Raw genomic sequence first — 115,964 nt, forward strand, 5'->3', positions numbered from 1 at the left:
GCCCCTTCATGCTCAGATTGGGGCAAAAGCCCTGAGACTTAGGTAAGTATGAATGAGTGTGCGCTCTTTCTCATTTTAATAGCAAACTTGACATGTAGAAAAAACTCTTTAGGCATTAGGCTTTCCTAACACGTTTGACGAGTCACTGCATAGAATCTGCGTGATGGGCTATTAAAGGGTTAATATTCCCAATTATAAATGTTCCCGGGTTCCTTGGCTGGCTGAGAGTTTCAAGAGTTGCTACTTTTTTTAAATGTAAGCAGATGCTATAGATTTCTTTTACTAAAGACGAATATTATTATAATAATGACTATTATTATATTGTTTCATATGGCGCCATCATGTTCCGTAGCGCTGTACAATGGGTAAACAGGACATAGCAAGTAATATATATATATATATCAATTCGACTTACAGGAACAGGTGAGGAGGGGATGAGTAGTTGATGTTTTTTTAAGTTGAAAACATGTTTTTTTATAACTCAGAATCCAAGTATGACTCTAAACGTATGTCATGGAAACAAAAATGACCTAATACTCCCGGAGAAGGCAGAATCCTGCTCCCTGCTGCCGCAAAATCAGGACTTCCGCATCGAATCCAGAACACACGTTCAGATTAACCCTTTAGTCTGTCCATATTTCCTGCTGTAAAGACCTTAATCAGTCGTTGGTCTCAGGAGCCATATGCTTGTCCCATGCCTACTTAAATTCCCTTTCTACCGCTTCTGCGGGGCGGCTGTTTCATTTATCTACCAACCTTTTGTTAACGTAAAACCTTTCATTATATCTAAAAAGAGACACAGCCTTCTGCTGCATTATACCAGGAACAAGACAATTCTGTAACACATTTGTTTCAAGTGGATGCTGATAATTTGTTGGGGGATCAAAAAATTGAATTTAACCCTTTGAAAGCGAGTATATGCTCCTGTACATCTAAATACGATGTTAGAAACCTAACACTCTCTAAGTGTTCAATGCACTTTTTTTTATCAAGAAATATTTCATAATTATTCTTTTTATAATTATTTTATTTATTTCTTTAGAGTTTTTTTCTCATATATATGTATGTATATATATTTTTTTTTACTTAAAAATAAATGTGTTCAATTAACTTTTTAAACAAGAAAAATTTCATAATTCTTCTTATTATAATTATTATTTTATTTATATATATATATATATATATATTTATTTAACTTGCCCTGAGATAAAAAATAAATAAATATATGATTTATGTGAGTGCCCTAAAGGATCTTTATAATAATTATCTTTATAATAATAATCCTAGTGCATTATATTTCTTAACATGCACCTGTCCTCATCTTCTTGATTTAGAATGTAACTGGTGGAGGACTCAGAATATGGGACGGTGGATAGAAAAACCCTCGGAGTTCTCCGACGGGAGATTTGGGACATGAACCCAGCCTATCAGGGAAGCTGTGCAGAGGTGGTAGGGGTTAATACAGCAAGGGTTAGGCATACGGCTCCTGAATCTATGACGAGACCAACGACTGATTAAGGTCTGAGTGGTTACAGCAGGATAAACAGGCAGAATAGACGGGGGCCGACTGGGGCCGATCTGCCGGCAGATTCTATGCTACTGTGTGTCTAAGGAACCCCTGCTTATCCAATGAAATTCATTCATCCATTAGTCAGAGTGTCTGGCTAGGTGTGATTAAGACTGAGCCATTCTATTGTTTCCCACAGCCAGTTTGATAAGGGGTCAGACGGGTTTGTCTAGTAGATCGGACTCAGATACGCAGCTGAAAATATACCAAAAAATATATATTTTTATTCCGATAATACAAAAAAATGCTATGATGCTGGCTGAGGGCCCAAAAATACTGATCAGAGCAAGACATGTTGCCAAGGTAACCAGTCATGTATGTAAACAGCCGTACACATGTATTTGCACATTTAAGGTGAATCAGCCCCTGTAAACACCGGGAAACACACGCCAAACAATGTATTCCTTCCAAGGAACCCCGCCGCTGTATCAATAACAGGGCGAGACACTTACACGGCAGCAAGGGACAGCCCCATACCTCCCGAGTGTCCCTGTTCAGGAGATACAGTCCCTCTTTGGGGCTATGAGGGTATTACGGCCTTCTGCAGCCCTAAAAATCAAAGTGATGTGTATAGAAACAGCTGGAAATGGGTTAATAAACAAAAAAGTGCCAGTCCATAAGTATCCGTATGAACGGGATCAGTGCCCGCTCCCCCCCCCCCCCCCGGTGACACATTCTGTCATTTGGTTGACTCATTCTCAAGATGTTTTTCGGTGTCAACAGAGAAATGCGGCATGGTCTCTCGAGAATTTTAGGCTTCAATGGGACGATGTGGAAAAAGATGACTCTGGTTTGAAAAGTGGTTTTATCACCATAGCAACCGATGGAGATGCTCCAGTCAGTGGTGACGTAACAGTGGTCGCCATGGTGATAAAACCACTTTTTTAAGAATTCTCCATTTCACCGGAAATTTGTAAGACACAAGAAAAAATGGAAATTAAGAAAAAAATAAAGTAAACAAATTTTCTTTTCTTTTTATAGTGCTTTGCTGACTCGATGGGAAATGTGAGGTCAAGATAAATGATGAACGGTGTGGGCGTCCGCCAAGAAGACGCGTTACTGAAAATACCCTAAAAATAGGTCTTTAATAGTATTTTTTCTTCTTGATGCTATGGATGTCTTTAGTTTAAATTAATGAGCAGGGCCACCATCGGGGGGGGGCACCCAGTTCCTGTGTATTGAACAAAAGCAGCAGGCCCTGGTCTGTGAAGGGACCCCTCATTGGGCGCCGGGGCGTTATACCCAGGACCAAGACCCCGGGGTCCGCTACACAGGACTAGGCCCTTGTGGCCTGCTACTCATGTCTTGGCCTTGGGGGCTGGTGGCCCCTTTCTGGACTTTAAGACCTGGTGGCACCCGTTCCTCTTTTTCTAAAATACATCATTTCCTCTTCTATTAGCCCCCGATTACAGAAATAGCTATTAACGGGTCATAAAGTCACATAAAAAGTCAAGCCCTGCTTTAGCCATGAAACATGTTGGAAGGTATATTGAAATGTAAAATTATATATAATTTTTAAATAAAACAAATTATAAGACACAAATCTGAAACTATATATACAGTGTATATATATATATATATATATATATATATATATATATGTCCATATATTCATTTATTTAAATATATATATATAGATATAATTATTTCTATTTATTTTATATATACAGTATGTATATACCGGTATTTATATAATATATTTTATTTCCTTTATTTTTTATATATAGATTTAGATATATTTATTTATTTACATTTATTTTTATATACATATATATATAGATATCAGTAAATAGGCTTCCTCGATAAATGACACAGCTTTTTTGAAGCGTAGATGACCGTCTTATTGTGGAAAAAAAGTGCGCTATTTTTAGGTCTTACATCAATGGAAAAAGGAACTAATTACTCAATTATGTTTAATATTAAGTAAATGAACGCGGGGAGAGGAACTCCGTGACTACCTGTGATTAGAAGTCATTTAATTAGGTTATTTCTAATGTGTTTTATACCTAACATATATGTAATTAGCTATGTAATCGGAAATTAACTCCAGAGTCGCTACAATCTGCGCTCGGATCTATTTATTCACTTATAATATTAAGTAATATTGTTTGTGGAAAAGGTAGAAGATTTTTTTTTTAATTAAGACTATCTGGTTTCCATGGTGATTGGCCCATGACAAGTTTCCCCCTTACAGGTTACAAATAAGTGAATCTGGTAAAATAATAATAAGAAAAAAATTATATATATGTGTGTGTAAAAATGTGGTCACCATAGCAACCAATAGTAGGATCAGTTCATTTATTGCTATGGCAATAAGCCCACTTTTTAGACTGCTCCTTCTGCAGGATGCCACAAACAAAAGGAGCAGTCTGCCCATAAGGGTGACACAGAAAGAAGGAGCCTGAAGTCCGCCCCTCCCCCTGTAGATTCTGCCCCTCCCACTGATGGGTGTCAGACAGAAGGAGATGGGAGTCTGCCCCTCCCCTGCGGAGTCTGCCCCTCCCACTGCAGGGTGTCATACAAACAGAAGGAACTCACTGTCTTTAGGGGCGACACAGGTAAAAGGAGCTTGGAGCTTGGCCCTCCTCCTGCAGGGCGACACAGACAAAAAGAGCCGGGAGTCTGCCCCTCCCACTGCAGGGCGACACAGACAAAACGAGCCGGGAGTCTGCCCCTCCCACTGCAGGGCGACACAGACAAGGAGCTGGGAGTCTGGCCCTCCTCCCTCAGGGGGACACAGGCAAGGAGCTGGAGTCTAGCCCCTCCCACTGCAGGGCAACACAGACAAAAGGAGCCGGGGGTCTGCCCCTCCCACTGCAGGGCGACACAAACAAAAGGAGCCGGGAGTCTGCCCCTCCCACTGCAGGGCGACACAGACAAGGAACCGGGAGTCTGCAGCATGACAGTGACACAGACCCAAAAAGCTGCTGGTTTTGCTCTTCTGACCACAGGATTATTTCACTTAATGAGATCAAAATAGCCAACTTATTATATATAAAAATAGCCCTTTTTAGCACAATTTTCCCAAAAGTGTCTATTTTTGCTGCCGATTCCTGCGCGACGTCGTCCCGGCAGCGGCCGGAGGATAAAAAAACTATTTTTAGGCTGTGTTTTGGTGACGATACAAATAGAAACCAGCGCGAAACATCTCACATGTGTGTCAAATATGTGAATGGAGGAGGAGGGGGAGAGCGGAGAGAGAGGGGAGAGAGGGGAGAGAGGGGTCCTGGCGGGGAGGGCAGGCTGGATACAAGCATTTTAAAGCATTTTGCTGGGCTCTAGACCAAGCCCCGACTCTCTATCGCTCTCGTTAAAAACGCACACATTAGCCAAATATTCCAGAACTTAATATTATTATTATTTATTGATTTATATAGCACCGACATACTCTGTAGTGCTGTACCCGGTGTAATGCATAGTTAAATTGCTAAGATTTCTTAAAGGGATATTATATTTACTTTACTGGGAGGGTAGTAGATAAGTGGAACAGCCTTCCAGCAGAAGTGGTAGAGGGTAATACAGTGAGGGGATTTAAACATGCGCAGGACAGGCGTATGGCTCCTGAATCTAAGATGAGACCAACGATTGATTTAAGGGACACTCCAGCCATTATATGCACTTTAATGTGACCCCTTTAAATGCTCTTTTTGCCCCTTTTGCAAATATGTGGGGGGTTTTGCAGAATTTGCCCCTTTTCCCCACCCCCCAACTAGTTGTCATGTAGGAGATGTGTTTGGTCGGACACATCTCCTTCCGCGTGATATTCTCACCACCACTCAGCTCCAGTGCTGACTCAAAGCATCCCTATCGATTTCTACGGGAGCGCTTTCTTGCCACTGGTTGGCTACTTCAATCAGCCAATCAGTGGAGACTATTCATCGGATAACATGGGAGGAGGATAGCTGCAGCAGCAGGGCTAGAGCTAGAACGCAGTCCTTGCGGAGGGTTAGGGTTACTCACAGAGCACTTTAACGTCTCTTCTCTTATAGTGGGGGTGTCACACACAACAAACGGTCTCTTTATGATTCTGGAACCCCTGCCAGCAACGTAGTAACCTTCACCGGTGAAAAAACACGTTTTTCTTATAAAAATTTATGTTGAATGACTAAGAAAAATATTCTCGCGGAATGAGTCATTTAATTAATTTGAACCAAAATGTCATGTTATGTAAGGAACCTGTCCTTTGGCGATCGGTGGTAAAATCAGTGCCGGTGTACAATTACCCTCTGAGACTGCTCTACGAGAGGTCTCGGGAAGAACACCCTCTGCTACATCAGCCAAGCCTGGCGCTTCCGACATTCCGGCAGCGTGACATTAAAACAGTCACCGAGTGGTCATAGAGGATGAAAGGGGGGGGGATAGAACATCTAAAAACCATGTGCTTAAAGTTAGAACGCCTCTCGACACGCCTGGACATCGGGGGTAAAGGAGGGACCAAGGGTTGATGGTGGAGATCGTTTGATCTGATAGTCTCCAGTCTACGATAGGTAAGACTCGGATCTCTATGTTATGAGGGTCCAGTGACGAGTATGGTGCCAGATACCTCCTCTTCCAACTAGATCATGAGGTCAAGGCTGGCAGGTGGTGCAGAGGTACCAGTCCAGACCCATTGACACTTTGGGACCTGTTAGTCCCTGGAAACCCAACAGTAACACCACTGGGTGGAATGGTCTTCTAGATTTCCAGTTTTCTAGAGAATATCAGAGGTGTACTGGGACCAAAAAGAAGTCCCAGGCCAATTAAGCCACAGGGCATTTGCCTATACAGAAGGTTAGGTACAAAAAGTGGACCTTACGACTATAGCTAGGTGGACCTTATATGAGGAAGTTCTCAACCTGAAGTAGATTGGATGGAGAGAACTTTATGTATATATTGTATGAGGATGGAGGTTCTAGATGGCTCAAGGTACCCACGTCCAAAGCTTTCTTCTCTGCCGCTGAGAAATGTAATCAAACAATGGAGAGAAAACAGGACTGATGCACAGGAAGAGTGAGTAAACGAGTCAGGGAAAGCAAAGGGAGAAAGTCTTTCAAGAGACAAAAGAAGATGACAATTGTGTCAAATATTCTATCGCCTGATTCAGAAATTGCACAAATTTAGGGGGGGGGGGGGTGACTCGGAGAGATTCCCCTACGGACTCTGTAACCTGATGGGGAAAGGAGATAATTCAGTCTGTGACTCACCCATAACGTTATACCCCCCCCCCCCCGCCATCTAAAAGCTTTCTAAAAGACCCTGACCCCCCCACCTCGGCCTCATCACTGATAACGAGGAATGAAATGTCCAGCATTCCATCAGATCCTTCTTGACCGGCCCTGAATCAGCTTCCTAAACCCCACAGCGTCCTTCCAATTATATCCAGAGTTATGAGAAACCAAAAAAAGGGATCCAATGACTAAGAAAACCCTATTATCACGATAATATTTACTCAATATCAGAATTACCGCATGAATACCCTCTTACTACCCCCAATCCACGGCTCAAAATGAATCCATTTCTTAACAAAAAACGTAATCTTTCCTAGACGCCACATAAAATGTATATTTTTTTTGGAAATCCGCGTTGCCTTTGAATTAGGGACGGTTTGGATACAGTTAGGCGAGTGGAGGACACGTAAGATGAGGTCCACCACGATTCCCAAATTCTTCATGTTACCGTTCACCACAAAAAATACAATTATGGAAATTAAATGTCTTTCTAGATTAAAATAAGCAGTGTCTGGGGTTATATTTATAGGGGGGGGGCAGCTCCCACCTCTGATGTCATACTGCATGTGCCATACTTTGAAATGTCAGAAGTGGACGCATGGCATCAATGACACAATGCTGACATGTGTTTCCTGCGAGAGGTTCAGAGAGGGGGGGGAGTACTACTTTTTCACCCATTTTCAGAGATAAGGAATCTTTTTCCCACCAGTCTATCCTTTATCCATAGATACGCTTCCAGCACCTCATTGAATCCCTTCATATGTTCTACGGGGTCTACGGAATCCCCCCTCTCTCTTCTTTCCTCTGCGCTTCAGAGTATTAGACTTTTTATTACTTAAAGTTAAACATTTACCAATTTTAGCGGCCCTCCAGTGAACTTTCTCCAAGGTGTCGATGTCCTTCTGGAGATGGGGGTCTCCAGAACCGTCCCCAATACTCTAGGTGGGGTCTATAAGGTGACAGATCCACCTTCTGCTATTAATGCCGCTAGCTCCCTGCACGCTCTTTCAGATGCTTCATCGCGTTGTCTGCTTACCTTTAAATCATAAAACCCTCAGGTTACCATAGAAACCAGTCATTTAGAGAGGTTTTTTAAAAACTTTACTACATAAACTCCTAAAACCAGCACTCCGGGGAGCCTGAGAGTCTTGGGAGCGAAGACTCGCCAGCTTTTCACATCCAATACTCTGTTTCTTATTTATTATTGTATCGTTTCCATGACGGGGGGGGGCTCTCGGCTCCTTATCTGACATTTGGACTACTGCCGCTGCATTTAGAAACATAGGATCGGCCCCGTTCGGCCCCCGTCTAGTTGGCCCGTTTTCCCCGCTGTTAGGACTCAAACCTCGTCTTAGATTCAGGAGCCGGATGCCTATGCCATGCATGTCTAAACGCCCTCACTGTATTAACCTCTACCACTTCTGCTGGGAGGCTGTTCCAGTTATCCACCACCCTCACACTTTAATTTTTTTTCCCTCTTCTTCGAAATAAACGTCCCTCCAGTACATTTACTGTAACATGTATTATAATGACCTCACAGGGGGAGATTTTTTTGGCTTCAGACATAATGTACACTGACAGCCAGACACACACTCGCACACACACACACACACACACGCTCACACACACACGCTCGCACACTCACACGCTCGCATTGGACAAGAGACAAGGGGCTGTTCCTATTACACATTCACATCTGGGAGTCCAGACAGACAGAACATGAGGTTTTGGCACGTGTTAGGAAACACCCCGGGGGCGTCAGTTGTGGGAAGACGTATAAAGTCAGAGCCGTTCGCCTCTCTCATTCATTCACAGCAGCCGCTGAGATAGATAGCCCGGCATTCACTTTCTAGAGCCACACTACAGCTGGGGGAGCGGAGAAGATGACTTGGAACAGAAGGTGAGCTCCCAACGGCCTCTTCTCCCTTTAAGGTTAATACTTTGTATTCCTTTATGAACCTAACCCTACTCTCTTTCTTTTTGCCCCAGGCTAATTACCCTCACTTTGCTGCACCTTATTGCCGTAGCAGCAGCTTTACCGCCCCTAGCCCGGGTGGCCCAGCAAGATGTTAGATTCGGGGTGCGCCTGTTTCGGGAGATTCAGCAGGATTTTAAGGAGAGCAACCTGGGGTTTTCACCGTACGGCGCTTCTTCTGCGCTGAACATACTTCAGTCTGGAGCAACGGGGCGCACGCTTGCGCAGATAACCAGGGCTCTGGATTACGGACACCATGGTGAGTTACCACCAACGACCAATCGCATAAAAGGGATCGTGTGAGGTTTAAATGCATGAAAACAGTTATATATATAATGCTTTTGTTCACAACAAAGCATCTTAGATATTTCTCCTAATCGCGCTCCAAACTGCAGGCATCTGCTAAAGCTGCATAAAACTTTGACAGCCGCACATGGCATGATCTTCTTGTACCCTGGTATCCAACATACATATTTCTGGCCCCCGAACCCCCTTGATGCTCACATCTGAATTAGCGAGCCCCACGCTGGCTGTGCATCTTGGGAGTTGCATTTTACCTGTTGGCTACAAATGTTTTAATGTGAAACTCCAAATAACCTGCTCATGCAATAATATGACGCGATATATAAAGCAATAAATCACACAGCAGCTTGTAACCCTCCCCCTGTGGAGATCTTTGCCAAATAACATGCCCCCCCCTATATATTATCATATCAAACAGCGGCAGGCGGTACATCTTATCGTGTATTCACTCCATGATTCACTTCCTTTCCTTTGAACGGCGGGACTGTTGGGTGTATTGTCTGACACGGGTTTGACAGGAGGTTCCCCGTTCAAGCATGTTCCCGGTTTAGTCATTTCACCTTATCTGATCGTAAATCCCTAGTAATAATAATAATAATAATAAAAAACACACAGCCTGGGGTGGGACTCAGTGGAAAGAAAGTCGATGTGATTGGACAGCTAGAACGTTCCGTCATATGAGACACCTAGAATTCATACCTTCCGTTCTAGAACATTTAGTAGGAGAACGTCTAGAACGGGAGTATTTCTATACCGGAGTGTATTTTATTTGGTGGCCTCCACCAGATGAAGCCATAGAGCTCTAGACTGTTGACCATGCTGATGAGGAGCAGTGTATCGTGGGTAATGGCTGATCATGTGATCATGTGTCTCCATTGCTAATCACCTCCCTTTTGGCCCCGCAGAGCGGGCTGTGTTCGCTTCCCTGCGCAGGTTGAGGGAAATCATCTGCTCTCCTTCGACATCTGGTGAAGACCCCAGGTCCGTGCACGTGGCCGACGGCCTCTTCGTGCAGCGGGACCTTGCGCTCACCCCAGGGTTCCTGAAAAGATTTCAGAGCGCCTTCCAGCGTCATGTGATCCAAGTCAACTTCACCGACCAAGAACAAGCCAGGGACATTCTGAATCAATGGGTGGAGAACCAGACAGATGGTGAGCATTAGAACATCACAACACAAGCTTTCAGGTTTCTATGCCGACAACCTGTTTTTTTGTGTCACATGACAATTGACTGTTCCCGCAAAAAAACTAAATGAACGAAAATAATTTTTTTAGATGGTTAAGGAAACTTTCCTTTCTTTTTAGGAATGATTCAAGATTTATTGGGGAGCAACTCTATTCCTGCGCTGACCCGCCTGGTTTTACTAAGCGCTGTACATTTTGACGGGAAGTGGGTCCTCCCGTTTCCAGAGGAGGCAACTCACCAGAGGCCGTTCTACCGGGCAGATGGGTCTCAGGTGCAAGTCTCCATGATGGCAAAGAGTGGCAAATATAACTACAGTAAGTGTTTGCTCAGGGCTTCCCTACATGAGACAAATAATATATGTCTGGACCTTATGTGTTCAAGTGTGTCCTCTGGTGGCCAGATATATCCCTCCTTTACACTCACCGTTATTCTCTCTCCAGGTGAGTTCCTGACCCCAAAAGGAGAGGATTATGATGTCATTGAGCTGCCTTATGAGGGAGGAGAGCTCAGCATGCTGATTGCAGCTCCGTATGAGAAAGGGGTTCCTCTGTCTGCTATCACCGATATCCTGACTCCAGAACTCATTGAAGAATGGAAAGCAAGAATGAAGATGTCCACGCGGCTTCTCATGCTGCCCAAGTAAGTTCTGCCTCTTCTACTGTAGGGTGACAGAAATGTTTTGCCCTCCATGCGCAGCCACATCCTCTCCTCTGTTTCTAACAACCCGGTGTTTATAACTCTTCATTCTCTCCCAAGGTTCTCTCTGCTAAGCGAGGTGGACCTGAAGGCTCCTTTAGAACGTCTTGGAATCACAGACATGTTCTCCGCAGAGAAGGCAGACTTCAGTCGCCTATCCAGTGAGTATCCACAGATCTCAAAACACCTGATCATCAGAGAGCTGAAAAAACGAGACCCCCCCCCTTCTGGAAACTCACGCAATTTATTTTGTTTTTTAGCTGAGAGGCCGCTCTACGTTTCCCAAGCCTTTCAGAAAATAAAAGTGGAGGTGACAGAAAGTGGGACAAAAGCGGCGGCAGCAACAGGTAAGGAGCACAACAGAGAGCCAAGTCTGGGTTTAATGGAAGGAGTGGGGAGAGTGTGAATTCAGGACCGCATTCCCATTTCAGGAGCTCATAGGTGGACATGTAACAAATAGCGGGGTGGTGGGGTGGAGGAAACGTTGAATGGATAAGATTCAGAATTGGCTTTAGGGCCAACTTGGCTACAAAAATGGTGCTTTAGGCAACTGTCTAGTTTGCGATATGAGAAATCCCAGCCAGAAAACCAGAGAGAAAGATCCAATAGGAATCATGAAACATGGGAATGATGATGAGAGCTTAAAAAAAAGGCTGGGTAAGTGTAGTGTTGAGGAATGGCAAAAGTAGCATGAATGAGAGTAAAATATGGGACAAGAATGAGAGAAACTCGAGGTTCATATTGGAAAAGAAATGTAAAAAGAAAGCAAAAAGCTTGAAAAAGAGACTGGGGAGGACTTGGAATTAAAACTGAGATATTCAGGAGATAGCGGTTGGACCAGACTGAGAGACAGAGGGGTCCAGCTCGGGATGGAATAAGCGAGAGAGAGAGAAGAGGACCCTTTAGCAGACATAGAGTTGCTTCTGACCTCTTTCTGTTCCCTTAGCTGCCATACTCCTTGCCCGGATGTCCCCCCTGGAAGTTATCATGGATCGGTCATTCTTATTCATCATCCGACACAATCAAACAGGTGAGAGGTCTAATAACACCGTAACTTATATCACGGAGTTCTAACTTCCACGTCCCAATCCACCGAAGGATCTTAGCGTGTACCATAAATAAGAATAATAAAGTTTGACCTGACAGACCTACTTTCTTTATCTCCCGTAGGGTCGCTGCTGTTCCTAGGACAGGTCATGGAGCCTTGAGTTCGCTTCTTTCATCCTGAAGAACACAAGTCCACCCTACCACCACCCTGGGCATTTCCACGGGTCATCGAGAGAAGATACCAGAGCACAAGACATCTGCGAGATGACCAAGGGTCGGGGGGGGGATGGGAAATAAAACGGGTAGTGTGAGAGATCAACAAGGTGTGGGAGGGAATGATGTGAAGTAATGAGAGTGCGAGTGAATGTCAGAGTATCACTGGGTATTAGAGCTGTATAGATCTGAATTTTACTATTGTATATTTAATAAATATATTTATTTATATCAGAGTGGTTCTTATTATTTCATTTCATTGTACAGCGCTATGGAATTTGATGTCATCTGGGTATTAAATAAGTACTAAGGGATGAGGCTACTAATGCTCTCCTTGTCTTAAAGGCACCCAGCATCTTTGATGTGGTCCATGGAGGCTGTGCCGGCCCTTTATGGTGTATAGGGCCGGCTGGGGCGATTGGAGATCTCCCTTGTAACTGGACAAGGAGGGGGCTTGATCACCCAAGAGCATGATGTGCACCCCACTCATGGACATTTCAGGCTGTAACATAATTGCAAAAGGATTTTCTAACCATCAATTAGCCTTTTAAACTTCATTGGAACACAGGAGTGATGGGAGCGATAAAGGGCCATTGGAACACAGGAGTGATGGGAGTGATAAAGGGCCATTGGAACACAGGAGTGATGGGAGTGATAAAGGACCATTGGAACACAGGAGTGATGGGAGTGATAAAGGGACATTGGAAGACAGGAGTGATGGGAGTGATAAAGGGCCATTGGAACACAGGAGTGATGGGAGTGATAATGGGCCATTTGAACACAGGAGTGATGGGAGTGATAAAGGGCCTTTGGAACACAGGAGTGATGGGAGTGATAATGGGCCATTGGAACACAGGAGTGATGGGAGTGATAAAGGGCCTTAGAACACAGGAGTGATGAGAGTAATATAGGGCCATTGGAACACAGGAGTGATGGGAGTGATAAAGGGCCATTGGAACACAGGAGTGATGGGAGTGATAAAGGGCCTTAGAACACAGGAGTGATGAGAGTAATATAGGGCCATTGGAACACAGGAGTGATGGGAGTGATAAAGGGCCATTGGAACACAGGAGTGATGGGAGTGATAATGGGCCATTTGAACACAGGAGTGATGGGAGTGATAAAGGGCCTTTGGAACACAGGAGTGATGGGAGTGATAATGGGCCATTGGAACACAGGAGTGATGGGAGTGATAAAGGGCCTTAGAACACAGGAGTGATGAGAGTAATATAGGGCCATTGGAACACAGGAGTGATGGGAGTGATAAAGGGCCTCTGTACGCCTATGAAGAGATTCCATTACAAATCAGCCGTTTCCAGCTACAATAGTCATTTACAACATTAACCCCGTCTGCGCTGGATTTCTGATCCACTTCATGTTATTAGTGTATAGAGTATAGTGTGCTTTTCTTTCAAAAACGAGTGACCCCAAACTTTTGAACGGCAGTGTGTATAGTGAATAGGTGAAGCTAAGAAATGTTGGCATAAGAGTGTTATACGTTGGTGCTTAATAGTAATAATAATAATAATACAAAATAAAAATAATAAAAATAAATTAAAATAATAATTATTATAATTTCAAATTATTCCGGCTTTTAGAGCTGCATGCGGCAAACGCTCTGAGCTCCTAGAAAAGAGGGACCTTAGGTGAGGGATAAGGGGCACAGGGATTTGGGGACCATAAAGGGACTGTCAGTACTAATTGGGGACACTTGGCAGGTGTGATATATGGATGTAAACTAGAAAGTAAGATGAAGTCACTTAAAATGAGTATTTAGGTGATGACAGCGAGCTATTTCATCAATAAGTGACCGGATGATCCCATTGCTGAACCAATTAGATTGCAGCTTTTATTGAATTAGCGTGTAACGACTCTAATTAGCACTCCGTTCCTCCCATTAGAGAAGAGATGATCTCATTAGACCGTTTCCATCGCTAGTTCTTAGCGGGTCTATTTATTCCGCCACCGTACCGGGCATTTCTATACCCCTACAGGTTATTCTCTCACCAGACATCGACCTGAAAAATTTTTCGCGAAAAAAAAATTGGCTTTTTTGTTTTCAATAAAACGAAAATCAGATCCAGTTTTGTTTTTTCGATGGAACTGGAGCAAAAAATCTAAATTTATTTTTTGCTGCAAACAACACAATTCAGGATATATATTGCCTGTGAAAATGTCAAATTATAAGCCTTGATTGCTTCACAAGATGCGGCAAATCCATTTAGAATCGGACAATTAAAAAAAGGCATGTTTATTTTTTGGGTTTTTTTGGCAAAAACTGCTTATACATCATAAAAGTTTAATTGATGGCGCTATATAAAACAATAATAATAATAATAATAATGATGATAGCATACATATAATAAATCAGTCTTATCTGAGGTGAAATACATCTCACTGGGCACTAGAGGGAGCTCCATTCACATAGAGGAGATTAATAGAATTTCCATTTGGACCTCTTCGGCCCATTTAGTCTGCATGTTAAAGACGAAAGGACGTTTATTTCAAAGGAGGGGAAATGTTAGAAGAAGAGACCAGAATCTAAAGCTAGAGGGTCGGAGGCTTAGACGGAACGTAAGGAAGTTTTGCTTTTACAAGGGAGGGTGGTAGATAAATGGAACAGCTTCCCAGCAGAGGTGGTAGAGGCTAATACAGTAAGGGGATCTAAGCATGCCGGGAATACATATAGCCATCCTGAATCTAAGATGACATCAAGGACCGAATAACCCATTTTTTAAGGATTTTTAATACCCTAAAACCAAGATTTTTTTTGTTTTTTTGTTAGTGGAAGAGCTAATGGATATTGGGGCACTTTAACAAATCTTTAAATCATTTTTCTTTTTGTTTTGTTTTTGCGCTTTCCAGTGCAGTATGGCTCAAAAAATATTTTTTATTTTTTTTTACCAAATTCCTCTAGTGTTTTGGAAACATTTTTCTGTCGCAGAGTAAAGGAAGTAAAGGTCACCGTATGGATTACAAGCAGTTCATATTACGCCGGTTATTTAGAGATAATGCTTCTGAGAATAGAAAAATCTATAGACTGATAACCCGCTGTATACATTAATATATCTGGGTATATTTATGGGGCATCTGTCATATAAATGGGACGGGGGAGGGGGGGTAACACTTTATCTATACATTGTGATAGACCATTGGCTAGGAAATGTATAGGAGAAAGGCTATTAGAGACCTCCGGCCCCCCCCGGTTATTACTATGCAGGCCGACTAATATAAAATATGGCCGCTTGGCTCAATCCTCTCCACAATGGACATGGATAGCGTGCTGGGATCGGGCACAAAACTGGGTTAGCATGCATGCGCACACCGCTCATATTGTTAATATCCGAGCATTCTGATCGGTGCTTTTCTCAGTGCTGTATCACAGGTGAAATCCCTGCTTGAATACAGGTGACTTCACCGACTCATGGTTTCCATACAGGCTGTTATTAGTACTATTTCGTTCGGTTGCCGGCATTAGCGAGTCATTGCAGGGTGATTCTTGGGGTAAAGGATATTACAAAGTTCCCCAGATAGATTATACCAAGAACTTTGGGGGTAAATAAAGGTTCCAATAAGGTAAAATGCAGCTGTTTTAATGAAATAATTTAATTATGTAAGTAACACACTACATATATATATATATATATATATATATATATATATATAAATAATTATATATTTGTGTATAAGTGTTTAATAATTTATTAACACTAATTATTGTTTTTTTTGCCCCAGCCTATATTCCCGAGCATGTGATCTCATCCCACCTACAAAATGGCCGACAAGTGCTGACACCTCACGAGGCTGCTCGTCAGCAGATGGATGACGTAGTACTCACCTGGACAGGTTAGCAAACCCCGCCCCCTGTCACTGTGGTCTGTTACCATGGACACAAGCAGAGCATGAACTCCGCGGAGAGCACAGAGCATGCGCTGTTGCTGCTTTTTGGTCTCTTCGAGTTCTCGTAGCGCTAGTCGCGCAGGCGTCCTTGTCTCCCGCGCATGCGCTGTAGCAACACCCTGCCTCCTTCCCCTCCCCCGGGGGTGAGGCTGGGGGAGGAGGCTGTAGGTCCGGACACTGAGCCAGGAGAGGCCGGGGACCGAGGCCTGAGTGCAGGCCGCAGGACGGGGAGCTACAGCATACAGAGACGGCGGCAAGATGGTGAGCAGAGGGGAGCTGGATCAATGGGTACCCTAGTGGGTGTTATTCTTTATGGCACGGCCTGGGTTTTTTCACGTGAGGAGTATATCATAGGCACCTATAGCATTAGACTTGAGGTGATATAGTAAGTGTCTGTATACACATAAGTCTCCAGAGCTGTGCGTGGCTTAACGTATCAGCCATTTAGCAGGGGGTCACTATACAAATCCTCTACTGTCTGGAAGGCTTTGAAACCTCAGTGGTCTCATTTTCATATACATATTGCGTCTCTCAGTGCTTTCAGGTCTGTGTCCCTTTTCCATCCGTCATGGAAGGAAGTTTTACTTTACTGGGAGGGTGGTAGATGAGTGGAACAGCCTCCCAGCAGAAGTGGTAGAGGTTAATGCAGCGAGGGAATTTAAACACTCATGGGGCAGGCGTACGGCTCCTGAATCTAAGATGAGACCAACGACTGACTAAGGTCTTTACAGCAGAATAAACCGGTGGACTTGACGGGGGCCGAATGGGGGCCAATCTGCTGGATTGTAAGAGTTATGTTGGCTTTAGGACAGTGCAGTTGCACCCAGCAGTATGTATAATGTATACACTTTTAATGTGTAATTAAAGGGTGAACCGTACGTAAGGATGACCCTGAATGACCCCGGCACGCGCAGGCATTGGGGGTGCGTGTTGGCAGACCGGCCCTAGAAGGGCAGGGGCCGAGGAGCAGCGAGATGCTCTGCAGGGCAGGCGGGATGCTTGGTAGGGGACAAGTGTTTAATAAAAGACCGTTCCCTGAAGTCTACAAGATCCTAGGTTCCCTTTTACCCTGGAACATGCTGAATTCATAAGTGCCCCAGCACCCCTAGTATTAGACGCATGCATGCTAAAGTACTCTGAGTAACCCCAACGCGCTGTGAGTACTTTACTATGCATCGCTTGTGATATGTTACTTGACACAGAAGCTGCAGCCCTGCTGCTTCCTTCTCCTCTCCGGCCGGCAATCGTTGCCACTGATTGGCTGCTTGAAGATTAAAACAAAAATGCCCGCCGGGGGGGGGCTGAATAGTCCGCAGCGTTATCGCACATCACGTGTATGGTGTTGTGTTGGGCCCAACGTTGAGCTGGCGGGGGCAAATACATGCGTGGGAGGGTCTGCAGAATCCTCCCCATGCAATGAAAATGTAAAGGGACATCGTGGCGTCAGATCCCTGTCACTACCTAACAGAATAATAATTGGGAGGTAGACTGCTACTCAAACTGGCTGTGCTACTGTGGAGTATGCACCTTCTGGGGGTCCCAGACACCAGAGAATGAAATCGGGACCGCCGAGCTCTATCTCTGTCCTGAAAAGCAGGACCGAGGGATAGGATAGCAAAATCGGGACTGTGATGCGCAAAGCGGGCCAGTTGGGAGGCATGCGCATAATCCTGGGATATCAGTTAGACAGAACTGTTAGGTAGAGAATGTCTGGCATTGATCCACCGGCCCGCTGATATGGATAAACTGTATTCTCTGCTCCTCCGAGGCAGTACCGCTGGCCGGCCACTAGGAGGCGCTGTCTCTCCGGAAGTGGTGGAAATATTTTCAAAACTTTCTTTTGTGTTTAGTTGTTTTGTTTGTTTTTGTTTTCTTCACTCCTTGGTCTTGTCTTATGTTCCGATAGCCCAAAGCCTGTCCCATGCCGGGGCTTAAACTGTCTTAAGCCGTACCACTTCTGCTGGGAGGATGTTCTGCTTATCCACCAGAAATGGATACCAAAATACCTCCTGAGCTCTGGGAAGCAACCCTGGTTTAAACAGGCATGGGATAGACCTGCGGCTCCTGAATCTAAGACGGCTGATTGAGGTTTGAGTCGACAGCAGGAGAAACGGGCAGACTAGACGGGGGCCGAATGGGGCCGATCTGCCGGCAGACTCTGTGTTTCTATGTATTATAGGTGGAGTGTCTCTAGTGCTTATGTGGCGCGGTTTAAATGTTTAAAGCCAAGAACTGCTGATCTGGTGAAATCTCTTTGCCAGCCGCTTAATTAATGATCCCGAGGCGGCGTCTGTGCTCCCCGCACAGCGATGAGAACTCTACCCCCGCGGGCCGTGCAGTCATCTCTCTCTCCCCCCCTGTAGATGAGGTTCATGCTGCTCTTCAGCCGGCAGGGGAAGCTGCGGTTACAGAAGTGGTACGTGGCGACGTCGGAGCGCGAGAAGAAGAAGCTCGTTCGGGATCTCATGCAGACTGTCCTGAGCCGGAAGCCCAAGATGTGCAGCTTCCTGGAGTGGAAGGATCTTAAGGTTGTCTACAAAAGGTGATTTCGGTCACAGCTCAGCCTGACACCGGCATTCTCTACGGCAGAGACCCCCTTTGTATTTTACCCCATAATTTCTCCATCAAACCCCCTCCGAGGGCTTAACTAACAAAATAAAAAGAAAGCACACAGTATCCGGTATAAAAAACGAAATATTAAATCATGGAAAATCAGGAAAGTTAAAAAAAAAAAAAAAACGAACTCAATGTTAAAAAGCAAAAGAGGCTGAACAGAACGTGCGGGAAAGATCCGGTGATCCAGGAGCCTGTGAGGAAGCGCGTCCAATCGCTCGGGTGCCTGTGTGTGTGTATATATTATATAATTATAATATATTGGAATCTGTCTTGCTATCAGATTCTGATTCTCGGTCATTAGATGAGCCTTTGGAATGCGTTTATGATATCAGTAAAGTGTCTTCAACTTAACAGGGACTTAACATCCCCGAACCCCAGCAGGCGTGATGATGGAGGGGTTTATGTTATGTTGGCTATGACTCCTCCTGGCATATCTTGCTCATGCCAGCTCGATTCCCTTCTGTGAGGTGGCGTTATGGCGCTGGGAGATATTCTTGTTGCCCATTTGAGATGGTCGGCTCTTCTTCAGGCTTGTGATATCTCACGGCAGTCCTGTCTATTCACTAAAACGTTTCGCCGCTGTCACTGAGAACTGACCCTGCCTTGATGGGGTTGCTCCTTTGTTGCTCCGTGGTGTAGTTGAGATCTTCAGCTCCTGCAAGTGTATCTGCCAGCTACTGGTTTAGCGAATAAATCCCTCCGTTAACTCTTTCATTGTTCTCGTGATACGCCCCCTTGTGTTTTGCCCCCGCTCAACGCCCCGTTTATTTCTCCCCCGCAGGTACGCCAGCCTGTATTTCTGCTGCGCGGTGGAGGATCAGGATAACGAGCTCCTGACGCTGGAGCTCATTCACCGATACGTGGAGCTTCTGGACAAATACTTCGGCAGCGTGAGTTTTTAGGTGGACGGTTGGGCCGAGTGGGGTTAATACGTGGCCAGCTCTGCCCCCCCTCCCCCTTTTACCCTTCCGAGTAATCCTCCTCCCGGGCATTAATCTGAGCTCTGTTAATTGGGTTTAACCGAGATCACAGACTGTGCGTGTAATCCTCTCGGTCAGACGTCTAACGAACACGTCACGTAAGAAGCAGCGCCTCTATCCCTGTCTTCTAATGCAGTTACCGTTATTTGCCTCTTATTCCCCCCCCCATTTTTATGTTTTTACTTCTGCTAATCTTCCTTTTTTTACCCTTTTTTTTTTTTTTTTTATTGCACTTTTAATTTAAAAATATAATATAAATAAAAATGTTGATTCTATTTATTTATTCCGCGTCTTTACTTCAAACCCTTAAATTGCAGTATTTTAATAATAAAAAAGCAATATTTTCTTCTACTTTTCAATTACTTTTATTTGGCTGCTTCGCCTCCTTCGTTTCCACTGTGATGTTTTTAACCCTTTCCTCCGTTCCCATCTTCGTCCTTTTTGCTGTGTATTTTTATTTTTTTTTCCTGACCCCTTGTCATCGCTTTTTTTTCATTCCTTGCGTTTCCAGGTGTGCGAGCTGGATATCATATTTAACTTTGAGAAGGCCTATTTCATCCTGGACGAGTTCCTGATGGGGGGAGAAATCCAGGACACGTCCAAGAAAAGTGTCTTGAAAGCCATCGAGCAGTCGGACATGCTACAGGAGGTAGGGGATCTTGGCTGGCAAAACCACCTTTACATATAGATTATATATATATATATATATATATATATATCTCTAAACCTGTATTATATTATATAAACCTGTATAACTATATATAAAGTCCTTTTTTTTTTTTTTTTTTTTTTTTTTTTTTTTTTTGTGAAAGAAAAGCACATTAAAATAACATAATGGATCAGAAATCCAGTGCAGACGGGGTTAATGTAAATGACTATTGTAGCTGTTAACGGCTAATTTTTAATGAGATCTCTTCATAGGCGTACAGAGGCTCTTTCTCACTCCCATCACTCTTGTGTTCCAATGGCCCTTTATCACTCCCATCACTCCTGTGTTCCAGTGGCCCTTTATCACTTCCATCACTCCTGTTCCAGTGGCCCTTTCTCACTCCCATCACTCCTGTGATCCAAGTTTAAGTTTAAAAGGCTGATTCATTTCTAGAAAACCCTTTAGTAATTATGTTACAGAAAATTCCTTGTTTTCCATGAAAACATCTGTGACCCCAAACCTTTGGATGGTTGTGTGTGTGTGTGTGTGTGTGTGTGTGTGTGTGTGTGTATCTCTATATATATCTTCTTTGTCTCTTCACTGTGTCTTCTTTCTTCTCCCGCATTCTACTCTTTAGTACTTGTGTCCCGATCTTCCACTGTGTATCACTTTCTTTCTTCCTTTGTGTCTCCTCTTCCCTCCCTTCGCTCCCCCCCTCCACCCTTTCTCTGCAGTGGATGAATCATACATCTCTCTGGTCCTGTCACAGCTCACTGACTCCCACCCACTCACTTTCATAGCAAGCAATTTCCACATTGGCGATAAGGTGGGAGGGGGAGGCTAGATTCTGTATTATGGGGGGGGTAGTATTTGGGAGGGGGGGTTAAAGTAATACACGGTGATGTAGCGGAGGTATAACTTCCAGAAAAGTTACAGCCTGAGGGTTAGGTTAGCGCAGTAAAGACAATGACGGAGTGATAAAGGTCTTCGGAAGGTCAGGACTATCTTTGGGGTTTAAAGAGTCGATATAGGGGATAGTGATATTTTGTCGGGGTTGGATAGAAGTATCTCGGGTTTAATACTTGGTTGCGGGCTACAATAAGGGCGATGTATCCACGCAGGTCAAATACTTCATGGGGGGGGCTTCAGAGATGTGGGCTTCAGAGTCAAAATTCAATGCAAAGGTGGCTTAGAAGGGAAAAAAGTAAGGTTTAACCTAAACACGGTAGATTGTATGGAAGGTGATACGAGGGGGAGCCCTCAGGTGATATGGTGTCAGGGGTTGGAAGTCGGATGGTTTGAGGTGTGTTGGATAATCGGCGGAAGTAACTAATAAATACGTTGGAGACGGTGAGCCATCAGTGTGGTTCTGTGCTAAATGCTGCAGCGATTTGGTGTAATTTTTTCTTTCTTCCTCGATCTGACCCCCTTGTGCTTTTACTTTCTGCAGGAGGATGAGTCACCGCGCAGCGTTCTGGAAGAAATGGGACTTGCTTGATACAAACACAACCATTCCACTTGTTTTTTGCTGTTTTTTTTTTGTTTGTTGCCTCTCCCCAGTCCCTGCAACGCCCCATTCCCCTCTCATTGCAACTCTTTAACCCCCCCAAACAAGGCAACTCACCCCTGTAAACCCCCCCCCGTACGCGCTGACCACTGCCTGCTAGCCATGCTCTAGACGTGTGTACGTGTGTCACCACGTAGCTGCTTGTCTTAATCTCTATCCGTCTGATTTTTGTTTGCGTTGGAAAGAGGACAGAGGGACCAATTCGATGGGGATGATGCTCCTCTTAAATGCCACCTACAGTTCCCATCATGCTCAGTCGGAATACACGGTTCAGGGGTCTGTAGAGCCGGGAGAGAAAAAAAAAGGACATTTTCTGATCTGCTGTACCTTCCACTTTTGTATCTCTTCCTGAGTCACAAATGTCTTCACAATCATACTTCATTCTTTCTTGTTTACGTGCGTTGTGGCAACGGTGCCCACGTTCCCCAGGCTGACTTGCACTCTCGGTAACTGGCACTTGTCTGTATAATCTGCACTCTTCTCTATTTCTCCCCTGATATCGTTTCCGTACACTAGCCCCCCCCCCCAACGGAGCTTGGGTATGGGTGGTACGAGCAAAAGTCTGACCGCCCTGCTTCTCCTGCCAGCGCCCCCGTCGCAAGGGTCATCTGTTGCACGTACTTCTGGAATAAAACATGGGTGCTGCCGAGTGATTCTCTCTCGTTTTTTTGCTCATGGTATGGGATGCTGCTTTTAGGAGAACGATAGATATTTTCAACATGGTTGGTGCAGCTGAACTTAGTAATTTTATCACTACATGTTGACGTTGAGTTCCTACTAAGTAAGTTTGGCTAAACATAGCATCTCATAGCATACGGAACCCTATGGGGTTTTTATGTTAAGTGAACCTGCATACAGTGCTCGTGTCTGAAAACCCCTTCATCTGGTTGGTATGTGTCCTTCAAGATGGGGGCTGTCTGTGTGCAGGTAAAGTTTACAGGGGTATGGTGTGAATACACGCACTACATGCACCCTAGACTTGCGGCGTGATGTGGACGTCAGCTGGGTTTCTGATCGATGTTGTAGATGAACAACTGCTGTTGATGCCAAGCCACATGAACACCTATAGAGACCTCAACCCATTGGAACTGGAAAGGACATGTGAAAGAGCTATGCCTGAAGTATAGAATAACGTTCATAGTGCTTTCTATAGGCAGTGAAGGGGCTGTGTGATGCCCACACATTACAGTATATAATGGGGATGTCCCTCATGGTTGAATGCTGACACTGAGGGGTCAAATGCAGGGTTTGGATAGAACTCACTGGCTTATCTCCCCGTGTCCGAAGTGTGATGGATCACCAGTAGTCACCAGGACCGTGCAAGCTTGGCTTTGTCTCCACATTGGACCTCTTGTTCTAGAGGTGCTGAAGAGATTATCTTTGCTTATGTTGGGAACAGGGAGAGTGAGCTAATTGGAAAGGGCAATACAGGGTCAGTATATGTCACTTGTCCATACAATTTGGGTTAAAATGCAGTGCAGTCCCACTGATTCAGCTCCTTGGTAAGCGATATAGCCATGAAAAATGAGATAAGACTCACTAAATTTAAGGTAGTTTGGCTAAGCAATATATGGCCTTTATAGTGTGACAGAATCCCCAATACCTATGCCTTTTGAATGATAGTCGCTGGGTATGCGTGGAATTCTTATTCACCAGCCTTGTCTGTGTTCCTCAGAAAGGGGGAAACTGCTAGGACCTCCTAGCTAGAGCTAAATTATGCCGATCGAGAAACCTAGCAAGACCTTTATTACTAGCATCGCCAGTCTGATGAAGCGAGATGGATCCAGCACAGAGACGGAGGACACGACGTGGAATCGGCAGCATTCAGTCTGCTCCGGCTTGGCACCGCCAGTTAACGGTCACATGATAGGATTATAATCCTCTTTGTGAGGGACCCTCTCTCCAGCGGTGACTTTTCTCCATAGAAGGCTTCTGTATGATTGCAATCGACAGGCATTCTTAATGTCCTGTGAGTCACCGGGCTCAGTGCTGTCCTCGGCTGAATCACCGTTATCAGCACTATCTGTCTGTAGATGAATTCCTCATTCTCTTCAGCTTTTCGTTGGCCACTCTTTGCCGGTACTGTTAAGTGTTTGTGACAGAATGCCCGAGCCTATTCATTTGCAATAGAGAACCTTGTCAGTTTATTATGTATAAGGCTGGTCTTGTGATGAACGTTTCATAAACAGCTCTGAGATACACCTGGACATCTTAGAGCCGCGGTGACACAAGCATTCAAGTTTAGTCGAGAGTTTTGGGGTCGCGCGATGGGCAGTTTGGCTGTTTTTGTTGAAGACTTGGAGTCCATGCACTGTAGAAGTAGAATGGTGGGTTTAGTTACCAAAGATAACTATAGCTATAATGTAGAGTGAAGTCACTTTCATGACAAAGAGACAACCCAAGTGAGCTTCAGCTCCAAGAATACAGATGGCCCTGTATAAAGCATGTTTTAATCAGTGGGATATCACTTTACTGATTGAACTATGCATTATACAGGGCTAGCATCGGTATTTGTTTCACATACATGTGCCAGGGATGGCTATTTTATAAAGCACAGTGAATTCTGGGAGTCGAAAACCGCAGATCTCCCAACTCGTTCTCTAAGATGAGACCAAGGACTGATAAAGCTTTGAATCGAGTTCTATGTTTCTAGTGCATGAACTCCAGGGTGCTTTCTTGGCAGATCTGGGATTAGAACGTTTGCTCTGTGTAGGCAGAGCAGGGATTAGCACTGGCTGCTGCGTGTGCAGATCCGAGCGCGCAACTTCATGGAGCCTCAGGTGGCTTTGGTGTTGATTGAAAATGGTCTTTATTGGCTTTTCCCGGTCCGGAGAGGTGAGTCATGCGAGTCCAAGGTAGATCGGCCTTGATTTCACTGTGTGGGTTGAAGAGTCACCCCGTTGAGTTTCTCTTTCAGATTAAGATGGCTCTCCAGGGTTAGTGTGGGAGATCTTGAAAGCCAACTCTCTGATGTAAGTATGCATTACACAGGCAATTACAAGTAAGCACTACACAGTACCAATTGAGCATCATTTAAATGCGTCAGCCTACCTGAGCATTGTTGCTGACCATGTCCATCCCTTTATGACCACAGTGTACTCATCTTCTGATGGCTACTTCCAGCAGGATAACGCACCATGTCACAAAACTCACATCATCTCAAACCGGTTTCATGAACTTGACAATGACCTCCAATGGTCTCCACAGCCACCAGATCTCAATCCAATAGATCACCTTTGGGATGTGGTGGAACGGGAGATTCGCATCATGGGTGTGCAGCCAACCAATCTGCAGCCACTGCGTGACGCCATCGTGTCCATACGGACCAAAATCTCTGAGGAATGTTTCCAGCACCTTGTAGAAATTATGGCATGGAGAATGAACGCAGTTCTGAAGGCAAAAGGGGATCCAACCTCGCACTCCAATGTGTAGCTAATAGTGGCCAGTGCGTGTATATATGCAGTGAAAAGTGTATTTTTGCTGTTATATCACGCGATGTACGGTTTTGCCTTAAAATTTATGAACAATTTAATTTGTTGTGAAAAAAATATATATGCATCGGTTTCCTGAGTAAAGCATAAGCTGATTAAAATGTGGTCACCTAAATATAGCAAAAATACAAAAATTGGATCGGCCTCCCGGGGGGGGGGTTAATGTGCCCCAACCCCTGGCACTCAGTTACCACTTGTCAGAAACCACCATTTTGGAATTTTGCTGCTACCCAGCAAGCATTCCTTCCCTCTCTCCCCCCCCAAGCTTCTGAAAGAAAAGTAGAGAGAATATTTCTGATTATAAACCTGAATTTTGACCAATGTCTAGGTAAAAGAAGCTTTTTTCGGATATCGTGATGCCCCTTTAAGGCAGGAGTTCTATATAACAGGAATCGGTGAAGACGCGTGTTGTGACTCACGCGCCGGCTCTCGTTCATGCCGCAGTAACGCTTAATTGTGTTTCTCGTTGAATGGATGATTTTATTCCCAGAAATTTCTGGATTTAGTGGCAGATGTGCCTGTGAGTTAATAGTTATTACAAAACATAGCGTGCTTTGATTTAATAGGTAGAGAGACTCACATAAGCAGACATAGACAAGGTATTGGGGAGACAGACGGACACAAAAACACACAATCTGCCGGCAGATCAAATCCTTTCGGCCCCCGTCTAGTCGCCGTTTTTACCGATGTAAAGACACAATCCTTAATCAGTCCTTGGTCTCGTCTTCAGGATGAGCGTGTGCTTATTCCATAAGACACAAATTCATAATGGGACAAGGAGGACATTTGCCATAGAAACGCAGTACCTGAATTAGGTGTTGTGGGGACCGTGGCGTGGGGTTCCCTCTACATCAGCCATGGTATCAGCAGGTACACAATTATGGGCATCAGTGATGGCAGGGTAAGCTTCGTACTTCGTGTCATGTGACAGGTTCAGCCAGTCAGATGCTCTTTTTGTAGTCATGTGCTGCAGTCAGCGGGACCGGAAGCTGCATGGCTCGGTATATGTGAGGTAAAGGCAAGGCTCAGGAACCCATCAGGGGCCTACGATCATAGGAGCAGACAAAGCCTTTACAGGTAAGAGCTTGGATCCGTGTGTGTGCTTACATGTTTTTGTATGAACGCATGCGATAAGCACACCTGAATATATATATGTGTGTCCATGTACATCAACGCAAGGATACAAATCGCTTCCATGACAGATGTAAACATTTACTTTCTGATCCACCAACTTCCTTCATGTGGGGATCAAATTCCCAACCTTGAGATTATGAGAATGATGCTCTACCTACTGCGCTAACGAGGATCTGCCATATTCAACCTGCAACATGGGAATGTGTGGAACGCCATTTTGTTCACCGGGGATCAATAAGGCAGTGCAGGTGGGGCCTGTGTGTCGGTAAAACTTAGAAAGACCCTCGTTTAGTTTCCTGGTGGTTCTGCCAGTTTCTTAGCAGGCAGCACAGATGGATTGACTGCGCATGCTCGCCTGATGTTGAGTGGATGGCCGTAGCCATTGGAGGCACGCAAATCAATGCATTCTACTAGCAGCCAAGCTCCAGGTTGAACTCTACAGTTACCCACCATGCCACTGGCACCCTAACTTGCTGAAATATGGTGGACAGTTAAAGGGAAGAGGGTTCGGCACCTTGTAATCTGCAAGACACAGGAACATGTGTGATTTATAACCTAGTTACTGAATTCCTTCAATGAGTTTATACATACCATACTCCTGTTAAGTCACTAAATTATGAGTTTGTGGATGACCGTAGAGGGTTTCTCCTGCTAGAAGGGCTGAGTTGGCCCTGTATAAGGCATGGCACAGTTTCATACCTGGGAACTTTCATCTGGGGCGTTAGTGAAGGGGAGGAGCTAGCTATTCAGGGGTAAGGCTAGCTATTCAGGGGCAAGGCTAGCCTTACATGGGCTGATTAGGAAGGAAAGTGGGTGGGATCAAGTGTGGTCAAATGTTCCCCTCCTCAGAGACCTGGGAAAGCAGAGCTTCATCTGTAGAGTTCCCAGGTATGTATAATTTATGTAATTAGGTAAAAAAAATCCTGCCACCTATGCATTATATAGGGGGCAACTCAGCCCATTGTCCAGGAGAAACCCTCTCAAGTGACCCATAAACTCACGGTTTACTGAATAAAGAATCCCAATTTCATTGATGTAACCGTAGGCCCCCTTCAGTGCAGATACCAATGTAGATCAGTTTTATTTCTGTAAATGTTTCACTTTTTATCTCAAGCCCATTCCTGTTTTACAATATCTGTTAATTAAATCACATATTTAATAGCTCTGGCTGGCTGGTTGATGATAAGCTCATGCAGTTAGAAATTTTTTATGAGCAGATTTGTAGGTTCTTTGTAAATTTTCGGTTGTATATTTAAATTATGTGAAGGTTTTATGACTTAGCAAACGTCCCCCTTATTGTTCCCGGAGAGTCAGAGTCCTACATCTGGAATATAAACCTACGCTATGGGCTACAAAGAGCCTAACAGTTGCCACATTAAAAAAACGGCGTCTTCTTCCTCCAAAGAGCACAGAACCGATAAATATTTAAGCACCCAATTACCTCTGGCCACAGTGTAAGTGCTGAAGTCCTTGCTTTTAAGGCTCAGAATCGGGGGAGGGCTGACACCAGCTGGCCTGGGGGGCAGGTACAGCTTAATGGCCCCTGCTCCTTATCCCCCTGGAACATACACCGTAGTACACATCTACACATAAACGTAATAAGACATACACGCTCACATTAATATACACTAACATAAACATACACGCTAACACTAATACATACTCCATCACGCCTCACGCACCATCACACCCATAGTCTTCCCTTATAGCTCCTTGTATACTGTGCCGGTGGTCTGGCTATTACCACATGACCTCAAGGTGCTCCGACCTCTATTAGTGGCCCTGCCCAATTCGGACCCCTGTCCAGCTGAGCCTTCCTGCGCTGAACTTTGTAAATACAAAGCTGGGAGTAAAGCACCAAATCGGATGCAACAGATCTTTACTGCAGGAAGAACAGGCAGACTAAATAGACAGAATGCTTCTTATTAGAGTTGGGCGCCTGCCAACTCTTCGTGTTTGTCTTCGTGGGGGGAAAAATCTTCGTATTCCGCGAATATTTCGGTTCAGGCGAATATTCGTGTACATTCTTCGTGTTCGTTTTTTTCTTCGTTTTTTGTAGAAGGGGTTAATACGGGGTTAACGCGGCACGGACTACGCAGCAGCTTTGGCGCCAGGATTTTAAATGTCCATACGAGCAACTCTATTGGTCGCCTGCAGGGGCCTCCTCGTCTATCAACCAATGAAGTACACCATGGCAGACGAGCCCCCTGCTGGCGACCAACAGAGTCGCTGGTACAGACTTTTAAAATCCTGGTGCCACAACTTGGCCAGCAGAGACCTCCCTGCTCCAGCAGTTAAAGGTCCGTACAAGCGACTTTATTGGTCGTTCGTACGGAGTTTTAACTGTTGGAGCAGGGACCTGCAGGCAACCAATAGAGTCGTTCGCACGGCCCCTTAACCCCTGACGGCGAACCTACGGATTTCCACTTCCGTCAACCCCTGTGATGCTGCGTGGATAAGGCAGGCTAGATAGGGAAGGAACCAGGGAAAATTCTTCTTTTGTGCATCTTCGTGTACGTTTTACCGCTGTTAGCTTTGTTTCTTCGGGACGAACATAAAAACGCACTCTTCGTGTTCGTTTTCATGTTCGCCCGAATACGAAGGCTCAAGTCTCAAGTAACCATATCTGTGTCCGCCATATTTGTTTCTGTGTTGCCTCGACTATAGCTATTATTCTTGGTAAGATGATACCTATATCTGTATCTTCTACCATCAGGTGTTTCTGGTATGATTTAGGTTTATTACCCACAGATCTCACAATATCTGACTGCCAGCCAACGAATGTCTTTCTTTGCACTAAGTCACCCTCGTGGAATGCCGGTAGCACCTTAGCATTCCGATCATAATTCTTTTTTTGGGCTTGTGTTAGATTTCGGTCAATTGCTGGAAAACATGTCTTCTGAATTTGATGTTTAAAGCAGAGGAGACAGCCGGTGATTTAGATCTCGATGTCCGGTCCATTAACAGCTGAGCTGGAGAATAAGCTCTTCTCTTAATTGGTGTGTTGCCAAGCTCCGCTAATGCAATACGATGGTCTGCACCAGTTTCCCATGCTTTCTGGAACATAAGCTTTATAGACGTATAGTTCTTTCTTCCTAGCCATTTGAAAAGGGGTAGCCTGGTCTAGAACGAGTGTACTTCATGCCACATTTCCACTTGCCAGTCCTGATCTTGGCACTGGGAAATGGTACGTGATAAACACACTTTTAGTTAACCAATTACTGTCTGTGTGGGTCTGTCCGGTAGCTTTAAAACTTCATGATATTGAGAAAAGTAATCAACTGACACAAAGAACGAGGCCCTTTTCTATTCACCAATATCTGGTGCCAACCTTTGTCAATATAAGGGATCTCATATGAGTTTTTGATTTCCTAATAGGTGTGTGGCACAGGTCTCTGCCTCAGCATAGCCTAGTAATCTTTGTTACTTTATCCTCCAGTTTTCATTCACATGGCCTGTGATTCTGGTGGCTTGAACGCCTCCATTTTATACGTCGCTCAACTCCGCACACTCCAGGGTAAGCATATTTATTAGTGCCAGTGGCCACTTACAAGTCCAGTACTTCTGACACCATGTTTTGTTCTCCAACTATACCTTTTGTTGGAGAGACAGCATCAGATAACAACTTTGATGCTTTGCAAAGGAGTTTATTTATGGAGAGGGTCCATTATAAAACGACAGCTAGCATTGAGATGCATGAAATGGAAAACAAAATGGCTGCCAACCACTGAGACAGGAAGAACTCGTTCCAAAGTGTCTCTTATAGTGACATCTCGCCGACTGCCTCTAGTCCCATTGCCAGATAACAACCACAACCCAACTAGTTTCCACAAACTTCTCAAATCATTGTTATACAAAGTAGCTACAACGCATTACGGGGCATAGCATCTCGTATCAGCACCCAATCTCTGAAAGACGCATGGCGCGTGGGAAGTGGCTGTGTTGGCTTGGCGCAAACCTCCATAGTGCACAGTGATCAATCACAAGGGAGATCTTTGATGTTCCCAACCGGCCCATGAAGCAGTGGCCCCACCAGTGATCTGCCCCTGTCATGTGAGAATCCAGCAGAGAGGCTGCCATTTTACAGATCTCAAATTGAATATTGTATATACCCATCTCAAGAAGTATATATATATATATATATATATATATATTTTGGAGGAACTTCAGAGAAGGGCTACTAAAATGACAAATGGTTTTATGGGTACACTTATCCGGAAAGACTAAAGGATCTTGGAAGTGAGAATGGAGAGGTGATTCAACATAGCGCAAAAGGTAAGCATATTTCAAGGAAGAAAGATATTAGAACAAGAGATATAAAGCTGGAGGATCGGAGGCTTAGATGTAAGATGTAAGGAAGCATTTCATCTCTGAGAGGGTGATGGATAAGAGAAGCCTCCCGGTAAAAGTGGTAGAGGTTCAGGAGCAGGCTGGCCCAGGGTTGTTGCACAAGGCAAGTGTGCGTGCGTGTGCGTGTGTGTGTAAGGAAAGACCAATGACCAAATACGATTGGAAGCGTTTACAGAAAGAAAGAATGTTTCTTATCTGCCGTCAAATTCTACGTTGCTGTGTTTGTTGAGCCGCGATAAGAGTGATTTGTTTTGCCTCTGATAAAGTGGTGTTTGAACGGAAGCAAATAACGTGTATGGCACAGAATTAAGTGATCCAACTCAACAGAGAGTTCCACTGGGGCTGAGATTGCATTGGAGACATGGTTATATTTGGTGTTCCTTTTTTTGAGCGTTGCGTGGTGGAAATGATCAGACGATTGCCGCGCAGGACATTTTCTTTTACGTACAAGCTCTGGACCCCATTGTGTACTAATGTGGGGGTATGCCTGTATCTATCACTTGTGCTGTTATTATTATTATTGCTAAATGCTTTATTTACGGAATAATGTTTTTCCAGCTATGACATCACATCTGTTTCCACTAAAACTATAGCCAGGGTATTTCATGCCCTTCATTTCCCATGTAGCGCATTAGAGATTGTTTACAGTCATAAAGTTCCTTTGATTATTCTGATGGCTGGTTTGGTGGTAAGGATTCAGGTGGGCATCTGTGTAGCTCCCAATTCATCACTGGGATACAGAATATGCATTTAGTACAAGGGTCTCAAAATGTCTGCTGCATAGATGCATTCGCTGGTGTTCACCTAGTGCCCCTTTAAGTCAACCATGAAGATCTTCTCAAGCCCAGGTATCCAGTACCGTACATTTGAAGTTTACATCTGTATAATCGGAGGCGTGCAAGATGAATTTCTTTGGTTTCAGATTGTATTAATTCAATAGTAAAATGTAATATTAATTGACAAAATACAAAAAATAGTGTGATTGGATTTTTTGCCTGCTTTTGGATCAAAAGCAGGAAGGATAGAAGGGTTGAACTTGATGGACTTGTTGCTTGTTACTATGTAATGCCACACCAAGGGGTAATCTGTGGGTTTCATCTAAGTGTATGCTCATTTTGCTCAGAATAGGCCAACATTTTTCCCCAGAGGCAGTTAGTAGTATGTGTGGACCCTCGTTCCTTACCCAACTGAGGAAGAGGACCGTACTCCCACAACAGGTCCATATTAGGTGGGAACTCTATAGTGCTTATAATAAAGACACATATACTGTACCTTACACACAATTAAACTTTGTTATAGGGATGGGGTGAACATAGTCATTGTTAGCATTGTCCTCAAGGCTTGAAAGGTAGGGATCTGTTGAATCTTCAAACCAACATTAGCTCAGGGATCTTCGTAATATTCAACTAGACTCGGTGTTGCAGAATGTTCCGCTGTATTCTGGCATTCGTAAAAGACACCGTGTAAACCTGGGCCTGTGCATTATAGCACTGAGGAACACCCGTTATTCTTCCTTATGTCCATGGGTTAGCTCATCTCGTAAATTCTAAGACATTATGTCATGCTGCAGGTATTATGTTTGATGGACACAGTGATCATTAGAATGTATTGAGCCCAAACATGGAACCAATGACACCCAAAGACCTAGCAAAAGCAACACTTTATTAGCGTGAATTTGGTATCACCAATATTTAGGTTATTACTAACCTTTAGATTTTTGTTGGAGAAGACACAGCATGATTGAGATTGTTGGGTGACCACCTCTACACGTGGCAGGCTGTCTCTAGGGATGCAGTTACTGCTGTTCTTTTAGAATGTATCATGGTTTGGGTTTATTTTGTGGTGTAATGTAGAAAGGACCAAGTTTAGGACTTCTCATTGTGTGTATTGACCCGCAGGTTAGGAGACCGACTCATAAAGTGGTGTTCAAGCTTCTTTGTCCCCATGCAAGGTGAAGGACATACTAACAACTACAGAGGAAGGGGCATACTACAAGCTCCTTCTTTGTCACCCTGCAGTTGGAGGGCCAGACTTATAGTTCCTTTTTTCATTTGCATCATTCTGTGCTGAGGTATTTCTCCTGTCTTCATTCTGCCACCGTTCTATGTGAACAAAGAGCTCTTATCTCTTTTAGATCAATGTCAACCTTTGAAAGCTGCGATCAGACTTGCAACTCCCTTCTGTCTCACCATGTCGTCTTTCAATGTGCGTATCGTAAGCAGAGTCGTTTGTGTATGATCGTACAGGGTGAGCGGCAGACTCTTAACACCCTTCTGTGTCACCTTGCGTTGAAAGGAGAGATTGTGAGGCTATATCTACCTCTATGTATAATAAAAGACCAAAAACAAGACACTGTTCTGCTAGGTCAATCACAACGATATCTATATTTCAAGCTCCGATGGGCCCACAATTTTGCTATGGGCCAAAATAACAACCATAACTCGTAATAAAATAGTCAGCTTTATTTCCTTAGCAAAAAGTATTCATATGATATGTACAAACATGAGAGGAGAGAAAGCTTTTTTTTATTAGCAAGGTAACACTGACAGCATCACACAAAGGGGGCTACAGCAGCCAAGACACCGGGGTGGGACATGCAAGCCCAAGAAAAGAGGGTACTTAGGCATGGGTTGAGGGCCAGAAGATGGCAATGAACCTCAAATGCAGTGTCTCTAAAAACACTTTTCCCTTTATTTAACATTTTGTAGTATGTGGGGGGGGTAAAAATATTGTGCTCAAAACTGAGAAGGAAAGGCATTTAACAATGTCCTTATCACTCAATATTCACTCGAAAAACTTTGTCAGGAACTTCAACTTTTAGTATCTTAGTTAGAAAGTGACGGCAGATAAGAACCAGTAGGCCCATCCAGTCTGGTTAAGTTACTGAAGTTGAGGGGGGGCTTAAGGGTCATAGACGCTTCACCCTTCTTGCAATAAAACAACAGAACCCAAAACCCCAAACCTTTTTTAGTGCAATCGTCTTGTCTCAATTTTTTACAGAGCATATGGATTCGGGGGTTTGGTACGGAAATTGTGGACACGAAAATGTTATTTCGAGCTATCCGGCACAGCCGAGGAGATGTATCGGCCAGTGGTAAATTGGAGAGATTTCTCTCCCGTGAATATTCTTTGAAGCCTACATGCTAGAGCCCTTATTGATAGCAAAATGATGATCGGATCACATAAGTCTTAGAAAGGGTTCTCCACCTGAAGTGAAGCCTCTTCAACTCATCACATGTTAGTACATCTCTTCTGCTTTTTCTTTGTACAGTAAGGCTTATAATTCTCAGGGCCTCCTAGATATGTCTAAATACGTATTTTTGAACCGTATAGTTACTTGTGTACGAATGTGCTCATTATAACCTTATTTTCTTTAAATTATGTAATTTTGGATAATTGCTGTTTAGAAGTTATTTTTATTTATTTTTTTTTTCATTTTTTTGTAATGCTAGATTTCAAGGGAATTTTTTTGTCATAATAGAGTTCGGTTGAAACACTGATGCTTTTGGACACTCACATCCGGAACGTTGTATTTGTATACATATATATAAATATATGTACACTGTGCTTGATGAGTTGAGCTCACTTGACCTGGGCTGAATGAAGTTCAACTGAACTTAATTAAATTAGGTTCTAGATGCATATTTTGTGTTGAATGGTATTGAGTTGGATCTACTAACTGGGTCAAGTTGTTAAGTGGTATTAATTGGGCTTGGGGAATTTGTCTCACTGGAAGACCTCAGGATGTGTAAGCAGGATCCTCTCAATATAGTTCTCCATCTCCTCCTGCTTGTCCTGGTCTTCATCATAGTAATCCTCCCTCTGTGGGACAGGAGGCTTGTAGTAATATCGAGGAGGTGTTTGGAAGGCTCTAGGACGAATATAGTTGGAGTACGAGGATGGTCGTGTGCGGTACCTTCGAGGGGTTGGCTCAAAAACACTATTCCAGTTGAAATCTTGACCATTATTCCAGTTAGAATCTTGACCATTATTCCAGTTAGAATCTTGCACTTTGTTCCATTTTGACTCTGGAACCTTTTTCCATGTTGGCTCTGGAACCTTTTTCCAGGTTGGTGACTTCACTTTATTCCATGTTGGCTCTGGAACCTTTTTCCAGGATGGCTGTGACATTTTTTTCCACTTTGTTGCTGGAACCTTATTCCAAACAGGCTGTGAAACCTTATTCCATGTTGGTTCCTGTTCCAGCCTCCTTCTGGGGTAGTAGACATGTTTAGGGGTATCTGGCCAGGATTGTGGTGGAGTCCTAGTCTTTTCCCTTCTTCCTAAGAAGTCATCTCTTGCCTTCTTCTTTTTCATTCTCCTCCTCTTCCTTTTCTCTACATCACTAATTATATCAACTACATCATCAGCTGGGAGATGTAAGCGGCTGGAGAGTTCAATCAGCTTATCAATGGTTTGAGGGTCAACCTCTTCCACATCATAATCTTTAGATCTCTTATCTTGTTTATTTCCCTCTTCCTCATCCTCAAAAAGGGGCCGCTGGCCACCCATGAAGTCGCCTTCTTGGTAATCATCTTCCTCCTCCTCTTTGGTTTCATCATCATCCTCTGTCTGTTCAGCATCATTTTCTCCTCCATTCAGGAGGTATTGGAGTAGAAGATCCTGGGCCACCCCAGCCAATTCCTCTTCCTCTCCTTCAGACTTCCTTGGTGTGTGTGGAACAGGCTTTTGAGGGCTCCTTTTCTCCTCCTCTCTTGGTTCTTCCAATCCTAAAAGTTCTTTCAATTCCTCCAGGTCTTTATTGTCTGGGAGTGTGTCCTCACTGGGTTGCTGCTCTCTGTTAGGTGTGGGTTCAAAGGTTTCCAGCTCTTGTAATAATGACTTCACAGTCTCTAAGTCTCCTTCATTCCCCATCTTGTCATCTTCACTGCTCTCCTGCTCTTTCTCAGAACTTCGTGTTCTGCTCATCACACTTTCTGTCAGACTATCCTGCATCTCTTTTTCAGATTGTTGGTCTTCAGGGACCTTCCTCTCTTCCACTGTAGAAGTGGCTTGCTCCTCTCCATTTTGATTAAGTGCTTGTAGAAGCACAGCAGCCAAAGCTTTGGGGCTGATGTCCTTAAATAACTCATCTCCCTCATCTGAAGCAGATGGGGAAAGCATCTGAGGTGTTGTCCTCTCCTGTATGTCTTCCTTGTCTTGCTGGCTTTGTGAGAGCAGGGGAGCTTCCTGGTGTCCCTCGAGTTGAGAAAAAGGAGCAGGATCCCTGTGGGAGGTATGATGGATGGTCTGGTGTCTTTGCTCCTCCACCAAAGGGATGGTATAAAGGAAAGGGGCGTGCAGAAGGTTGAGGGAAAGGATGAGCAGGAAGGGGGGAGTGCGGAACATTTCTATATGCGGAAAGAAAAGGGGGAAACAAAAATAATTAGGTGGGGTAGAGATATAAAAGAGAGGTCAATTGGGTTTAGACAGGGAAAGGAGCATTGGGTAAGAATATACAGAAATCACGGCAACATAAAAAAAATACAGTGAAAAAAAAGGGTTATGAGAATGAGATGGAAGGCAGGAAAAAGAGAAAAAAAGAGACAAAATATTTATTGGTTGGTAAAGTCATCACAATATTACAGGATATTTTTTTTTCTTACAGTCGAGACCAACCTTTTCTTGGAAATATGTTATTGTTGTAACCTGATTGGGGGGGGTGTTGATTGTGATCAAAGGGGAGGGAGGGAGGGAGAGAAACAGAAAATGAGGTCTGTGTGGGTGGGAGTGCGGGGGTGGCGAGAGGTGGATCCAGGAAGTCCCAATAAAGGGAATCCTATAGGTCTCTCCCGAATCATTACCCACGCACCGTAGCAGGTCTACAAAACCCTGCTCCCTGATTTGAATAATCTCCCGCATTTCTCCCCCAAAATAGCCCGCGCCCCCATAAAAAACCCTGCAGTGTTTTCCTAAACCTTATGCAAGCCTCTGAATCTACACGCCATCCTACCCTAATATTCTTAGTATAGAATCCTCTCTATCTGACGGCACTTGCGCCTTCTCGCGTGGCAAAGCGTGGTGGATACAATAAGATCCACCTCGCAATAACAGCTCCCCTTCCAGCCAACACGCAGATGTCACGTCTGAACCGGTGCCACGAGATAAGCGCAGTCTGACAATCTGGGATTCCCTGTAAGAATATCTCTCCCCCCTCCCCGTTATCTTGACTGTTGATCGGATGCATAGACTCTCCTTATGAAAACAGGCATGCGGCGGGGCGCTCTTTGTCTGCCGCTGCAGATTGCAGCTTTCTTGTGGGATGGATAGGTACCTCGGTTATGTACATTGGGAATCGGCTAAATGATCCCGTTTCTATAGGAACCGAGGATAGGCATACAGGATACCCCTTGCGATGTCCCCTCCTTTGCCTTCCCCCATCTTGGCTGTACACAAGCACGCTGCATCGGAGACTGCGGAGGGATGGCGTGTGGGGGAGGCTTCTTACCCCTCCTCTCCTTATAAAGGATTCCCCTCTCATACTCTCCATGGGGTTGCCCTGCTGCATTAAAATAGAGGGGGAGGGTTGGTGGGGCAGACCGCCATTCCCTTGTTAGGTGCTGGGATTCCAATGCAGACATTTTAGGGGGGATTAGGGAATGATGAGCATTGCTGCGCCCTGCAGTGTGCTCCAAGCTCTGGCTGTGCTAGTTATCCAGCCATAGCCTACCGTGTACCCGGTCTGTGCACCTTTAAATCACTCTATCCGTCTATGCACCTGCTTGATGTCTCTTTGACCCTCTTCTCTCCACCTAGTACCTTGCTGTCTCTTTAACTCTGTCCACATATGCTCTCTATAACACCCTGCTGTCTCTTTAACCATCTCCCCCACCCCACTTGCGCTCTCTACAATAGCCAGCTCTCTTTAACCCTCTCCTGTCTCCTCTCCACTTAATATAATTTCATGCCCCTCTCCTTTCCACCTGTGCTCTCTGTAATGCCCAGCTGTCTCTTTAACCCTTTCTTTTCTACCTGTATACTCTGTTGCCATGCTGTCTCTTTAACCCTCTCTTTTCCACCTGTACGCTCTGTTACCATGCTGTCTCTTTAACCCTCTCTTCTCCACCCGATCTCTCTATAATAGCCTGGTGTCTCGTTAACCCTTTCATGGCTTCTGCTACATTCTTTTCATTCCGCTGGTATGTTTTCTCTTCTCATAGTATCTCTCCTCCACCCATATGTTCTCCTTTTTGCTTCATTTACCCATCGTATCTGCTTTATCTTACCCATCTACTGCACTTTCCCTCTCATTCCATTTACACATTTTCACCCGTTTTCCCTATCTTACGCTAATAGATTTTCCCATTACATTCTATCCCAATAATTTCTCCCATATATTGTCTTTTTTTTTTTTTTTTTTTTTTTTTAGTATCTCTATTTAAAGGGAAACCAATCCTACTGAAATCAATAGTCATAAAAAAAGTATATAGTGTTCTCATGATTTACATCACGCACACATAATAAAATGCAGTATATTCTCCCTAGAATATAAAAAGTATGTGTATGTGATATAGATGGAATCTTTTATGCGCAATTGCCTATTGAAGTATAGGTGAATATATATGTGTGTACATATATATATATATATATATATATATATATATACACATACAAATATATATATATATATATATATATATATACACACATATATTTATACATATATATATATATATATATATATATATATATGTAATTATACACACACATACTCCCTACAAAAACAAGATGTGTCATTGCGTGCGTCACTGCCCACCCTTATTCATTACTGACATTTAAACGCGCTGGTCTGATTAAAGAACCCGCGTCACTTGTATCAGAAACGAATGAGAAATCTGATTTGCTGGAGACACAGAGCCAATATTAAATTATCGTCTGAAGCTACAGATCTCATTGTTCGAGACACAATCCAGAAACCATACTTCTGCTCATTTCTTTCTTTCTACCACTATATTCTATCCTGAAATATTGCCACCCCCCCCCCAAAAAAACCCTCCCCTCTGCATCCACCAACATCTCCAAATCACTTTTTATTTTTTTAATGGTTCCTACGATCTGAATCGTTTGCCAGGTACCCCCTAGACCTACAGCTGCTGTTAGTAAACAAGTACCCTTGAATGTATCCCTTTGAGCCGCTCCGCTAGATCCCTTTAAATCAGATCAGCGAAAGAAATGCTTGCCTGTGGCGCTTGGCTACGGTAGACAGATCGCTACGTCTTTATTCAACTTCAATAACTCAGATTAGTCTGTGGGCTGCGGAGACGCAGGAGGATGGAACTATTTCAATATTGCGTTTAGGAATTCGGATGCCAGAGATCAGAATGTGTCATGTCACACAATTGTCACGCACAATGAGTCACATCACAGACACGCAGAAGACAACACAAATTCCAAATTCTCAAGTGAGATTTATAAAAAAAAAAAAAAAAAATATAATAATATATATTTATATAATATAATAATATTATAATAATATAATAATATAAATATAATATATATATAAAAAATATTAAATATTTATGAATAAAATAAAAATGTGGGCATACAATACACAGACACTTATATGTATACATTCTAATCGAATTACTTATTCTCTTTAAAAAAAATTATATATATATATATATATATATATATATATATATATAATATTAATACGCACACCCCCGCATTTAAATATAGTACAATATACAAGTAGCATACAAGGTGCGGAGGGAATCACCAAACATCATAAAAAAATTGTACAAATATTACAATAATTTAAGAGCTCTGACATCAACCATTTGTTGCTGTTTTGATGACTATTTTGAGCTCATGTGAATTTAGAATCAATTATTTTTACTAATTGTATAGCCTTTTATATTTTATATACGTCAATATAATTTTAAAAAATTATAATAATAATAATAATAATAAAAATATATATATATCAAACTATTAAGAATTTGACATCATTGGATTACACAGCTAATGTATAGATCAAAATGTATGCATGCAAATATATGATGGGTTGTGAGGTTGTGCTGGAGACCCCCCAAATGATCCCAAATGCCCCATGCAGAAGGCTCACTTGTTCTATGCAATCTTGGTGCTGTCTCTGTATCTCTGCCTCTCTCTCTCTTTCTGGGTCTCTCTGAAGGTTTCAGCACCAGGGACAGCGGCGGGCTCTTTAAATACCCACCCAGCCCCTTGTCACGTGTTAATCACCATCACACCCGGTCCCTCCCTCTCTGACGTCAATGTTCATTCATAAGAATCCAGCCCAGGCAGGAGGGGAAGGGGGTGCTTGTGTGAGCATGCGCAGTGCTGAAATTCTGCTTTATGAATGGAGAAGACGGGAGAGGGGGTGAATGGGGGGGGGGTCTGAATGAGTCAATGAAGGATGAAAAGAAAAAAAAACATGAATGAATGTTCCAGATTTACTCCAGGCTGCAGGAGGTTACTGATTGGCTGCTGCAGACCCAGACACATATGTGAGATGTATATGAATGTACTTAAGTACGTGTATACCTGTATATCTAGCGATAAATACATATCCTCCCACTGTGTCAAACACAGCAAACCTTTACACAAATTCCAAAGGCAGGCATAGAAGTGAATGCAAATCCTACTTTGTAATCTGCCCTCTCCATGCCCCTACCTTGTAATCTGCCCCCTCTATGCCCCTATTTTGTAATCTGCCCTCTCCATGCCCCTATTTTGTAATCTGCCTCCTCTATGCCCCTACTTTGTAATCTGCCCCCTCTATGCCCCTACTTTGTAATCTGCCCCCTCTATGCCCCTACTTTGTAATCTGCCCCCTCTATGCCCCTGCTTTGTAATCTGCCCCCTCTATGCCCCTACTTTGTAATCTGCCCCCTCTATGCCCCTACTTTGTAATCTGCCACCCCTCTATGCCCCTACTTCTGCACTACACACAATCTTTGATATCTGATCTCTCCTTACTTTATCTCCTGCGTCTTCTAATTGGCCATTTGCCCCTCTATCCCCCACCACCAGTCCAGGACCTGTCTGTGCCCGGGTCACCTTCACCGTTCTTTGTAAATAAGGATCGCAAACAGGTAGACCAAAAAGAAATATGGAATAGATGACTAGACGGACGGATATACGTATGTTACATACAAAACGCATGCAGATGGATGGGTAGGTGGATGAATAAAGAGATAGAAACATGGAATCTTCTGGCAGATCGGCCCCATTTGGCCCGTCTAGACTGCTCATTTTTTCTGCTGTAAAGACTCAAACCTTAATCAGTCGTTGGTGTCGTCTTAGATTCGGGATAGTCTAGATAGATAGATAGAAAGAGGGTAGATCTAGAAGAACACGCACACGCACACACACATATATATATATATAATTATAATATAATAGAATTTTGGGACCAAATGTATGAATCACTGCCCCCTCCCCTCCTCCCTTCCCTCTTCCTCCTGCCATAAGCAGATGAGGGGAAGAGAACTGGCTGGTGACATCACTATTTGCGTCTGTCTCCAGTCCAGAAGCAGGCCTGGGAGTGACAGATAGTGAAAGGGGTGAGGGAGGAGAGCAAGGGCAAGTGCTCGCTGTGATGTATTGAATAAGTTGAGGGTGACATATGTTTTTATATATTTTAGGGGGTGACATGTTTTTATATATTTTAGGGGGTGACATATGTTTTTATATATTTTAGGGGGTGACATATGTTTTTATATATTTTAGGGGGTGACATATGTTTTTATATAGTACTGATACTGAGAATAACTGTACTGAGTATCATCTCCCCTATCTCTGCCTCCTTCATCCACCCTCTACCAGACTCCAAGTCCTATCAGCCCCTGCCACCGGTTTGTCCTTAATACCTTTCTGCCGTTACTCATCTGGTTGATCCGCTCCCCTCCATTTATCTCCTCTTTCCTGGTCTCTTCACCCTCCATCTCATGGTTCTCTCGTCTGTCTCTCTCCCTTCCTCCTCCTTTGTTTAGTCTCCTATGGATGAGTCACATATTTCATCTCCTTTCCATGCTGCAGATTTCCCTTCTTGCTTAGTCCACTTACCTCCCCACATTTCAGCTGCACCTCATTCTCCATCCATCTGTTATGTCTGAGTGTCAGTGTTACCATTTTCTGCTCTGTACCATCAATTTCTGTCTCTCTGGTTCTCCTGTTGACACTCATTTCATTTATCTTTACCCTCTGTTATCTACCCCCTGTCTTTCCCTCTGTGTATGTTTTCATTCCCCCCTAATATTTCTCTGTGCTGCTTTTCATACTGCTCCCACATTCTAATCATGCTTTTAAATTACCCCATTATACTTCTAGCCCCCATTTCTAGCACAGCCATTCCCTGCCCCATCCAGTGCCTCTTCACGTTCACTCATTCCCATCTCATTCCCTGCCTTACATAACTTCACTCATTCTGTCTCCATGCAATACTCACAAAGTCTAATTCACCTGCTTGCTCATCCCTTCTCATGCCCTTTCATTCCTTCTCTTCCTTTGCTCATGCAATAATTTGCTTCCCACCTCGCTCTTTTTTCAGACAAACTCAACAATTCTTCCTCTTCCCCTTCTCTCTCATGTCTCTCTTCTCCTTCATTTCTCTCTTATCTGTTTGCACATTGTTTCAAATTCCTTATCTTCCCCTTCTCACTCATTCCTTATCTTCCCCTTCTCACCTCTTCCTTATCTTCCCCTTCTCGCTCATTCCTTATCTTCCCCTTCTGACTCATTCCTTATCTTCCCCTTCTCACTCATTCCTTATCTTCCCCTTCTCACTCATTCCTTATCCTCCCCTTCTCACTCATTCCTTATCTTCCCCTTCTCACTCAATTCTCTCTTTCCTATCCTCTTCTTCATTCATTCTTTTCCCCTGCTCACTCATTTTTTTAATTTGGGCTCCCCCATTCTTCTCTACTCCTGCTCACACATCTTCCTATCATTCCTTCTCTCACTCTTGTTCATTCTCCTGGTCACTCATTCCCTCATTACCTTGCTGACTCAAATCTCTTTCTCCGATGTTTGCTGATTTGCTTTCCTTTCATTATTATTTGTTTTTCCCTCTCCACTCTGAGCACATTCATTCTCTTCTACTGATTTTCGTTACCTCTCTGGCCAGTGTCCACTCAATATCTATTTTATTCCTTACACATTACTTTTGCGCCCAAACACTTATTTGCTTATTTTGCTCCATCATTCCATGTCATTTCTTTGCTCACCAATTAGATTTCCTTTCTTTGTTAACCTATTTGTCTTCTTCGTCCTCTTTCTTGCTCAATTATTCACTCTCCTTTCCTTACTTTCCATCATTCTTTGCACATCCAATGCTCACAGCCTATTTTATCCTTAACTCGTTCTACCCTTTGCTTTCCTTCGCTGACTCATTCCCATCTTTTCTCATTCCCTCTCATCCCCTATCTCAGTCACTTTTCTGTAGCCTTGTTTTACCAGCAGTAAACTTTCCTGCTTTCATTCTTAAATTGTATTCCCGGTATTTTTATGTTTTGTCATCATCTTTTTCTCTCTCGTTTGTTCTTTCTCTGTCTACCTGTTGCTTTTGTTGCCCTTTTCTCTATCGCACTTGATCACCCTCAGTTCTATGTCCTTACACCTGTTCTCTCTTTTGTTTTTTGGATTTTGGAGTACTGCTGCCTTTCCTCTGGTTCCTTTTGTCTGTGATTGTGATGGAAGGGGGGGTCGCTGATTTCGGTAAGTCCCTAAACTTCAACCTTCTTAAAGTAGAGTAAATGAAAAAAGAAGAGATGAGACCCATAGAGCATCACTGCCCGAAGGATTTTCGTGCCAGATGACTTAATCTCTCGTCCTACCCCCAATCGGGATATCTCCACAGGATGTCTTTCTTTGGCTTTTATAGACCCGAAGTACCCTTTTCTCCGGGATTTCATTTATTTTAACCCACAGTGACTTAGACTGCTTGTGGCATGGTTGACACCTGACCTGGCACAAAGTCTTGATTTTGACCGGTAACCCATTAACCCTTTAATGCCCAGGGACCTGCAATTATTTTTTCCTTTAAACCTTTTCCTGAAGGACACTTGTAGAACATTGCTTCATCCTCTTTCCTTACCACCCATGAGCTGATTTTATCAGAGGTTTATTGATCATTCACTTAATTCTTGTCTTGATGAACCTATTCAAGTAGATAATTTTAACCCCTTCCAGGACATTGCCTTTCCTCTGTGAAAATCAATGACTCAACCTCCTTCTAAGATGTTTAAAGGCGTTGGGTTTGTCTACTCCTCCTGGCTAAAATCCCATACAGAGCAGCTTCATTAACCTATTCATTACAGGTGCTTTCTAAGTGTCACTCCCTGAACTGAGTTTCATTCCCCTAACCCTTTCCTGACAAAAAACATCTAAGCATTTAACCCTTTTTTTAACAATCACCATGTGAACATTATTTGCTTAACCCATTCCTTACAGGTGCCTTTTGACTGAATGTCACCCGCATTACCCTTTTCGGAGAGGGTTAATCCATTCTTGACCAGTACATTCTTAGCAGCTCTATTTTATCCATTTTCATGACGATAGTCTTAACCTCTTTTCTGACAAATCTGAGTATCACCCATTTAACCCTTTCTTAACATTCAGCATATGAGCAGTATTTACTTAACCCATTCCTTACAGGTACCTTTGTAGGAGTGTCATTCGCATTGCCCTATTCAGAGAGGGTTAATCCATTCTTGACCAGTAAATTCTTAGTAGCTCTATCTTGTTTATGACGATAGCGCCTGGGTCTTAACCCTTTTCTGGCAGATGCCATCTGAATGTCACTCTCTTAACCCTTTCCTAACAGGTCACCTTTAAACCTTTTTCACGTAACCAGTCCCCTACCAAAAATTAATTATTACTATCGCTCAAACAATAAGCCTCTATTGTTACTTTAACCTCTTCATAGCATATGCCGAGTGAGTCTCATCCCAATAATCTTTTAGAGGGATGAAATTCTTGATAGAAAATCATCAGAACAATCATTCATCAATCTATCAAAGTCCAGCAGATCTTTCAACATTTTAATGGACCAGAGATATGTCTACCGCATCCCTTCAGGAGAAACATGTCTTCAACCCTCTCGCTTCCAGACGTATTGAATGATATTCTGTAAAAGCATTTTATTCCATTGCTTTACAACAAAATTGCTCTCTCTCATACAACTCAGTCATGCAGTCGTTAGATATTCATTTTTTTTCACGAATATCTAAATGTCTCTGTGACCAAAGAGGCGAAGAAATCACACCTTTAAGTTAACTCCTTTATAACCAGATACCTATCAATAATTGCCTTTTTTAAGCCATCATTCACAACTACCGCAGGTAGTTTTCATTACAAATCCTGCTTGGTTAACCCTATCATGACTAATGTTATAACTCAGTATTCTGCATCATGCACATCTCCGCTATTCAGAGAGCCCTGGCATTAACCCATTCCTGCCAGAAAATACAAGATATCACTCTGCAATGACTTTTCTTCTTCTTCTTCCAATAGAACAATGGAAGATTTCTCTGTTAACCCCTTTCTAGAAACAAACAGTATAGCCATTAACCCTTGTTCCCTCTGACACCTGCGAAGTACCACTCCCTTAGTTTTTTGAACCCTGTTTTAAGATAGCCGCAGAACATCGGTCCATTAACTCCTGTCTTGCCAGAATCCTGCGGCATATCCCCCCCCCCATTTACCGCAAAGTTGGGGACATCATTCTTTCAACCTTGTTTTAACCCCTTATGCCACAAAAAGCACTGCTTTACCTTGTATCAGACATGGTCTCAAAACCACGTTGTGAATGTGTTAGTTTGTCTGTGTGTGTCTCTATTTGTCGCAATGCGGTGGTGTTGCCGCAGTGTGCGTGGGTGTGTTGCCGCAGTTTTTGTGTGTGGGGAGGGCGGTGCCTAATTTTGTATCACCCCTGTGTGTGTATTTTAGGTTACCAGTTGTGTTACCTGTGTACATTAATAACTTGTATTAGCTGTGTTGTATAGCCAAAAATACAAACCGTGTGTTCTGTTAACACATCCGACAATTAAGTATCATATTGTGTTGTGCGATTGAGTGTCTCTGTATTAGTTGGTTTCGGGGGTGTGTAAAGTTTTATTGGTCTCTCACATCACTTGGGTTCTAATTTCGGTGTAGTTGTGTTATTGTGCTGTCACAATGAATACATGTTATACGTGTTGTGTACAGTCAGCATGGGCTGAAGGTACAAAGTCTGCTAGTGTTGTATTACCCCAACAAGAGCTGGGTGGCTGTTTGTGTTGTTTTTTTTCTGATTGCAGCATATATTGTATAGACAAATTGTGTACAAAAGGCATTTGTGTACCTGGTGCAAACATGTAGTCCTAGCTGGTACATCACTCATAATGTGTTGCGTTATCACAATGTGAGTAGATCTGCTGCATATTTTAAACAGTTGTAGTGCGTGTGTATACTTACATCGTGTAGCTTCATTGTGTTGTATAGGTGCTTGTGTGTTATGATGCATGCATTGTGCCACCATTGTGCGTGTTGCAGATCAGTCCCATTCTGCAATCTACTCGCCCGTTTCTCCTGCTGTAAAGACTCCGACCTTAACCAGTCGTTGGTCTCGTCATAGATTCAGGAGCCATATGCCGATCCCATGCGTGTTTAAATTCCCTCACTGTATTACCCTCTACCACCAATGCTGGGAGGCTGTTCTGCTTATCTGAGGCATTGGCCATTAAAGTTTTGTGTATTTGTGTGTATTTAAATTGGTTTTAGTGTATACATATTCTAATGTATTGTATTCTAATGTATTTTAGTGTTTGGGTGGATTTTTGTGTTAAGTTTTAGTTGTGCAGTCGGTATATTCGCAGTCTCGGAGTGGAAGTATGTGTGAGGCGCAGCTAATTAACACTGTATAATGGGAGCGTAACAAGCAGATAATGTGTGTCATCTCTGTATGAACAGTACGCAATGCGAGCACAGAGCTGTGAAATTGTGTCTGCATAAAATATACCTCTGTATTGTGAGTTACTTCCATGCAGATCAAACCACACCATATACATATTCCCTTTGTGTGTTTCTATATATTTTCTGCCTTTTGTAAATTGAATCTTTTTTTTTGTGTATTTTTTTTTCACTTTTTTTCACATCATATACACATTGTGTCTTTGTGCGCGTGGTTTTATATATTTTCTGCCTTTTGTAAATTTTAATCTTTTTTTTATATATATTTTTTATACCACATACACATTGTGTCTTTTTGTGCTTGTTTCTATATTTTTTCTGTCTTTTGCAAATATTTTTTTTATTTTTTACTATTTTCACGTTTCATATCCCTATATTCTTTATTCTTAATACAATTAAAAAAAAAAAGATGTAAAATTTGAAACATAGCCATAGTGTGTTAGTGTGTGCTTACACGCACGCGCGCACAAACGCACACACACACACACACACACACACACACACACACACACACACACACACACACACACACTGCTGCCCCCTAAACCTCGCACAGTGATTAAACTCTCCTTGTACTCGCAAGTGACTCATAGCACTGCAGAGAGGTCCCTGCGTCATCGGGAGACAGATGGTGGGGGTGGGGGGTTCAGACAAAGGCAAGAAGGAGACACCCACATCTGTAGCATTTATTTTACGGCACGATCTGAATATATCATTGGAACATATAATTACAGCCTAAAATGTCGCCGTTCAGACCGTTCCCTATGTATAAACATTGATACGTGGAATCTATTTTCTTCAGGACAACATAGTTACTTGGTAACGTTGGAAAGAAAAAAAACACCTAAATTCATTGATAATTACAGAAATTTACAAAAAAAAAAAACTTTTAAGCGCGTGCCAGTTTTTGGATAAAAATAATACCTTCTTGGGCAGAATAATCTTTATTTACGTAAACCGCTCAGTAGAGTTCCTGGCCGAAAAAAGCAGTTCCGTTTTTTTAGGAAGGTACTGGTTGGCGCGTTACCGTTACCAAACATGAGTTTTTCATGTTTTGCTTTACTGGCCGTATGTCTCATTTGGGATTGTTTAGCACCCCCACCCCCACAAAGTATATATTTTTGACACCCCAGAGTGTTCTGTGTTGCTTAAATCCAGTCAAACTTGTTCAGCTGCATCTCTTGATTACGGAAATACCCCACGAATATTGGATTTTCATGGGGTTTTGGGGGGGGGACTTGTAGGGCAAAATACCCCCTTTTCCCTCTTGTGCCTCACCCCAACCGAACATCAAAGAAGTCACATAAATAAAATAAAAAACAAATAATCTAGTTTTCTATGATAGCCCAGTCATCGATAGCAGAGAGGGACAGGAAGTGGCTCCCGGAGTCCTTCCTAATACCTTCCTTCATAGAGCAGACTGTATCTGTTTTGTGCCTTTTGTTTGGTACCAATGGGGGTGATTGTGTAAGGAAAATGCCCGCCGGTAAGACGCAGGACATGTTCATCTTGTAATTTCAGAGTGGGTTCCTCAGAGAGGATGTCTCCATCCACATCCACATGTTTTTCATACAACCCGTACAGATTGAACATGGCAACCTGGGTCAAGCAGATGGCAACCTTGTAGACAATGATTGAAAAGCTCTACACCCTCCATGTGTTTGTTCTAATCAATGATGCTCTGCCGTTTTAGGAGCTGTGCGTCCCCCTCTCCTCTCACATACGCCGGCACCACTCGTTCATTGTGTGTGGTGGAGAGAATATAGGCGTCCATTTTGTCCGTGTATCTTAGGGCCAGAATTTCCTCTTTGCGCACTTGTTGTGCTGCACTTTTGTTTTGGGTTCCCTAATTGTTTGGGGAAATCTTTTTATATTTTTTTTCCTGATCCTGCCACAGGCTGAAGTGTCACAAAATATAAACATTTTATAATTCTGGGCTGCTATAATAATTATAAAAATATAATTACCCAGAGGTGGTAGCCTTTATTCAGTATATCCTAGACCGCTTGGTCAGCTGCCAGACACTGGGCAGCATATATATTGGTTTAAACCGCCAAAAGTTGAAAAAATTAACTGGATCACTGGCATCAATACTGCTTGTGGGGGTATTTCTTGGACCACCGTAATAGGGGGTTACCAACAATGATGAGACACAGATTCAGGTTCCATTCGCCTCTTTTTTTTAAGTGGAATCTTGGCTCAATACCTACTGCTTCTTCACACGAAACATCTGACTCGGCGAGAAAATGCTTCTTCCGCACTGTAGATGCATTCCATTATATATATATATATATATATATATATATATATACTGTACCCCCCCTTAGCCTACACTATAACAGAAGAAATATATTTAGATATAATATCTAGATCTTCTCCAATTCCCTCTAGCCACCCACCAATCTATAACCTTAAATACAGCTAAAATTATTTTTTTAAAATTATATCATAATTTTTTTTGTTTGAAGGATAAGGTGAGGTGTGGGGTGGTTGAAGATGTTCCATGGGTTAAAACTGGATATGTTTGTGGTAAAATAATTTGAGTTTTTCGCAGTTTTTTTATACACTGATGCTCTCTCCTGCATCACAGATCATAAAGATGGCGTCATTGGTCATCACAGCGGCCACATGCCTGCTCCATCAACTTCATGCCTCTCTTAGGACTCCCTTGGTTGCTGCGAGAAAGGGTGCAACCCTCTAATTTCTATAGTACGTGCCGGTTTGTCCAACAGGTAATCCTGGCACAACTTTTGTGGACGTACTGGTACATAGAGTAAGGAAGGGGTTAAATTCACTTACTGCATTACCCTCTACCACTCCTGTTCCATTTATCTACTACCCTTTCAATAATAATATTCAGCATATTGGTATCTGCTGTGTCTGTGGGGCGAGGAATTCCCCTTTAAAGGCCATGAATGCATGTCTGTCCCTAAACCTAACCTGCCCCAATTTACTCTGCTGGGAAGCAGCGCCACACATAGAAGGGAGTCTGACGGAATGAGGAAGGGGATTCCAGAGAAGGGGTACAGTGGGGGGTACTGAATACGGGAGTGAGAAGAGGTAATGAAAGTAGAAGAGAGACGTAGGTCATGAGATGGACGAAGAGGGTGGTTAGGGGTGTATTTGGATTGGGGGTAGGGATATAGGCGCATCCTGAGTTGTTGAGGGATCTGTAGGTAAGGAGCTTGATTCTGGAGGGTATGGGGAGCCGATGGAGCGATTGGCATAGAGAGGCAGATGAGGAACGGCGGGAGAGAGAGATAAATCAGTGTTGAAGATGGATTGGATCAGAGTCGGAGACCAGTTAGTAGGGGGTTGCAATAATCCAGGCAGGAAATCACAAGTGGATTAGTATTTTGATTGTTTCTTGTGGGAGGAATGGGTGGGAGAGGTTTTTCAGGTGAAGGCGGCAGGATTTGATGAGGGATGAGGAGAGGAAAGAGCCAAATGTGACACCAAGGCAGCGAACTTGGTCAGTTGGTCGGATGGTGAAGTTGCAAACGATTGTCTCTATCCACTTGGTGAAGTCCACCTATCAGGGACTGCTTTTGTGTCACATGGCAATTGATCAAAAATATGAAAGAGACAAAGTTTTGCATGCTTAAAAAGTTATTTGAGAAATGGATTTGGGGATTATACCCTTTTCATTGGCAAGCATGAATCTAGTCTACTTATAGAAGCTTCCATAGTGTACTCTAAATCTTTACAGCCCTCACTGTAAGAAATGCCCTCTCTATGCTTGAGTTGGAACGGAGACTGGATTAATTATATGTGGCTTCCTTCTATTGTCTCTATCCACTTGGTGAGGATGCCCCTGAGATATCCGATACGGACCATATATTTATATTCTGTGATGGGTCACCTGTTAGATGCCGCTCTAAAGCCAATGATCCCAATAATCCTGTAGCTTTCCTGGGAATTTCCAGATCTATTATATATTGCTTGTGAGTTGCTGTCTACAGTTGAATTCTATGTGTAATGAAATTTTCACGCGTACATTGATACCCTTTACTGGGTTTTGTAGCTGCTACATTTGATTTGGTGTGGCTAGTGATCTTGGAGTCCGCGATTATCATTATTGCTACAATGTAACACCTTTTAGTTCTTAATCCGCAAACGTATTTACTACCTTCATGCGTCACCTTACATTTATCAATGTTGAATTCCAAATGCCATTTGTCTGATAATTCTTCAGGTCCTTTCATTCTTCTGAATGGTTGACATCTTGTTCTTTCTACGGTCCTATTAATACACAGGACATCAAAGAATGTATCGCATCGTCCCCGTATGGCAACCTTCAGTATGTGCGCAGCCCTGTTAAATGGATGCGTTTATTTGTTATTTTTTTGTCTTTTTTAATCGGGAACTTAAAAGGGAAGTGCCGTGTAAAAAATATTAAGTAAACCCCAGCACTGTATACAGTAATGTCGATCGGAATTGACAAAAATCTGGTTTTATCTTATTTTACTCCAATAAACTCCCTTTATCTGCAGACCCGGAGGCGGCCATTGCTGTCAGTCATGTGATATTTTGGATGACTTTCCCGGCTCAAACACCGCACCGCTTTATGGCAATGCTAATAAAGTCTGTTCCTCCATAGCCTTATTAGTCACAGTGTCCAGCTGGATAATTAAGACTGAGCCATTCTATTGTTTCCCACAGGCAGTATGATAAGGAGTCGGGGGGTTTGTCTGGTAGATTGGGGGTCAGATAGCAGAGCGAGAAATAGAATTTAAAAAAAAAATAAAGGATACTTTCCAAAACTTGTTTATAATCCGCTAGTAGTAAAAAAAATGGTGGGCGACCCCCTTGGACAATAGGGGAAAGATGACTTAATGGGGAGCTGAACCTGAGAACAGGTAAAATGGAGGACTTGGGAAAAGTGGCAGATCAGCTTAATTTGTATTTTTTTGATGTGTGTTAAGTGTTACGGTTTAGCGACTAGATGTTCCTGATTTCTGGGGACAGTCCCCTGATTGAGGCTTCTATTTGTCCCCAGAACCGCTCTTATATCCAATGGTAAGAAAATTCTAATAACATTTTTATTTTTTGCTTTAAATGTCATTAGGTAGCTGCTAATACTTAGACAATGCCATTCTAAAAAAAAAAATCTAAAAATGAATACAATTATTTTTTTGAATACACCTATAAAAATAACATTGGTGATATTGGACATATAATGTTTTTTTATTATCAATAATATAACATTAAAATCATTTTTGTTTTTTTTCCTCATTTATTTAACGTTTCCGTCATATTGCCCGTCTCCTTTATGTCTATGATGATGCTTCCCTTCATATAAAATAAATATCCTATTATAAAAATAAAGGTACCTCACAAAATATATGTAATACATAATAGAAAGTTACATTAAATATTTGGTAAGTAGATATTATAAACCATTTCATAAAGAATTGATAAATAAATTTGTGAAAAACATTAGTCCATTTAATAAGCTGATAAACCACTAAATTTAATTATAGGTAAATAACGTTAACTATTATTACAGTGATAAATACATTGATAAATACATTAAGTAACTGGAGAAACATCAAGTCAATGTTCATTAAATAAAGCTGATAAATGCAATAGTACATTATTACTAAATATGTGAAGCTTCTGTCTGGAGCAGGTAAGATGGCTGCCAATCGGCTCACCGGAAGATCGGCGTTCGCTACCCTACAGAAATGTTTTTTGTTTCCTGAGAGGGGAAAACAAAGCGCCACTCATTATGTGGGTTGTAGTTGGTACTCTAGCTCTTTTGTGTACCATGCACTCTAAGGCAGAGGTTCCAAGTGTCCCGGGAATGCGGTTGTTTCTCCTGCCTTCCTGATGTGCGCCGCAATATCACCGATGCACGCCCGATTGCTGTCAAATCATAGACCTGAAACAAGGAATCACAAGTCACTTCCACTTTCATCTTTCGCTTCTCCCTGATAGCTCAGTTAACCAGGGCTCCCGCTCCCGGAGCGCTTCCTCAAAAGGGCGGAGCATACACCCTCTCCCCTGATTGGAGGAATGGGGGAGAGACTGTCCCCGTGTGGCACGCTGTGGTTCCACCGCTTTGCAGAAGTACTCCAAGAGGCCACAATAATGCAGACAGATTCATGGAGGAGAGGTGCAGAAACGCTTCTCTTTCTCCACGAATCTGTCTGCAATATTCTGGCCTCTTGGAGTAAAAAGGCAGTGTTTCTGCAAAATCAACCAATTTTAAAAATACATATAATAAGGCAAAACAAAACATACACATATCCTCAAACATACAAACCTAGTATTTGTGTTATATTCAGAAATAAAGTAAATATGTCTCAGCATCTCACTGGGCACTTAGCAGCAACTATTGGAGTGTAAGTCTCCTCACATATACAGACAAATGTAAAAAAAAAAAAAAGATAACAAAGAGTGCTTAGGTGCAAGAAATCTAAAATATATAAAAGGTTTACCCCTTCCAATTGGTTCAAAAAAATCCAGAAAACAAGATCAATACCAAGATTTCTTAATACATATAGTATCTCTCCCTGAAGCCCATTTTTTCAAGCTTGGGACCCCCTGCTTAGGGTTAAATTAACATGGCGTTCCAAGATGTCTTTTTATGAACTGGTGGCCAAAATTGTACTGAGTGCCACCGGCAGCCACCTAAGATTAACTCATCAACAGGGTTTTTGAATGAGTTGTGTTCACCAAACCACAACAATAGGTACACAACTGCGTGACAAAACCAATGTTTATTGCCCAGACCAAGTTTTCTGTTGGGGTCGGAAACAAAGATCCAGAATGTAGAGATTTCATGGGAAACGGCAAGAAATCTAAATTTTCTAAGCAATTCTAGTGATGCTCGACTCGACGACCTCGTGTAGCACATGGGAAGCGTCATGACGCGGCACCGTTGAGATGCTAAGCAACACCGATTCACACACAATGCGTACCCAAACTTGCAGGCCGGTTACCTGGTGACCGTGGTAACCATGGTTACGCAAGTGCAGGAATCATGAAATGTAACACTGATTTATAATTTTAATTTGTTATATTACAAATATACGCACGGAGAACGGATTCGGTTAAAAGTGGGGATCTGCGTTCAACTGTAAACCTGTGAAATGTATACCTTTTTTAATTGCGCTAGTTAACTTCCTGTTTAAATTTTTAAAGAAAAATATACGGTAGTTATTGTATTAATTTAATACAAAAATATTTGTTATGTCGGACCTGACTTTAAGTCGCTTTTCCCAAATTCTGCATTTTATAGTTCTATACACTGAATAAACCTATATAATTGTGTTTACGGATTAAAATAAACAATAAATATGGATTAGAGACCATCTTATGTGTGCACCATGGGAGCTTCCATCTTAACTTCCTGTTTTGCTGAATTAAATCACACCCCCAACATTCTCAAATGACCAAAGATGGATAATTATTTCAGGGGGTGGGGTTAGAGGCGTGGTCAGGGGGACAGGAAATTCTAATTTCTCAAGTTTGGGGCCCAAAGAGGAAGTGTCCTTCTCTTCATTGTTAGCTCCTCCCTCCTGTTAAGTTCCTGATTGTTGTTGATTGGTTAGGGAGGGGGATCTGGACAGGAAAGTGATTACATAATGCTGTCCCTGCCACGTTCATCGATATCAGCTTCCCTGGGATAAAATAGCAACTCATTTTCTGACTTATTATGTGCAAAAACGATTACGCTGATTGACAAGCAAAATGCACAAGCTGCGCGTAGCTGTGATAAATTCATTTTAGTTACGCTCGAAGCTGTGACGGTGACAGTTCCCATTTAGTCTTCAATCCCTGCTTCAATAACGGTGCTGATTTGCTTATTTGGCAGTCCGCATCTTTTTTTTTTTATGTGCGAATGAATGCCGATCTACAAATGATCAACTTTTTATAAGGCTCAAAAGTCCGTTTTGACTCGAAGCCCAAGAGTCTGGCCAGGTTCAGTGTTATGCTAATGGAGACACGCACGGTTCAGCTGGACATTGGACAAAATTTCCCAAAACCGTACGCATCAACATTTTAGGTGTCCAAAAGGACACCTTCGTGGGGGTGGCAAGAGGTGCAGGGGGTTGGGCATACCTGTGAACTTCCAGCCTACAGGCAGCACGATGATGTCAGTGAGCGGGGCTGACATCATCGGTAGGTGGGTTGGTGTGGCGTTGCAGGCGAGGCTAGCCCCAACATCTTTATAATTATCTGGGGGTTGAAAGGGGGAACAGAGTAGCGCCTCCCATGTGACCCAGAGTATGGAGGTGGCATTGACTTCCCAAAGATGGGAAAGGAGGCTGGCTTTGAAAAGAGGCCATCCGAGAGATGCCATTGGGATCTATGCTTCTATGGAGACGCAAAATTGGGCGATGCGAGATTGGGGTGGAACACAAGAAGAGAAAAAAAGCAAATCTATGTGACGGTGACGCCATTATTGAGTGGCATGGGTTGTGGGTGAAGGAGGACAGGAACCGGGTTAGAGGCCGAGCTCGAGGCAGGACCATGGATTGAATTCACTAACTTGCATCAGATTGAGTCAGAATGTGTGGATATGACGTCATATTTCAGCACAGAGCTTCAGTATGCTGCGAGGGGCCACACTGGGACTGTGATCTCGGACTGTGCTACAAAAGCTTGTAATTCAATCAATTTTAAACACTTTGCAGGCGTGCCAAGGAAAACCCGTTCAATGCCTGCGTGAAGATGTGCACATTGATACCTGCAGAGGGTTATCGCGCAGGAAAAAATGAAAGCTGTCCTAACCTAGCACTGAACCAACTTCAATTATTTGCTTATATACGGCCACAAATATAAAATCACATTCTCCAACCTGCTATTGTCTCTGGAGAGCACGCTGAAGGTTGTCGGAGGAGGCTTTCGCCTTTTATTCTGCTGTCTAGACTCCTTGCACTTAAATTTAGAACTTCAGAAGTGGGTATGTGTGAAAGGTTGAACTTGATGGACTTTCTTTTTTTTAACCTACTATACTATACTGTATTATACTAAATGGTCAGCTGAAAACAACACTACACAATCACACTCAAGTGTACACGTCTACATGACGTATACATTTAAATGCCGGTGCTACAACACGCTCCTTTAGTGTTCAGTTGTCAATGATAACCACGATGATGGTACGGTGATGATACAGTGATGATACGGTGGTACCCGTACTAAACAGATCCATTTTGGAACTCCTATTTACGCTATGGATGAGCACAGCCTCCACGGGCCTTATTAAAAGGCGCTGTGCCCCTTTAATACTCGGCTCGGCGGTATATGACATCATATCCCAGCTCTCCATTTGTATAAGGCGCCATTATATATATCGTATATTCCTTCACACCTGTCATCCATGTATCATTCTCATCCCTAAGTCTCCAAGCCCCTGCTTACTCTTGCGCAATCTCCCACCAACTCTAATTGGAGTATGTTTACTGTGAAATTATTCACGTTTTATAGTGATTTTCTTAAACAGACCAAGAGGGTCTGCAGGGAACTGGATCAATTTGAAAGAAATGCCAGTCCAGAAGACAAATCCAGAAAAGCCTGTGCCATGGGGGTCCACAGGGTTACCATGGTTAATACACCTGTTCCAAAAAGTCTTTACTAAAGTGGTAGTCCCATGGAAAAAATATTCTTCTCTTTGGTCTTCAAATACAGTAATGAAGTCTTTTGCTCCATAGACATTCATTAGTCAGAGTGTCTGACTGGGTGATTAAGACTGAGCCATTCTATAGTTTCCCACAGGCAGCATGATAAGGAGTCGGGGGGGGGGTTTGTCTAGAAGATTGGGCTCAGATAACTGAGAGTGAAGACAGCTGCTGACTATAAGATTATTTTATGCAAAAATTAGAACTATTTTAATAAATGAAAATAGCACAATATTTTTTTAACCCTTAAGGACAATGGGCGGGCCCTAAACCCATTGAAAACAATGCATTTTGAGCCCGTACATATACAGGCTTTGTCATTAAGGGGTTAAAACATGTTTTCAGCCTGATACTAGTAATAAACAAATGGTGGGACTTCCCCTTTAATGTAACATTCGCTAAAAACATTCTTTTACACGAAATAAAACTGTGTATGTGTTCTGTGTATGTGTTCTGTGTATGTGTTCTGTGTATGTGTTCTGTGTATGTGTGCTTATGTGTGTAGCGTATGTGCAGAATGCAGACCTACAGAATATACTGTATATTTACAGACACACACAGTCATCATCATTCACACACACACACATACACATACACACACACACACTCACACACTCCCAGAGCCGCAGTAGTGACTCACTGAGACTCCCACACACCTGAGAATCACTTTGGACGACTAATGTTTTATTAGCAACGAAAACGTGTTTGGCAGCAAAGGCTGAGAATGAGAGGAGAAGGGGGCACAACAAGAAATGGAGAGAGGGAGAGGAATTCTAGCTCGACGGAGAGACCAAGTGATGAAGTAGGAGAGAAGGGAGCACACGGAGAGAATAAGGGAGAAGGGGGAACGAGAGAATTCAAGGGGAACAGAATGGGAGCGAAGGAAGCAAAGAATGGGAGAGACGAGATATAGGCAGGGAACGGTCTGATACAATAACTAAGGGCAAATGTGAAAAACAAAATAAGGAACAAAAGAAAAAAATCGGGAGAAGATAAATATAATCACGGGATGTGTCAAGGGAAACGGCAGCTAAAAACAGATACGAGAGGTTAATGCGAAGAGACAAATATAGACAGATGGATACGTATGATGGGGGAGATACATTGTGTATTATACGAGCTTCTATCTATGTGCTAAAGTATTTCATGTTAATGATAATGTTGTATATCGCCAACTTTAATGTGATTGTTAATTTTAAGGTCTATAAGGATGTCTGTGAGGGTCCTACATGCGGGGGGCTAATGTATAAAGGCTGGCCCAGTAAGGCAACCAGCAGTAAATGAATGACGGTATGCTCATTGTAAATGAATACTACATTTTGTTATAGAATTAGAGTTTAGCACCAAGTGAGCCAAAGTACATTTTTCGATTTCTACTACTTATAACACTAGCGGCAACATTGGGACACATAATGATGTCTAAAATTACATGCAAGAACAATCGGGTATTGACTGGGTTAACGAAGGAAGTTGGGTTTTTTTTGCATTTTTTAAGAAACAGATAGTTTTATAGATATAGAAAGAAGTAATGGGAGTGATAAAGGGCCATTGGAACGCAGGAGTGATGGGAGTGATAAAGGGCCATTGGAACGCAGGAGTGATGGGAGGGATAAAGGGCCATTGGAACACAGGAGTGATGGGGGTGATAAAGGGCAATTGGAACACAGGAGTGATGGGAGTGATAAAGGGCCATTTTCCAGCTACAATAACTGATGCCATTAACCCCGTCTCTGCTGGATTTCATGTCATTTTAATGGACAAAATCTGCTTTTCTTTTCTCTCCTTCAAGCATTACTTATTAGATATTTTATATTTTTTCCTGCTGATTCTTATCCTGCAAACCACCATTTCGGTCCCCCTCCTATCAATATCCTTCTGCAGATGGGGGTCTCCGGAAACAGCCCCCAATACCCTACGTGAGGTCTGCCCCTTCTCGCTTCCTGCTATTAATGCCGCTAGCCACGCACCCCAGCACCCTGCCTGCTCTTTCAGATGCTTTGTTACGTTTATTGCCCCAGAGTTGTTGTGCTATGTTGTTACAGATAGCATAGTACCCCTCAGGGCCGGACAGGGGATGACAAGGTGGCCCTGGCACTTTAATGCCGATGCCTGCCAATGATATAAGGACAGTTGCGTATGAGCAACTACATGCTAGGTTTTTATGCTCTCCTGTACAGAAGATAAATGGGTAGTGGGGAAAGGGGCAAATGCATGGGGGCAAAATCCTCATTTAAAGGCGGTCTCTCGCCTATCATATGCATTAAAGTGCGAGTGATGGTTCGAGTGTCGCTTTCATATAAATACATTTAGTTATTTATGATGGACTACAACTTCCAGGACCCTCAGCTAGAATGAAGATGGGGATCATGAGGACTGTAGTTGATAAAAGAGGGTACAGACCGGGTGTTGTATTTGTTTAAAAGTAAATGGACTGTATTTTTTTTAAGAAAAATATTATTTTGTTCAGCCTATAAAGGGAAATAATAAGGAAAAATGACCTGTAGGCAGTAAGCTTTATTTAATTTGTAATTATCAGAAGAAGGCATGTTACAAGGAATACTACATATGTTTACGTATGTTTTCCTAAATCCCCTGTAATGTCTGTTTTTGTTATAATGCTGATTGGGAAAGACTTTTGTGGAGGACGGATAAAGAGAAGAAATAAAATAGGACATTGGAATGCTATGAGGAAATAAAAATAAAAAAAAAGTATAATATTCGTGATTTGGAGATCCAGAGCTTGGCAGTCATTTAATTACCATATTTATTATTCATCTGATTACTAATCACCCTCCAGCGCCATGCAACAGGCGTAACAGATGTTCCTATAGAAAACCAAACATGAATGGGAAGTGAAATCGTACGAGATTCCTACAGACTAATCACGAGAGTCACCCCCCCCTTTGCCCCAAGAGCAGACTCAGCCAAAGCCAGAAGACACGGACTCCCATATGTGGGGGATTTTGGACTGTAGTCTAATACAGATGAATTATCGCCATTCTTAGACGTGTTTGGAGCTGGAAATACCTGTGTCTAGTGCGAATCAATATCATTCAACCTATAGTGTTGGTGGACCAGTATGAGGTTCCACCAGTCTTCAAGCTCATGAAGTTGGCACACTGCTACCATAGATCATTTCCAAAGACGTACAAAGAACACGAGAATCATTAAGGGTATTTGCTGCTTATTTGGGGTTCCTCTGGGGCTTGGATCTGGAGTCCGGAATTTCGGAACAAGGAAGGTACAAGATTCATATCTCATGGTCCCATGATAAAAAAAAATCATTTTAATGGAGTGCTTTGAGTGATATTTAGAGTTCCTAGACATTTCTGATTTAAGGCAGGTGCGTAACCCTTGATAATTGTACTTGGACCTTGGGCGGTCCCAATGACGTTGCGGTACACACCCCTGTTTACAGGGAAATGGGCGCGGAGTGGCTGGGATCAGAACGCTACTTCTCTCCGGGCAAAACCTGAAGCGATTGGAGATCTCCAACCTGGTCCAGCCTGACAGTCTCCCAAATTGTAACCCCTCATAGGCTCTAGACAAAATGAAACACGAGGCAACAATGCTCCTCACCCAACACCCTACTTGGGACACTTAGGGGGAAAATGTAAAGACCAAAAATAAGCCTATTGTTACGTGTCAGCGAGTGGAAAGGTCAGTAATGGCGGCAACTTTAGTGGCATAGGCCGACAGGACAGGGGGGACCAGGGCATATCCGTCTAATCTGGTTTGAGCTGGTTCTGGGGGGTATGGGTTTTTGGGGTTTTACAGGGTTTGGGCCCCTTTTTGATATCTCAGCTTCCACACCCTTCCCTCCCTGTATGTATGTCTTCTTTTCAGATGGCTGGTCTCGGGCTGCTCTGCTCTTGAGCGGGGGCTGGTTGTAGGTGGCCAACCAGCCCATTTGGGGGGCTTGGTGCTGGGGGGGTAACCTCATGGGCGGCGTCCCTGGGGATACCCTGGTCCGACACTGCTCTACGGGGACGCCGGCATATGAGAATAACAGGAGAAGAGGACTTTGTCAACTCAACAGAGCTCCTAGAAGGAGGACCAGCATTCCAATGCTTTACCTAATATTATACAATGTTGCACTGGGTTTTATGTACTTTTCAGCATTTGGTTTTTATGCTATTACATTTTACGGTCACCTAGAGGATATTCTAGATGTATTGTAATTACAGTAAAGATGTTTTAATAAACACGTTGGGCTTGTTTGCCCCACTTTTGCCTCCATGCGTTTCTTAATAAGCATCAGGGGGATGCCGGACTTGGTTCTCGCCCGTCATGTTTCTGATTAATTTCTTGCTTGCTTAGGTGGTTGCTGCCCGGGAAGCGGTTGAGAAAGTCAGCTTTTAACAAATACTTCTTTTTTAATATCTTGCCCGGCTCTACATAGGAGGACGAGAGGATCCGATCGCAGTGTAAACACCGCCGAAGCCCTTCTTGCTCTAGAAACTCTCCTGCTTATTCTTAAAGCTGCGGGGCTCATGAAATCAGAGCCACTGACTGTGTGCCACCCACCCACAATTCCTCAATGGAGTTAATACGCCATATAGTGTGACCTCATTATTCACTTTTCCTGGACAAATATATGTCCTGAGACATGTTTACTGAGAGGGTAGTAGATGAATGGAACAGCCTCCCAGCAGAAAAAAAGCAGAGGTTAATAAAGTGAGGGAATTTATACATAGGATAGGCTAGGCATATGGCTCCGAAACCAACGCCTGAGTCTGTACATCAGGAAAAATAAGCAGATTAGATGGGCCGAGTGGGTCTGATCCGTATGTAAAGTGCTGCCCCCTGCAGTATATGAGATGTATAACCTCACAGCTGTCTGGATCCCACTGAAATGTACCGTAATTCCCATTCCTCCATCATAATCTTAACTTTGTACCTTATTGTTTCAAATTCTTCTGACCCCCCCCCCTTTTTGAAAATTAAAGCTAAATCAGATAGTAAAATTGCTCGGTGAGTCATATATCCAGTTCTAAAGTTCTCGTGGGTTAGTCATTGCCCCCACATCACACAATTACTAAGTATATTCTGCATATACCCCCTCACCTTCTCGGAAAAAACCTCAGCAAGATGAATTTAAAAGGCCCTGGGGAACCGGCGTGATAACAGCAGAAAAACACAACGCGTACATCACGACTAAACAACTGCCTCAACGCGTTTCTCAATGATTCGGAATCCGAGACGTCGTAATAACAAAACCCCATTTATTTTGTCTTTCTGGTCACTGATGGGCTGCTGGGTTTATTCTTAAATCCTTGTCATAAACTTAAACATTTGTAAGAATTAAATCAGAACTGTCCCCAATGCTCTAGATGACGTCCCACCAGAGATCCGTGACGTGGCAGAACTGCTGCCTCTTCCTGCTATTCGTGCCACCGGCCATACAACCCAGCACCCTGCCTGCTTGTCTTTATGTTCTCATAACATATGTTCTCATGCTTATTCCATCACCTTCATACCATTAATGAAGGCATTGGAAAGAACAGATCTCCGTACCGATCTCTTCCCGTTAACGACAACCTTCTATTTCTTGCCAAGAAGCCATTGCATCATCAGGTCTTTTTTTTTTTTACATTCAAACCCAAACATTGCACTGACATAGCGGAAGCACTAAAACAAATCATGTTAACGGAAGCCTTTTGTTTACCGTGCAGGCAGGGGGGCACAGGATTAAACCCAGCAATACCCTTTCTGCTGCCATGCTATGGCATTCTGATGTCATTGAATCTACAGGAGGGGGCTTGTAGACAGGGCTGGTGCAAGGATTTTTGCCACCCTGGGCAAAACATAATTTTGGTGCCCCTGGCTCCACCCCAACAAGCCCCTCCCCCTTTGCCACACCCATAGTGACCGCGAGCCACGGCTGCCTGCCTCCTGTCAAGTGACCACGAGCCGCAGCCTCCAAGTACTTTGCCTACAGGTGGCGCCGGCCCTGGTTGTAGAAGCCATATAGGTTGTCTCACAGAGTGCTTCTTACCCCCTAAAGACATGTTCACACAGTCAGATTTTTTCCAGGGAATGCTTAAATGTCATGTGACATGATAGCTTGTTGCTATGGAAACTGCAAACAAGCCTTCTTAGAAGTTTCGTTGTTATTTTAAGGTAACTAAACCTTCAGAGAAAAGAACAACATAACAGATCGGCTAAATTTTATTTTCTTAATGAGCGAAAATAATGTTTCTTCTACGTGGAATACACATTACATTTATTTATATAGCGCCAGCAGATTCCGTAGCGCTGTTACAATCAGTGGGATGACTTAAGATCACAAACAATAACAAACTGGTACAAAAGAAGAAGATGGCCGTGCTCTCGGGAGTTTACGGTCTAGTCGGCGGTTGAGGGGGGAGGAAAACAATTGCACCTACAATAAAGTTAACTAGAAGACCGGAATCAGAGAACATTTTATAACAACTGCAAGCAATTACATTTTTAACAGTCACTCATTAGAGATGTTTTTAGAGGACTTCCATAATTGACTCCCCCGCACCATTAAGGGAGTCCAATTATCTTTAGAAATGAACCCATTCTACACTACAAACCATCTAGACATAAAATATACAAAGCATGCGCTGAGGGGCCCAAACAGCTTCCAACTGATTATTCACAATGTGGCAACAAACACAACCTGGGACCAGTACAGACTCTTTCATAGCCTCTGCCACCTGGAGTCCTCCACCAGGACTTTGTTGGAAAAACCTAGGGTCTCTCCTCCAAAGCCTTGGTGTATAGAACAGAGACAGCACATGGTGTGATTAGCTTTCCATCTCTAGTGCTTGTTGGAGGTGGAGAACCCATGGAAAAAGCCAATGACCTCATATTGCCGATAACGCTGGCCCTATTGGCCAGTGTTCTTATACCTTCCTTCAACTGGAACATGACTTTCGGCATAAGAAGGGTAAGTCCCATAAAAGTCAATATCTGGAAGATGCTGATTCAAACTAGAGGAAAGAGCTATAGTAGATGGATGGGCCAAATGCAGTATGGATGGGCGTGCTGAAACGACAATGAAAGTAGACAATTAACCCAGGGCCAGACTTTTATTTGCCCCTAGGCACAAATAATATAGCTTATGGGAAACAATAGTCAATATTTGGGGGGTATACACAACTAGAAACCCCGTTGGCAGATCGGCATAACTGGTCTTGACACACCCCGCTCCCAGGCCATTTTCCATTTAAATGGGGGTGTCATCGGCGGGAAACACCCCCATTTACATGGACAATGGGCGGGGAGCGGGGCGTGTCAAGACCAGTGATGCCGATCTGCCGACAGGGTTTCTATGTCTAGGATACTACAAACCGATCATAATACATTATTTATTTTAAACAAATGTTATAGCCTATGAAACAAATAAAATCCACAGGCAGAAAACGATACTGAGGTATACATTTATTAGAACACAGACAGATACAGAGCTATGTTAGAGAGATATTGAGACTCTGATGGCATTTATTACTGAGGGCAGAGTCCAGGCAGAGGAACATTAATATGTAATGCAAAGCCTGGCGCGCCTTCTTCAGTCACCCAAGGACACACAGCCTTTCACCTCTAGGACTAACACGCAGGGACATACAGCCAGGAACCTTTTGGACCTCTAGTCTCAGACATCTAGAACAATCACAGGGTTTGGCAACAAAAAAAAACCTCAGAGTGTGGGGGAAGGGCTGAGAACACGCACACACACACACGCACACACACACATATATAAACTGCAGACTCAGCACTTTGGTAGCTTCTGCCTCCACCGGGACCTCATTGCAAAGACTCTCCTTTCAAGCCTCTAAAGACAGACACAGTAGGTTAGATTTCCATCTCCAGTACTAGTTGTTCCCTGCACAGATAGAAGGGGGTTAACCCTTGAAAAAAGCCAGTGAGCTCATCGCGCAGGTTCTCCTCGGCGTACACATTGCAGACAATGCTGCCCCCATTGGGCAGTTTCCTTACGCCTTCCTTCAAATGAAACAGGACGTGACTTTTGGCATAAGATGGGTGAGTTCCAAACAAGTCAATGTCTAAGCGATGTTGATCGTTGCCTAAGGGGACCGGGATTAGAGGGGTTCCAAGGCTGAGGAACCCCGAGAAGGTCTGCGACAAGGGAAGGGCATCAGAGGAGGCAGGGAAATTGTGTATATTTGTTTCACTATTATTGACGTTGCCCATGACATCACGGGATGCCGAGGAGCTAGTGACATCACATGGGTAGGAGCAAAGCCAGTGAATTCCCCAGCGCTGCATTAAATCAAGATTGGCCTTGTGGGTGGTAATTGGAAGCCATGCTTGCATGAGGAAGCCTCCTGGAAGAAGATTCTCCTCTCTGATGTGTTCTTTGAATAAACTGTGGACCTCAGAATGCCTCACCACCTTAGGCGGAATAGATTGCTCTCCGATCACACCGTCAACCCTTGACTCCAGATCTTTGATGGCCTTTTCCAGCTGCGCGCGAGGAATACAAACTGAAACAACAGCCTAGAGGAAAGAGAAATGAGTTATGAGAGTATCACAAATGAACGTGCGCTAAGAAGACACTGAACGTATTCATTTAATGATGCCTCGCGGACCTTTGGGGCAAATCTGGCAGCGGATCAACGAAACAAAAGAGTAGGTCGGAGAAGAAAGGAATGCAGCGATAACAAGTCATGCCAAAGTTTGTTGGTCGTGTCATTCTATGGAACCTTAGGCTGGGAAGAGCCTTTTCACATTACTTGTAGAGTTTGTCTTGGGTTATATTTATGCGAAATAAGGATTAAGACGAAAGTTAACCTTGGAATGTAGAATTCGATACTTATTTAACATGGCAGCGGGAGGGTCTTCTACACGAGTCAGGCGAACTCTGGTGACTTCGGGGTGGTCAGATCTTAAGGTATCGATGCAACCTTTTTGAAGTATTCCTGCCACTCCGTGACCTTGCATCCAGGGGGCAACACGGAGACCCTGCAACACGGCTGTGATGCCACCATCCACCAGTAAAAAAGATTCAAAGCCCACCTGAAGAGAGAGAGACCACAGTCATAAACACATCTATTGGTCCCATTCCCTAAATACATGCATTTATATTGTGTTATAGTTACACACGTAGGGTAATAGGCTTCTTCTACTCACCACTTTCCCCTCTGATTTGGCGACAAACATCCTCCTATTAGTGTCGTTCAACCACGTGTAGTACCTGAACGGCAGGTAATCGACTCCATTGTAGATACCACCAGAGATATCCATGATGGCCTCATAGTCCCCGGCAGTGGCAGGAAGGAGCTGAATGTCAGAGCGCGAGACGGATGACATGACAAAGAACAAAGCCGTCACTGCTCTGATCTAACCGGAGAGACTGAAACACAACGTTACACAAAAGGACAAAGTACAACAAGACAACACTCCCACAAGCCTCAACGACACTGCTAGACAGACATCAGGACACCTCCTTCTAATACACAGACATCAGGACAACTCCTAATACACAGACATCAGGACACCTACCTCTCACCTCCTTCTAATACACAGACATCAGAGACACCTACCTCTCACCTCCTTCTAATACACAGACATCAGGACACCTCCTTCTAATACACAGACATCAGGACACCTACATCTCACCTCCTTCTAATACACAGACATCAGGACACCTGCCTCTTACCTCCTTCTAATACACAGACATCAGAGACACCGAACCCTCATCTCCTTCTAATACACAGACATCAGGGACACCTACCCCTCATCTCCTTCTAATACACAGACATCAGGACACCTCCTTCTAATACACAGACATCAGGACATCTACCTCTCACCTCCTTCTAATACACAGACATCAGGACACCTCCTTCTAATACACAGACATCAGGACACCTACCTCTAACCTCCTTCTAATACACAGACATCAGGGACACCTACCCCTCATCTCCTTCTAATACACAGACATCAGGACACCTCCTTCTAATACACAGACATCAGAACACCTACCTCTCACCTCCTTCTAATACACAGACATCAGAGACACCGACCCCTCATCTCCTTCTAATACACAGACATCAGAGACACCTACATCTCACCTCTTTCTAATCCACAGACATCAGGGACACCGACCCCTCACCTCCTTCTAATACACAGGCATCAGGGACACCTACCCCTCACCTCCTTCTAATACACAGACATCAGGACACCTACCTCTCACCTCCTTCTAATACACAGATATCAGGACACCGAACCCTCATCTCCTTCTAATACACAGACATCAGGACACCTACCTCTCACCTCCTTCTAATACACAGATATCAGGACATCTACCTCTCATCTCCTTCTAATACACAGACATCAGGACACCTACCTCTCACCTCCTTCTAATACACAGACATCAGGGACACCGACCCCTCACCTCCTTCTAATACACAGACATCAGGGACACCGACCCCTCACCTCCTTCTAATACACAGACATCAGGACACCTACCTCTCACCTCCTTCTAATACACAGACATCAGGACACCTACCCCTCCCTCTTTCTAATACACAGACATCAGGGACACCGACCCCTCCCCTCCTTCTATTAGAGACGTTAGGACACCGACCCCTCACCTCCTCCTAATACACAGTGATTGGGACTAATATGTCCCATTGCCTTCATCACTCTACTTATCACAACTCTCATCACTCTGCTGGCACTGCATGCTTGGAGTTCTTGTCCACTTTAGGAGATGTAGCTCTCCTTCAGCGCACAGCAGTTTAATACGGATCAGAACCGCACACCGTCCTCACTAATAGGAAAACGGTACGTTTTATGCCTCCTGCCCCTCATTAATAGGGAGAGATTCAAAATATTCCCCCCGGGCCTGCCATCTAGCATTATTATACTTTCATACAACGTTCCGGGTAAGAATGGTGGGTTTCTGAGGCTCCCCTCAAGAGCTTACAATATATAGGCAATTATATGGGTAATTGAAAGAAAAGAAGGGGTAAAAGGAAGGAGGGAAGGGGAGAAGGAAGGGAGGAAGAGATTAAAGGTAAACAACATCTACACACCGGGGTCATTTCTATATAAACTGTTCCTGAGACTCTTAAAATATTATCCCTTTAATAGCCCATCATGAAGAGTCTATGTATTTAGTCACCTGAGTCACCTACATTCAAGCAGGGATATCAACCATAACATACTGGTAGCAAGAGCCTTGTATATGATCACAGTCAGCTCCAAACTGGGACTGGTCAGCTGAACAAGGACAGTTCAGAGGTATGAGGATACAGCGCTGTTTCTCCAAGTCTGGAATATGGATACTGCTCCATGGACACAAGGGACACCAACATTCAAGGTACATTCAGACATTGAACCAAGATGTCAAGAGCAACAAAAGAAGTCCACCTTCTGCATCTTGGCTTCAAATTTTACATATCAATAATACCAAAAATGCAGAAGATGGGGGCACCGGGGCAGCATTAACCCTTTTTGAACCAGGGAAAGGGTTGGCAACATTTGGATCTGGTGGCTTGTTACTCTAGACATGGCCTAGTGGTGGTATGTGGAATTTTCCCACAGAATTGTGGAATTTTCCAAAGATAATTGTGGAATTTTCCACTTTCCAAAAAATCTTCTTGGCCCGTTTCTCCACACCAGGAATTCCAACAACGAATTTCCAGAGCCTCTAGGCCATGAACACAGTTACCCGATTTATCTTGTTTTATTTGGATTGTTGCTTTAGTTATTTAATGATTTTCCTCTGGTTTATGTTTTGTTATACGTGACAGCCCCCCCCCCTTAATACAGGGACCAGGAGATCCTGGGCCAAAAACAAATACAGACTTCGAGAGGGACTTTTTGACCAAGTTATCTGCTTGGGAGGCCACCATGATCATGGGTCATGAGATAAAGGAAAGGACCTAGGCCATACGTTATTTATTGTGTGCATCAATGATTGATGGATATCTTAGGATATACCCGCCCTTAGATTACGAGAGGCAGCTCTGGCGCCATTAAAGAGCTTAACATACATATCAGTTATCACCAGTAACTGCACACACCGGCTCGATGGCCTTTCTTTGGTGATTATTCCGTTGACCACATTTCACCACGTTTAACGTCAACGAACTGAACGACCAGCACAGCTGTCTCGTCTTATCTTAGAGTGCCATCTAGTGATGAAGGCCGATACCCACACGTAGGGCAATAACAGGCAATTCGCCAAATTGTGACTAGTCAAACTTCACTACAATCTACTCAACAGCACCCGAGCCAACTCCAACACTCAGATCATCTACTCACAAAGGTTTGTGTTAAGGATGTGGAGTTAGGTTGAGCACTTGTTGGGTTTAGACGATGTTCCGGGAGTTTTAATGGCGGCCCGCCTGATACCCGCAAAAAAGACATCCCAGGGATAGATGTTTTTTAAGAGCGAGCTTCAGAGTTAAGTTATGACCATTGAAGGGTTCCTTGGTAGACGGGCTTTACAGAAAACCGATAGGTTAGTTAGCACAAGAGAGACCAATCAGGACGCGTGCTGTGTTACTCGCTCTCCCGGTTTCTCCAGAGCCGTCCACCACAGAGGAGGACCAGGGCACAGGTACCGGGGGCCGGAGGACCTTCGAGGCAGCGTCATCCCAGGCTACGTCTCAGTGTTTGAATTGATTCATGCTATACCTGTGGAAAGGCGATGAACGTTCCAGTCTGCGCTTTTATACCGATGACTACAGTCCCCATGTCGATTTACGTTATATGGCCCTAAATACGTTATCAGTTACACTTTCATTTTTTATTTTCTAATCTCACACAAAGAGAGACGGCAGACTGTCCAAAAAAAAAAGTGTTCCTGGTGTGTAAAGCACTCAGGAAAGTGTTTCCAGATTCAGATCTAGCAAAACTAAACTGTGCCTGCTCCTCAACCAAGACAGCAGCTGTTGTGAACCGGAACCTGAATGTTCATCCGGACAGGAAAAAGGCCACACAGTGATTTGGTTGACGAAAGCAACAATATGATGTGTGAGAAGGAATGTGCTATTTGTAGACATGTCGGTGGGCAATGATGCCAGAGCTGAACTTCATTCATGCACGATAGAGGCCATGAATGGTCTAACTGTGTAGGATTTAGCAGAGACAACTGCAATGTGATAATTGGCAAAAACAACTCTGTATTGTCAAGATTGAAAGTACTAGCTCCTCATATTGACATATGTCCATTTGTCCCAAAACTGCTGCTAAGGAGCTCTCAATGTCCCCTGAAGAACTGCTCATTAACATCTACTACTACTTTGAGAAAACAAGAGAAGACCTTACAATGTTTCAAGAACTCATTATGGAGAACCAAGATGAGGTGAATCCAGAGCAGGTTTTGGCCAAGAGATTTCCAAATGTGATCAAGGCAGATGCCACTGGATATTCTCTCCACTGGGATGGAAGCTTCACTGGACACTCTCTCCACTTGGATTTGGTACTACCAAACAGCTGGTTAGAGGCCCCATCAGTCTTATGGGCCCCTCAGAGGTTGTATTAGGGGTGCCATACAGAGTTACATGTATAGGACTAAAATGTATTTTTTATAAAAACAATTTATTTATGTATTATTATACATTTTGTTGAATTGCTGATGGGGCCCCTAAGTACCTAGAGCTGACCCCAGACTTACCGCATTCTAACTAATGTCCCGTGTGACTAAAGCCTGGTGCAGGCTGCGGGGCAGACAGGATTCCCGAGCTGGGTTGAGAAATACACTCATGGGCTTCAACTGCAACCTTTGCCAGGTTGTCCTCCATTGATTAAGGCTTTCTCTGCTCCACGACTCTGAAACGATCTATCGCCAGACAGACGGAGCCCCCCTTACCTTACTGCTCTGCGATTAACTACTGGTGTGCTCTTTACCCATTGTACACCGCTGCAGTATATGATGGCGCTATTTCGATCAATACAGTAGTTCTTACATGGCTGTACTTATTGGGCGCCCGCCCTTTATTATACTTAAATACATCACAATGTACTTTTCCTGTGTTGACCCTTCGTGTGCCAGAGGAAACTGCAGTAGACCAAATACTAAATAGATTAAATACCATGCAAAGCACCTGCTACTTAAAGGGTTAACCTTTTCAGGAGTGATAAAGTCTCCTCCTTTAGTTTTTGTGAACTTTTGACTTCAAGCCCAACAACCCCCCCCACCACCAAGAATACACACCAGACAGTCAGGGGGGGTAAAAGTTTATTAGAATTAACCCCTCATGATCCAGGAAACGGAAAGGTTAGTGGTGAAAACAGCCGGTAAGGGGTCATCGTCTCCGTCTTTGTGTGTCTGTCGCACACCTTGATAATAAATACATCGTCTTTATTGCCTGCACCCCAAACCTTCTAAAACTGCAAGGGTGTAAGTAAATATATATATATTCAGCATGGAGTATATTAGCGTACAGTGATATATAGTGCAGAGGAGGCATTCTTACCTTGCAACAGTTAAATATATTTTTCTATATACCTATATATATATATTAGCTCCTCGTATTTGTTAATTACACGCGGCTGTTAATTAGGATGACTCTACCAGGACAGACATTATAGAACCATGTAAAAAAAACACTGCTGTAAAAGGTGTAAGCCCTGTGGGTCAATATGTGTGTATATATCGGGTATATTGCCTATGGGTGCCGAAGGGTTCCAGGGGTCACTGTATGCAGTTAGTCACCGACCAAAGGAGGGTTTCACGCTAAGATGGAGGTCATACTCGCATGATCTAATACAAGGATCTGGAAGGACAGAGAGATCTACCCACTTTAGTTTTTAGGACTATGCTAGATCCTTCTTCTGATAGGGATCTGACGTGAGATTTACGGCACGTTAATACGCCACGGCTGGTCGCTTTCAGATTTTCAACTTCCCGAGATGGCCAAAAAAAATAAAAAATGAAATAAAAGGTTAAAAGGTGTGCTTTGGGTTATAGTGTGTGGGGGGGTGTCTGAAAATTAGACTTTGCATCTGAAATATGAAGACTTAAGCGGCGTCGTGGAATGGATGTGTGTTTTATGGTCATTGTAAGAGGTACAGAGTATATTATCCTATATGGTGACTATGTAAAGGTAAATGTCGGGGTATATCGTGTACTGTAATCACTGTGGATACAAGAACTGAATCATTTAAGCTCGATTCAATGACCCATCTAAACCTTAATTGGTTTTAACGGAGGCTTTACTTTACTGACAGTGGTGGTGGATAAGTGGAAGAGCCTCTCGGCAGAGGTGGTAGAGGGTAATACAGTAAGGGAATTGAAGTATGCATGGGACAGGCATACGGCTCCTGAATCTAAGACGAGACCAACGACTGATTAAGGTTTTGGGTCTGCTCTGGCAGATTCTATGTTTCTAATTAGTTGAGATTGACTCTGACATAAATAACATTATCGAATCAATTTAATTCTTTGGAGTTCTTCCCCTTCCCCCCCACCGCGCAACTGTTGCCCGAACCGATCAGCAGCAATCAGCAAATGAATGGCTAGGGGAGAGATATGTTAATGGGGAGGAATTATCATGTTCTTAAATTCTGTATTTCTAGACAATGAACGCTAAAAAAAATGCTACAAATACAAAGCCAGCGGAAAGTCAGCGCGCGTTAAACTGAAACGTTATACGTTTTTTCCAGACTATCTGAAGCCTCGTCTTCATTTTTTGTTAGTTCTAGGCGCTATTAATGCACTGTTAAAAGGTATAACATGCGCAGAGGAGTCTTTTAACATATAACCTACCCATTGCCAGGTAAAATGTAATAGTTATATAATTTATTTAATAGATACTAATAAAAACACAAATTATAATAATTATCAATAAATTAAATAGCATAATCCGAAGTGTCAAATGGTCCCAGCATTGCAAGGGTTAATTTAACACCTCCCCCCCTTTTTTTTTTGTTTACTGTGTCAGCATTGCAAGGGTTATGTTACCTTTTACGCGCAATGCTTTCACCTATTCCCTAATGCCCCCTTTCATGACTTATTCAGAACTCATTTTTTTTGCGGTTATTAATTAATGTATTTATTCTTATTAATCTTAGTAAATTTTTATACTAAATTACATATTCCATATATTACATATTTTAATTACAACCACATATGCAAATCAGCTGTATCATCAATATGATGAATGCGTAGTGTTCTTAATAAATAGATGTAAAGGTGGTATCAAGGGGATCTGGACACACTTTCACAGCTAGTTAGCTTAATTGATTCTCACTTTGATCTCAATTGGTTGTCTGGAGTTTAGTTTTTTTTTTACTTTATCTGCTTAAATTGATGATGGGGCTGACGGCTGCCATCGTGGTACTCTATAAATCAATAAATAATGTGTATGCGAAGTTGGGGTCTTGTTCCTTCACTATGTGCCCTGTGAGTCGAGTCGCTTGCTAGTGAGTACGGTTTTACTGTTCATTCTTTTTTACCTGAAACTAATCTGGATTTCAGACGGACCATTGAATCAAGCCCCTTGTGTATTGCGACGTTTGTGTACACGAGGATTGTATATTTTATGTAATACGGTAGTTGTGCACCCAAGCAATTCTACTATGTGCGTTACGGTAATTGTATGCTCAAGGAGTGCATGCTATACATGTTTGGGTACAATGGGGTTATTGTTTAATGTGGTTGTTGGGTTCCATGAACAATGAATAGATGATGATAGGGGTGTGTGTGGTATATAATGATTAGTTTGGGGTAAAAAAGTAAGTTTTGTTTGACATCAGGACTGAGCGGAAATATATCACATCCTCTATGTGATCGAACCTTGCGGAATGAGTGTTTGGAGAGGCCGCTGAGAAGGGGTACAGGACAGAGCATAGAAAACGGTCCAGGACTCTCCAGGACTCCAAAAGGCCAAGTGTTTGATCTTCATGGAAGCAAAGGAGCGTTCAAAGCTTAGGGAATAACCTCTGACAGACAGGGTCATTGGTTGACAAGACCAGGAATAAGAGTATGCTATCAGCTTTGAGCAGTTGGCACGGACCTAGGCAGATGGAGGCCAGAGTGGAGAACGTCTAAGATTAATCTCAGAGAAAATAATTAAATAGAGAAGACGGGAGGAAAGCAGGAAAATGGGACAGTGGGGAGCGTCTGGGAGCTATGGGTACAAGCTGATAACAGAGGCGGTGTGAGACAGACATACATGCTAAGAGGGTGTCAACGATGGTCCAGGACCCCATAGGATGGGCGACGTCATTGACTGAGTTTTTGGCATAGCTGTTAACAATAACTTTGCCTAAATAATGATGACATTCCCTATGGGTTCTGGCGACACCTTGTGGCCACTGTGTGTAATTAGTGAAATATTCCCTATGGGTTCTGGCGACACCTTGTGGCCACTGTGTGTAATTAGTGAAATTTTCCATATGGGTTCTGGCGACACCTTGTGGCCACTGTGTGTAATTAGAAAAAATATTCTCTATGGGTTATAGTGACACCTTGTGGTCACTGTGTGTAATTGTGTATATTTTCTGAGGATACCAGAGACACTCAGTGGTCACTTTGTTCATATAACATTTGGGTACAGGTGATACCCTGCATTCAGTGTGTGTATAAAGCAAGTATATTCCCTATGAGAATGTGTATATAGCAAGTATATATGACCCAACTGCATATCAGGGGGTCAAAGGTAATGCCCTCTAGATGACCTATTTCAAGTTTTCAACAAATGTAAAGAAGTCTATGGACAAGGCCGGATTGCCCAATAGATTGAAGATGGCTACTAGCAGCAAATGAAAGGTATTTTTTTTTTTCACTGGTATTATTCGGAAGCCCACCTAAGTGTTCTCTGTAGAGTGGGCAGTGCTATCCCACACAGTGCATTTTTCATCTTAGAGGGAACACTAACATAGGCAAAGTAATATCACATAGCGGCATTGGTCGTACGCTTCCATGTATCCTTGCTATACCTACTTAGGCCACTGGAGGCGCCAACGATTCGCTGCTTACGTAGTATTTCGTGAAAGGTGAGTCCGGCTTTAATGTTCCTTAAGCGGTTTCTGAAAAACAGAATTGTTGGGGGGTGGCTGGGTGGGGTTGGGGGGGGTACTTAAGAACTGGGATAAGGAGATGTTACAAGCATACAGATACTCACTGCAAATACCCAGCTAAACATACCAAGGTAAAGGTCAGTTTCTGCAGTGCAAATTATTGCATACGATTACAAATCACATTTACAGAGTCAATACGTTTCACTAGGTCTGCATAACGACTGGAAAACACGTATGTGTATGTATATATACACGGTGCCATACACTACCCTTCCAGTCTTCTCATAAAAAGTGTAATGAATATATAAATATATTATCACACGCTCAAATATCTTAGTGCAGAGTATAAAACCCGTACCCCCCTTTTAAAATCCTTTTCAATTCCATTTTCCCCAGTTATAAATATATATATATATATATACACATACACACACAAATACACGCTTACTCTCACACATATAGTGCAATGTTAGCAGTTCAGGGAGAATGAATATGTCCTAGCTTACTTAGTAAGTGTGTAAACATATATTTAGAAGTTATATATATATATAATGCAAATGCCAATTGATCTTAACAGCATCAAGCTATCAAGCTGTAGTTCAAAATGGCCGCCTTTTGAGGGGACATCTTGGTTGCGAGACTGTTGTCAGGGGAAAAGCTTAACATTGATTATGGTTTGAGGTTCGGTCCTTCATTTTCCGAGAAGAATAATGAAAAATCAATAAATAAAATGAAAATTACTCCTGATTAGCTTTACTCGATGTTTAAAAAAAAAAACCACGATGGTGAAAAAAATGACACCAACCATTAAATTAAGCACCAAGACAGCTCCTTGTGAACAGGTGGAATCAGGGTCTTGGTAATATCAATATAGTCTGGCTAGTTCTGTAAATAGCAGTTGTCTGGACTTAATACTAACAAATATATGTACGTACACACCCATTCATACTATATACAGTGACGCATCCTCTATAGCATAGATGTATATACAGATGATGACCATGAGATAAGGGTCAGGTTTCTTGCGTAACAGTATATATATATATATGTATATATATATATATAGTGTGTGTGTGTATGTGTTTAACCAAATGTAAAGCAGGGCTCAGACTTATCAACAGGGAAAGGCTCAGCTAAGGAGGGGGGTTATTGATTACAGAAGGGGGTTAACCTCCTGCCCATTCTAGATAGGCAGTGTTTGCATTGCACCGCAGTCCTATATATCAGCTTCCAGGAGGTATTGATCTGTATAGCCTTTCTCCAAATGCATGCCCAGCACAGATGTGCAAAAATCAGCCATGGGCCTCCACATGTTTGGAGGCAGGAAGAGCTGGCATCTTACATCCCCTGGCAGGGATGGGGCATGCGCCGCCAGGTGAGACAGCAGCTGCTCTTGCGCCCCCCTCAACCCCGAACCAAAGACATCGATGTTGAGGTAGAAGCAGAGGGGCCCGGCTGGGACAGGGAAAGGTGGGGTGCAGAGAGTAGCCACCCGAGGCCGCGCAACATCATCAGCCATCCAGCGCAAGGACTTGCGGAGTAGCAGGTCGTGGTTATCAGGCAGGGCCTGGAAGGGCTGCCAGTCCTGGATGATGGTTTGATTGGGAAGGAGATCCTTCAAGAGGCCTCCTCGTTCCAGGAAGACATCACGGACATCATCTGGAGTCAGGAGGATGGGTGGTGGTGGGCGAGAAGGCCCAGGGGTTAAAGCAAGGGAAGAAAGACGGGCAGAAAGGTCAGGTGCGTTAAAACGGACAAGGAGGATGCCCTGTGTGTGAACAGGGAAGAGAAAAGAAGGGTTAGAAGAAGAGATCATTTGGAGAAACGGGGGGGGGGGGAATGACAAGGAAAGCAGTGGAGACGGAAGGGCAGAGAAAGAGAGAAACAAAAAACATATCACATCCATTGTTCTATCTCACATTTGTAACGTGTTTTATACGGAACAACCCACTCCCGGTGGGGCTCTACTTCCACGTTCCTGTTCTCACCTGTTTGGCGATCACTCTGTATTTGTTCAGCTCCTTCGGAGTCAGTTTGTCATCCCTCGTCAGCCTCATCACTTTTACACTTGGGTAGCGGTGCTTCACCAGCTGGCAGCAGAACCTCTGCAGTACTCCCGCCACACCTCTGCCGCGCTCCCACGGGGCCACGCGAAGTCCCTCGAGCAAGGCTGTCTGTCCTCCGTCCACCACGAACATGGAAAGAAGAGCGATCTAAAAGAGAGCAAGAGACAGAGGGATATGAGCTCAGGAGTATCATCACGGCCAGGTCCAGAAATGGAAAGCAAACGTCATAGATAGCAGGGCAGAGAATGAGAGGAAAAGTGAGAGGGTAAAAAGCTCAAATACCAAGAGATTAGCTATTGGACGTAGATTTGTGAGCCAGTAGGACCGCAGAAAACAGAGGTATGAACCAGGTCAGAGGAGAAGAAGGACATGAGTGGAAAATGAGTGAATGACACAAGAAAGAAATAGCTTGAAGGACATTATGGAAGGTGGTTGGGTATGGTGGATGCTTCAGGGGATAAGAAAAGACGAAGAGTTGGGAGTCTACCCACATGAGTGAGATGGGACAAGTGGTTTAAAGGGCAAGAAGATGAGGAAGATGTATATAGGGGCAAGAAGGCAGAAGTTAACTGAAGTATCAGAAATGAGATGGTGCAGGAGTCATGTGTTGGAGAATGGACTTACCACATCCCCTCCTTTCTTCGCCAGCACAACCATCCTGTCCTTCTCTCCTACCCAGCTATGGTAGCGACTCGGCAGGTAATCCAGACCCCCATATATACCTTCGGATATGGACACGACCTCTTCAAATTCCTTGTCAGTAGCCAAAACAAATTCCAAATCCCCATCTTGGGGAACACCGGGGATTGCCTCTAGCTTCATGAGGAGGCTACTGGAGCCAGGTATACCCGGGAAAAAGAGATGGAGCCACGGGAACGAGCAACAAGGTCACAGAAAGGAGTGGGCCACCAGACCAGATGCCACCGGAGAACACGTGAGCCAGTGAGAGATCAAAACCACTGAACGAGCAAGAACAAGAGAGCTAAAAAGATATAAATAAGCGGATTCATTATTCTTTCAAGAAAACCCCAGTTTTGTATACATACAGAAATAATCGGTGTAATTTGAGCCAGTTTTATCTATCAATCAATTTCCTGTCCTCAAGTTCTCTCCTCTCCTGTCACTCCATCCTTGCAAAAGCAATTTAACAATAGTTGAGATATAACCTAATGGGGAGGAATAACCATGCATATCCATAGAACAGGGAATTAAAATGGCGGCAAAAAGTGTTTAATAAAAAAATTACATTGTTTATTTTTTTATTGTTTAACAAAATGCAAAGTGAGTGAAGAGAAGAAAAATCTAAATCAAATCAATATGTGGTGGGACGGCCTTTTCCTTCAGAGCAGCATCAGTTCTTCTAGGTTCACTCGCACACAGGTTATTCAGGAGCTCGGCAGGTTGGTCGTTCCAAACATCTTGGAGAAGTAAGCACAGTTCTTCTGTAGATTTATGCACCTCGGTTGTTTCTCTCTCTTCATGTAATCCCAGACAGACTCAATCATGTTGAGATCGGGGCTCTGTGGGGGCCAAACCATCACTTCCAAGACTCCTTGTTCTTCTCTGCACTAAAGATAGTTCTTGATGGCTTTGGCTGTATGTTTGGGGGCGTTGTTATTCCGTAGAGCAAGCTGCCTTCTGCTGCAGCCAAATATGTCTCATTTTGACTCATCAGTTCGGAGCACCTGCTGCCAATTTGGCAGCACCCCAGTTCCTGTGTTTTCACGAATAGTTGAGCCGCTTGGCCTTGCTTCCACATCGGAGGTATGGCTCTTTGGCCGCAAGTCTTCCATGAAGACCACTTCTGACCAGACGCCTCCAGATGGTTGTACCAGGTTCCCATTGTTTGCTGCCAATGCTGAGCAGTTGGTACAGCTGGACATCTTCTGATTGCGAAGGCAAGTAAGCATGATGTGTCCGTCATCTACAGCAGTAAAATTCCTTGGCTGACCACTGGGTTTGCGGTCCACAACGCTGTCTGTTGGGGCTTCTTCAAAAGAGCTTGGACAGAACATCTGGAAACCCATGCCTGCCTTGAATGTTCTGCCTGGGAGAGCCCTCGAGGTGTAGCTACCTTGTGTGTTGTTGCTGTTCTCGGTTTGCCATGGCGTATGACTTTTGACATTAAACTGTCTTTGGGAACTTAACCTTGACAGCGACTTTGGATGTTCCCCACTGAGTTTTATTCCTCCTACACAGCTGTTTCTGTTTCAGATAATGATTGCGTTTTAACCTACATATTAAATGAATGATCATTAGCGCCAGTCTGGTAAAATTGTTTAATATAACTCTATTCCAACCAAAAACTTTGACTTTAGATTTAGATTTTTCTTCTGTTTACTCACTTTGCATTTTGTTAAATGATAAAAATAAACTATTAACATGTCTATTTTTGAAAGCATTCTTACTTTGCATTATTATTATTAATATTTTTTTACGCCTGCCTAAAACATTTGCACAGTACATATATAAATATATAGATAGATAAATATCTGTAAATACCAATATATGTAAAATGTAGGATTTAGGTTTCAGGAAAATATATGAATCAATACGTCCCCGTTTCATTTTTTTTAATTGCATTATCTCCCCGTGGGGGCTGAAAAGCCTATTTTGCGTCTAAAGCCAATTATTCGATCTTTCTGCAGCGTAAGATATCGGTTTTATTCCGTTCTCTCTTGATTTGTATTTGAAAGACGGGAATTGGGTCAGAGCCCCCAGGGTAGCCCAGGAGATCCAGGGCTCAGGCAAATGAAAGCATTTGGGTCACGGCCATCGGTGGGAAAGGGGGCGAGAAGAAGACGGGAGATGACGCGGGAGAGACAGTACACAGAGGGTGAGAGAGACAGAGAGACGCAGTCATGTGGGGGAATGTAAGATGTCGGGGAGTCAGTGGGCGAGAGACTGCAGAGGGAGACTCGGTGGCGCAGGATTAAAGAGTTTGCAGCAGGGGACTTGATGACACAGGGGGAAATAGTCTGCAGTGGGAGAGTCAGTGATGAGGGGAGAGGGTCTGCAGTAAGAAGAGAGTCAGTGATGAGGGGGAGAGGGTCTGCAGTAAGAGAGTCAGTGATGCAGGGGGAGAGTGACTGCAGGAGAGTTATGATGCAGGGGGAAATAGTCTGCAGTAGGAGAGTCAGTGATGAGGGGGAGAGGGTCTGCAGTAAGAAGAGAGTCAGTGATGAGGGGGAGAGGGTCTGCAGTAAGAGAGTCGGTGATGCAGGGGGAGGGAGTCTGCAGTAGGAGAGTCAGTGACGAGGCGGAGAGGGTCTGCTGGAGAGTTATGATGCAAGGGGAGGGAGTCTGCAGTAGGAGAGTCAGTGATGAGGGGGATAGGGTCTGCGGTAGGAGAGTCAGTGACGAGGGGGAGAGGGTCTGCAGTAGGAGAGTCAGTGATGAGGGGGATAGGGTCTGCAGTAGGAGAGTCAGTGACGAGGGGGAGAGGGTCTGCAGTAGGAGAGTCAGTGATGAGGGGGAGAGGGTCTGCAGTAGTAGAGTCAGTGACGAGGGGGAGAGGGTCTGCAGGAGAGTTATGATGCAGGGGGAGAGGGTCTGCAGTAGGAGAGTCAGTGACGAGGGGGAGAGGGTCTGCAGTATTAGAGTCAGTGATGGGGGGTCTGCAGTAGGAGAGTCAGTGATGGGGGGTCTGCAGTAGGAGAGTTATGATGCAAGGGGAGGGAGTCTGCAGTAGGAGAGTCAGTGATGAGGGGGAGAGGGTCTGGAGTAGGAGATTCAGTGATGGAGGGGGAGAGTTATAATGCAGGGGGAGAGAGTCTTCGGTAAGAGAGAGTCAGCGATTCTGGGGAGAGAGTCTGCAGTAAGAGAGAGTCAGTGAGCAGCGTGCGGACAGTCACAGAGTGCGAATGTTAGGGACGGAAGGAGAGAATGAGTTACTTTACAGCATGAGCCACAGAGACGGAGAGCTTTATACAGCAGGGAAAGACAAACAGAGGATCATTGACCGCACGGAGAGAGAGCCTGAGACCGAGCCGAGAACAAAACAAAAACATTTCAAACACAAAGAGCTCGGAACAATAGTGGTGAGCGAGCCCGGAATTAGATATTCCCCGCACAGAGACAGCTGAACGTCCGGCACAATGGGGCTTCCTGGAGCAGAGCGCTCTCCGTCCTGACAGCTGCAGGTCTCAGTCCCAAATATAAACCTCGTGCATGTTAATGAGCGGGCTCGGTGCCGCCACCTACAGGCCAACCCGGTCATTCACCGCGGAGCGACCACCAGAACGCGTAGTAATGTCAGCGCTTTCTCGTATACATATATACATTACGGAAACGTAGAACACGAGACCGACGACTGATTAATGGTCCGAGTCTTTACAGCAGGAAACACGGGCAGACTAGACGGGGGCCGAATGGGGCCGATCTCCCGGCAAATTCCATGTTTCTAGATTGACAATAAGATCAACACACATTAAGACATAACATTACAGAAGAAGAAGACGAGCGTCCTGTTCTTCAGAGCTTACAATCTACCATGAAAGGAGCTGGATGTTCCCGTTAATTGCCCCAAATTCAGCGTTTGCATTGATTTTTATTTATACTGCCCATCATTTTGTTAAAAAAAAATTTACCACCCTTAAATAACATATATAGGGCAGATTGTGTACAAGAAAATCACCGTGTGAAACAAAGTTGGATTTCAGCAATTTGCCTTTTTTATCACTTTTTTTTTTAAAGACAGTACTCGTTATACCATCAACGGGCAGCAGCATTTATAAGAAAATAGGTCATTAGCACAACTATTTATACATTTCCCAGAGGGGCTGTATGTCGGAGCAATATCACCGGAATCCACTAATCGTCATAGAAACTCAGAATCTCCCGGCAGATCGGCCCCATTCGGCCATCTAGTCGCCCTGCTGCAATCCGTCTCATCTTAGATTCAGGAGCCGTATGTCTATCCCATGCATGTTTAAATCCCCTCGCTGTATTACCCTCTACCACTTCTGCTGGGAGGCTGTTCCACTTATCTACCACTCTCTCAGTAAAGTTAAAACTTCCGTAGTTAAATATTTCTATCACATCTCCTCTCTCTCTTCTTTCCCCGAGCCGTACGTATTGCGGTCCCTCAGTCTTTCCTCATATTTTTGATCCCGCAAACCATTCACCGCTTCGCTTTACTTAATCTATGCGTTACAGTCGGATAAGGGTTAAACAGTAGCCGTCATCACTGCAACGTTAAGTAATACTGCCGAGAGTTTATTGCCAGGAATCTCTCACCTGCGTCCGGACTGGCTACACCCGGAGAGCGTGAAACCGGACTTGTAGTCCCTTTGCGGTGCTCAACAACAAGCCAGGGGCTTCGTGGGGCAGGTGCCAGGGCTCTCTGATGCCACGAAAGAGACAGTTTGGGCTAATGTGGCATCGGGCAGACCGATCAAGAAGGCCATGACATGGATAGCCGTTCAGTCCCTCTAAGGACTGCGATCAGCGCGTGGCCACTGTTTGGATACGCGTGGCCGTGTGTAAATCAGTTGGTGGCGGCTGGCTTTAAAGTGCCGGGGCTGCTTAGTGATCGAGCCCCGGGTTGAAGAAGCCATTATTCCTCGATGGGGCTGTACTGGAAACTGGAGCGTCATTCTAATCGCGTAACCTTTTTAAATGCCTGCGGAATACAAAGCCTATTGGCACTGAAATGGTTAAAAAATTTAAATAAAGGATGAAATAGGCTGCAGATGATGGACGTCTCTGAGGACGCAGAAGACTTTAGGGCTCGGAACATTTACCTGCAATTCTCAGTACGACCACCAGGGGGTGATAGGTTTCAGAAAGGACACTATATGCTTCGTTAAACAATGACTTTGACGCATTTTATTGGCTGCTCTTTCTATCTGCAGAATTCCTCCTGCCAGACAAACATTTGCCACAAATCCTTTTTTTTTTTTTTTACATTTTTAAATAAAATCAAAGCACATAAAAACCCATTCCAACCACTATGATGCAGTATACAAAACACTGGCACTCAAAGGGTTAATTCCGCTTGGTCGTTTGTTGGCGGTAGCATCGTGGTTTAAAGGGTTAACTGATACCGAGCAGCCGCTCTTCTGTATTTTCCCATCTCTCGTGCATGGACTGCAGAGAGCGTGGTCGGGGTCAGGTAGATATGTCTCATAGCTGCCAGCAGCACTGCATGTGCAAATGAGATCATGAATAAGATCTGCGTATGACATCACACCCCCTTGGTGTCCTTCATCATAATGTTGTTAAGTAAGATCTTTGGCTCCCCTATAGGCACCTTGGGCCTGGCTCTCACAGTTAGTGAAAATGTGCCAGAAAGTGTTAAACGACACAGCTGTGTGAGGGCGCCGGGGGCCGGGGCAGGAGTTTATCCACCACGGGACTTATTACTGCTTCCCACATGCCAAGACAGTTTAGGTTAGAGCCCACACTATCTCTCCAGAACCCTACATCACATCCAGAACCCTACATCACATCCAGAACCCCACGTCACATCCAGAACCCTACATCACATCCAGAACCCCACGTCACATCCAGAACCCCGCGTCACATCCAGCACCCTGAAACACATCCAGAACCCCAAGTCACATCCAGAACCCTGAAACACATCCAGAACCCCAAGTCACATCCAGAACCCTGCATCACATCCAGAACCCTACATCACATCCAGAACCCCATGTCACGTCCAGAACCCTGCATCACATCCAGAACCCCATGTCACATCCAGAACCCTGCATCACATCCAGAACCCCACGTCACATCCAGAACCCCACGTCACATCCAGAACCCCACGTCACATCCAGAACCCTGCATCACATGCAGAACCCCACGTCACATCCAGAACCCCATGTCACATCCAGAACCCTGCATCACATCCAGAACCCCACGTCACATCCAGAACCCTACATCACATCCAGAACCCCACGTCACATCCAGAATCCTACATCACATCCAGAACCCCACGTCACATCCAGAACCTCACTTCACATCCAGAACCCCACTTCACATCCAGAACCCCACGTCACATCCAGAACCCCACGTCACATCCAGAACCACACTTCACATCCAGAACCCCACGTCACATCCAGAACCCCACTTCACATCCAGAACCCCACTTCACATCCAGAACCCCACGTCACATCCAGAACCCCACGTCACATCCAGAACCCTGCATCACATCCAAAACCCTGTGTCATCCTATCCCAGTGTCACCAAGACACCGTATAGCATTTACCAAGGATAAGGTTACTAAGCTCCGTGTATGATGTATGATGAGTCTACACAATTCCCACCGGAGAACGCAGCGTCCTGAGAATACCGAGCTGCATCAAACAGAAGCCTTTGCGTGTCACGCCAGCTCCTGGGAGGAAAGTGTGTAAATAAAAAAATTTCCTACGATGAACACAAGACCTTTACTGTAATTATAGACCCCAAAATATCTAAAAATACCCGGCAAAACCCACAGTGCTTCGTGCCTTTTTATAATCAGTCAGTCTACTTGATTTGGAGGAAGGACGTTTTACTTTATGGAGAAGGTGGTAGACAGGTGGAGTAGCTTCCTAGCAGAAGTGGTAGATGTTAATACAGTGAGGGAATTTAAACATGCAGCTAAGATCCATTCCCCTCCATCTGTTGCTCTTGCTGTAAAGACTCAAACCTTAATCTCGTCTTAAATTCAGGAGCCATATGTTGAAACCCCTCACTGTATTAGCCTCTACCACTTCTGCTGGGTGGCTGTTGTATAGCTTAGGCAAATATGATGGCCCAATATAAATCAACAAAAAATAATTTATATATTGCCACGTTCCATTAGCGGAATGAAAAAAAGAACTGTATCCATAATAGAGTGTCATTAAACAAACTCGATTCCTCTGAGACATAAACACAACTTAAACATCACGGTTATTTTAAGGGTATAATTTTTTAGATTGGTTGATGGGGATTTTTACTTATTTTTTCATTTATTATTTATTTTTATAACTTTTTTATTTATGATTATTATATTTATTATTTTTTTTAAAATAATTTTTATATAATTTTTTTTTTTTTTATTTTTTTTATTGACTGTGGAAAATCTATATCATTGTATTTAAAGCAATATAGAAAGTTGGCCTGTGAATTATTATTATCATTTGTTGGTCCAGATAGCGCCATCATATGTCACAGCGCAGTACAAAGTACAAACAAGTAGAGGATCACGTAAATACTCGGATTTAAAGTAACAAAAAGTAAGGAGGGCTTAGGCGTTTGTTAAAGGGACAGAAGAGTCGGTTGGGGGTCCGTCCCCTGTAATCAGGACCACCTGTTCACCATAGCATTCGTGTCCACTATGGTAAGCCTATACTTGCCGTTGACCCCTCACTTCATTCCTTTCCCCGTGACTCATACTTTTTTTTTTTTTTTTTTACTCCATGTCTATTTTCAGGACCCCTTCTTCTCCGGGATCATGACATTCCTGAAAGCCCTTCCTTCCCTACCATCTGCCGCCTATACTGACATCTTTGACCCGACCTTAAAGGGGCAGCTGCCATTGTCACGGCTTTTAAACTAAATTCATTTTTAAAAAAATACAAAAAATACCCGTAACTGTGTCTGTGAAATATTTGGTTTCATGTAAGGAACTTGTCCTGCGATCGACGGATAGGAAGGAATAATTTGATTGGATTCAGAACTCATAACAATAATAATTAATCTCAAAGGGAACGCGTACGCTAAACGTAACGTTGTTATTCTTCCATTTAATGAGTAATCTGGAGGTAAAGTTTACATTAAACTGAATTTATGGTTTATACGTACAGGAGACACGGGGGGGGCAGTTCTACCTGCGAACGCATTTGGTTTGACCCGGAGTCTCCGGGTAAATCACCGTGCTCCGTCTTCAGGGTGCGGAAGTGTTGTTTAGGCACGCCCACTCCCCACCCTATTCCACTCCCATACAGGTTTAAGTTATCTGGAGCTGACCCCGCCGCTTGTATGACTAACCCCGCCCCCATATGTGGATAGCGCCTTCCTCTCGTTGAGCCCCACCCCCATAGAGGGAGAGCTCCAGATAGCCTGACCAGGAATGGGTAAAGTCATTCCGCACCATACAGACAGAATGCTAAGGTTCCCTCTTCACGTTCCCCAACTTTTCCAAGGAGAACGTTTGTCTAGGTGGGTGTGGTTGGGGGTGTGGCCAGGGGTGGGGCTTTATTAAGACTATTTATGCTACTGTGTCCTATTGCGAAACATTTCTATTCACATTATTGTGTCTTTTAGGGCTGTAGAACCCCGTGACACCCTCATACGCTGCAAACATTCCGAGCTCCTAGAAAAGGGAGACCTCAGGGGGGAGGAAAAAGGGAGAGATTGCCTTGGATCTCATAGAGTGACTGTTCCTCCTAAACAGGGACAATTGCCAGTTATAGATTTTTTTTATTATTATGTAGGAATTTTTTTTATTAACTTGCAATAATCAAGGGCTGGCTCGGATGATGGGACTGCACCAAAGTACTACCTTCTATAGTAGAAGGCCCTGACTGTTCTCCATATTTATATTTGCGCTGAAATTCTTAGCGTTCTATGTGGTATTTAATTACGTTTTATCAGCCCCAGTCAGGTTTATATGGATTTGCTGAGCACACACGCCAACCCATGTGAGACGTCAGAACCGCCATCGCGGGGAGAAATGTGACCCAAGAGCTTAGAAGTGCACAGATACACCATCTGCTTGTGTTTTATGAGCAATGGCGCCTACTTTGTAACACATTTTGGAGTCTGCTTGTGTTATATCACGTGACAATAAACATCATCCCACATCAGAGTATCGCCTTCTGGCCCTTTCTTAATCTGGTTCATGGGGGGGGTCCTATAGAAGCAAGAGGTCAAATGTCCAGCTACAAAAAATGACTACGAAACAGAGGTCACTATCTTTTGGGTCCAGAAAGTCGATTTTTAGGCTTGTTCTACTTTTGAGAATCGATTTTTTGCTTTTTCCAATTATGGTGATTGTTTTAGGGACGTTTGGTTTGCAAGGGATGGACTATTTATATATCAGCAGTGCTGAGTTCCTTGGAACATGAAGTAAAACCTGTAAAACTAATTACTATCGTGTCCTCATCTAACCTCCCTTCTCCTTCTAAGTCCGAGACTCAGGGGTTCCTGGCTGCTCTCGTGGGGAGTTTACCTTAATATCCGGGTCTCATGGTGCATGGGCATCTTCTCATGGTCACACAAGATCCAACTCCTACGTGGATCTAATTATATCTGAGCGTCTAATTTGATGTATTCCGGACTGTTATGTCACAGCTGCAAACCCTGACCTCAGAATATCTTTACCTCCTGACAAGTCATGGTTTTGATGAGGACCATTAGTGGAACCATGTGGTTGCCACCATAATCGGGTCACTGCTTTAGAATCCTGATGATGGCCAACTAAAGGATTACGAATTGATGTGAATCATTTAGAAAGTGGTACTTCCATGCGCAAACTCACAGGGTATCGGAGTAAATGTCTGGAATATTGGGGTATAATGGCAGAATTCTGGGGTCTCAGACTTCTGACTTGGTTAGGGTTCCTTTGGAACTTGATTAGGGTTCCTGAACCGAAACAGATGGTGATTCAACCTAGCCGTTAGTGGGTTAATATTTGAAGGTACCTTAGGGTCCAATCACTTTTAGAGTTCACAACTACACACCCCGTGTGACATTTGCCATTGTCGCCTTGTCACATGGGAGTGCGACTTTGCTGCCTCCTTATGCAGTGTGATGGCACAATATACGCGTCTGTCACCGCATTCTAATCTTATTTAAACCTCATTATTGTAATAAGGTTCCGGAATCCGTCGGAGCTTTACAAAGACAAGCGATGTGATCTACTAGATTTGGCCAGGAACTGTCTTCGTGAAACGTGAGATATTTACACCACCAAGCATGCAATGTGGCATCAGGTAGCTTCTGCCCATCTTCACGGGAGGAGACACCACACAAAGGGGCAAACGTGCAAGGCCCGTGAATCGGGGAGAAGTTCAACCATGTGGAAGCAATTATGGAGTCCACGCCTGGTTCCTAGAACTTCCAACCCTTGATGAATGGTGGGAATCTGACACGGGCCATGTATGTGCTTGTGACGTGAATGTCTACTGTGTTTGCTTTACAAACATCGTCTTACGCCCACTCGGGAACTGGACGTAGACCTTCACTGTGTACACTCCGTCGTTAAAACAAAAACATTCTTCTGCCGGGTCCCCATGACTGGAAACCTAGCCTGAGTTTGGGCTCCAATGACTTTATATAGCCATAAGAAGGTCAAGTCATAGATCCTCTTTGGAGGATAAGGTGGCCAATGCTTCAGTGGGTTCTGCGGACCACGCAAGTCTCCCGAAGAAAATACAAGGTGGAAAAAAAGAGGTCTTCTTCGTGTTCCAAGGTCATCTTCATCAAAGGGCTGCATTTGTAACTCAATGAATTTGAAGGCATCAAAGATGAGGGGCTCTTGCCATCTTGAGCTTGATTGGTGGGATTCATTAGGACATCAAATATAACTCAAAGCGTGATTCGGTCGTGTCTGACCCTGAAGAAAACTAAAGTTGTGGGGAGGACTAAATCAACGGACAACTATCAAGTTCTGTGTGACTAATTAAGTTCGTGTAAGGGAGTATTTACCACCCGATTATGCACCTCTTCAATAATTGATCAAGACGACGATGAGCGCGCCGCCCGCTGAATCAGATAATCGTAGATTGTTAGAGATGACTCAAACAGAGAGGTTGTTATGGGAACATAATGTAATATTCCCGCTGTAGAAACGTACGCATTAATCCGTCCTTCGATTCAGGAGCCATATGCAGGTTTCAATTCCCACGATGTACTAGCCTCTACCACTTCTGCTGGGAGGCCGTTCCGTTTATCTACCACCCTCTCAGTTGAGGATTGTGCCGCTGTGCATCCCTTCCCAATTGTGTCTAATCTATCATGTCGAGTTCTATAAAACCACGGGTGACATCACCAATCCAAACACTTCATTCCGGTACGTTAGGACGGGGTGCGAAAGCGCATGACCTCATCATGAAAATCCCACCATTTGTTTGTGTATTTAGTGGTTAGTAAAATCAATGCAATTTGCATCCCAGAGACTATTTCCAGCCGAGCTGCGGATGACTATTCAAAACACCGAGACGTGCGAGGTCCACGCTGGACGAGCAGCAGGAGGAGCGCCGCAAAGCTTGGTTACGCAAAGCGCGTGGCATCTGCTGCCCATCTTAATTGGGGACCATCGAGGAGAAAGAGGTCATTATAAAAAACTTAACGGTCAGAGGCTTCGATGGAATGTAAGGAAGTTTTACCTCACTGGGCGAGTGGTAGATAAGTGGAGCAGCCTCCCGGCAGAAGTGGTAGAGGGTAATACAGTGATGGGATTAAACATGCATGGGATAGACATACGGCTCCTGAATCCTCCGAAGGTTTAATCACAAAATAAAAAACAAATGCAAACTGTTTGGAAGCATTTTTTAAAAAAAATTACTATCCCAACAGCCTATCCTGTGCCTGCTTTTGTGTCACATGACAATTAAGCATTCCCAGCAAAAAAAAATGTACACCCTTAGAGAATTATTTCTAGGAAAAGTATGGCCGTTCAGCAGTACTAGGAATCGTGTCTCTAACGCTATATTTAGGTGCAGATCTACAGCCATACATTCTACAGTGAAAGTGGAACAGCATCTTTAATGTCACCAATAAGCCCTGCCTTTAAACTATACCTCTCTCTATAACATGGAATAACGCTTCCGGACAGCGTTGGATTTTATATATTTTTTTCCAATTGTGTAACATATTTTTGATAAATGTATTCAAATTTTAATTTATTACATACTATTTTTATTATTATTTTTATTATAATTATTTTACTATTATTAATTTATTACTGATAGTATTATTAGTGTTGTTATTATTATTATTTTATTTTTTATTACTGTTGTTATTACAGCTCGCCGCTATCTCTGTACAGAAAGAATTTTAGTGAAATATATGATTATTTGCGTTTAGTCCCGTAAAAGCCGTAAGGGCCGTGAAACGCGCTAATAAAAATTCCAGTAAAGACGCGCGTTCAGAGCCGACGTCACATGGGCTGTGAAAATCACATCACTTTCTGCAACGAGCTAGAACAGATACACACATCCCAAGTGTCCCTGTTCAGTTTGGCCATTCCTTTTTTGAGCCCCTAATCCCTCTTTCCTCCCCCTAATGCCTCTCTTTTCGAGGAGGTCAGAATGTTTGCTGGGTATGAGGGGATCGCAGGGCTCTCCAGCCCTAAAAGCCCCGATAATGTCTATAGAATAGGTTAATTAAGTAAATTGATAAATAAATACACTATTCTTCTTCTAAATAGGTTTCTAAAAAGGAATTTGGACTTTAAAGAGGGACTGTCCATCCAAAAACGGGACATTCGGGAGGTATCCCCGCGGGTATGTTATCAGGAATTCTCCGAATCCGTGTAGTTTTAGGTACATTTGTACGTTGCAGGGAAACAGGCAGAATATATCTTACGCAGCTCCATAAAAAGAACGTCGCCGGGAGTGAACCCGGCACCAACGCAGCTCTAAGGTAAACTTCATAGGGAGGAATTATTAAATCCGAGTAGAACATGGACTGTGAGAAGAGCCCTGGTGGTGGAACGCTGGACGGAGGAGCAACATCTTTCTCTCCGTCAGCCAGCGTGGCGTTTTACCCTCATTGGTTTAGAGGGTGGATGGGGTGGACGTGGAGGTTCCAGAATGGACTTCTCATGGGGAACATACTTGAAATGAGGTGTAAAGCTTTGGACCAAGTTCCCACCCAACCTTCCATTGCTTTGTTCATTGTCCCACTCTTGCTAATAGCTCTGCTGGTCAGGGGCCGGTTGATTATGGATTATTCCCGATATGCTGCTAGAATTAACCCTTGAGACACATCATTTACTCGTGGGATATCCCCGGTGATGCTGATGGTATACACCTGGACACTGGTCACTCCGTACGTTCATACCTGGGAACTCTCCAAGTTTGGTGTAGAGTCTCAGGCTGAAGCCCTGTTCCCCGGGTCTACGAGCCAGCCTCTTCATTCTCTGGGCAAAGGAGGGACATTCGGCCAAACCCACTTCCTACCAACTACCATCCCACTCCCAACCCACTAAAGGCTGTCTGGAATAAGCCCTGCCCCTACATATGACTAGCCACACCCCTTTATTAAGCCACTCCCCCAGAAGAGGATGAGCTCCTGGTAGCCTACCCTGGGACGTTCCCAGGTATGAACAAGTTACATAGACATATTACGTGTTACATAGAGGTAAGCAGGCAACGCAACAAAGTGTCGGAAAAAGCAAGCAGGAGCGCCAGGCATTCATAGAAGGAAGAGGGAGGAGGATCTCTGGTCAGACCTCTCCTAGAGTATTGGGGACAGTTCTGGAGACCCCCATCTCTAGGAGAATCATTCTGGAGAGAGTTCAGAGGGGGGCGGCTAAAATGGGGAATGCTTTAACTTTACTGAAAGGGTGGTAGATACGTGGAACAGCCTCCCAGGAGAAGTTTTAGAGGTTAATACAATGAAGGAATTAAAACATGCATGGGATCGGCATACGGCTCCTGAATCTAAGACGAGACCAACGACTGACGAAGGTTCGAAACGGGCGACTAGATGGGGGCGGAAATGTTATACGTTACTGTCGGACGCGCTGGGAAATATACCCAGAAACCTCTTCGCCCCATTTCTATTTCATATCTGACATTCACAATCAATAGCAGAGGTCAATGACTCGTCCTCATATGCAAATAAATGATAGTATAATGTCTAATTTGCATAAAAGGTCAAGCAGACAGATTTCTATAAATCCGTGCTCTGTATAGCACGCGGCGTCAGAGAGATTTATCGGCCGGTCGGGTGTCACGATGAGATCCACGAACCAGAACGGATCCTTACGTAACACTCATTGTATGCGCCATATGTCATCATATACAAAGTACACAGAGCCTTCCTCGACACCGCGACAGGCGTGTGATGTGTGCAGAGGTAACACACGTGTCACTGTGCAAACTGACATGCCTGTCAGACTCGATGTAATTAAATGACAGCCATATATCACGCTGTACAATGCGGGAACGCCGGAGTCATTCCGCCCCCCCCCCCCGCCACAGTCTGCCGCCCGGCAGGGGGGGGCTGCGGGTACCAACTACTGTATATATACCTTTCCTAATACACAGACATCGGGGCACCTACCTCTCACCTCCTCCTAATACACAGACATCCAGACATGTACCTCTCTCCTAATACACAGACATCAGGACATGTACCCCTCTCCTAATACACAGACATCGGGACACCTACCTCTCACCTCCTCCTAATACACAGACATCAGGACATGTACCCCTCTCCTAATACACAGACATCGGGACATGTACCCCTCTCCTAATACACAGACATCAGGACATGTACCCCTCTCCTAATACACAGACATCCGGACATGTACCCCTCTCCTAATACACAGACATCAGGACATGTACCCCTCTCCTAATACACAGACATCCGGACATGTACCCCTCTCCTAATACACAGACATCAGGACATGTACCCCTCTCCTCGCCTAATACACAGGCATCAGGACATGTACCCCTCTCCTAATACACAGACATCAGGACATGTACCCTCTCCTAATACACAGACATCAGGACATGTATCCCTCTCCTAATACACAGACATCAGGACACGGACCTCTAATAATAAGACATCAGGACATGTATCCCTCTCCTAATACACAGACATCAGGACATGTACCCCTCTCCTCTCCTAATACACAGACATCAGGACATGTATCCCTCTCCTAATACACAGACATCAGGACATGTACCCCTCTCCTCTCCTAATACACAGACATCAGGACATGTATCCCTCTCCTAATACACAGACATCAGGACATGTACCCTCTCCTAATACACAGACATCAGGACATGTATCCCTCTCCTAATACACAGACATCAGGACATGTACCCCTCTCCTCGTCTAATACACAGACATCAGGACACGGACCTCTGATCATAAGACATCAGGACATGTAGCGTTCACCCGTTTCCTAACATGCGTGATCAGTAAGCGTGTCCTTCCTCTCCCCGTTACATCCCCGTCCCTTCCTCTGGATAAAATAAGACAAGGTGCGCATTTTCCTGCCCCCTCCATCCTAACCCAGAAATATCGGGGCGTAGAATAAAAGCATAGACATGAAGCAGGTTACCGGCTGGATGCTATGTATGCGGATCCCGTGTCCTCTCTTCCCGTCTCTCTCAGTCTCCTGCTTTCTCTCCTCTGCATCTGTCTCTCTTTATCATTCCCTCTCTGCCCTCCCCAATCAGAAATCCTTCTCTCTGCTCCCCTCCCCCTCCATGGAAGAAAGAACAGACAGATCCCCCTTCCCCGTCCTCCCTCCCCACATCTCTCTTTCTCTCTCTCTCTCCCTCTCTCCATCCTCCCACCACCAGCCACAGAGAGATGGGCACTGAGTGGGTTTTAGATGGTGCTTAGCGGATACAGGGGGGGGGGGGGTAATGGAGGTGGGGGGGAGAAATGCCTAGGAGAGGGGACAAAAATGTAAGGGGGTATTGATCTGTCACTTGCCCCTGGGGGGTGTCAAGACATTTCTCAGACCCCCCACCTTCTAACCGGAGACAATAAAGAGAGCCAGTGAATGTCTGTACCAGGCATCGCAACGAGGGCAATGTGCCCAGGGTGTATAGGAAAAGTCACATCGTGCCCGCTGAGTTACTGGCACACTGGGTGCGGGGGAAGGGCGAGTGCCAAAGAGAGTGCAGGTGGGAGCGAGAGAGAGAGAAATGGGGGGGTGAAGGAAAGAGATGGGGGCATCACATGGGAGGTGGAAGATGGTGGAGATGTAGGTTCAGAGATGCAGGAAGAAAATGATGTAGATGCAAGAAGGATAGAGATGCAAGAGGGAAGGATTTGGGTGTTAAAGGTCAGGGAATACATACACGAGAGGGGGCATGGAGGCAGGAGAGGAGGGTAGATGTAAGAAAGGATATAGATGCAAGAGAGAAAAGAAACGTATGTAAGAGAGGGATGCAGGAGAATATAGATGTAAGAGGTCAGGGAATGTGTGCAAACGAGGAGGACATAAGTGTCAGAGAGGGATGTAGATGCAGGAGAGGGGGGTATACTCTGCGGATGTAAGATGTGAGGCTATACATGGGGGGGGGGGTTGATATAGATGTAAGGGGGGGGTACAGGAGAGGAACATGGAATCTGCCGGCAGATCAGACCCATTCAGCCCCCATCTCATCTGCCCGTTCTTCCTGCTGTAAAGACTCGGACCTTAATCAGTCGTTGGTCTCGTCTTAGCTTCATATGTCTATCCCATGCGTGTTTACATTCCCTCGCTGTGATAGCCTTCTGCTGGGAGGCTGTTCCATTTATCTACCGCCATCTCAGGAAAGTAAAACATCCTTCCGTTTCATCTAAGCCTCTTACCCTCTAGTTTTAGATTACGGCCTCCTGTTGTGACATTTCTCCTCGTTTGATATAAACTCCTGTACTTTGTTAAATTCCTTTATGTAGTTAAATGTCTCTCCCCATCCTCTCTCTCTCTTCTCTCCTGCAAGCCGGACGTACTAAGATCCCTCAGTCTTTCCTGATCATTTGTATCCTGCATACTATTCACCATTTTCATTGCCCTCCCATGAACCTTCTCCAATGTGTCAATATCCTTCTGGAGATGGGGGTCTCCAGGAGAGTCCCCAATACTCCAGGCGAGGGCTGCTCAGAGATCGTGGTGTGAGAGGTGGATATATGTAGCGGTATATGTAAAGGTTATAGATGCAGGAGATGTGGATATAGAGGTTAGGGAGGGATATGGATGTAAGATGGAGGTAAATATGGAAAGGTAAGGATTTTGGTAGGGATCATAGACGTGGTACAGCCAGTGACTAGGGCGGCAGGTCTGGGGGGGCAGCAGTCCTCCTGCTAGAAAACTGCGGGGCAGCTTGCCCTCTTGGTGCGATGAAGCCCCCGTGATTTCACGCTGTACAATGGAGGCTTAATGCCTAGGGCCCCATGCACCTCCAAGCAGCCCACCCCATGCCCCACCCGTTGCTCCATCACTCCACCTTACAATCTTTCCATGGTCAAACCTTATGAGAAATGGGGCGAGCCTAGGGCTTAGTGGGGCCTGGGTGCCGTATTTCTTCAGGGACCCCCATAACTAACACGCATACATACTAACATGCATAATTCACTCTAACACAGTACACTTACACACCAACATACATTCTCCTGCTCCTTCCCTCCCTCTCCTCACACACACTGCTGATAACACCAGACCCCTGCTAATACCAATACTAACACACACACATTCATGCTAACACCATACAGTAACACCCTCCCACACCATACAGTGACAGACGCACATGCTAACATCATATACTCACAAACACTTAACACCTTCCAGTAACACACACACTAACAAGACACCAAGACACACACATTCCAACACAAAATGATTATATACACACTTAGGCTAATGCCATCCAGTAACACACACAACACCATATGCTCTCACATGCTAACAGCACACTCTTATACACACACACTATATATACACATAGTGTTAGTCAGTGTGTGTATATATATACATATCTACATATAACATACTAACATATGCAGAGTGACGTATTTTCACACACACTAACATGCTTACACACACAGTAACATACTAACACACACCACTGTACATATACACAAACACTAACATACTTAGACACACACATACAGTAACATACCTCCACACATATAGTAACATATATTTTCACACACACAGCATTAACATACTTATTTACACACACTGTTAGATACTAACATACACACATACAGTAACATACCTACACACACATTATCATGCTTACACACTCACAGTAACATAGCCTAGCAGTGTGCCTGAGGGGCACCGTTATACTCCAGAGTCTCCACTACAGCGGGGACACGGTAGGTGAAAGAGTTACTCGACGTCGTTGAGTGCCCATAGAGACCTCAGGCTGAGGTTTTCGGAGGAGATACCTAGGATGGAAATGAGTAGGATGTGGAAATTGGCATTGTGCCAGCAGACCTCTGAATGGTTAAACGAGGACATCTGATCTGTTATGGCCGGTTGGCATGGACACCGGGCATCAAATATCAGTGAAAAGGGACCGAGAAAAGGAGAGAAAAGTAAGAGACAGAGAGACATTGAAGGAAGTAAAGTTGGGAAAAGTGTGCGTGGTGGTTATGTAAAGGAGTGAGGGAAGTCAAGCGAGGCACTGAGAAAAAATAGTATGAGATAGATAAAAATAGAGCGGAGGGAACGAGAGAGAAATAGCCAGGGAGGAAATAATGGATGAAAACTATTTTAAGGGAGAGTGAGAAAGAACTCCAGTGGGGTAATAAGAGAGGCGGTGTTGATAGGAACATTTGTGGGAGAGAGGCCAAAATGGCTTGAGGAACAGAAGATATGTGAGATCAAGAGAAAGGGTGGTAGATTGTGAGGAAAGGAAAGAGAAAGAAGAAGGAAAATTTTGTGTGAGAGATGTAGAGAAAAAGAGACGCTGCCTAGGGGTTAACGCAGTGGGGATAAAGCTGTAGGGAACGGATGAGAAGTACAAGCTAAAGCTTCAGGAAGAAGATCCAACCTCGAGGCCATAGCTGCCCGTAATAGAGGCGGCCCTAGGGATAAAGCTGTAGGGAATAGATGAGAAGTAAAAGCTAAAGCTTCAGGAAGAAGATGGAAACCCGGGTTTGCGGGTGCTGTGAAGCAACTATAACTGCTGGGGAGAGAGATCGGAAGATCCACACAACCACCCCATGAGCCCCTCAGCATGTAAAAGCGAGACAAAGGGGCAGCTACGTGGGACAGTGGCAGAAAATTGAGACTGCCCTGTAAAAACCGAGTCACTTGAGTGGTGTGAAACAATGTAAGCATGAAATGTGAGGGGAAAATAGAGAAAGTTGTCTGAGACAAGGGAGACAATATGGAGGGGAGCAGGAATTAGCGTGATGATCGCAGGGTTAGGGTGGGTAACATGCAGGACCGGTGGTTTTGAGATTCTAAAATGTAGGTTCAGGGGTGCCGTTGAACATTCGGGGCATGGGGGGCATGAGGGGCACGGGGGGCCAGGCTCTTAGTGATGGGCCAATATTTCTGCTGGTGGCCCTACATAGGAACATGTGTAATAACATAATGTAAGGAAGAATGAGAAGAGGGGAGAGAGAGATATGGTAGGTGATAGAGAAGCGGAGAGTAAATAGTACTTCTCAGGGGCAGACAGCGGGGCAGGAACGCGTACAGGATGGATTCATTGGGGGCATGTTGGCAGAAAGGGGTGAATATACTAGACAAGGAACACGTGTAGACGCGGGAGGCTGATGGTGTGCCCAGTGCAGTGCGGCTGGACTATTTCACTTAAACACTTCAACTATAAACACGTATCCCTAGAGAGAGACAGAGCGTAAACAGAGGGGCCGAGGAGGCCGAGAAAGAGTGAAATAAGGTTATAAGACGTGAGAGGAGGAAGGAGACACATATAACAGGTCCAGGAGCTCTCGGGGGGTGAAAAATACAGTACGGGGCGTTAATGGGTCAAGCGAGATAAGAAAGTTAAAGGCGCAGTTCCACTAAGGCATTAAATGCATTCCCTAGGATGTAAAGCACATAAACCTTAGGACATCTCTCACGCTATTCTTAGGTTTAATCACATAAAAAAAATTACACGTCATAGATGGACCAGGTTAGACAACCGGCTTCATGAGCTGGTTGGTCTGATCTCTCCTGAAATTAGCGCAGTTATATTGCTGCGGGCCCCGGACTGAGGATGCGTAATAGATGAAATGCCAGCTCCGACCAATGGATGGATATTGGTCATTCTCGGGTTGCTCAAGCGTGAAATGTGGGGCACCCGACTCCAACAGCGACCGCTGGCACTCCCTCAAGAGCAGACGAACAAGTCGTATATCGTTAAAAATGGTAATAAATCATTTATTTAGGTCCGTAGTCCTCCTAGTAAAACAGACCCAGAAGAAAACAATAAACATAGCAGCCGGTCAAACGCGCTGATACCACAACAGAAGTAACGTGTAGGTTCATTGTTTTGGATTTGTTTTACTACAGGACTACGGACCCAAATAAATGATTTATTGCCATTTTTAACGATATACTACTTGTTTGACCTTTTCTTGATGGCTTTGTTACAGCCAGCCCGGGGATGACGAGGTGGTCCTGGCACTTTAAGGCCAGAGGCTGCCAATATTGGGCTCTGCATGCAGAAGATGGGCAGAAGATGGGATGGACCTCTTCAGCATGGTAGATCTGGGTAGGAGGTGGCCAAGGAGCTGCTACGGGTCATGCCTAGGGCAGTAACTCCTGTAGTGAGTAAATGATAAGGGGCATGAGAAAAGAAGAGGAACTTCAAGTATAAGGAAAGGAAAAGAAAAAGCTAGGATGAAGGGGAAGTAAACCAATGAAGATGAAGACTGTAGATTGTAAGCTCTTGCAATCAAGGCCCTCTTCACCTTTTATCTCATGTATGGTGGGAAAATGCTAAAAATGGCATAATAATTACAGTTTTGGACCACACAGGCATCCTGAAAATGATTAACTCCTTTCTCTCCTGTCCCCAGTACAGTTTCTTGTAGACTTTCTTTTTAATTAACAGACGATAAAACCATAAGTGCCGTTGAGAGGTTTACTTTACATTGTTCAGCTATTCTATATTTTAAAACCAATTTTATATAATAAATCACCCAACATGTCTTGGTACTAAATGTTTTGATGAGTTGCATAAATCGCTATTAATAAGTCACCCAAAAAGTCTAGGTAAAGCCCCACCCCCAGGTAAGCATCTAACCACACCCACTGAAATAAAAGTGTCCTTATATGGTCATTTAAAAATGTTCGGGGGGTTGCGACAAAGTGAAGCCTAAACAGAATACTGTTAAAACTATTAAAAAACACAAACATTTAATTTGGCAACCTACAACAACAAAACATTTCCGACGGATCAGTATGCTCTGTTTATGTCACGTGACCATTAGTTAGCATTAAGCAGTCCCGGAGAAATTCTGAAGGTGAATTTGTTAAAATGACTATCCCTTTAAACAGAAGAAAGGCCGCCACAGGCGCTAAAAAATACATGAGTCAGGAAAGACAGATGTGAGAAGAGACACCCAGGACAAGGAGAGGGTAGATAAGAGACATCGAGCGTGACATTTTTTTGGTTTCACAGGTGTCAACCGATAGGCTATTGTTTTATGAAGTCAATATGGATATTTTTTAAAGTTTTTAGCTGTTTTTACTTTGCTTCGGTTCCTGCACAAATGTAGTTCAAGATCTGTTGTCATGTGAAGTGCTGTAGTCCCCTAGGGATCTACTGAGAGGTGACGGTCCCACGGAGATGGAATGTTAATAAATATGGACGAAATAGATAAGAGACAATAAAAGCAGAGAGATAGGATGGTTATGTGATAGTGAATGCAGAGAAAGGGTTAATGTAAAGAGAAAATAAATAATTAAAAAAAATGATCTTTGTTTTATTGGCGAGTGTCATTTTTTTTTTTAGTAGGAAGGAAACTCAAAGAGGAACTCTCGTCTATGACGGCTTTTTGTTAGTTAACCATGCCTTTACCTTTGTCTTCGTCAAGCAGGGTAATTGTTTGGACTGTGTGTGGTTTAAACGTTATGGAAGCAGGGACCCGGTTCTCAGAGTGGCAGAGCCTTCCTGCCTGAAGTTCTCTCACATCTCCTCCCTCAACCCTTACAAAGTCTGCATTGACCAGTCAAGGCCAACTTTAGATAATGGACAAAATCTTTCAATCAGAACAGCCCAGGGGGAAATCTTCTCATTGCCTCCCTTGAACTTTGCCGTCAATCCTCCCTTGAACTTTGTGGCAAACTCGCAGAAACCAAGAGGCAAGTGGTGGTTTGGGTGGGATTGCCCTAGAACTTTGCTGTCCACCAAGCAGCTGCTGGCTTCTACACGTTTCCACGTGTTCAGTCAGGAGACCCCACAGTTGAACAACTAGTGGAGAAGCAGAATGTTTTCTGTAGAGCTTGCAGGGTTCTTTTTTGGACCCTTTCTCGAGTAGCCAGAGATTCAGGGACATTATCTCTTGGACATTCTTGGGCCAAGGTGGCTCTTAGCATCTCCCAGGAAGCAACACGTGGGAAAAGGGGGTCAATAAGAGACACATGAAAGCAAAATTAAGCAAGACAGCTGAGCATAACTATTAATAGGTGGATTGAGAGGCTGATAGGGGGACAGGGTAAAAAGATGGGGGCAGATGACTACAAAATTACCTTTTCTGCCGAAGTCGAGTGGTGAAAGTGAGAGCACAGCGGATGATGAGGGGAATAAGTGCGTCGTCTAAGCCAGCCCTCCGTCACACACTGCTCTCGTGGGTAGGACACACACACAAAAAAAAGCAATATTATTTTTTGTTGTTGTGTAAACAACACATGGCCCATTATTACTAAGGTTAGGTCTATCTCTACGCTGCAGGATCGAAGTCACCATAGATGCTAGAACCTGTGAGGCCGGTGGCTGAGGAGATAAGAATTTTAAGCTTCACGGATCTGAGAACTCGTTTTTCTTTTTACGAAAAAGGAAACTGAAAGTGTGCTTCACGAGGCTGGGTACACATTCTGATACCATGTTATCGGGGGCATCTTTACGATATACGGGATTCAGACCAAAATCAGTCCTTGAACACATAGTAAAGATCCCAGGCCTGTTTAAATTCCATTGTTGTATTAGCCTTCAACACCTCCACTGACTGTTCCATTTATCTACCCCCGGGGGACATGGCCAGGACATCGGTGGAAGGTCCCGTTGACGTCGGGGTGCATCCCCGCTGACATCGGGGGGTTTCCAGCTGACTTCGCGGGAAACACCCCCATTTAAGGGGGAAATGGGCATGCAGTGGGGCGTGTCAAGACCCCGCTCCCATGACCCGGAGGATTCCAGTGTCGACCCGGAGAAGCGGTGCTTCTCCCAGAGTTTTCCATGTCAAACCCAGAGAGTTTCCAGGTATGCCAAGGAGGATAGACTCCACCCCTTCCACTTTATTCAGGTGGATTGTTCCATGGAGACTTCCTGTCTGAAATGTGAGCAGGGAGGGCTTCCTATCCCACATTTCAGGAACACAGGTGAGATCTGAGTAATGCCTATTGTGAGAGAAAGGAGGCAATGTATCTGCTTATGTGCTCGACATTATGTCCTACATGGGTCCGTTATATTATTTTTTTATCCTTAATCCCAAATACTTAATTTGATTAATTTCTAAAAAAAATCGATTAAAAAAAAAAAGGGCATCGCTATATAATGGTCATTTCGCATTGCCGTGTATTGCCCACCGAATGCATAGAATTAACAGCTCCACAAAGGCTGCCTGGACCAATCAGCAGCAATCAGCAACTTAACACAAAGGTTTATAAGATGGAATAATAATGGCGATCATGGAAAGAAGAAGTGAAGATGGCTGCTCCCATAGCATAGCATATATATATATATATCGTTCTTATTGTGATCTGTAAGCACCGTTACGCAGGTTTATTTAATGTCTATATATTTGCATTGACGTTGACAAGCTGGTCCTGTTGCTTTAAGGCCAGTGGCCGGCCTGATAACGCGCGTGCGGCCGGAGTCATACGTGACTGTTAATGTTCACATAGAGTGCTGTCTGGCCTATCCAGTGCCATTAGCCTGGTATGGTAGATTGCGTTTGTAATATTATTATATTATTATATAATGTATATTATAAAGATATTTATACTTTTTTATATTTCTTTAAGATAGATAAACTTTTTATTTATTTATTTATTTTGTTTATAAAGTACAGATAATTCCCAGGATTGTGGAGCAGCGATCCAAAAAGTTGCCTGTTTGAAAATTTAATGGGCCCGATATTTTTGCTCATTTTTTTTTTCTCACGCTAATTATTATTTTGTATGTAGAAAGAGATACGTGTTTTGTGGGAGGCGGGGGTGTTTCCCAACGGCGTTTGCAACAAATTCGTTATTCCCTTCCGCTGCCTGCGATCATCCTTCGACACAAATTCCTCCTGACCCGTTACAAAACATCGCGATTCCGACAGAAGCGAGTTCTCTTATCGGTAGCAACACACAGAACCTGGATCTAAACCGAGCTCTACTGTATTCAGATGTTACAGGTGCCAAAAAAACCCCAAAAACATTACTTTTCCTGTGTACATAAAAAATTAGATTTTTTAAAATTGCAATTTATTAAAATTTGACAAATTATAACGCCAAACGCTGTGCTTTGATTGTGTTAACCCATTTATCCCCAGGTACTGACAAGAAAAAAATCCAGTATTGTTGTTTTAACATTTTTTAAAATATATTAAAAAAATATATATTAAGGGAACTTTAAAAAAAACCCCATTGAAGTCTAAACCAAGTGTTTCCGCTGTCCAAATTTGGCGCTGTACGTGCACCTAAAGAGTCATAGATGGCTAACGTTGATTGAGTGTGTTATGACATCACAGCCCCGCCCACAAAATGTGGATGGAGGCACCAGTGACGTCACATGCCTTCAGAATGTCCTGAGAAAGAACACTGGAAAGCACAGCGATTTTTTTTTTTTGGTTAAGCCGCTCTCATTGGCTGATTTCGGCCTGGCAGGCCACCACGCCTGGCGCGGACGGGGTCCCGCTGGGTTCATTCCTGACCTTGTTCTCCTTCACGCTCTCAAACCCCTTTTTGCCGTTCTCTACCTTCGAGTATATAATTATACAGATCAAGGAGATGGAAAATGTCCGTGCTTAACTAAGGACTACATATCAGGGACACTTAGTGGTCTTTTTTACTTAATTATAATAATAATAATAATAATAATATAATAATAATAATATAATATGTCTCACCTAAGTGTCCAAAATCAGAGAAAAACTTAACTATTATACACAAGTTTTTACAGTATGTAGTTTATGCTTATTAGTTGTATTGAGAGAGTGGTAGATAAATGGAAGAGCCACCCAGCAGAAGTGGTAGAGGATAATAGAGTGGGGGAGTTTAAACATGCGCGGGGTAGACATATGACCAATGACTGATTGATGAGGTTTGAATATCAGGATAAGCGGGTCCGATCTGTTGTCTGGTTCTGTTGTTTGTGTAGTTGTATATTTCTATAATATCGAAAGATGTGACCTTTATTACTCCTGAAAAAAGATCTTTTGGCAGGAATGTGACATTTTCTTTAAATGTTGTCGCTTTAACGCATTGATCTTACGGATATTTCAAGGTCAAGGTAACACCAGCGGATGCTTCACTCCTCGGTAAGCACATTTCAAGAAGTGTTACAAGACGGACAGTTTTTTTTTTTTTAAACGCTGGGTCTTCTCAACCTCGAGCAGGCGATCATCTAGAGCTGTGCAGAAAAGGATACCCCATACAAAACCAAAGGCAGGTTGTAGATAAGAGGAATAGCCTCCCAGCAGAAGTGGTAGAGGCTACTGCAGTAAAAGGGATTTAAACAAGCATGAATCCTTTACACAGGCATCCTCTGTGGGGAGCGGATTCCACGTCTTTACTGCTCTTACTGTAAAGAACCCTTTTGGCTTTAAGCGTAAATTCTTTTCTTGGAGTCTGATTGGATGACCTCTTTGCTCCGTCCTATTAATGAACAGGTCGGCAGGGTTCTCTACCTTTTCTTCTAAGGTTCAGAAGTAAAGAACTGGCGCAATCAGGGCCGTACCTAGAGTATCTGGCCCCTGGGGCCACATTCTCACTCACTCACTCACTCACTCACTCTTACTCATGCTCTCTGACACTTTCATTCACTCTTACTTATGTTCTCTCACACTTTCACTCATGTTTCCTCACGTTCACACTCTCACTCACTCCTCCTCACAGTTTCTCAGTCTCTCACGGTCTCTCAGACCCTCTCTCTCTCTCTTTTTCAATTTCTCCATAACTTCTCCGCAGACTGCTTCTGTGTCGCTGTCTCCTTTCCGGCAGCTCCGTCTTTTCTTTTGCCGCTTCTCCTTCTGTCTTCTTTCTTCATCCCCTTCTTCCTTGTATCAGCTCCTCTCCGGGGGAGAGGCTGTCCACATGGTGCGTGCCATGTCGTACTCTTGGAAGCCTGGTGAACAGAGCTGATACTGGGGAGCAGCGGACGAAGAAAGAAGACAGATGAAAGAAGACACAATAAGGAGAGGCAAGAGAAGAAGGGGATCTGCAGGAAAGGAGGCAGGGACACTGTCGGCGAAGAACGTAGGGAGGCATCGAGAGAGAGGGAACTTCCAGGAGACTTGGGACCTCTGATGAATGGCAACCGGGGCAAGACAAAAAACGGCTCCTCCCTCCTCCCATAAGTATCCTAAATACAGGTTGGGAGGTGGTATTTGGAAATCTGAAGTACTAGCAGCTGTGGACAGGGTCAGCACATGCGATATACCCCCGACACCAAAGCTACAAGACAGCCATCGTGTGCAAGACAAACGCAGAGGAGACTGACTGAAAGGAGGCAGGTGGTGGAAATTCGTGGAAAACGACAACCCCTGCCGAGAAAACAATTCCTCAGCACTTTAACCAAAAGGCGTCTTTGTTACACGGGGGGCTGTATGTCAAGTCTACGTCGACATTGCGCAATCTTACTGTAGAGTACAAGGAAAAGGCCGCCATATCTGCCAACGCGGTCCACGTCCCTTCCAGTTTCCCAAGCCGCTCCGGCAAAACGAGCCTCGTAAACACACTTTGAGAGCTCTCTAAATCCCGTGACCCTCACATGCATCGGATATTAACCCTTTACTAGCCCAGCACAGACGTCCTAATGTAGAGACTCGCTAGTGGCGACGTATGGTCCTATTAATGCTCCTCATGGGGCCCATCAGGAGGTATTCTTAATGAAGCTACCTGTATTCAAGCAGGGTTTTCAGCTGTCATATAGAAGTGAGAAAAGCATCAAAAGGGACCCAGAATATCTTCTGTTTTACCCCGAGACCCTGAGATTGGGGTAAAGAGCCTGAAAACTGGGCTGTAGCGCCCTCATTTGGCTTCTACTCCTCTCCTAATGATTGCAACGTCAGCAACGCCAGCAACTTGAACTACACCCCAAATTTTATCATAAGAGACTGCCGGTCATTTATCCCTCCCCGATTTCCATAGGTGCAAATATATAAAAACGCATCAGTCACAACAAAATATAGATTTGTAGACCAAAAGATCATAAAGGATGGGGCATCCCGCCTATAAATATCTCTTGGGTCGGGGAGGCAGAACGACTCAAATTATACCTAATTATCCAAAAAAAAGAAAAAGTGACCTTATTTGGTCATGGAAATAAAATCCCGCAATAACGTATAAGTAACGTATAAGTAACTATATATGCTGGCAGCTGATCCCTTTCTGGACTACCTTTTATTAAGTTACCTGGAGTCCAGACGGTGAGGAGAGGCATCGGACGTTATTTATAACCCATCTTCTGAGTCCCCAGCGGAGAGATGGAGATCTGGCCCTTCCATCAGCACGAATCTCCCTACTTTTCCCGTTCACGAGGCCAAAGGACTCGCCCACCTGAGTGATAAGCAGGGAAAGTGCTTATATGGATAAGTATATATATTTAGTATTATGGCCGCCGAGCTCAGAGATAAGGGACTCTTATAGCCTCTCTGTTTGGTCTGACATCACGTTTGTGTCCAGGGCTTGGTATGCTAAGTATTCAGCATCAGCAGTGAGATACAAGTGTCAACTGTCCCGCTTTACGTGGAACAGTCCCAATTTTGCCACTCTATCCCGCAGTCCCACTGGGCTCTACCTCTGTACAGAGGCCCGGACTGGGACCAAATCTGCCACTTGGCCATCAACCCACTGGGCCATGGTGGCAAGCTAACATCCCTTCTTTATGGTAGATGTGTGGAACAGCCTCCCAGCAGAAGTGGCAGAGGTTAATACAGCGACGGAATTCAAACATGAATGGGATAGACATATGGCTCCTGAATGTAAGAGGAGACCAACGACTGATTAAGGTCTGAGTCTTTACAGCAGGAGAAACGGGCAGACTAGACAGGGGCCGGATGGGGCCGATCTGCCGGTGAATTCTATATAAGGATTCAAGAAGAGAAAGCATTGTGGAGTCGCGCATGTTCTGCAGTCTCAGTTACATGAGCGGAGATAAGACTCGTAAGGCACACCCATTTAACACCTTAATTCCAAGAATGCGCCAGCCAAAGCAATTCTGCGGAAACTGCCATGTGTAGTAAACATTACGCGGCATTGCCCAGGAGTCCACTGCATGCCCCACGGCAGTCAAAGGGTTACATGTCATGCCTCGAAAGGCCCTCCATAGCCCTTTTTGTGCCGTTTCCCTGCCCCCGAATATGGCAAACTGCTGCAACTTTCTCACAGGTAGCCCTCCGCATAGCGGCCAACATTCCTGAATTAGTGAGAAGAATCCTGACGTTCAGTCGGCTTATGTCTTGGCAGCTGGCTGGTGTCCCGGGTATAGGGACTGCTGACAGCTGTGCAGATATAATGTATCATTATGCCCTTAGGCATCGCAGGGAAGGGTAAAGTTGGTCTCTTTGGCTCTGCAGAGCCGTACGTTCTCAGTGCCACCCGCCATCAGCCTGGTCAGAGGAAGGTACGGGAAGTCTTTGAAGGCCATATACCTGTTGGGTTTGTTAGATTATAATCCCATGGGAACTTTCGTGCCTACAATGTTTATCATAACTACATTAATTGATTAAAATGTCTTGTCATTTAGACCAGAGCTGCACCAAGAGGGTGGTAGATCAGTGGAACAGCCTCCCAGCAGATGTGGTAGTGGTTAATACAGTGAGATAATTTAAACACGCATGGGATAGGCATATGGCTCCTGAATCAAAGACGAGACCAACGACTGAGTAAAGTGTGAGTCTTTACAGCAGGATAAACGGGCAGACTAGACGGGGGCCGAATGGGGCCGATCTCCCGGCACATTCTGTTTATGTTTATTGATATCCCGGCTGAGCGCAGGCATCTCAATGAAACCTTCACTTGTCTTCAGGCAGCGATGCACAGAATTCCTGGCCTGTCGGAGGCCCCGGAGACCTGGATTTGTGCCTCCCCCGGCTTCGCTCCGATCTTTGCCAGCATCATCTGATCAACTTCCTGTTTCAGACTCCTTTACTCCTCCTCCTCAAAGGCTGCCTGAACCAATCAACAACAATCAGCAACAATAGGGGAGAGATAACCTCCGGACATGGCCTCCATAGCAAACGCACTTTCTGCCGCTAAAATCATACCTGGGAACTCTCTGGAGAGACTCACACCCCACTACCCATCCTCCCCTCCCCCTCCAAAAACGGGCCGTTCCTCTAACGTGGTTTCAGTGGGACCGCCACTTTAGAGGATGTTATTAGAAATGAGCGGTGTGCCTTAAAAACAGGATGTGATGTCATTTCCTGCTGATCAGTATAGAGTGTGGCTTCTGTGGAGCTAAATGGGGTGGCTGGTCAGGCCTAGCCAAAATATGGCCCTGCCGTTCCCTCTTGGTTTCTAGCCAAGCCCCCTCATCTTGACTGAGTCAGGGTTCAGCTACAAAATGGAGGCTGGCGAGCCGGCCGCAGGCACTGTGAGCTCCCTGGCACTCGGTGGGTTAAGGGGGTTATTGTGTCCTGCGTGGTTTGGGACAGTAATTCAGTGATGTGAGTCTCTCGGACACTTAGCGCTGATTATCTCACCATTTGTTTACTCGGTTTAGTTGTGTGCTGTGATCCCGTTTAATCCTGGGATTAAATGCCCCCGGAGCAGGGATAGACAAACAGACGACTTTCCAGCTGCTGGTGCGGTTCAGCGCCCAGCCCTAGTCTCTGACCTCTAGCCGCTGGGTGGCTGAGGACCATCGGAGTTGTTGTCCGGTTAAAAGGACGCACGTCTTGCTTAAGTGAAGCAACTGGGATACGTGGCCACCGAGGCTCCTGAAACTGAGCGCAAGGACTATCTCATACCTCCCAAAATGCTTCGTTTTCACGGGACAGTCATGATTTTCAGGCACTGTTCCACTGTCCCGGGTAGTTGCCCCACTGCCCCTCCTTTCTGCGCAGAGGGGATAATGGGCCGGTTGGGAAGATCCTCTGAAGTCACCTTTAAAATCAATGGAGAAGCTCAGCACAGACCTACTTCATTGTAGCTCCCATGTGACCACCTAGAATTGCGAGGTGGCTATTTGGGTAAGGTGGATGGGCTCACCTGGCCACCTCCCCATCCCTTGTCATACCCCCAAAACAGGTGCCTCGATTTGGATACCTGTGCGATATATCACCCTACAAGCTCTGCACTAGGCAACCCTTCTCCAGAGCTTTGTGCTGCCTCCTCACCTGCACAGAACTTTGTGTCGCCTCCTCACCTGCGCAAGAACTTTGTGCCGCTTCCTCACCTGCACAGAACTTTGTGTCGCCTCCTCACCTGCACAGAACTTTGTGTCGCCTCCTCACCTGCGCAAGAACTTTGTGCCGCCTCCTGACCTGCGCAGAACTTTGTGTCGCCTCCTGACCTGCGCAGAACTTTGTGCCGCCTCCTCACCTGCGCAGAACTTTGTGCCGCCTCCTGACCTGCGCAAATCTTTGTGCCGCCTCCTCACCTGCGTGAAACTTCGCGCTGCCCTCTTTTGCCCACTCCAAAGGACACCCATGGCAGTCTCTTAACCCAGTAGAGACATATGCTGCCTTCTCCTCCTGCACAGCCATCTCCTGCCCCCCCCACAGAGCATTACGCCTTCCATGCCACCTTCCTCTAGACCGCTCTGATGAGTCCGAGAAGTTATTGATACAAATCACGCACATTTATTTCACGTCCGTCATAATGTACAACGTATTAACCTATTGATTGAGTTCTCTGTTCAGCATCCTTAGAGTCACCCGTGAGGGAATGTCTCTTACGGTCCTTCCTGAACAGCGCCACCTACTGGCCAGGTCTGCATTTACTCTTCTATATACATCACACTAGCTTCATTCTAACACCTTCACTTATAGATTAATACATTGCTATAGACTTGCGATATGGTCACATCCTAAGGGTGCAGTTCCACTTATAAAGCACATTTAGAGCTCAACGCAGGATTAGAAACACCATTCAGTCTTGCGATGCCGGCTTGACGCTTTCGTCAAGTTACACCCAATGACCTTGAAAAGGACATCGATGTCTGAACGCTTTCTACCCTGCGCTAAACACCGCATTTCCCTGGCTGATATTCAAAATATCATAATGTCTCATCATTTGCTTTCTTCCGCGCTGCATTTTGAGGGCAATTTTCCCAAATGGCAAACAATTTCGACCACAAAAGGGGGGGGGGGGAAATATGGTATATTTAGTGCTGTATTTTAGTGTTCGAGAAAAAAGCCTTAAGGGAAAATTTGCAGAGAAACATCAACCGAAGGAGAAATAAATGGCATGTGCTATATTTTGACCATTTTTACAGTTTAATTATATTTTCCCTCCTCGTGTAGCACGTTGGGATGAGGTGTCCAGCTGCCTCTGATGCATTTGTAAAAGGTGCTAATATGAAAAGCATGTGATGGAATAGCTATTTTTTTTCCTGTAGATTCAGAATAATATATCTATGAATGGTCTGCATTTGCGTGTATTTTCCGTGAGATGCGTGCAGAACTAACATAGGTTCTGAGGACCCCAATTCTGAAGATGTTTTGTTCGGTCTATGGTCGTCTTCTTGGGAATCGGATGTTAGATTACAGTCTACAGCGGCTGGAGTGATAGTCCCCAACTTTGGACATGTTCCACATCCAGGGCCACCGCTACCATATGGAGAGCTTGGCAAGTGCAAAGGGCACTAAGCTGGCAGGGCCACCACTGCCGGGTTCTCTCCCAAGTTTGAACACAAATGAATTCAGGTTGCACGGGGCCTGGAGTTGGCCCTGTTCAGTGCTGTAGTCCTAGTCCATATAGAGTTATGTCTAGGGCGGCAAAAGTGAATGTGACCACCTATTAGTTAGAGCTCAAAGGACCATGGATCATGGGCTTTATCAAGGTGCATGCCCATTTTCTTTACGGAGACAGTGAAGCATGCCATTTTTTCTTCATGAACAAAGTTTTGGTGAGAAATTCCCTAAACTGTGTAAGTTAGAAAGCAACGGGCATCTGCTCATGTGCCCAATGCAGATTACATTTCCATCCCAAAGGTGCTCTATTGGATTGAGATCTGGTGGCTGTGGAGGCCGTCGGAGTTCAGTGAATTAGTGAGAAGAATCCTGACGTTCATGACGTCATGTTCAAGAAACCAGTATGAGATGATGTGAGTTTTGGTCATAAAGGGATGGACATGGTCAGCAACAATACTCAGGTAGGCTGCCGCATTTAAACGATGCTCAATTGGTACTAAGGGGCCCAAAGTGTGCCAAGAAAATGTCTCCCACACCATGAGAGCATATGGTGTTGTGTTGTTACTGTATGACATTAGCCTGAGTGTGTATATGTTCTTGTTATGTTGGAGTGTGTGCCTGGGATTCGTGGTGCCTGGGAGAGGGAGAGAAGAAGCAGGAGAAAGAGTTTGTGTGTGTATGTACGTATACACTGTAAGAGTGAGTTTGCATGTCAGTATTTATGCATGTTAGCTATGGAGGGCTTGAACCCACTTACCTTAATGAAGGCTCCACTAACCCTAGGCTCGCCCCTGCTCTCACAAAGTGAACATGGGGAAGGCTGATGCAAGGGACATGGGGGCCAAGGCATTAAGCCTGTACTGGGCCCCAAGATTTCTGATGACCGCACTGGGTGAATGTTCCTGCGCCCATAGAGCATACCCTCCATTTCAGTAGTCCAAATCTGGGCAACTGTTTTGAGGGGTGTGGCAAGTGGCTGACCACAGAGGTGGGCAGGGTGGGTTGCAGGGCTCCGACCTTACCCCAACATCCACCTTGCAATACTAACGTCTCAAGGAGGCAAAGTGGGGTAGCTGGAATGGAGTCCTGTGCTGCAACCGATTTTCACCCCCCTGGGAAAGATCATATGGTCAGCCCATGCTCTCCCATGCAGCTACTCAAGTCATAGGACAGTGACTGAAAATTGGGACTGTCTCCTGAAATCTGTGACTGTTGGAAGGTATGCATTTAGTGTCTGCATCAGTGCCTTAGAATTCCACAATGTAAGAGGCTCTCAATCAGTCCACGCGTGTTAGCGTGTGTCGGCGTTTGCTCATGCTTATAAATTTCCGTTGCATGCCGCTTGTGCACCTTTGTCCTTGTTGGTCTCCCTGCGAGAATGTGACACTTCTTTACTCTGGTTAGGTTTCCTCTCCTCAATAATGAATTTGGAAACTAGCATCTTATTAAAAAATCATGTGTGTTCCCTTCACCTGTCTATACGTACCAACTGTCTGCTATCTGTGCCGCATGTGCAAGGAAAATACCAAGCATCGTGTGTGTCGTGCTGTGTGTGTCGTCTGTGGGCGTACACATCGAAAATGCTGTGTTTTGGGTTAAAAGTGAATATTCAAGCTTGTATTTAATATTATTTATTATAAATGCCATCAGAAATCATGGGGCCCAGTACATGTTTAACACCAGGGGCCCCCATGTGCCTCCCATCAGCTTGCCATCCCACGCAAACTCACTTTAACACTCACTCTACCACCGTACACTTACATTCATAGCATTATTTCTCCTGCTCCTCTGCCCTCCCTCCCAGGTGCCACGAACCCCAACACGAACCTCTGACACTCCAACACCACATACTGACACATACACTCACGATAACAACAAACTGTACCCTGACACAGACACACATGCTAACACCAAATACTATCACACATGTACTCATGCTAACACCATACACTTACACACTTAAAAAAACATAACAGACATACACATGCTAACACCAAATACTATCACACATATACTCATGCTAACACCATACACTTACACACTCAAAAAAAACATAACAGACATACACATCCTAACACCAAATACTATCACACATACACTCATGCTAACACCATACACTTACACACTCAAAAAAAACACAACATAACAGACATACACATGCTAACACCAAATACTAACACACATATACTCATGCTAACACCATACACTTACACACTCAAAAAACATAACAGACATACACATGCTTACACCAAATACTATCACACATGCACTCATGCTAACACCATATACTTACACACTCAAAAAAACATAACAGACATACACATGCTAACACCAAATACTAACACACATACAATCATGCTAACACCATACACTTACACACTCAAAAAAACATAACAGACATACACATGCTTACACCAAATACTATCACACATACACTCATGCTAACACCATACACTTACACACTTAAAAAAACATAACAGACATACACAAGCTAACACCAAATACTATCACACATACACTCATGCTAACACCACACACTTACACACTCTTAAATTATACAGTAACAGACACACACATGCTAACATCATATGCTTACAAAGATCAACACCAGGAACACACAGGCTAACACCATAAACTCAGGCACAGGCATGATATCTTAACAGAGATGAGACATCATGCAGATCCTGAGAACAGGAAGTTAAGGTGGCTGCTCCCATGGTGTATGTATACGGTGCGTTCCTGCGTATATCGGTATATATATATATCATTTGAATCTCTAAACGCCATTACATGGGTTTATTTAATGTACAGAACTATAGAATTTGACAGAATACATTAAATATTTTCACTGAGGTCTCTTAAAAACTGAGAGCAGCTCCGGGAACATTGATGTCAGTCTCACAGCTGCAGACAGTCACGGAGGAAGCGGATCGGCGGTAACAATAATCAAAAAAGATGAATCATGTCGAGTTCATTCACGTCTGATGGATCTATTAGATGAATAAATTAGGCGCCCTTCCTGTATTTATGGATCAGATTCCATTCCTTCTCAAAATCTTAACAAAATGACTTTTTAAAGGGACAGCCACGCCTAGGGGTCTTCTACGCAGAGCCGGACCGGCGATCACGAAGAGGCCCTTGCACTTTCTGTTCACATAGTGTGCGGCAGGTGAGGTGAGTATGGTGCGCCGACGGCCAGCGGTCCACCAGGTGCCAGTCCACTTCTGCTGTGAGACTGTTCCACTGATCCACCTCCCGCTCAGTAAAGTAAAACTTCCTTAGGTTACAAAATTACCATTTTCTTTTAATACTGTTTTTTTTTAAAAAATTTTGTTGGGGAGATATTATGGTTTAGCTCAAAACATTAGGGTTTAGGTGTGACTGAAAAAGCACACGATTACTCCTAGAGGATGCCAAGAACGATATGAAATATTTATCAAAAATATCTTATATTGATTATATGGAATATTCAAATCAATAATGCGTGAAATTATCACACACCCCCCCCCCACCCCACACGGACAATTTGATATAACTTTTCTAATTGCCTAAAATAAGGCTAAGGTGATTTGAAGGTCACGTGTCCTCCAATTATCCTCCTGCTTGTTGAGCGTGGTGGCCCGAGTCCCACATCTGGCCGAAGCACCCAGGCCGTAGAGGTCAGCCGGTTAGATGATGCGCAGGGTATCTGTCTCGGAAAGTCCACAGTAAACTTTATACTCGTCGAAGAGCTGCTGAAGCCCCTGTATGTAGAGGCTGTGATAGTGGGAGACGTCTTCTTCCGAGGGCACCGGGCAGTGAGGTACACGGATAGGCCGCCCCACTGCGGAGAAGGAACATTGCATTAGTAGCGGTACCATGACAGATGAAAATAAGTTTTTTGTTGAAAGGTATCAGATAAATAATAGCATTTTTAAAGTCAGGGTAAAAAGGGAAAGTAATGGTCCTTTATTTTTTTTTCTTTCAACCAGTCTCTCTTTTCCATTCTCTCTACCATTTTTTCTTTCTTTCTTTCTGCTTATCTCTCTTTTCCCTCTTGATTGCTGATTTTCCACACCTCTCTTACTTTCTTTCTCTACTCCCTTTATCTCTTATTACCATTTAATCCACCACCCACACCACCGTTCTCTCTCTCTCTCATTTTCTCTGTGTATCTTCCTCCCTTTCTTTTTCCACTCTCTGCCCTTCTCCCATTTTCATTTTCTTCTTCATCCACATAGCCCTTTTCTCTCTCTCACTATATTTCTCTCTCTTCCCATTTTTCTTTTTTTTCTCCCTCCCTGCCGTTCTCTCTCACCGTCCTTTTCTCCCTATTTATACTCCCCTTCTCTCTCCCTCTCCCTTTCTCTTCTCAATGACCCTCCCCCTGCCCTTCTCTCTCACTGTTCTTGTCCCCCTCACCCACATTGCCATTCTCTTTCTGTTTCCCTGCCCTTGTCTCTGTGTTATCCATACTGCCCTTTTCTTTCTCTTTTTTTTTTTCCTTTTGATCTCTTTCCCTCCTCCACCCTCCATTCTCCGTCCCTCTCTTTTGTACCATTCCTTCCTGCCTCTCTGTTCTTTTTGACACTCTCTCTCCCCCTCACATTCCCCTCCCCCTCACACCAATCGTTGTCTCCTTATAAATATATCTTGCCACTGCCTGCCTCTGCTATCTCTGTAACCTAATAAAACACAGAAACTCCAGCTAATGTTACCTTAGCCTAGAATTAAACCCAAATCTCGCGTTATCCCAGCAAACTCATTATACTGCAGAGTATCTCACATTCCCTGCAGTGCCTTTCATCCTGATTGATTCCTGCCGCAGAGCATTTTTTTCACAGGTACCTACAAGCCACCTTACACACGATGCATCTCTCTAATTTATCCTGCGACGTGTGTTACCCAGCACACAGCACATCACAGATACACCCTCGTAGCATATAAAAATAATCTGAAATGCATCACGATTGGTGATGGAGGAGCAATGTTTTAAACTGGCGGAGTAGTAGTTGCATGGAGCAGATTACCGGTTGTAATAATAAAGGTTAAATCACGAAAGACATCTCAAGAACAGGTATAACGCTAACCTTAAAAGAGATAAAGGGAAGAAATATGGAAGTTAATCCATAGACGTTCTACAGGAAGAGAGGAAGATCTTTGATGCCTTCCACTAGATCACCAGTGATGAGGGTGAGGTATGTGGTGGCCTCAGAATCATTTTTATTGCTGTTCAGCTGGGAGGCAAATGATGGGGTTGGTGGGGCAAAGGGGATAATGGAAAAAGACACCAAGAGAAAGAGAAACATGTCTTTGACTAAGAGGGGAAAAGGGCAAGAGGTGGAAGGTCACCAGATCTATTGCACCATGCATGACCAAGTTATCACAGCTGTAGATAGTATTCCACAATGGAGCATTGTTCACAGGGCTCATACTGTGGATCTATTCACTAACCCTTGAGTTTTTGATACCTTTTAGTTCACCGGCATTCATAGAATATCATAGCCTACAGGGTCAAATCCAAAGAAGTGACCTCTGAGGTTTTAAAAGTTTACTTGAGGAACGTTGTCCACTCAATGATATCTCAAGCTTTTTTGAGTTCTTCTCAGGGACCAAGATGGTAATATTTACTTCATGCCTCCAGAATGGGAAAAATTGCATGTAATCGCTACTCACCCACAGTGGTAAGAGGGCGCGGGATAGGGTTAAAGCCCCAGCTGTCTGCATTAAACACCCCCCTGCCATAGAACAGACAGGGGGCAAAGCCCACATGTTTCTGGAAGAGAAGCTGCAGTCTCCAACCCCAGGAACCCGGGCTAAAATGAACCTGCTCAAATATGTCGTTCTCGCCAAAGGAATATACGGGAACAAGATCTGCCCTGCGTGAAAATCAGATGACAATTAATCACCAATTACTAATACTAATATTAATGAATACATAAAGTCAATAAATAGATAGCATGATCAATAAAACTGTGACCTAAAAAGAAAAGCAATGGTGGTTGGGCAGGTCAGCCTGACATTTATCTTTACCGAAGAATTTGTTATTTTTGGGTCTTTGCTGATGTCCTAATGCGATTTGGATTAAAAAAAAAGTTTCTGATGATTCCTTCTTGTCCATCAGAGTCAGATCTTTGTTCAAGATCCCTTGGAATCATTAAATCCCCTAAGCACTCTGAGTCCAGATGAAGACCAAATTTCATACATTTAATGTCTCTCCTCATTCACTTCCCTCCTTTCATTTATATATCCAACGACACATTTCTCCATCACTTTAAGTGCATCATCTGGGGGATTGTTGTGCCTATTTTTACCCCTCCCCCCCCGACATTTGCTCCACCATTTCTGTAAACCCCTCAATTGCTATATTGTCCATAATCCTAATCTTGCCATACTCCTGCATTGTTGGTCAAAATTCCAACGGGATTGCAAATGCCCAAACCTGGGAACTTTCAGGGTTTCGCCCGGAGACTCGGGGGGCAACCGCTGCATCTTCCGGGCCTCCAGGTCGCCATTAGAAAACTCCAGGTCACGGACTACTCCAGGCTTCTGACAGTCCTCATCCATTTCCCCCTTAAATAGCGCTGGGAATGTCTACCAACGTCAGCGTGACCACCCACCAACGCAAGGTAGCCATAGCCATAAAGTTCCCAGGTATGCAAATACCCTCCATTACAC

At 44.0% G+C, this 115,964-nt stretch overlaps 6 protein-coding genes across 7 annotated transcripts in view; 2 read left to right on the forward strand and 4 right to left on the reverse strand.

Moving 5' to 3' along the window:
- The first annotated feature begins 8,593 nt into the window (after positions 1 to 8,593).
- On the forward strand, positions 8,594 to 12,406 carry SERPINE1 (serpin family E member 1). The gene is made up of 9 exons (XM_053464154.1): positions 8,594 to 8,674; positions 8,764 to 9,008; positions 9,958 to 10,203; positions 10,357 to 10,551; positions 10,678 to 10,876; positions 10,994 to 11,094; positions 11,194 to 11,280; positions 11,880 to 11,963; positions 12,104 to 12,406. The coding sequence occupies exons 1-9, from the start codon at positions 8,658 to 8,660 to the stop codon at positions 12,139 to 12,141; spliced, it is 1,212 nt and encodes a 403-aa protein (XP_053320129.1). The 5' UTR covers positions 8,594 to 8,657; the 3' UTR covers positions 12,142 to 12,406.
- Positions 12,407 to 16,184: 3,778 nt separating this feature from the next.
- On the forward strand, positions 16,185 to 21,882 carry AP1S1 (adaptor related protein complex 1 subunit sigma 1). Its single transcript, XM_053461847.1, has 5 exons — positions 16,185 to 16,354; positions 18,457 to 18,635; positions 19,491 to 19,599; positions 20,201 to 20,338; positions 21,789 to 21,882. The coding sequence occupies exons 1-5, from the start codon at positions 16,352 to 16,354 to the stop codon at positions 21,834 to 21,836; spliced, it is 477 nt and encodes a 158-aa protein (XP_053317822.1). The 5' UTR covers positions 16,185 to 16,351; the 3' UTR covers positions 21,837 to 21,882.
- A 12,411-nt stretch (positions 21,883 to 34,293) lies between these two features.
- Positions 34,294 to 40,004, reverse strand: VGF (VGF nerve growth factor inducible). Its single transcript, XM_053462879.1, has 2 exons — positions 39,948 to 40,004; positions 34,294 to 36,231 (listed from the first exon to the last, which is right to left on the reverse strand). Exon 2 carries the CDS (start codon positions 36,227 to 36,229, stop codon positions 34,607 to 34,609), a length of 1,623 nt encoding a protein of 540 aa, XP_053318854.1. The 5' UTR covers positions 36,230 to 36,231; positions 39,948 to 40,004; the 3' UTR covers positions 34,294 to 34,606.
- A 23,821-nt stretch (positions 40,005 to 63,825) lies between these two features.
- On the reverse strand, positions 63,826 to 65,754 carry LOC128490807 (histidine N-acetyltransferase-like). Its single transcript, XM_053462883.1, has 3 exons — positions 65,551 to 65,754; positions 65,212 to 65,436; positions 63,826 to 64,917 (listed from the first exon to the last, which is right to left on the reverse strand). The coding sequence occupies exons 1-3, from the start codon at positions 65,728 to 65,730 to the stop codon at positions 64,252 to 64,254; spliced, it is 1,071 nt and encodes a 356-aa protein (XP_053318858.1). The 5' UTR covers positions 65,731 to 65,754; the 3' UTR covers positions 63,826 to 64,251.
- A 9,369-nt stretch (positions 65,755 to 75,123) lies between these two features.
- Positions 75,124 to 92,764, reverse strand: NAT16 (N-acetyltransferase 16 (putative)). The gene is made up of 4 exons (XM_053462887.1): positions 92,677 to 92,764; positions 77,088 to 77,445; positions 76,386 to 76,610; positions 75,124 to 76,165 (listed from the first exon to the last, which is right to left on the reverse strand). The coding sequence occupies exons 2-4, from the start codon at positions 77,283 to 77,285 to the stop codon at positions 75,614 to 75,616; spliced, it is 975 nt and encodes a 324-aa protein (XP_053318862.1). The 5' UTR covers positions 77,286 to 77,445; positions 92,677 to 92,764; the 3' UTR covers positions 75,124 to 75,613.
- A 20,068-nt stretch (positions 92,765 to 112,832) lies between these two features.
- Positions 112,833 to 115,964, reverse strand: part of LOC128490810 (diacylglycerol O-acyltransferase 2-like) — a 5,626-nt gene continuing 2,494 nt past the window's right edge. Inside the window, exons 6-7 of one of the 2 annotated variants that reach the window (XM_053462886.1) lie at positions 115,114 to 115,165; positions 112,833 to 113,130 (exon numbers count right to left, since the gene is read on the reverse strand). In XM_053462886.1, coding sequence (XP_053318861.1) covers positions 112,867 to 113,130; positions 115,114 to 115,165 — 316 coding nt within the window. In that variant the 3' untranslated portion in view covers positions 112,833 to 112,866. Of the gene's footprint in view, positions 113,131 to 114,962; positions 115,166 to 115,964 lie in introns of both variants that reach the window. The other variant, XM_053462885.1, reaches the window with a different exon arrangement.

Source organism: Spea bombifrons, chromosome 4 (genome assembly GCF_027358695.1).
Source record: "Spea bombifrons isolate aSpeBom1 chromosome 4, aSpeBom1.2.pri, whole genome shotgun sequence".
Classification (NCBI taxonomy): domain Eukaryota; kingdom Metazoa; phylum Chordata; class Amphibia; order Anura; family Pelobatidae; genus Spea; species Spea bombifrons.

Bases quoted from the DNA above. Each gene is read 5' to 3' on its own strand.
- NAT16 (XM_053462887.1), bottom strand. From the start codon at position 77,285: ATGAAGCTAGAGGCAATCCCCGGTGTTCCCCAAGATGGGGATTTGGAA. The intron at 76,611-77,087 runs GTAAGTCCATTC...GCTCTCTTTTAG, and splicing joins CGAAGAAAGGAGGGGATGTG to ATCGCTCTTCTTTCCATGTT. The intron at 76,166-76,385 runs GTGAGAACAGGA...GTTCACACACAG, and splicing joins ACAGAGTGATCGCCAAACAG to GGCATCCTCCTTGTCCGTTT.
- SERPINE1 (XM_053464154.1), top strand. The intron at 10,877-10,993 runs GTAAGTTCTGCC...TTCTCTCCCAAG, and splicing joins CGGCTTCTCATGCTGCCCAA to GTTCTCTCTGCTAAGCGAGG. The intron at 11,281-11,879 runs GTAAGGAGCACA...CTGTTCCCTTAG, and splicing joins AAAAGCGGCGGCAGCAACAG to CTGCCATACTCCTTGCCCGG.
- LOC128490807 (XM_053462883.1), bottom strand. From the start codon at position 65,730: ATGTCATCCGTCTCGCGCTCTGACATTCAGCTCCTTCCTGCCACTGCC. The intron at 65,437-65,550 runs GTGAGTAGAAGA...CTCTCTCTTCAG, and splicing joins CCAAATCAGAGGGGAAAGTG to GTGGGCTTTGAATCTTTTTT. The intron at 64,918-65,211 runs GTTAACTTTCGT...TCTTTCCTCTAG, and splicing joins ATCGAATTCTACATTCCAAG to GCTGTTGTTTCAGTTTGTAT.
- AP1S1 (XM_053461847.1), top strand. The intron at 18,636-19,490 runs GTGATTTCGGTC...TCTCCCCCGCAG, and splicing joins CTTAAGGTTGTCTACAAAAG to GTACGCCAGCCTGTATTTCT. The intron at 19,600-20,200 runs GTGAGTTTTTAG...TTGCGTTTCCAG, and splicing joins TGGACAAATACTTCGGCAGC to GTGTGCGAGCTGGATATCAT.
- VGF (XM_053462879.1), bottom strand. From the start codon at position 36,229: ATGTTCCGCACTCCCCCCTTCCTGCTCATCCTTTCCCTCAACCTTCTG.